The 144179-nt window shown below is 41.6% G+C and overlaps 4 protein-coding genes across 9 annotated transcripts in view; all 4 read right to left on the reverse strand.

Annotated features, from left to right (window-relative positions):
• Nucleotides 1–1625: 1625 nt before the first annotated feature.
• LOC139153642 (ferritin, higher subunit-like) lies at nucleotides 1626–7549 on the reverse strand. The gene is made up of 4 exons (XM_070727843.1): nucleotides 7057–7549; nucleotides 5264–5410; nucleotides 3372–3497; nucleotides 1626–1950 (listed from the first exon to the last, which is right to left on the reverse strand). The coding sequence occupies exons 1-4, from the start codon at nucleotides 7156–7158 to the stop codon at nucleotides 1789–1791; spliced, it is 537 nt and encodes a 178-aa protein (XP_070583944.1). The 5' UTR covers nucleotides 7159–7549; the 3' UTR covers nucleotides 1626–1788.
• Nucleotides 7550–21037: 13488 nt separating this feature from the next.
• Nucleotides 21038–37739, reverse strand: LOC139154937 (apoptosis regulator BAX-like). Its single transcript, XM_070730058.1, has 6 exons — nucleotides 37554–37739; nucleotides 34008–34062; nucleotides 32093–32266; nucleotides 28298–28430; nucleotides 24201–24287; nucleotides 21038–21204 (listed from the first exon to the last, which is right to left on the reverse strand). The coding sequence occupies exons 1-6, from the start codon at nucleotides 37615–37617 to the stop codon at nucleotides 21175–21177; spliced, it is 543 nt and encodes a 180-aa protein (XP_070586159.1). The 5' UTR covers nucleotides 37618–37739; the 3' UTR covers nucleotides 21038–21174.
• Nucleotides 37740–49142: 11403 nt separating this feature from the next.
• Nucleotides 49143–79403, reverse strand: BAX (BCL2 associated X, apoptosis regulator). Of its 3 annotated transcripts, none has more exons than XM_070729327.1 (6): nucleotides 79101–79403; nucleotides 67188–67236; nucleotides 65192–65359; nucleotides 60889–61024; nucleotides 60639–60743; nucleotides 49143–52104 (listed from the first exon to the last, which is right to left on the reverse strand). In XM_070729327.1, exons 1-6 carry the CDS (start codon nucleotides 79156–79158, stop codon nucleotides 52024–52026), a joined length of 597 nt encoding a protein of 198 aa, XP_070585428.1. In that variant the 5' UTR covers nucleotides 79159–79403; the 3' UTR covers nucleotides 49143–52023. The 3 variants fall into 3 exon arrangements, with proteins under 3 accessions (XP_070585428.1, XP_070585427.1, XP_070585429.1); XM_070729326.1 differs by having other exon boundaries at nucleotides 49143–54155; nucleotides 79101–79400; XM_070729328.1 differs by lacking the exon at nucleotides 79101–79403 and adding an exon at nucleotides 78756–78933 and having other exon boundaries at nucleotides 49143–54155.
• Nucleotides 79404–87582: 8179 nt separating this feature from the next.
• Nucleotides 87583–144179, reverse strand: part of SLC6A16 (solute carrier family 6 member 16) — a 66888-nt gene continuing 10291 nt past the window's right edge. For 3 of the 4 annotated variants that reach the window (XM_070730193.1, XM_070730195.1, XM_070730194.1), the window contains exons 2-13: nucleotides 135926–136065; nucleotides 128334–129326; nucleotides 125243–125400; nucleotides 121145–121271; nucleotides 113052–113227; nucleotides 109647–109757; nucleotides 106209–106450; nucleotides 99370–99553; nucleotides 97327–97528; nucleotides 95948–96107; nucleotides 95608–95770; nucleotides 87583–91531 (exon numbers count right to left, since the gene is read on the reverse strand). In XM_070730193.1, coding sequence (XP_070586294.1) covers nucleotides 91268–91531; nucleotides 95608–95770; nucleotides 95948–96107; nucleotides 97327–97528; nucleotides 99370–99553; nucleotides 106209–106450; nucleotides 109647–109757; nucleotides 113052–113227; nucleotides 121145–121271; nucleotides 125243–125400; nucleotides 128334–128529 — 1983 coding nt within the window. In that variant the 5' untranslated portion in view covers nucleotides 128530–129326; nucleotides 135926–136065 and the 3' untranslated portion in view covers nucleotides 87583–91267. Of the gene's footprint in view, nucleotides 91532–95607; nucleotides 95771–95947; nucleotides 96108–97326; nucleotides 97529–99369; nucleotides 99554–106208; nucleotides 106451–109646; nucleotides 109758–113051; nucleotides 113228–121144; nucleotides 121272–125242; nucleotides 125401–128333; nucleotides 129327–135925; nucleotides 136066–144179 lie in introns of those variants that run through there. The other variant, XM_070730197.1, reaches the window with a different exon arrangement.

Below are 144179 nucleotides of genomic sequence, written 5' to 3' on the forward strand. Positions count from 1 at the left end.
GATAAAGAAGCCCTTTGCTTGGACCAATTATTAAATCTGTCCCATTCAGTTGAAATCTAAACTTCAGTTCAAATGTACAGAAAATGGGTGGATGGTTTTCGTCGCAAAGGCATGCAAGCTGCCCTAGCAGTTTCTGTATTCTGTAATGGAATGGGAGGAGCGATTGAAGGAGTCACAGAGCAAAATAGCTTGAGAAGTTTGAGCTCTCCCACCTCATTTAATTTGCTTAGTTTTTCTGCATATTGGTTCATAGGATCTAGCTTTATATCTGGGCTATATATCTATTGTGATGGTATTGTCCGGAGCAGGTTTCAAGCATTTGCTTTGCACAATGTGGATTAAAATTTGTCTTAATTTGCCAGTCATGTTAAGAATTGTTTCAGGAAAGGAAATATTAAGAGGTTTATGGTATGAGCATTTGAATAGTATTGGGAATGCTGTAGGCAGCATTATACCTGCCTACTGATACACCCCTTAGCTATTATGTTTTTTTATGTATGGTTTGTTAGGTTGTGTGATTGTTTTTTTATAATAAAGGTTTTAAATTGTCTTTTATCATTAGATTTGTACATTATGTATTGTTGTTGTGAGCTGCTCCAAGTCCTCGGGGAGAGGCGGCATATAAATCTAATAAATTGTTGTTGATATTATTATATTATTATTATTATTATTATTATTATTATTATTATTATTATTATTATTATTATTATACCTGCAGTTTAGTACACGTGTTTTCCTTCTTACTTCCACTAAAGTATATGATCCAGTGCAAAGGCACACATTATGGATTTATAGTTTAGCCCAAAGAATTAGAAAATAGAATGGATTTGAAGCCTAAGAGCTGCAATATAAATTAAGCTCCGATACAAACACATCCCCTTGTATAGAACAGGGCTCTCCAATCTTTGCAACTTTAAACCTGAAGGATTTCAACTCCCAGCTGGCTGGAACATTTTTGGAGTTGAAGTCCTCCAGGCTTAAAGTTGCCAAGGTTTCAGACCTGTGGCCTAGGAGACAAGAAATCATTGCAACCTAGGGCTGTATCGGCAGCCAGGGAGAAAAAGTTCTCTGTGTAATATAGTCCAGAAACAAAGCACCTGCCCACCATATTAAAAAGTTCCTCTTTCCTTTTAAAGGTCAGTTACAAGCCACATTTTAACTCAAGCAACAGAACTTCATTATTTCTGGAAACCAACCTTCATGAAACTCATCTAAAGAAAAACATTTCCATTTATCTATTCTATTTAATTTATTTACCTAGTTTATCTATTTTATTTATTAGATTTTTTTAGCCTTGCTTTTATTTACTTTATAAGCAGAGGTGGGCTGCTACCTTTGATGCACCTGCGTCTCCACGCGCGATTCTGCTACCTGCCCAGGTGCAGTAGCAGAATTGTCCTGGATTCCGCTACCACTCAGAGCCACAGGGGTGAGGACACATCACCATTCCACCTTAGCAGCCCTCCTCTGTTTATAAGTTAGTCAAGTTGGCAAATAAACTTAATGTCCCTTCTTTCTTTCCCCCCACCATTATAGTCTCCTGAGATAGCTTGGGCTAAGAGCGTGACTGGCCCATAATCACCCAGCCAACTTTCTATGTACAAGAAAACACACACACAGAGAAGTAAAACGGATGAACCCTTGTTTATTGGAAGCATGCCAACTGAGAGACGGCAGGTAGGAGCCCTCCTTGACTGGGGCACAGCAAAAGTGATGGATGTGGGCTGGTTTTTTTTTTTTTTGTGGGTTCATGGGAAGTGACTCCCAGGAATTGGGGAGGAGGTGGAATCAGCTGCTGCTGCTGTCTCCGAGGGTGTGCTTGTCAAAGAGATAATCTCCAAGCCCTCCCTGGGATGTACCCAAGCGCTTGAGGTTGGTGACGTAGTCGCCCAGGACTTTGATAGCTTTGACTTGTTCATCGAGGTAATGAGATTCCAAGAAGTCACACAGCTGGAAAGAAAGACAAGACAATAGTTATACATTGCTTGCGGTCTCAGTATTTAGGGCAGTGATGGCGAATCTGTGGCAGGGGTGGCACAGGTGGCACATGGAGCCATATCAGTTAGCACGCGAGCTGTTGCTCTAGATCAGCTCCAACATGCATGTGTGTGCCAGCCAGCTGATTTTTGGCTCACACAGAGGCTCTGTGTTTTTGGCTTCTAGAGAGCCTCTGGGGGATGGGGGAAGGCGTTTTTACCCTCCCTGGCTCCAGGGAAGCCTTTGGGGCCTGGGGAAGGCAAAACACAGCCTACTGAGCTCACCAGAAGTTGGGAAACAGGCCATTTGTGGCCTCCATAGGGCCTCCAGAGGGGGTGGGGAAGCTGTTTTCTCCTTCCCTAGGCATTGAATTATGGCTATGGGCATTCATGAATGTACACACACTCTTTCGGCACCCGAGGAAAAAAAGGTTCACTGATTTAGGGTTTTTCAACCTTGGCAACTTTAAGATACATGGACTTCAGTTCCCAGATTTCGCTATGCTTGGCTGGGGAATTCTGGAAGCTGAAGTCCACCTACTTTTTAAAAGTTGCCATGGTTGGAAAACCCTGCTCTAGGGTCATCGTCATTCTAACTACACATCGTTCATTAACTTTGAACATTTAATTCTAAAAAAAAAAGTACCTGATATTCTAGCACAGGGCTCAAATTGCACCGGTTCCAAGTCTCAGATTTAATGCTCTGAAGACACTTTCTGGATCATCCATTAAATCACAGAATGGGGTTATACTGATAATTTGCTCTCTTATCTCCACGGCCATCACACAGCTACATTATAGCACCTCCGAGACTGCCTTCTGCCGCATGAATCCCAGCGACCAGTCAGGTCCCACAGAGTCAGCCTTCCCCAGGTCCCGTCAACTAGACAATGTCATTTGGCGGGGCCTGGGGGAGAGCCTTCTTTGTGGTGGCCCCGGCCACCAGTTCCCTCCAGAGATTCGCACTGCCCTCATTCTCCTCGCCTTTTGTAAGAGTCTTAAGACTCATTTATGTCTCCAGGCTTGGGCTGATTAGATCTTGGCCCTGGCCACTGAATTTGTTGAGAGACGTGGAGTCAATGGAATGATTGTTTTTTAAATGCTTTTTGGGGTTTTAGATTTTAATTAATTAATTGGATTTAAGGTAATTGTACACTGTTTATTATATGTTGTGAGTCACCCCGAGTCCTCGGAGAGGGGTGGCATAGAAATCCAATTAATAAATAGTGGCTCTTCTATTTTTCCCTTGCATTACGGTAAGTAAAATAGCATTTGAGTCAACTTTTTTGTGTATGCAAAGGAATCTTACTTATGGGCTGTTGACCTGAGCACTTGGCGGGGAATTTGGTGGTGAGGGGCTAGAATCCTGATCATATCCCCAATCTTAAAACTCACATGTGGGTCTCCCTGGTCGCTCCCCAAACGATGCAATTCCAGAAGTGCTTGATTGACGCTCTTCTCGAGCTGGAGTGCTGCCTCCATGGCATTCTGGATGCTCCCCCAAGAATCTTTCTCGGGCTTCTGTGGAAAGAAAGCACCTTATTTAGATCTTGTGGCTAAATTATTGATCCCACAATAACAGCTTTGGCAAGGCTAATTGAGGGGGCTGGCAAAGGGCTGCTATTCACCTATTAGGCTAGGCTAGAGTTCACACACCAAAGTTGTATAGTTCATAGACAACAATGCCTAGTTTGGTCTATTGACTAAGGCACGAGGCTAGAAACTGAGAAGTTGTGAGTTCAAATCCTGTTTTAGCCAAGAAAGCCAGCTGGGCGGCTTTGGTCCAGTCACTTTTTCTCAGCTCCACACACATCACAAGCTTGTTGTAGTGGGCAAACTAGGAGGAAGCAATTGTGTTGCCTATGCTCGCCACCTTGAGTTATTTGCAAAAATAATAAAAGGGGGACACAAATAAATAATACTAAGCCAGCCCCAACAACGGCCGAGTTTGTAGGACTACCAAATGCACATGAATGCATGACCTGATCAAATCCAAAGAGCATAATTTATGGTCAAATGTTTTTTTTTTTAAATTTAGAAGTCTGTTTGACTGCCTGATGATTCTGGGAAGATTACATAAGTACAGCAACTTAAAAACAACAAAGGAACGTGTGCAAACAGGATTAACACACATTCCCTTACCAGAAATAATAAACAAATAAAATAAAAGTAAACTTTGGCACAAAGCCATGTTTTTTTAAGGATCTGCATCCTTGTAGGTCCCTTGCATTGTGGATATCCATAGTTACTGAGTCTCCACAGTTAAGTTAGTCAAGGATGATTGCATTGTATGAATGCAGCCATAATGGCTCAGTGTGATATATAAACCCAGGGGGAGCCTGCCAATCTTGTTATAGGCATCCCATAACGCTCCTCACATCTGCTGCAACTAGAATTTCCATCAAACTGAGCAGAGCCACACTAAAGAAAGCCCATAGCTTTAAAATAGCTGGAAGACCAAGCAAATCAGAAATGATACTAAATTCAGAAAGGGATATTTAATGTTAACTTGGGGTAAATTCAAGTAGTCCTCAACTTACAACAGTTCATTTGAAGTTATAATGGCATCGAAAAAAGTGACTTTTGACTGTTTTTCAAACATGACCATTGCAGTATCCCTACAGTCACATGATCAAAATCCAGATGCAGGGTCTCAGGATCATGTGATCAGTTTTTGCAACCTTTCTGACAAGCAGTCAATGGGAAAGCCAGCTTCATTTAACAACCTTGTTACTTAATTAACAACTGCAGTGATTCACTTAACAACTGTGGCAAAAAAAAGTCATGAAATGGGGTAATATTCTCTTTCAGAACTGTCTTGCTCAACAACAGAAATTGTGATCGTAAATCAAGGACTAACTGTGCAGATGTTTGAAAAATAAAAGAGGAAATTGTCAGTCATATTTCTGATGAGTTAATTAAGATGGAATCTTTTTGAAGCATTTCCCTCTAATCTCTCAGCATTTGGACAGAGTTGCCATTTTTGGGACATTCTTCCAAGCCTAAATTTGCCCCGATATTCCCCCACCACTGGTTATCGAGTAATAGGATTTTTAGGCCTAAAACAGAAGTCTTCAAACTTGGCAACTTTAAGACTTGTGGACTTCAACTCCCAGATCATAGCTGGGTGGAGAATTCTGGGAGTTGAAGTCCCCAAGTCTTAAAGTTGCCAAGTTGCCAAGCTTGAAGACCTCTGGCCTAAAACATGTAGAGGGCATCCAGATTAAAAAATATTACTTTCTCAACATTTCTTACAGAAACAAAAGTTTGGGCCACACTTATTATACCTTGATATCTTGTAGGAGGACCCGTCCGCCACGCTGGCTCTGAAATTTCAACAACTTGTCAGCATGTTCTCGCTCCTCATGTGATTGAGATCGAAAGAAGCTGGAGACGTTCGCAAAAGCCACATCGTCCCGGTCAAAATACGAAGCCTGCAAAAAGAAACAGAAATCTGTCTTTGTGCTCCAATGAGCTTATCTCTATATTTCTAGTGTAGATCCCTACAAAGGCTCATAGGACAAATGAGAAGACAGCAAGACTGGAACAAGAAAGAAAAGTAGCAGTCTACAGTCTTACACCAATGTTTTTCAAACTTGGCAATGTTAAGATGAGTGGTGTTGAACTCGCAGAATTCCCCAATCAGCGTGGAGATGGCCCAAAGCAGGGCTCAGCAATCCGTGGCTCTGGAGCCACATGTGGCTTTGATAAGGCTTTCTATTAGGAGGGGTAGAAGAAAAAGGATGCCACACTAGGAGATCCAGAATTGAATGGTGATGGTGGGCTTCCAGTTAGCGCCTTTGTGGCTGAGTGTTTAAGGTTGCCAACCCCTTGTGTAAATAAACAAATGTTCTTCAAACTTGACATACCGCAAGAACATTTCTCAAAAGTTAAATGAAACGAAGGAATAAAGATCTTATCATTTTATTATTATAAACTGTCGTGTTGAACCAATAGATTCTCACAGAATTCCAGGGGTTGCAAGCAGCATAGTTTGTATGCTGTGGGTCTAGATCAGTGTTTCTCAACTTTTAAAATATAATAGACTTCAGGCTCCCAGAATTTCTCATCCCCCAGATCTTAATTGTTAAAAGATTGAAAAAGACTGGCCTACAACCGTGGCAATTTTAAAGATGTGTTGACTTCACTGTTGTCTGCAAAATTGTGTGAGCTGGAAGTCCACACATATTAAAATTGGCAAGGTTGAGAGATAGCGCCTGATCTGAAAGTATAGATGGGAGTAAGGAGGCTGGTTGTGCCTTCCTTTGCACACACGTGTACAAAGTCAATTACAATTAACAATTCTCTCATAATTTCCCTAGAGAACAAGTTGCCCAGCAAAAGAAAGCCTCCTTAGGCTACTTAGCCAAGAAAACGGATTACTGCACTAATCTCCCATGGTGCAGCTGTGACTACACCTCTCTTTATCAGCCTGGCACACACTTCCAGATGGGGAAAGGGATAAACTCTTCCCCATCTGGGCTAGGCTGAGGATAGGGGGGTGCCGAGGTAGGCTGCCCTAGATCGCCCTTCATTTTTATAACTAAGTGCCAAACATACCTAATATTTGATATAGGGTTTCCTGCCTGAGCAGGGGGTTAGACTAGAAGACCTCCAAGTTCCCTTCCAACTTTGTTATTCTAGTCCAAGGATTCTAGTCCAAGAATAACAAAGTTTTATTGTAATCTAAGAATAACAAAGTTTTATTCTAATCCAAGAATAACAAAGTTTTATTCTAGTCCAAGAATAACAAAGTTGGTGGTTCTATGACATATGGACTTCAACTCCCAGAGTTTCTAAGCTAGCATGACTGGCTCAGGAATTCTGAGAGTTGAGGTCCACAAGTCATAAAAGAGCCAACTTTGCCTCCCCGTGTATCTAGTGTATTCACGCTATTCTAATGCACTTCTCTTCCTAGTTTTCCACAACCACCACCTTGTGAAGTAGGTCAAATTAGAAAGAGGACTGATCTAAAAAAGTCTCCCAGCTTTGCATTTGCGTGCTAACGTGGGAACTACAACTCGGGCTCTTGGCTAACCATTGGACCCAACTGCCCCGTGCCTCCTGCCCGTTTACCCACCATGGAGAGGTAGACGTAGCTGGCATACAGCTCCATGTTGACCATGCGGTTGATGGCAGCTTCGCAGTCGCGGTGGTAGTTCTGGCGGATCTGGGAGTCCATTTCTGCGGTGGATTGGAAGAGGGCAGAGGAAGAAGCGTCCGGCCCAAGGAGATCCTGCTGGAGGCGGAAGGTGGGCAAGCAGCGAGTCGCTCCCTCGTCTGTTTTCAACTCAGGGAAGGTGGAAAGAGGCGATTCAAGGCGGATGGGGAGAAAAAAAAAGAGTAGAAAAGGCGGTGGTGGAACCAGTTCCGTTCAAGCACTGTTGAAGCAGGAACCGAGCTCTGCGGAACAAAGGGATTCGCGCCCCTTTTATAAAGCGCCCGAGCGATCCAGAAGGATGTGCGCAGCCGCCGATGACCGCTCGATCTTTGCCAACTCAGGCCGAAGGTTTGCCAAAGGCGGAGCCTGGGCGGAGAAAGCCTCGGAGTCCTAACCACCCTCCCTTCTCCATTCACGTGACACAGCGTGCATACGGTCTCCTTCCCGCTGGCTAGGGGTGTGTGTGTGTGTGTGTGTGTGTGTGTGTGTGTGTGTGTGTGTGTGTGTGTGTGTTTTCCAAAGCACCAGAAAGCAACACAAGAGACAAATGGATAAGAACTAGTCAAGAAGAGAAGGCAATCTAGAATTGAGGAGAAACTTCCTAACAGTGAGAACAATCAACCAGTGGAACGGCTTGCCTTCAGAAGTTGTCCAAAACTGGACAGAAGAGACTGATTTCTGAATCAATCAGAGGAATCAGAAGAGGCTGATTTCTTAAATCAGCTGTGGTCTGAAGAGACCACAAGTGATTTGAGAAGAGACTGGACAACTGCCTATATGAAATGGTATAGCAGGGTCTCCTGATTGAGCAGGGGGCTGGAGTAAAAGACTTCCAAGGTCCCTTCCAGCTCTATATTGATTGGATTGGACCTGGGACTTTCCTCATCTGGATAGAATAAGTTGTGTGCAGGGAGCAAATGAAAACAACAGTTAAGGCATCTTGAGGACTAGAAGTTTTCTTGTAATTAGAGGAAGGGCCACTAGAAGTTGAGAAACAAAATCCTATAGTAACCAAAGAAGTTTAACTAGTTGGATTTATTTGCTTGCTTGCTTAAGTGGTTGCCTATCTCATAGCATAATTCCAGGCTGTTTGCAACAATCCTTAAAAAGAGAAATAACTCAGGCACCAGACCAAACAGCCTCTCAGCTCAAAGTCCACGTTAATCCAGTGTTTGAGGGGAGGGCCATGTCTTCAGGACTATGCAGAAGGTGAAACAGATACTGATCCCTCCGATCTCAGATGGGAGGCTGTTTCAAAAATTGGGTGGCCACCGAGGTCTCAACAGGTGACATATAAGGAAGGGGACCTTTTTATCTACCATAGTGACTTATACTGTATACTCTTTCTACCTTAGAAATCCCACAAAGACTATAGACCAGTGCAAAATGATTTCGCCTTGCCAACAGGATGACTTGTGATCTCTACCTTGCCTGCCCCTCTTGAAAAAACAAGGACAGAATTTGAGTTATGTGATGGGATCCACCTAGCTGGATCCCTTTTTGAAACACATCAATTTGGCATTTTTCAAAAAGGTTGTGGAAATATATGAAGAATATAAATCAATTTTGCTTAATGAACGTATTCTCAAATGATTTTTGCATGTTTCTCATTAGAGGAGAAGGTCTTGTGAATTTTGGTTGGCAGCCTTCCAAGCATTGTTGAACAGGTCTTTCACATATCAATCAATCAATCAATTAGAATAGAGCTGTAAGGGATCTTGGAGGTCTCCTAGGTCCTTACTTAAGCAAGAGACCCCGTACCCTTTCAAGAAAGAAAGACATGAATTAATAAAAGATACTTGGTGCAGTATTTCTTCTCTTGTGTTAAAAATAAAATATCTACATTTACACATGTGGTACAATACTGAAAGGGTTTGTTTTGTTTTCATGTTTTATCCAGAAACATTCAAAGTGGGTCTTCCTTCTGTAGTCTAAGGGTGACCATCTATTTATTTCCAGGTGTACTATTTTTAAACGGGAGTACTCCACATGCCTGGAGCTACAACTTTCACCCTAAACAACAAAGAATTTACAGTCCCACTCCCTTGTAGGGCACCAATTTAGGCAACAATATGTACTGTATTAATCTAGGAGTCCTATCTTGAAACAAATACACAAGCTTGATATTCGCAACACACTGCAGTGGGTAAACCAAGCTGCAATAGCATCTGTTTTTCAGACTTGTCTGTTTTGTTAATACAGGTAGTTCTCAACATGACCACAATTGAGTCCAACTTTTATATTATTGAGACACTGAGTTTTGCCCCATTTTACAACCTTTTTGGCCACAGTTGTTAAGTAAATGACTGTGATTAAGTTAGTAACACAATTAAGTGAATGTAGCTTCCTCGTTAACGTTTGTTTTGCTTTATTTATTTTGTCAAGTATCTATTTGTAATACAGTATACATAGATATAACATAGTTTATGTACATAAGATGGATACTGATAAGAGGGAACAATTCATTATATATTTACTATATGTATATCCAATATAACTCTCATTGTGCAATGGACAAAATCAATCAATCAATAAAATAAATGTACATAAGATGGGTACTGATAAGAGGAAACAATTGGACAGGGATGGAAGGCACACTGGCACGTTTGTATCTGTTATGTGCTCATGTATTGTCTTACTTGTCAGAAGGTCACAAAAAGTGATCACATGGCCTCGGGACACGGCAACTGTCAAAAGTAAGAATCAGTTGCCAGCCATCTGGATTTTGATCTCGAGACCATTGAGGACAGCACAACAATCGTATGAAAAATGGTCCTTAGACTTTTTTTCATTGCCCTTGTAACTTTGAACAATCACTAAATCAACTGTTATAAGTCAAGGACTACTGTAATCTATACATTTCCAGCATAGTATTGAAAGTCTAGTATAGAAACATAGAAACATAGAAGTCTGACGGCAGAAAAAGACCCCATGGTCCATCTAGTCTGCCCTTATACTATTTTCTGTATTTTATCTTAGGATGGATATATGTTTATCCCAGGCATGTTTAAATTCAGTTACTGTGGATTTATCTACCACATCTGCTGGAAGTTTGTTCCAAGGATCTACTACTCTTTCAGTAAAATAATATTTTCTCATGTTGCTTTTGATCTTTCCCCCAACTAACTTCAGATTGTGTCCCCTTGTTCTTGTGTTCACTTTCCTATTAAAAACACTTCCCTCCTGAACCTTATTTAACCCTTTAATATATTTAAATGTTTCGATCATGTCCCCCCTTTTCCTTCTGTCCTCCAGACTATACAGATTGAGTTCATTAAGTCTTTCCTGATATGTTTTATGCTTAAGACCTTCCACCATTCTTGTAGCCCGTCTTTGGACCCGTTCAATTTTGTCAATATCTTTTTGTAGGTGAGGTCTCCAGAACTGAACACAGTATTCCAAATGTGGTCTCACCAGCATTCTATATAGTGGGATCATAATCTCCCTCTTCCTGCTTGTTATACCTCTAGCTATGCAACCAAGCATCCTACTTGCTTTCCCTACCGCCTGACTGCACTGTTCACCCATTTTGAGACTGTCAGAAATCACTACCCCTAAATCCTTTTCTTTTGAAGTATTTGCCAACACTGAACTGCCATATCAGGATGTTAAAGCAATGTAAAGACTTTTTTTCAAGAAAAACAACAACTTAACACTCTTCTGAAAGAAGGTAGCTTAGGAATGGGGAAGGAATAATGGACCATTAAGGAAGGAGTTCCGGGTGGGGGTGGGGGGGTGTGGAATTGCTAATTCCTAAAAAAAAGTGGAAAAAATGAGAAGCAGCAGCAAAATAAAACTCTCCTGATTTTGCTTGGTGAAAGATAGAAAGAAATGTTCAAGGTGTTTGCTACTCTACCTTGCTACAAGAAAAGAGGTTTTCTAACATGCCCGTTTATTAATCTTTAAAAGGCCTGCTCCCCACCCCAAATGCAGCTGAGTTGATTTGCCATGTTAGCCTTTATCCGTGATGGTGAACCTATCCCATGCGCTCCAGTGGTGGCACCCAGAGCCCTCTCTGTGGGGACATGCATAGGCCAGCTGGTTGTTGGGTTTCCGAGGCATGTATGTGAGCCAACCAGCTGGTTGTTGGGTTTCCAGTGCTCTTGTTGGTCCCCACTACAAATATCCATGACTACCAATCAGGAAGATAAATTTATTTTGAAAGGACTTCTAGATGAACATAGAAAGGAACTCTTCATAGTTGTCTGCAGGATGTTTTCAAAAATAAGTCAAGCTGTGTTTTTTTAAAAAAAAATAAGTGAGGCCATTGGACCCAGCTACTTGACTAACCACATCCTGCAAATGTTCTTGGACTGCCATCTTAGAAGAGACTCTTAGTTTGAACATAGAAAAGAATCTCAGCTTCAGGACTCAATAGACAAACTATTTATGAAGTTAGAGAGTCGCTATCAGCAAGTGTGTTTACAGGTACGCCTCGGCTTACAATACCATTTGTTTACCAACTGTTCAAAGTCACAACATCAAAAAAAGTGATTTTTAACAAGATATTCTACAATGCTATTGTAGCATCTCCACATTAGGTGATTAAAATTCGAGTGCTTGGCGACCAGCGTGTATTAACAAGGGTTGCAGTGTCTCAGGATCACATGATCGCCATTTACAATCTTCTCAGTTGGTTTCCAATAAGCAAAGTCAATGGGGGAATTAAGATTTGTCCTTAATCTTCAAAGGCCTGGTCCTCACCCCAAATATAGTGGTGTTTATTTGCATGATTCATTTAACAGCTCTGAGAAAAGAGGTAAAATTGAGTGCAAAGTCATTTACTAACTGCCTTGCTCAGCAATGGAAATTCCCATCTTGCTTGTAAGTTGAGGACTTCCTGTATTTAAAACCATGTGCAAAGTCTGCATCTCACTTTATTGTATTGTATTGCTTATTTATCAAGCATGTATTAAATAACAGATATAAGTATAAAAATAAGTATGAATACATAAAATGGATACAAACAAAAGGGAACATTAGAAAATGGATGGTAGCAAGGGCGAACTGCTACTGGTTCGGCCCAGTTTGGGCATATTGGTAGCGGTGGCCACTGGTGGTTCGGGTGAGAAAGCGTGTGCGATTGTGGCACACATGCGTACAAAGTGTGCTGTTCCAAATGGTAAGGAAGGTAAGTATATTTCACAGCTGGTCAGTAGGTACACTGGTGTACTTATGCATGCCCCTTAAAGACCACTTAGGAATGGGGTGAAGTCAACAGAGGACAATCTAAGGTTCCAGTTTTGGGGTTTGGGGAAGAAACCACAGAGTCAGGTAGTGCATTCCAGGCATTAACAACTCAGTTACAAGTTGTATTGTCTGCAGTCCAGTTTTTGCTTGTGTATTGTTGTGGTTGAAGCTGAAGTATTCATTGACAGGTAGGACATTGTAGCAGATAATTTTATGTACTGTGTTTAGGTCAGACCAAAGACAGTGAAGTTTTAAGTTGTCTAAGGCTAAAATTTCAAGTCTGGTGGCATAAGGTATTCTGTTATAAGCAGGGGAGTGGAGGACTCTTCTCGTCAAATATTTCTGGACTCTTTCAATTGTATTAATGTCTGATATGTAGTGTGGGTTTCAGACAGATGAGCTGTATTCGAGAATTTTTCTAGAAAATGTTTTGTATGCCTTAGTTTGCTGTTCAATATTACTGGAGAAGAAGCTACGCAAGATTAGATTAACAACTTTTAATGCTTTTTCGGCAATGCTATTACACTGAGCTCTGGTATTTAGATCATATGAGATGAGTACTCCAAGGTCCTTGACAGAATGAGGGTCATCTACAAGATAATCTGCCCAGCTTGTATTTTGTGTTTTGATTTATTTTATTTTTTTTGGCTAATGTGTAAAATAGAGCATTTGTTGGTTGAGATTTTGAAAAGAATGGTTTTGGGAGCTATGTCATGCAGAGGAATTAACTTGAAAAGGTAATTATGCTTGCACGAGTTAATGATAAAAGAAAACCAGGCTGCCAAAGACCGCAGTGGATGGACACCATCAAATGGTGACCAGTCAGAGTATAGGAAACACTCAATGTAGTGCAAGGTCAAAAGACATGGAGAGATTTGGCCCAGAGAATCACCCAAGAGTCAGACACAGCTGAATGAATACCAACCATGATCACTATCATCATGTAAAATCATATGTTTTGTAGTGCTTCAGGCTTAGACTCAGTCACTGTGATTTGCAAACCATAGTTTGTGACTTAGTACAATTGTGATTTGCTCAACAAATCATAGCATTTTATTTGAGCTTAGCCACCATCAATACTGCATAGTTGGATTGTCTTGCCATTAAACTTTTTCTATTTTAAGACAAGTCCTAGCATCTTATCACTAATGTCCATCCAGGACCACCTTCTCATTTACCCCATTTTCCCTGTTGACACTTACCCCCAAAAATATTTCTGTCTTTTAAAATTCCAACAGAATTCATGTTGTTTTTGAGGACAAAAAATACTTGTAGCAATGTTTCTTAAGCTCAGCAATATTAAAAGATGGGGACTTCAACTTCCAGAATTTCCCAGCCAGCATGAGAGGCTGTTGCTGAGGCTGAGAAACACTGGATTAGAAAAAGATCAAAAACTACATTTATTTTTGTGTTTTGCTTAAAAAGAGAGAAAAATTAACTTGTGATTTATGGGGTTGAAGATTAGAAAGGAAAGCTTATGGAAAGAAGAGAATTATGATGCAACTTTAGAGAGAAAGGGGACACAACGTAAATGTGTTTATAATTGCTGAAGAAGATCAGGAGTTGCTTCTTAAAATTTTTCTATTTTATTTTTTTCACTATTGGCTATTTTTCTTTAGTATCCTTCCTTTCTTGTAGGGTTCTACTTGGAATCCATGTTGTTTTTCTGATAAGCTTTACATGCTGTGCTGGACATGAAGCTGTGGTGTTTCATCACCATGAGTCAGCAGAGCTGTAAAATGGAGGGGGGAAGGAGGGGGGCTAAGAGGATCTACGTGCAAAACTCTCCGTCTTTCCATTCAATCAGGAAACTTGTTCGGACTAGATTAACTGGCGTCAACATATTCGCGGCACCCAGCTCCGTCTTCAATTAGTGCCTCTCCCTAAGATCCTGTATCAGCCTGCTCTCCATCAGTAGCTAGCCTCCATTGAATTTCCAGAGCCTGGGAAACTACAGGAGACTGGAGGAGAAGCCCGTAACAACGGAATGGGCCAACACACCAGAGTCAACTCACCACAGCCAATTCATTGTGGCCAACTCACCATGCAGCCGACTTGCCACAGGACAACTGCCCGTGGGACAATTCGACAATTCAATTTAATTATTTAAAATAATTTTTAAAAATATTTTTTAATTTTTGTCGTTCACACCTCATTTCATCCCTCCTTTGGCATATTTTCTTCAATGATTCTATATGACTACATGGTTTTTTTTTGCTGAATTTGAAAATTAAGGGAGACTGGGATAGATCTATTTAGGCCTTATTTTGGCCTCATCAGCTAGCCATACCCACTGGGACTTGAACCTGCAACCTTCGCCTTGTAAGGCAGAGAATTTTCCTCTAGGCTACAGTATCCAATCCCTTCAGCTCTGCACCAGGGAAGGGTTACATATTTTTGTGTCCAATCACCCTGGTGTATTATTGAAGGAACATCACAGCTCCTTATTTGCCTCTCGGCCCAACTAATATATATATTAGTGTGACTCTGGTCCACTGGTGAATTGTCCTGCAGCAAGTTGGCAATACTGAGTTGGCTGTGGCAAGTTGACTTGACCTTGATTCTTCTGTAATTTCTTCTCCTTCTCCCACCCTCAGCACTTTTGTCCATGTTAACCCTTTCTGCTCATAAATCGATCTGTCAGCAAAGGCCACGACCTGGACCCAAGGCATGGAAGCTATTAATTGTTAATTAAAAGCCACTAATAGCCCTGCAGCTTGCTGAATGAGAGCTTTTCACTCTAGTGGTTAGGCCTCTATGGCCTTAATTAGAGTTCTTAACCGATGACGTCGTTTTTTGAGTTGCAACCCGTTATCTCCCCACCCTTTTCGTTTAATCTCCAAGCACTGGGTGTTTTGCTGAGGGTGGCTAGGAAAAACTATGCTGACGGCAGATCGGCTTTGGTGGTTTGCAAATGGCGCATTCAACCAGTGGATTTGCTGAGCCAATCGATGGCTGATAAGATACACAAGGTCTTTCGACTGCCTTTATATCTACCTTTGCATGTCCTAAAGATCACAGAAGTCTGTCTGTTGGAAAGAAGGCAGCTTCCTCAGAGAATAACGGCAGTTTTTCCTTTTCCTTGTACCAGTTCTTAAAGGAGGAGACAAATTGCAGAATATCCTGAAACAAAAATCAGCAAGCCACATTTTATCTTAGCCTGTTGCGAGGACTTAAATGCCTGCGTTCATGATTCCAAAAATTGATCAGGTGTTGTTAGCAGGATATGCAACAAGGCTGAATAAACCTTGTGTAAATTGATCAGGTGTTGTAAGCAGGATATGCAAACCCAGCCAAAGGCGATCAGTTACTAGCTTGAACCTTGTGTTTTAGTTGCTAATCATTTGGTGAAAGGTGAACATTTACTCCAAGGAATCTTTGTTCATTTTCTGTAGCTGACAGTAGGACTTTTCATCTTATTGAAGTCATAGAAATTATTCCAGATAAGCTTTTCTTACACAGCTCTTCGGTGTTCTTTCGGCGTGCTTCAACCGCCCGTAATTACAGGGTAATTAGTCCGGGAAGACACACACCACACGATAAAAGGAAAACCCAAAAGTTTTTATAAACAGAAAAACAGAAACAGCTCCCTTTTTAAATGTCAAAGAATTTTCTGGTACACACAAGGCACAGGTTAAATGCAATCCAATTGCTCACCCGATAACTGGGAAATTGAGTCCAATTCTAAAGTCCAGAGAGTCTACACACAATCTTGAACAGCACAAAAACCACAATCTTGACGAAACAATGAATCAGATAAACTGTCATGAGGCTAAAACACCAGGCTGCTCTTTTATCTGTAGCACTAGTTACAGCAGCCCCACCCAACCACAGGTGGCCTCATTTTCTCTTGTAATAATCCTTCAGTTGTTGTCTCCTATGCATCACTCTACGCATGCGTGGATGTGTCATTAATTCTTGTTCAGAATCCAGGGATGATTGATCTCCTCCTGGGCTGTCTGCCAAACTCCCCTCTTCCCTGTCACTCATGGTTCCTTTGTCAGAGGAAGCTTCGTTGGCAGATTCCATCGGGAGCAAAACAGGCCTGCGGCATGTGGGTGTTTCCCCCACATCCACCTGCACATTCCTTGGGGCAGGAGCTGGGCCAGAGCTAATCACAACATTCAGTATATTTTTATGTTTTTGATACTCACCCTGCCATTCTACTCAAGATAGTACTCAAGATCAGGGGTCTCCAACCAAACCTGGCTGGGGAATTCTGGGAGTTGAAGTCCTCCAGGCTTAAAAGTTGCCAAGGTTGGAGACCTCTGTTCAAAACAGCTATCAAAGTAATGGCTGGGCTCAATCTGCCCATTTCCATATCAAAAGGATTTGCTTCAAAAGTTTGTTTCCTGGCCTCCAGGGAACTCATATTCTGTCATATCTAAGCAGAAGCTCCAGACAGCCCAAAATGTTGATATAATGGATGATTTATGTAATGCTGCCTACGTTTTTATCCTCCTAAAGACCAGGGTTGCCCTGCCGATGCTTAGAAAAGATAGTGATAAGAAAACAGTGAGCCATAAGTTGGCTAAGGGGTTATGGACGTAGCAACACTGTGTGTCTTCTCCAAAGTGAGATCCACTTTAATTCCAATTGTGCCCTTGTTTACATCCAGAACTTTGATGTCTCTTCCAATGGAAGGCCAGCATACAGAATCTCTTAGAGGCTATTCAGAAAGATGGCATGGTGAAAATAGGGAAGAGCATAAGCCATAATTTAATTATGGCAGGATATGGAACAACGGTCAGAGCTAGTTTTTCCAGGTAAGTCACGTAAGCCAAATGGGAGTGGAAGGCTGGATCTTTGCATTGCTCAGATTATTCTTCATTAAAACCAAGTTGTCAATGAAGTTCAAAGACCCAAGAATTAGATTTGAGGCTTGAAGTCTTCAGGTTCGGAACGCGGTGGGAAGCATCTAGCCTGTGAAATTAATCTGGTTGGCCTCATTGGGGCAAGGTGTCTACCTAACAAGTCTTAATTGTAAAGAAGCCTAGTAAAATAACGTTATCACCCAAACCTCAGGATATGCTGCTCAGTTCAGAACAGATGACTTATATGGAGCACTGGTGAGACCACATTTGGAATACTGTGTTCAGTTCTGGAGACCTCACCTACAAAAAGATATTGATAAAACTGAACGGGTCCAAATATGGGCTACAAGAATGGTGGAAGGTCTTAAGCATAAAACGTATCAGGAAAGACTTCATGAACTCAATCTGTATAGTCTGGACTCTGGAGGACAGAAGGAAAAGGGGGGACATGATCAAAACATTTAAATATGTTAAAGGGTTAAATAAGGTTCAGGAGGGAAGTGTTTTTAATAGGAAAGTGAACACAAGAACAAGGGGACACAATCCTAAGTTAGTTGGGGGAAAGATCAAAAGCAACGTGAGAAAATATTATTTCACTGAAAGAGTAGTAGATCCTTGGAACAAACTTCCAGCAGACGTGGTTGTAAATCCATAGTAACTGAATTTAAACATGCCTGGGATAAACATATATCCATCCTAAGATAAAACACAGGAAATAGTATAAGGGCACACTAGATGGACCATGAGGTCTTTTTCTGCCGTCAGTCTTCTTCTATGTTTCTACGACAAATGCCTAGAGTGTGTAAAATAGCAATGTTTCAAATGTCTGAATGTACGTAGGATATGCCTATGTGAAAAGGGCATCAATTTATTCTCCAAAGCTCCTGAGGACAGGATAAGAAGCAATGGGTGGGAGCTCATTAGAAAGAGATCCAACCTCGAAATAAGGATGAATTTCCTGATAGCAAGAATTATTAAGCAATTGTTTGCCCCCTGCAGTTTTGGGTGCTCCATCACTGGGTTTTCATGAAAGACTGCACAACCATTAGTCTGAGATGATATCAAGACTTTGGGCAAGAAGTTGGAGTAGAATACCTCCAAGATCCATTCTAGGCTCATTATTCTATGGTTCTATGAAATTAGAAGTTTCTTCTTTCAATTACTATCATTTCTTTCTTTCTGTATTCTGTTTTTTCACTTTCTTTGTTCTCTTTATTCTGTATTCATGGGGCATGATGGGATAGATGGGGAACTCATCAAATTTGCAAGTTTGGCACCAAACTGGCAGGGATACCCAAGTCTCTAGAAGATTGGTTCAAGATACAGGAGGATCTTGACAGACCTGAACACTGGACACTAACAAACAAAATGAAATTGAATGGTGAAAAAAGTAAGGTTCTACATTTAGGCAAGAAAAACAAAATGCATAGGTACAGTATATGTGGTACCTTGATGAACAGTAGTACGGTAACTGTGAGAGGGATCTTGGAGTCCTAGTGGACAACCATTTAAATATAAGCCAGCAGTGTGCAGGATTTGCCCAAAAAGCCAGCACAGTTCTAAGCTACATTAACAGAGGAATAGGATCAAGATCTAATACAAATCTAAATAATAATAATAATAATAATAATAATAATAATAATAATAATAATAATAATATATCACAAAGTGTTAATACCACTATATAACACCTTGGTAAGACCACACTTGGAATACAGTGCTACATTCAGTTTTGGTCACCATAATGTAAAAAAGATGTTGAGACTCTAGAAACAGTGCAGAGAGAACAACAAAAATGATTAGGGGACTGGAGGCTAAAACATACGAAGAACGGTTGCAGGAACTGAGTATATCCAGTTTAATGAAAAGAAGGACTAGGGGAGGCATGATAGCAGTGTTTCAATATCTCAGGGGTTACCACAAAGAAGAGGAAGTCCACCTATTCTCCAAAGCACCTGAGGGTAGAACAAGAAGCAATGGATGGAAATTAATCAAGGAGAGAAGCAGCTTAGAACTAAGGAGAAAATTCCTGAGAGTTAGAACAATTGATCAGTGGGACAGCTTGCCTCGAGAAGTTATGAATGCTCCAACACAGGAAGATTTTAAGAAGATATTGGATAACCATTTGTCTGAAATTCTGTAGCGCCTCCTGTCCAAGCAGGGGGTTGGACTAGAAGACCTCCAAGATCCTTTCTAACTTTGTTATTACTATAAAGACTACCTATACCAGTGATGGTGAACCTTTTTTCCCTTGGGTGCCAAAAGAGCATGTGTACGCACTATTCCGCATGCGTGAGTGCCCACACCCATAATTCAATGCCTGGGAAGGGTGAAAACAGCTTCCCCCGTCCCCCAGAAGCCCTCTGGAGGCCGGAAATAGACTGTTTCCCAACTTCTGGTGGTCCCGTAGGCTCGTGTCTCACCCTCCCCAGTCGCCAAAGGCTTCCCTGGAGCCAGAAGAGGTTAAAAACACTCTCCCCATCCCTCCAGAAGCTCTCTGGAAGCCAAAAATACCCCAGAGCCTCTGTGTGAGGTAAAAATCAGCTGGCTGGCACACACATGCACATTGGAGCTAAGCTAGGGCAATGGCTTGTGTGCCAGCAGATATGGCTCCGCGTACCACCTGTGGCACCCATGCCCTTGGTTCACCATCACTGACCTATACTTACGGGCCACAGATATTCCAGCAAGTTTTCTGACATAACTGATGAAGTGGAAACCCGGACTTTCTGCTACCATGGGATGGAGAATTGTGGCAGAGGAGGAGAGAAAGAATGAGAGGGACTGCACTAGAACTAAGCGGAGATTGTCCAGAGACAGGTTGGAGATTGTTCGGGGGTGCGAAAGATGGGAGGCTCTGGAGATGTTGCCCAAGAGCAATAACTTCTGGAGGGCGACCAGAGCAACTGATGAGAACCATCATTGTCCAAGCGAGGTAAAGAGACAAGACCTCAGAATGCTGACCAATGATAGGGGCCAGCACTGAGGGGACTACCTATCATTATTTCCAAGGACCTGGATATCAGCATTGTACTTTCTAGAACTTGCCAGACTGTACTCTGGTGCCATCTTGCTGTTACTGCTGTTTTTTAATGACTTATGACCAAGAACTATTAATTAATAACTAATTCCCTATTTTATATATTCTATATATTTTTTGTATATTTTATAAACAATGTCATCTGGCGGGACCCAGGGGAAGAGCCTTCTCTGTGGCGGCTCCGACCCTCTGAAATCAACTCCCCCCAGAGATTAGGACTGCCCCCACCCTCCTTGCCTTTCGCAAACTCCTTAAAACCCACCTCTGTCGTCAGGCTTGGGGGAACTGAGACATCCCCCCCTTGCCTATGTAGTTTTCTGCATGGTATGACTGTGTGTATGTATTTTATCTACAGTATTTGTTTTTTTTTTCTTTTTAGACTTTTTAATGTAAAACTGTTATTTTAGATTTTAAGTATTAGATTTGTTGCCATGTATTGTTTTTTATCACTGTCGTGAGCCGCCCCGAGTCTACGGAGAGGGGTGGCATACAAATCTAAATAATAATAATAATAATAATAATAATAATAATAATAATAATAATAATAATAATGTTTTTGAAGTATCTTGTCTTCAATTGAAGTCTGTCTTGTAGTGACTCACAAGACAAGTAAATAAGCAACTTGGTACAATTGGATAGGGAAAAAAAATAATTAAACCGTGATATAATGTGAAAGCATCTATAAACACAGGAACTATGTAAATATGAACAATTTGTGTAAATAATGTAAACTTAAATAATGATAGTAAGTAACAGAACAGATATAATTTAAGAGTTCGGTTCTGATCTGTGCAAAATTATTGTGATGTTCCTAAAACTAAAAAAATTAAATAAATAAAGCTTTAGAAAAACAGTAAACAAGCAACAGTTTCATTTTATTATTATATCTTGTCGGGATTAAATGCATCCAAGGTTTCTCAAGAAGAGTCAATAATTTTCTTCGCCTTCCACACAGCAGGAATGAGAAATACCAATCTCTCCAGATTTTTATTCTTATGATGGGAAAAAGTTTAGTAGACCACTCTGAAAAGGAGAAAAAAAAGAATGGTAACAATTTGAATGCAAAGGGTAGCAAAAATATTTAACCGGGCAAAAGAAAAGTGAACAAATGTTTCCCAAGCGTTATTTTGTTGCCTATCTATTTCCACAGAATTTCTATTTTTTGTTCTGTAACCTCTGCAAACTGAGTCCATAAGGAGTTGGGCGGCTTATAAATTTGATAAATAAATAAATAAACAATAAATAAAGACACAGCAGAAAAGTGTCATCACATTTGGGAGGCGTTATTATCCCATTGTTCAGGAAAAACTGCATCGGTGAGATCATTTAAATAGTGCTTGGTAGAGTTAAGGAAAAAAGTTGGACGTGAAACCGTTCAATAACACTTTTGCAATGCCTGACTATGGCTCTTAATGTAGCCTGCGGTAAAACTTATCCTAATTTGTGGGTTGGCAGCCTGTAATTTCGAGGCTGCAAAAAGCGTAGCTGTTGTAGGGAACTCAACGCCTTTTTACCTTATGATCAGCAGGCTGGCAGGAAGCAAAGAGAGCTGTTTTCTCCCTGCTATTGTAAGGAGAAAAGGAAAGGGAGAGAGGGAGGGGAAGAGGTTGACAAGTGGTAGATTAATTCAAGAGTATCTCCAGGCAGATCTGTGTGGTTTCCATGGCCTACAAATGCTTCTCATTCATGAGCTCTTCAGGGGAAGCAATAAGCCAGCGGTCCACATACTTGGCAACTTTAAGACTTGTGGACTTCAACTCAGGGTGTCGAAAGGGAAAGTATTTTGAAATTCCCTGATATTTCCCTGACATTTCCCTGTAATTTACAATCTAGTTAAAACACAGTCATAGATGGCATCATAATGAACTCAATCTGTATAGTCTGGAGCAGTGTTTCCCAACCTTGGCAACTTGAAGATATTTGGACTTCAACTCCCAGAATTCCCCAGCCAGCGAATGCTGGCTGGGGAATTCTGGGAGTTGAAGTCCAGATATCTCTAAGTTGCCAAGGTTGGGAAACCTTGGTCTGGAGGGCAGAAGAAAAAGGGGGGACATGATCGAAACATTTCAATATGTTAAAGGGTTAAATAAGGTTCAGGAGTGGAGTGTTTTTAATAGGAAAGTGAACACAAGAACAAGGGGACACAATCTGAGGTTAGTTGGAGGAAAGATCAGAAGCAACGTGAGAAAATATTATTTTGCTGAAAGAGTAGTAGATGCTTGGAACAAACTTCCAGCAGGCATGGTTGGTAAATTCACAGTAACTGAATTTAAACATGCCTGGGATAAACATAGATCCATCCTAAGATAAAATACAGGAAATAGTATAAGGGCAGACTAGATGAACCAGGAGGTCTTTTTCTGCCATCAATCTTCTATGTTTCTATCATACCAAACGGCTAAGCCATGGAGAAATATCGGTAGCTGAGGAAGCAAGTTGTTGCCACAGTTATGCTCATTTTTGCTTGACTCTGCCAGGCAGCACGATCCAGGGTTTTTTACATGATTTTTACTATTAATTCCTGCTTTTAGATGATTCACCCAACTGGCTCTTGCTGTCTTAAGGACTAGAAACATTAATTTAAAAGACAACTGGTAGTTTTTAGGATTCTGAGCCCAACTTTGGTGTGCACAATCTGGTTTTATGGAACCCAAATTCTTCGGGAAACACTAAAGTTCCTAAATTGTATATATATTTTTTTAACTGGATGGCACTTTCCACAAACCCATCCATGTAGCTGCCTGGACTCAGGTTTAATTCAAAAATATCTTTATCTTTAACTTGGGTTTAGCTTGACATGCTGTGTCTGCCCCCTGATGGACTTCTTGGGAAGAAGCTGCCCCAAACAGTTTCCAAACAACTGCCTGAAATGTGGCTTCTTCAAGTCATTCAACAGAGAATTTTAAAAAAAAAACTCTACACAAATGCAGCTACTAAAAAGGAAGATCAGGTAAGACTACTGCTCATCTGTCTGGAACCCATATCACATCTCAGACATCAACACCCTAGAAAATGTCCAAAGATATTTCACCAGAAGAGCCCTTCACTCCTCCACTCGAAACAGAATATCCTACAAAAACAGACTAACAACCCTGGGCCTTGAAAGCCTAGAACTACGGCGCCTGAAACACGATTTGAGTATTGCCCACAAGATCATATGCTGCAACGTCCTACCAGTCAATGACTACTTCAGCTTCAACCGCAATAACACAAGAGCACGCAACAGATTCAAACTTAATACGAACCGTGCCAAACTTGACTGTAAAAAATATGATTTCAACAATCGAGTTATCGAAGCGTGGAACTCATTACCTGACTCAATTGTGTCAACCCCTAACCCCCAACACTTCTCCCTTAGACTCTCCACGATTGACCTCTCCAGGTTCCTAAGAGGCCAGTAAGGGGCGTACATAAGTGCACTGGTGTGCCTTTCGTCCCCTGTCCAATTGTCTTTCCTTTCTTTCACCTATCTTATATATTCTCTTCCTTTCATATATCCTCTCTTCTAAGTTCACTTTCACCCTCTTTTATATTATCACATGTCTATTTTTCTTCCTATGTATTTGTGTATTGGACAAATGAATAAATGAATAAATGAATAAATTAATTAAAAAAGAGAGAGAATGTGGCTCTTATGAGCACATGAGTCAGCTACACTCGCCAGGTTATGCATCATAGTTTAGTGAACCAACACAAATCTTGGGCAATTCCTAAGGTAAAATTAATGAAAAAGCATTGTGACTTTGATTAAGATTGCCATATTTTTGTGATCAGGAGCCAAACTCTTCTGGGTCATAGGATCTTCTTGAGATGCTGTGGCTTTCCAGATATTGATATAAGATAATTCCTATTAGTGAGAATTCGTGCTAATTGTGGTTGATGGGTCTTGAGGTTCAATGCCTGAACCAAACCTTTGGTACATGTGTTCTACAGCTGACCTGCGTCTACATTTTTAACAAAGGCTTCTGAAATCTTGGCTATAAGGAAAAACTCAAAAGATCCTCAGTCATACCACTCACCCAGCCTCCCTGTCCTTGGATCCAGTGAGCCAGCCGATCCTTTAAAAAGTTCATGACCCAGTCCATCACATCACTGAAGACACCAGACTATGGGTGTAGAAAAGAAGAAGAAAGACCAAAAATGATTCAAAACAGAACCTAAAATTTACAAGCTTTGGTGATCTTTTTTTAGTCAAAATATTGAGGAGAGAGAAAGTGGGATATAATGGCTAGAAAAATCAGGTTTGCAGATTCAGAGTTTCTTGGCTATGAATTAAACCTACTTGTCAAAAATTCAATAAAATATGTTCCAAAATTTGTGAATTTACTAGCTTATTTCAACCTGGTGACCAGTAAATCAGGACTCCCTAATTTGCAGTAATTATGGACATTTCAGACATAGGAAGAAAATACAGTGGTACCTCGTGATACGAACCGCTCGTGATACAAACCCGGGGTTCGGAAATTTTTTGCCTCTTCTTACGAATTTTTTTCGGCTTACAAACCCACCGCAGATCGCAAAATGTCACCTTTTAAAACAGCCAGGGGGGTTCTCGGCGTTCTCCCAAACCCGAACCCAAACTTTTTGGGTTCGGGAGGTCGCTGAGAAGCGCCGCCGCCCGTCTGTCACCTTGTGAAACAGCTGGGGGGCTTCTCGGCGTTCTCCCGAACACCGAAACTGGAAGTTCAGGTTCGGGTTCCAGAGGCCGTCGAGAAGCGCCCGGCTGTTTTAGAAGGTTACAGCCGGGCGGCGCCGGGCAGCGGAGCACCGTTTTTGCAATTGGCGGCGGTGTTTTCGGCCAATCTGGAGGCTGGAAAGGAGGTGGGGAATCCCAATAGGGAATTCCATGGGCGGAGCTTTGACGTCCGTCTGGACATCTTCGTGACCTGAATTTCCGGGTTCAGCGTTCACAAGGTGACAGCCGGGCGGCGGTGCTTCTTAGCGGCCTCCCGAACCCGAACCTGAAAAGTTCGGGTTTGGGAGAACGCCAAGAAGCCCCCCGGCTGTTTTAAAAGGTGACAGCCGGGCGGCGGTGCCCAACGGAGTGCCATTTAGTGATTTTTTTTTCTTTTTGCACGCATTAATCACTTTTACATTGTTTCCTATGGGAAACAATGTTTCGTCTTACGAACTTTTCACCTTACGAACCTACTTCCGGAACCAATTAATTTCGTAAGACGAGGTACAGTATTACTGTATATACATGTATTAATTCAAAAGTAAATCAAGAGTCAGATTTATTCTGAGAAAAGCGTGTAAAGGGACATAATTTTTCCCAATTGGTTTCTAGCATTGTTAATCTGTGAAAAGACACATTGAGCTAAAGGAAAACAAATGCTCTTCTAACCACTTAAAAAGAGAGAGGTCAATTATCTTTTAAATCTTCTTGCACTGAGTTTAGTACATGACTTCCTTCTGGGGGGAAAAAGCCACAGTTACTGTATTGAAAAGCTATCATGGCATGGCACACGACTTAAAAAAACCAGAATTACTTAGTGATATAGGGGCCTTTTTCTTTCCTAAATAGTTGGGGAATGTGAAGGGTAAATGGGATGAATAAAGATAGAAGTGAATTGCACCTGAAAGATTGAAGAACACAATCCATAAGACAAAACAGGTGGACACTTTAAATCTTGCAGAGGTTTCAAACATACAAAGCGTCCCAGGCAAAACAAAAGCAAAAAGGCTCAGATATCCTTTCTTCCTTTAGAATAGGCATATACAATGGCTTGACCAGAATAACAGTCAATGTGAATAGGAGATAGAAAAACTACCCGTTCCCCCATGTTCTTCCTTTTTAGCTCTCCATTGACTTGTTGCTATAAAAGAAATGTACATTTGGCATTCACAGAAGGGAAAATGATATATTGTGTGTCATTAGGAAAGACTTCATGAACTCAATCTGTATAGTCTGAAGGACAGAAGGGAAAGGGGGGACATGATCGAAACATTTATTTATTTATTTATTTATTTATTTATTTATTTATTTATTTATTTAGATTTGTATGCCGCCCCTCTCCACGGACTCGGAGAGGGGCGGCATACAAATCTAAATAATTAAATATGTTAAAGGGTTAAATAAGGTTCAGGGGGAGTCTTTTTAATAGGAAAGTGAACACAAGAACAAGGGGACACTATCTGAGGTTAGTTGGAGGAAAGATCAGAAGCAACGTGAGAAAATATTATTTTACTGAAAGAGTAGTAGATGCTTGGAACAAACTTCCAGCAGACGCGGTTGGTAAATCCACAGTAACTGACTTTAAACATGCCTGGGATAAACATATATCCATCCTAAGATAAAATACAGGTAATAGTATAAGGGTGGGCTCGGTGGGCCACGAGGTCTTTTTCTTCTGTCTTTTTCATAAATCTTCTATATTTCTATGTTTCTATCAAACACATCAAAACAAAAGATCATAACGGAAGCCTACAATTGCATCATTTGCATGATGGTGACTTACATGCCATCATTTTGACATCATGACTACTAATGAATGGATCCAAATATACAGAGTTCTCCCATCTACCATTTTCTCTGGAAAACTTCATTAAAAATTAGCCGGTAATCTGGATTTGCCTAGCACACCATGCCATGAATAAGGTGAACTAGCCAAAGCCAAACCAAAGTTATCCAACATGGTAAACAGCATATCTGACCCAGAGATAATAAGCAAAAACTATGCTATCTCTTAGTGTGACACGCGGGTAAGATGAGAAGGATCTAGTAAAGATTACCAATAAGGAGAGATGAACTATTTTAATTAAGAGAAGCTTCATCCTTATAAATCCTCTCTTTCAGGCAAGGGAGAGTCATTTATGGCAAAAGGGCCTCACCTGTCTGCCAAGTTGCTTTTCTGTAGAACAGTGAGTTCCCATCACCATATCTGCTAAAAAGCTGCATCAAACCTACCATGCCAGGGCAGGAAAAAATAGAAAATAATGTTTCCTTAAAAGAGCCGGGGTGGCACAATGGTTAGAGTGCAGCACTACAGGCTATTTCGGCTAACTGCTAGCTGTAGTTAAGCAATTCAAATCTCCCCACTGGTTCAGCCTTCCATCCTTCCGAGGTTGGTAAAATGAGGACCCAGATTGTTGGGGCAATATGCTGTCTCTGTAAAGTGCTTAGAGAGGGCTGTAAAAGCACTGTGAAGGGTGCTGATTTCAGCTTATTCCAGTCAATGAAGCAGTGGAAGTGATGTGCCAGTGCCTGGAGGCTGTTGGGGTCTGGATGGGTGTCAACAAGCTCAAACTCAATCCAGACAAGACGGAGTGGCTGTGGGTCTTGCCTTCCAAGGACAATTCCATCTGCCCATCCATTACCCTGGGGAGGGAATTATTGACCCCCTCAGAGAGGGTTCGCAACTTGGGCGTGCTCCTCGATCCACAGCTAACATTGGAACACCATCTTTCGGCTGTGGCGAGGAGGGCGTTTGCCCAGGTTCGCCTGGTGCACCAGTTGCGGCCCTATTTGGACAAGGAGTCATTGCTCACAGTAGTTCACGCCCTTATCACCTCGAGGTTCGATTACTGCAACGCTCTCTACATGGGGCTACCTTTGAAAAGTGTTCGGAAACTTCAGATCGTGCAGAATGCAGCCTCGAGAGCTATCGTGGGGCTTCCTAGATTCGCCCACATTTCTACAACACTCCATGGCCTGCACTGGCTGTCAATCGGTTTCCGGTCACAATTCAAAGTGTTGGTAAAGACCTTTAAAGCCCTACATGGCATTGGACCAGAATACCTCCGGAACCGCCTTCTACCGCACGAATCCCAGCGGCCGATAAGGTCCCACAGAGTTGGCCTTCTCCGGGTCCTGTCGACCAAACAATGTCGTTTGGCGGGCCCCAAGGGAAGAGCCTTCTCTGTGGCGGCCCTGGCCCTCTGGAATCAACTCCCCCCGGAGATTAGAACAGCCCCCACCCTCCTTGTCTTTCGCAAGTTACTCAAGACCCATCTATATCGCCAGGCATGGGGGAATTAAGACATCTCACCCCGAGTCTTCGGAGAGGGGCGGCATACAAATCTAATAAATTGAAATTGAATTGAATTATATTGCTTTTCCTGTCCGCTCCTTGAGGATGTTGAGACAACAATCATTATGCTTTCAAGTTTCTACCTGTCTGCAAACTTCGAATGTAAAGAAGAAGAAGACAACGATCCGCCCCCAGTTGACTCCAGTAGCAAACATCTCCTCTGATACTTCGGCCAAGACATGGAATAGATTTTGACTGGTGACGCTTTGTGCCATTCTGCAATGGGAAAAGGACATCTCAGGGCAGCACATACAGTTCTCAATTTATGACCACAACTGAACCCAGAATTAATGTTGCCAAGTAAGAAATTTGTGAAGTGAGTTTTGCCTCATTTTTCTTGCTACATTTGTTAAGTGAACCACTGCCGCTGTTAAATTACTAGCATGGTTGTTACGTGAATCTGGCTTCCCCGTTGACTTTGCTTGTCGGAAGATCATATAAAGGAATCACATGATCTTGGGGACATTGTAACCATCATAAATCTTAGTCAGTTGTCAGCCATCTGAATGTAAATCACATGACTATGGGGATGCTACAACGATCATAAATGGTCATAATTCACTTTTTTTCAGTGCCGTTGCAACTTTGAAGGGTCACTAAATAAACTGTTGTAAGTCGACGACTACCTGTACAATAAAAAATAATAATTTTGGAAAATAAAGCAAAATAATGTAAAAAGTAGCAGACCCAACAGATCAAATCAGGTTTCATTTAAAACTTTAAAAAAGCTTTTGTGGAGCAGGAATATCATTAGAAGCCCAAGACGGGAGAATGGATTTTACTAGAAAAATTGCAGAAGAAGCAATTTGAATCTCACTGCCTTTCACCAGTTGCAGCCCTATTTGGACTGGGACTCACCGCTCACAGTCACTCACGCCCTCATCACCTCGAGGCTCGACTACTGTAATGCTCTCTACATGGGGCTACCTTTGAAAAGTGTTCGGAAACTTCAGATCATGCAGAATGCAGCTGCGAGAGCAGTCATGGGCTTTTCCAATTCAAAGTGTTGGTTATGACCTATAAAGCCTTTCATGGCACCGGACCAGATTATCTCAGGGACCGCCTTCTGCTGCACGAATCCCAGCAACCAGTTAGGTCCCACAGAGTGGATCTTCTCCAGGTCCTGTCAACTAAACAATGCCGCTTGGCGGGACCTAGGGGAAGAGCCTTCTCTGTGGCGGCCCCGACCCCCTGGAACCAACTCCCCCCAGAGATTAGAATTGCCCCCACCCTCCTTGCCTTTCGTAAGCTACTTAAAACCCACCTCTGCCGTCAGGAATGGGGGAACTGAGATATTCTTTCCCCCTAGGCCTTTACAATTTTATGTATGGTATGTCTGTAAGTATGTTTGGTTTTTTATATTAATGAGTTTTTAAATTGTTTTTAGTATTGGATTATTGTTATACGCTGTCTTATTATTGCTGTTAGCCGCCCCGAGTCTCCGGAGAGGGGCGGCATACAAATCCAATAAAATTAAATAAGTAAGTAAGTAAGTAAGTAAGTAAGTAAGTAGCTGGTACTGGTGTGCTGTCCCACCCTAGTCCGGCACCAGTGCGGGCGCATTTGGCCCTTATCTGAATGACATTAAGCTCCTGAGCATGTGCAGAAGCCAGATCTTGTGCATGGATGCTCGTGCGAGAGAGATTTCGTCAACTTTCAGGATTTCTTTGCTTCTGCGCATGCGCAGAAAGAAAACACACTGAAAACTGGCGAAATCTCTCACGTGAGCATCATCGCGTGAGATTTGGCTTCCTGAGCATGCACAGAAACAAAATCTCACATGGGGGTGCGCGCATGCCCAATGGTCAAGCACAGCTACGCATGCGCCTTCATTTTTACTACCTCTCTCTAGAGTGGCTGCAACCCATTACTGATGTTAGCTCTAAGCCTTCTCTCCATTAGGCTAAAAATACCTAGTTCTTTTAGCTACTTATTGTAAGGTGTAATCTGCAGCCCTCTTGTCATCTTTGTGGCTCCTCTTCATGATGTAAAGATGGTTATTGAAATGGATGTTCATGTGCCGCCTCTATGTTGGTTGAGGCAGGCAGGATTCCCTTGAGTACCATTTGTTGGGGGTCAAGGGAAAGGGAGGGTCTTGCTTTCTCTTTCTACTCAAGATCCCCATGGACAATTGGCGGCCCATTGTGTGACACAGAATGCTGGACTCAATGGGATTTGGCCTGATTCAGCATGGCTCTTCTTATGTCCTTATGTTCTTTTAAAAAAAAGTTTTTTATTGATTTTTAGTTCCAAGACAAGACAAAGACACGTACAAAAACACATCACATAAAAAAGGAGCCCAAACTGCTCCGTATTTTTTAGAAGTCTAAGAAATTTAAATACGAATCTTGTAGATCATATTAAGAAAAGGTGATAAAAAAGAATCATAAAAGGAAGAAAAATGTATAAACTGTCACTAATTACTATTTACAAATGTTCACATAGTTTTGTACCATTTACTATATGTTACAGTATTTATAATAGCATTCTTTTATCCAGCCACTCATAAAACTTATACCAAATTTTATAATAGTCAGATTCTTCTTGTCCTTATGTTCTTATGTAAGTTGCTCAATGTCCCTCAATAGTGACATGGGAGCATATAAATTTAATAATCAAATGAATAAAATGTAATTTTACACAATTGTTTTAAATTTATTTTTAAAAAATTGATCCAAGTTTATTTTTGTTCTGAGCTGCCCTGAGTCCCTAGGACAGTGATGGTGAACCTATGGAGCCATATCTGCTGGCACAGTCACTCATGCCCTCATCACCTCGAGGCTCGACTACTGTAATGCTCTCTACATGGGGCTGCCTTTGAAAAGTGTTCGGAAACTTCAGGTCATGCAGAATGCAGCTGCGAGAGCAATCATGGGCTTCCCTAAATATGCCCATGTCACACCAACACTCTGCAGTCTGCATTGGTTGCCGATCAGTTTCCGGTCACAATTCAAAGTGTTGGTTATCACCTATAAAGCCCTTCATGGCACCGGACCAGATTATCTCCGGGACCGCCTTCTGCTGCACGAATCCCAGCGACCAGTTAGGTCCCACAGAGTGCGCCTTCTCCGAGTCCCATCAATTAAACAATGTCGTTTGGCAGGACCCAGGGGAAGAGCCTTCTCTGTGGCAGCCCCAGCCCTCTGGAACCAACTCTCCCCAGAGATTAGAATAGCCCCCACCCTCCGTGCCTGTCGTAAGCTTCTTAAAACCCACCTCTGCCGTCAGGCATGGGGGAACTGAGATATTCTTTCCCTCTAGGCTTCTACAATTTATGCATGGTATTTTTGTATGTATGTTTCGTTTTATAATAAGAGTTTTTAGTTATTTTAGTATTGGATTGTTACATGCTGTTTTTTATCACTGTTGTTAGCCACCCCGAGTCCACGGAGAGGGGCGGCATACAAATCCAATAAATAAATAAATTGCCCTGGCTCAGCTCCAACGTGCATGTGTGTGTCAGCTGATTTTTGGCTTGCACAGAGGCTCTGGGAGGGCGTTTTTGGCTTCCAGAGAGCCTCCGGGGGGATGGGGGAGGGCATTTTTACCCTCCCCCAGCTCCAGGAAAGCCTTTGGGAGGGCGAAACATGAGCCTACTGAGCACACCAGAAGTTGGGAAACAAGCCTTTTCCGGCCTCCAGAGAGCCTCCAGAGGAAGGAGAAGCTGTTTCGTCCTTCCCAGGCATTGAATTATGGGTGTGGGCGTGCTCTTTTGGTACCCAAGGAAAAAAAAGTTTTGCCATCATCTATGGCCACATAGAAATATAATTAATTAATTAATTAAAAAACCAATCAGAGGTCCATTGAAAATTGGCCTTTTCCCCAAAGGGGGAATCAGTGTGGCCCACAAAAGTTAATTGGCTTTGTAATCATCCTACCTGGTGATATCCTCATTACTTCTGAGTTCCTGTAATATGTGCAACATGTGATCTTGCAACGAATGCACCTGGGCAGCATCTTGCTCATCTTCTCCATTGGCTCTGCCATACTGCTCCAAGGAGGCTGGATGGGGAGAGCTAGGTGCAAATCTCTGCCAGAGAGTCTTGATGAATCTGCCAGAGAAAAAGGCAGGAACAGAAGGTGGAGTTAGCACTCTCCTACATTGCTTATCATCACTGGGTTCTGGATGGGAGATTCAACGTCACAGGCAGAGATGCTAAAAAGGAGCAGTGGAAAAAACTCCTTAAAAAGCACAGAGCAGCCTTATTGACAAAGCGATGCTCTTGAATTAGTTCGTTTGATTTTTAAAAAAATCTTCCCTTTGTTACTTTATAAGCGACTTAAGGTGGTGAAGATACAGAACACTCTTTCCTTCTCTTTTCCCTGTGAAGACAGCTCTCTGAACCCCCAAATCAACTTGCCCTGCAGATGGACCTTATGGGAGGCCCAAATTCAGCACCTCTGGACTCTGCTCCATCCAAGTAACAAAGAAAGCTTGGAGAGCATTAATCTGGAGAGCAGTAATATGGCAAATGATTTAGCTTTACTAGATAAGTGGTCAAAGCAATGGAAACTGCAGTTTAATGTTTCCAAATGTAAAATAATGCACTTGGGGAAAAGGAATACTCAATCCAAGAATTGTATTGGCAGTTCTGTGTTAGCAAAAACTTCAGAAGAGAAGGATTTAGGGGTAATGATTTCTGACAGTTTCAAAATGGGTGGACAATATGGTCATAAAACGTATCAGGAAAGACTTAACAAACTCAATCTGTATAGTCTGGAGGACAGAAGGAAAAGGGGGGACATGATCGAAACATTTAAATATGTGAAAGGGTTAAATAAGGTTCAGGAGGGAAGTGTTTTTAATAGGAAAGTGAACACAAGAACAAGGGGACACAATCTGAAGTTAGTTGGGGGAAAGATCAAAAGCAACAGGAGAAAATATTATTTTACTGAAAGAGTAGTAGATCCTTGGAACAAACTTCGAGCAGACGTGGTTGGTAAATCCACAGTAACTGAATTTAAACATGTCTGGGATAAACATATATCCATCCTAAGATAAAATACAAAAAATAGTATCAGGGCAGACTAGATGGATCTTGAGGTCTTTTTCTGCCGTCAGTCTTCTATGTTTTTATGTCAAGCGGTAGGGAAAGCAAGTAGAATGCTTGGCTGCATAGCTAGAGGTATAACAGGAAGAGGGAGATTATGATGCTGCTGTATAGAGAGCTGGTGAGACCACATTTGGAATACTGTGTCCAGTTCTGGAGACCTCACCTATAAAAAGATATTGACAAAATTGAACGATCCAAAGATGGGCTACAAAAATGGTGGAAGGTCTTAAGCATAAAACGTATCAGGAAAGACTTAATAAACTCAATCTGTATAGTCTGGAGGACAGAAGGGAAAGGGGGGACATGATCGAAACATTTAAATATGTTAAAGGGTTAAATAAGGTGCAGAAGGGAAGTGCTTTTAATAGGAAAGTGAACACAAGAACAAGGGGGCAGAATCTGAAGTTAGTTGGGAGAAAGATCAGAAGTAACGTGATATTATTTTACTGAAAGAGTAGTAGATGTTTGGAACAAACTTTGAGCAGACGTGGTTGGTAAATCCACAGTAATTGAATTTAAACATGCCTGGGATAAACATATATCCATCCTAAGCTAAAATACAGGAAATAGTATAAGGGCAGACTAGATGGACCATGAGGTCTTTTTCTGCCGTCAATCTTCTATGTTTCTATCTATGGTCAAAACGTACTCATCATATCACTTGTAATGCGAGCTGCTTGAAGTTGGTTATGAGATAGGCGGCTATATAAACATTATAAATAAATAAATTCTTGCCTACCCCCACAACAAGGCTTTCCCAATTCGAAGGATGCATGAGATGCTGTCAGAAAGTCCTCAGGGGGTGAAAAAAAAGAGAGACAATATTTTAGTTGTTTATCTTCCATTTGCTTGGGGCTAATCTCTAATCCATTCTCCTGCAAACTTGCTAAATTGGCTTCCGGTTTCCTGAGAATTTAAGGAAAATAGACAACAAGTTCCCTCTGGGGAAGACTTATTCCTAGGCTGCTGAATCAGACACCCATATTAAGAAATATCTTATTGGGGAAGAGATGGGTTGGGCTCACCCACCAAGACTAAGTCAGCCTCAGACTCCCTTCTGTGGCCCTTGAGGGCTCTTCTGATCATGAATATAGAAAATCTACAGCAAGGTTTCTTATCATGCAGGAGGGAAACAGAGGCAGAACCTCAGAATAAGTCCTGCAATCAATGTACCATAGCATCACTTAAACAACAACAACAAAGAAAATTCATTGGGAAAAGTAACTACCACATCAAAAGCTAGGAACAGTCCCATGTCTACTAGAAGGTAGAGGCTCATTCCACATTAACTCATAAAATAGATGATTTATTGGCTTGGCATGTTGTAGGAATTCAATCATAATAGAGCAAGCTATTCAGAGTACAGTCTCATGAGAAAATGCCAATAAAGGTAATGTTTTAATATACAAAATATGTAATAAATATGTGATATATGTAGTGTGTGTTTGTTTGTTTGTTTGTTTGTTTGTATGTGTGTGTGTGTGTGTCTCAGGGGTTGCCCCAAAGAAGAGGGAGTCAACCTATTCTCCAAAGCACCTGAAGGTAGAACAAGAAGCAATGGGTGGAAACTAATCGAGAGAAGCAACTTAGAACTAAGGAGAAATTTCCTGACAGTTAAAACAATTGGTGAGATCATCCAGAGGCATGGGATGAGGTATCATCAGTACATTGATGATATCCAGTTGTACATCTCCACCCCATGTCCAGTCAACGAAGCAGTGGAAGTGATGTGCCTGGAAGCTGTTGGGGTCTGGATGGGTGTCAACAGACTCAAACTCAACGCAGATAAGACGGAGTGGCTATGGGTTCTGCCTCCCAAGGACAATTCCATCTGTCCATCCATAACCCTGGTGGGGGGAATTATTGACCCCCTCAGAGAGGGTCCGCAACTAGGGCATTCTCCTCGATCCATAGCTCACATTAGAGAACCATATTTCAGCTGTAGCGAGGGGGGCGTTTGCCCAGGTTCGCCTGGTGCACCAGTTGCGGCCCTATCTGGACTGGGACTCATTGCTCACAGTCACTCATGCCCTCATCACCTCGAGATTCGACTACTGTAACGCTCTCTCCATGGGGCTACCTTTGAAAAGTGTTCGGAAACTTCAGATCCTGCAGAATGCAGTTGTGAGAGCAGTCGTGGGCTTCCCAAGGTATGCCCATGTTACACCAACACTCCGCAGTCTGCATTGGTTGCTGATCAATTTCTGGTCACAATTCAAAGTGTTGGTTATGACTTATAAAGCCCTTCATGGCATCGGACCAGAATATCTCTGGGACCGCCTTCTGCCGTACGAATCCCAGCGACCGATTAGGTCCCACAGAGTTGGCCTCCTCTGGGTCCCGTCGACTAAACAATGTCGTTTGGCGGGTCCCAGGGGAAGAGCCTTCTCTGTGGCGGCCCCGACCCTCTGGAACCAGCTTCCCCCTGAGATTAGAACTGCCCCCACCCTCCTTGTCTTTCGTAAACTCCTTAAAACCCACCTCTGCCATCAGGCATGGGGGAATTAAGACATCTCCCCTGGGCCTATACAATTCATGTATGGTATGTTTGTGTGTATGTCTGCTTTAATAACGGGTTTTTTAAAATGTTTTTAAATTATTAGATTTGTCTTGAATTGCTTTATTGTTGTTGTGAGCTGCCCCGAGTCTATGGAGAGGGGTGGCATACAAATCTAATTAATTAATTAATTAATTAATTAATCAGTGGAACAGCTGGCTTCTACAAGTTGTGAATGGTACTAGTACAAGTATCAGGTGTCTAACTCCCTGTGGCACAATAAAATCATATTCTCCAGGGTCACGCGCCTCCCCTGGCATCCCTCCATGACCACCCAGGGGGACACGCCCCACTATTGGAGAAGCACTGGGTTAGCTGTTGTTTGAATTTAACCAAGAAATTATTTAGTACCTACTTTAAGGAACTGATTGATTAAAGAACCTGTGTAAGGAGTCTTCCCTCTTTAAATAATGAATGGATTATTACATATTTAACTTGCTGAACTGTTGACATACTAGGTTTAAAGTACAGATAGTCCTCAGTTTATGACCAGAATTGCGCCCAAAATTTCTGTTTTAAATGACACATTTGTTTAAGTGAGGTTTCCTCATTTTACAACCTTTCCCAGTTGTTAAGTTAGTAACATGGTTGTAAAGCGAATCTGGCCTCTCGGTTTGATTTTTCTTTATCAAAAGGTCGGAAAAGGTGACCACAGGATCTCGGGACACAGCAATGGTCATGTGATCCTGGGGATGCTTCAAATGTCGTTAAGTGTGAAAAAAGGGTCGTAACAGTCACTTTTTCCCCCAGTGTTCTTGTAACTTTGAACGGTTGAACTGTTATAAATTGAGGTCTATCTGTAGAGGTCTTGTAAAAAATATGACTTCAGCAACCGAGTTGTCGAAGCATAGAACTCATTATCTGACTCAGTAGTGTCAACACCTAACCCCCAACATTTCCCCCTTAGATTAGACTATCCACGATTGACCTCTCCAGGTTCCTTAGAGGTCAGTAAGAGGCGTGCATAAGTGCACCCGTGTGCCTTCCGTCCCCTGTCCAATTGTCTCTCCTTATATCATTTATCTTTTCTTCCTTTCAAATATGTTCACCTATACTTTTATATCTTTTCTTCTTTACTTTTCTTTACTTATATCACTACATATCTATTCTCTTCAATGTGTATTATGCATTGGACAAAAGGAGAGGGGCGGCATACAAATCTAATAAATAATAATAATAAAATAATAATAATAATAATAATAATAATAATAATAATAATAATAATAATAATAATAATATGAATGAATGAATGAATGAATGAATGAATGAATGAATGAATAAGTCAAGTGATGGGGCGTTCACAACCTCTGCTGGCAGGCTGTTCCACTGGTTGATCTCTCTCACGGTCAGAAAGTTCCTCCTTATTTCCAGGTTGAATCTCTCCTTGGTCAGCTTCCATCCCTTGCTCCTGGTCTGGTCCTCTGGTGCCCTGGAAAATAGTGTGACCCCCTCCTCTCTGTGGCAGCCCTTCAAATGTCTGTATACTGCTATCTTGTCCCTCTGGATTGTGGTTGCCCGATGCGCGTGGTTAAATTAACTATTTTTCTCAATTTATTTAGCAGCACCGTAAACTCTGAAGCAGCGGCACGGGCCACCTACGCTGTAACCCGCCCCTGCCTGGACCGCGAGGTGAGGCTGGCTAAAGCAGCTTCCAATTCTTTCCTTCCTTCCCTCCCATTCTCCGCCTGGACGCATAAAACGGCCACTTTTTTGCACCGACTTTCTTACTCGAGTCCGCGGGACTTGCAACTGGGGCCATCGGCCGGTTCCTCCCGCTTTCCTCCGCAGCCATGTCGTTCGAAATCTAGACCGTGACGAACTTTTTACGCTTTGCAGATGAACTTCCTCTGCCGGCGAAAATGAAACTAGGCGTTCCTGAGGGGATTTCCCCTCCGTTCCCGAAATGTGGGAAAACATTGCAAAAATGTTCGGGTGCAGTTCTTCACCTTAAATGCGCTCTTGCACTTAACTTCTGAGGAGGCACGAAGTTTTTTGCCCCACGAAGCTTCGACCACACGTTGCCTAACCCATCAGAGGCTTCACTGTGGTTTGTGTATGCTAGAGTTGCCGCCAAGTGTCCACCAAAATCCACACTGAGAAAAGAATACTTTATGGAAACGGTTCTCCGTATCAGCAATTTTAAAGTGTGGACTACCACTCCCAGAATTCCTCTCCTGGCTGAGGAATTCCTCAGCCAGGAGAGGAATTCTGGGAGTTGAAGTCCCCTCCTTTTCGAGAGGCTCAGATTGAGATTCATGCTTTTATGAGGTTTGTGAACTCAGCCCAAGAACAATCCTAGGCACCAGTTCCAATTGCAATACGCTGTTAATGGGCATTCTTAACATTTTGGTTATTATGTTGGATGAATCTAACTACTATGCTGCAGTTAGTAAATCATGATGTGGCAAATATGGATTAACATGTCAGAGTTTTATTTAGAGTTCATCACCTGCATAATTCAGTCGATTAATGCATTTCTACTAGACTTGCCTTGCTCACCACAGCCCTCTTTAGAAGGGTTCAGATTATTCTTCAGATAAAACTGTTTTATCCTGTGACCTCAATTCTTTATGGGAAAGCCCGCTATTTTGCCCACTTATGTTAGATAGAGTTGTTTATGAGGCCAGACATGGGTGACTGAAGACAGGTGGGTTTGACAGCGATATCAGCTAAATTGTGGGAGATATTATCAAGCAGGGAACTGTTGAACATATAGAAAACAAAATGATTTAAATCTGTGTAAAGGAATTTCACAGGTACCGTATATTAAAACAGTATATGTAAAGAGGATACATTTTTATTATCTATTGTGAATTTGTGGCAAAGCAAAGATCTTTATTTTAATTCAGAGGATTCTTAATATAAAACTGAAAGCAGATGTCTTTCTTTCAGAACTGATAGATAAAAAAATTGAAAGAAACTTTGGAATTTTGTTACTGTATATGTAGACAGCAGCAATAATGTTACATGCACGAAGATGGATAGACACATCGACTCCCGCAATGGAAGAATGGATAGTAAAGGCGAGGGAGTTGGCAAAGATGGCAAAAATTTTATTTAAAGAGAATAATTTATCTAATTCGTTTACACCTGGAAACTGTTTCCAAACTCCCAACTGCAGAGCGGAAGATGAAAATTTGACTTTAGGTTTGTATTGGATTTCACTTTCTTGTTACAGAAATGGTTTTAATTAAGGAGAAATGGGAAATAAAAAGTTGAAATTGTAATTTTTCCTGTAAATTTAATCTACTGGTCTGAAAAAAGTTAGAAATCACTGATTTCATAAAAATTAGAAAATAATATGTTGTCCGATAATGCATAGTGTAGAGCAGTGTTTCCCAATCTTGGCCACTTGAAGATATCTGGACTTCAACTCCCAGAATTCCTCAGCTAGCATTTGCTGGCTGAGGAATTCTAGGAATTGAAGTCCAAAACTCTTCAAGTGGCCAAGGTTGGGAAACACTGGTGTAGAGCAAATGAACAACCCAACCCTCTTTTTTGCAAAAATAGTCATAAATCACTTTTTTTCAGTGCTGTGGTAACTTTGAACAGTAATTAAATGAACTGTTGTAAATTGCGGAGCCCCTGTACACTCTACCTTGATTTCTTGATGGTCTGGCAGAAAGAAATAGCTGTGTTATGCTATAATTAGGTGGATACTGTATGGAGTTGATTAACAATTGTATTCAGCAAGTATCTATCAATGACTCTGTCAAATTGGTGATTAAAGGCTGACTCTTTTTGCTAGATTTGTGTTGTGCAAAATAATTATAAATAATCTGGTTGAGGAATTAGAAAATGCAATTATCAAATCTGTGAGCCAATGGCTACTGCCTGATAAACAGAGGGCAGTTCCACTTGGGAACATCTGCTCAGCTCCATCTGATTATGGTGTGGTCCTTTCCAAACCTGGAAGGTGTCCTGTCCTGTATGGCAGTCGGCCGGTAATTAGCCCCAAATTAAAACTCAAACAAAAAGGTTTCAAAATGGAGAAAAGTCTATTTACAAGGACATTTGTTGAACTGCACAAACACAGACCAAAACAATGTCTCTTTCAACTTGCCAAAATCCAGGCCTGAGGCCAAGTTGATTCTCAGCCAAAGTCTACTTACAAGAAATTAGAAACATAGAAACATAGAAGTCTGACAGCAGAAAAAGAGCTCATGGTCCATCTAGTCTGCCCTTATACTATTTTCTGTATTTTATCTTAGGATGGATATATGTTTATCCCAGGCATGTTTAAATTCAGTTACTGTGGATTTATCTACCACGTCTGCTGGAAGTTTGTTCCAAGGATCTACTACTCTTTCAGTAAAATAATATTTTCTCATGTTGCTTTTGATCTTTCCCCCAACTAACTTCAGATTGTGTCCCCTTGATCTTGTGTTCACTTTCCTATTAAAAACACTTCCCTCCTGAACCTTATTTAACCCTTTAATATATTTAAATGTTTCGATCATGTCCCCCCTTTTCCTTCTGTCCTCCAGACTACACAGATTGAGTTCATGAAGTCTTTCCTGATACGTTTTATGCTTAAGACCTTCCACCATTCTTGTAGCCCGTCTTTGGACCGGTTCAATTTTGTCAATATCTTTTTGTAGGTGAGGTCTCCAGAACTGAACACAGGATTCCAAATGTGGTCTCACCAGCATTCTATATAGCGGGATCATAATCTCCCTCTTCCTGCTTGTTATACCTCTAGCTATGCAGCCAAGCATCCTACTTGCTTTCCCTACCGCCTGACTTATTAACCCTATAGATGTCCAGTACTGTATCAAAGTTTGTCAGGCAAAAACATTCTTCACAGGCTCTTCTCCTCCGGAGTCACAAACGTTGGCTTCTTGCAGAGCACCTTCCAAGTCCTCCCCTGAGTCTACGGAGAGGGGCGGCATACAAATCTAATAACTAATAATAATAATATACTCTCTGGGAGTGCAGTCTATGCACAGCTGAGCTCACTTTCTCTTTCTGAGCTTTCTTAACTGCTCCTTCCTCCCCTGCATCCTTCTTACCCATACATTCAGGATCGGGTCCTTTATCTCCTCTTCCTCCTCATCAGATCCTGGCAAAGCCCCAGTTTGGGAGCTGCAAATCCTCAGTTGGGGGCTCTACAGCCTCTGTAGACTCCTCACATCCAGACTCCTCCTCCAGCTCGCTGTCTGACTCCTACGACAGCCAAACAGGCCGACCGTGCTGATGTCCCCAGTTCATCAGCCTCAAAGTCTGTTGCCAGAGGGCCTGGCTGCAAGCCAACCACAACAGAAGGTGGGCTAGCCCAGTATTTCCCAACCTTGGCAACTTGAAGAGATCTGGACTTCAACTCCCAGAATTCCCCAGCCAGCCTTTGCTGGCTGCGGAATTCTGGGAGTTGAAGTCCAGATCTCTTCAAGTTGCCAAGGTTGGGAAACACTGGGCTAGACGATCTCTACAATACATTCCACAAAACTCTTTTAACAGTGTGTGCAAGTTGGAAGGAAAGCTTCCAACTCCATCTCAAGTACAGGTTCTCCACTGGGCTGTGTCTTGAGTTTGCTACTGTTCACCTTGATAACCCACAACAGCTGTGCCAAAAAGGCTACAAATTATATTGTGAAGTACGCGGATGTCACAGCATTTGATGGGTCTTATCCGAGATGTAAATGAATTATAAGGAAGAGGTGAAGGATCTGGTGGACTCATGCAATAAAAGTAACTTGATTTTAAAGGAGATCATTGTAGATTTTACATAGAGATGGCATAGTTATATTCAACTAGGTATTAAAGATGCAACTGTAGAGGTGGCCAACAGTATTAAGTATCTGAGGGTGCGGATAACTATCTGAACTGATTTTTCCATATACAGTGGTACCTCAAGATACGAACCCCTCGTCTTACGAACAACTCGTGATACGAACCCGGGGTTCAGAAAAATTTTGCCTCTTCTTACGAACTTTTTTCGAGTTACGAACCGGCGTTCGGAGACTGCTGGGAAGCCGCGCGGCTGTTTTAAAAGGTGACAGCCGGGCAGCGGGGCTTCCCAGAAGCCTCCCGAACGCCGGTTCGTAACTCGAACAAAGTTCGTAAGAGGCAAAAATTTTCTGAACCCCGGGTTCGGTTCGGGAGGTTGCTGGGAAGCCCCCCAGCCCGGCTGTCACCTTTTAAAACAGCCGCGCCGCTTCCCAGCTGTCTCCCGAAGCCGAACGTGGAAGTTCGGCTTTAGCGTTTGGCTTCAGGAGACAGCTGGGAAGCGGCGCGGCTGTTTTAAAAGGTTGCAGCCGGCCTGGGGGGCTTGCCAGCACCCCCCGAACCTGGGTTCGGGTGGGTGCTGGGAAGCCCCCCAGGCCGGCTGTCACCTTTTAAAACAGCCACGCCGCTTCCCAGCAGTCGCTGAAAGCCATTTTTTTGCGGGGGTTTTTTTGGTTGCACGGATTAATTGACTTTACATTGTTTCCTATGGGAAACAATGTTTCGTCTTACGAACCTTTCGTCTTACGAACCTCCTCCTTGCACCAATTAAGTTCGTATCATGAGGTATTACTGTACCATCATTAGTGAAGTATGCGAAGATCTGCCTTGGTTGTGGAGAACACATCTTTCTCCTGCTATCATGGTCACTTTTTACAAAGACACAATTGAAACTGTATCATCCTTTGCTTTGGTGGCAGCAGTGCCTCAGATAGAAAGTCCATACAGAGAGGGGCAAGGACAGTGGAGATTAGGGGAAACTCGCTTCCTGTCATTTAAGATACAGTAGTCCCTCGCTATACCGCGCTTCACCTACTGCGGCTTCACTTCATCGCGGGTTTCTGAGGAAGTCGATCGGCAGATTTAAACAGCCCGCCGAACTCGATCGGCAGTTTTTTAAAATATATATATATATATATATATATATATATATATATATATATATATATATATATATATAAAATTGTAAATACTGTATTTAAATACTGTATCTAAAATAAATACTGTGTGGGAAGGGTTTATAAACACTTAAAACAATGAAAACTTACCAAACAATTACAATATAAATACTTCAATAAGTACTATCAGTCGATAAATTCCCCATCGCGGATTTCACCTATCACGGCCAGGTCTGGAACGTAACACCAGCGATAGGTGAGGGACTACTGTGCTGTGTGTCTAACAAAGAATTTTAAGAGTTTTGAAATATTCTTAGTAGGACTACCAGACTTTATAAGAGCTTTGTTCTCTGTCATCCATATTATAAACTTGTGAGATTCATTTTTCTCACCATGTACATGTGTACATCCGAACTACTTTGTTTCTGTGTGTCATGTATGTCAGTGTATATATAATTTCTATAAAGAAAACTCTGGAACATGCATTTTTTTCATTTTTAATTTCCACACTAACAAAAAAAATCCATTGTAATTTCAATTGACAGATTAAAGATGAATCAAACATTTTTTTAAAAAAAATTATAAAATGGTAAGGTAGTTTTCAAAAAAATGTTTTTGTTAAACAAAAGTGTAGAAACTATTGCCTAAGTAAGGGAAGGGTCAATTGCATAGAAAATACAGACATGAATAAACGTGGAACAGTAGAACAGCTAAACCTGGGTGCATGGTTAACGTTGGCTTTACAATCAGATGTGACTGGATCCCAACCTTAAGAGGTACAGCTCTCAGGCATGCAGGCCTCTTGTGGTATATGTCATGCACTCCAGAAATATACATAATTCAAGAATTTAATTCCTGATCAAAGACATGACAGCTTGTTAGGATGTATGGTTAAGCAGGCAAAGATACCAGACTGAGGACAGCTAAGAGAATAGGGTGCTGTCTAAATTGCCCACATGGCTGACACAGTTTCAAATATTGTTTCCTTCCTTCATTGCCTTCTGAACAGATAGATGAAGTGAACCTGATGGCAAGGATGAAAAACTTAAGGTGGTTGAGTAACCATTGCTACCCTTGGAGCTTTGAAATATTCCTAGCAGGACTACCAGATTCTCTGACAGCTTAGAAACATAGAAACATAGAAGTCTGACGGCAGAAAAAGACCTCATGGCCCATCGAGTCTGCCCTTATACTATTTTCTGTATTTTATCTTAGGATGGATATATGTTTATCCCAGGCATGTTTAAATTCAGTTACTGTGGATTTATCTACCACGTCTGCTGGAAGTTTGTTCCAAGGATCTACTACTCTTTCAGTAAAATAATATTTTCTCATGTTGCTCTTGATCTTTCCCCCAACTAACTTCAGATTGTGTCCCCTTGTTCTTGTGTATACTTTCCTATTAAAAACACTTTCCTCCTGGACCTTATTTAACCCTTTAATATATTTAAATGTTTCGATCATGTCCCCCCTTTTCCTTCTGTCCTCCAGACTATACAGATTGAGTTCATTAAGTCTTTCCTGATACGTTTTATGCTTAAGGCCTTCCACCATTCTTGTAGCCCGTCTTTGGACCCGTTCAATTTTGTCAATATCTTTTTGTAGGTGAGGTCTCCAGAACTGAATACAGTATTCCAAATGTGGTCTCACCAGTTCTCTATATAGCGGGATCATAATCTCCCTCTTCCTGCTTGTTATACCTCTAGCTATGCAGCCGAGCATCCTACTTGCTTTCCCTACCGCCTGACGGCACTGTTCACCCATTTTGAGACTGTCAGAAATCACTACCCCTAAATCCTTTTCTTTTGAAGTATTTGCTAACACAGAACTGCCAATACAATACAGCTTTGTTCCCCATACCATCCATATTGCAAACTTTTCTCACCAGGTACATGTATACATCTGAACTACTTTGTTTCTGTGTGGAACATATATGTGGGTGTATACATAATTTTGTATTTATTTATTTTGTCATGTTCATGTAGTATATATATATTGGAGGTGATCACCTTTTGAGAGCTGTATGCAATGAATTTTTTATGTATGGCAGTTAATGTACATTCAGAACGACAATACATTTATTATTCTAGTCTATCCTATCCACCTAATGAAAAGGAAGGACACACTGGAGAAGAGCCTAATTCTGGAACAGACTGAGGGCAAAAGAAGGGGACAGAAAATGAAGTGGCTGGATGGAATCACTGAAGCATAGAAACATAGATGATTGACAGAAGAAAAAGACCTCATGGTCCATCTAGTCTGCCCTTATACTATTTCCTGTATTTTATCTTAGGGTGGATACATGTTTATCCCAGGCATGTTTAAATTCAGTTACTGTGGATTAACCAACCACGTCTGCTGGAAGTTTGTTTCAAGCATCTACTACTCTTTCAATAAAATAATATTTTCTCATGTTGCTTCTAATCTTTCCTCCAACTGACCTCAGATTGTGCCCTTGTTCTTGTGTTCACTTTCCTATTAAAAACACTTCCCTCCTGAATCTTATTTAACCCTTTGACATATTTAAATGTTTCGATCATGTCCCCCCTTTCCCTTCTGTCCTCCAGACTATACAGATTGAGTTCATTACGTCTTTCCTGATCAGTTTTATGCTTAGGACCTTCCACCATTTTTGTAGCCCGTCTTTGGACCTGTTTAATTTTATCAATAACTTTTTGTAGGTGAGGTCTCCAGAACTGAACACAGTATTCCAAATGTGGTCTCACCAGCGCTCTATACAGCGGGATTTAAGCATTTAGTTTAATTTAAGCAGTCGCCGCAAGCTTAAATAGACTCCAGGGGATGGTAAGTCCAGAGGAATGTTGTCCATGGGGTCTTGTGGGTTGGATATGACTATGCGACTAACCATAAAAATGCTATTCCATTCCAATTTCAACTTGGAAAAAATACTTTGGAACCTCTGTTGATGTAAAACACCAGCCCACTTGCCGACAGATGAGTCATTCACACTCACTGTGGAGTGCTAACAATAATAATAATTATAATAATAATTTATTATTCAATTCAATTCAATTTATTAGATTTGTATGCCACCCCTCTCCGAAGACTTGGGGCGGCTCACAACAGTAATAAAAACAGTATAACAATGGAACAAATCTAATAATAACAATTATATAAAAAAAACCAACTGTTAAAAACCATACAATACCAAACATAAAATATAAGAAAGCCTGGGGAAGATGTCTTAGTTCCCCCATGTCTGGCGATATAGGTGGGTCTTGAGTAACTTGCGAAAGACAAGGAGGGTGGGGGCTCTTCTAATCTCCGGGGGGAGTTGATTCCAGAGGGCCGGGGCCGCCACAGAGAAGGCTCTTCCCCTGGGGCCCGCCAAACGACTTGTAGATTTGTATGTCGCCCCTCTCCGAAGACTCAGAGCGGCTTTCTTACCAAATAGGTTTCTTACCAAAATTCAGAGCGCTGGAATCAATCCATACAGGCCATCATGACTCAGCACCCATGTAATCCCAGGTCTGCTCTGGGAGAACTGACCTATTTAATTCACTTCTCCCAAGTAAGGATGTTGACAAGATTTCCCTCAATGAGATTGCGGGACAAAAGACAATGTTTTCCTGTTATGTCCCACTCCTGTGGAATAGTTCAGGTGTTTCCAAACATGGTAATTTTAAGACACGAGGACTTTAAACTCCCATGATTCTTCAGACAGCATGACAGGCTAAGGAATTTATTTATTTATTTATTAGATTTGTATGCCTCCCCTCTCCGTAGACTCGGGGGTGGCTCACAGCAATAATAAATACAATGTAAAAACAAATCTAATAATTTAAAAAACATTACAAACCCCGTTATTAAAAGCAAACATACACACAAACATACCATGTATAAACTGTATAGGCCCGGGGGAGATGTCTCAGTTACCCCATGCCTGACGACAGAGGTGGGTTTTCAGAAGTTTACGAAAGGCAAGGAGGGTGGGAGCAGTTCTGATCTCTGGGGGGAGCTGCTTCCAGAGGGTCGGGGCCACCACAGAGAAGGCTCTTCCCCTGGGTCCTGCCAAATGGCATTGTTTAGTTGAGGGGACCCGGAGAAGGCCAACTCTGTGGGACCTAACCGGTCACTGGGATTTGTGCGGCAGAAGGCGGTTCCGCAGATATTTTGGTCCGATACCATGAAGGACTTTATAGGTCATAACCAACACTTTGAATTGTGACCGGAAACTGATCGGCAACCAATGCAGACTGCGGAATGTTGGTGTAACATGGGCATACTTAGGGAAGCCCATGATTGCTCTCCCAGCTGCATTCTGCACGATCTGAAGTTTCCGAACACTTTTCAAAGGTAGCCCCATGTACTAGAGAGCATTACAGTAGTCAAGCCTCGAGGTGATGAGGGCATGAGTGACTGTGAGCAGTCAGTCCCGGTCCACATAGGGCCACAACTGGTGCACCAGGCGAACCTGGGCAAACGCCCCCCTCGCCACAGCTGAAAGATGGTTCTCTAATGTAAGCTGTGGATCGAGGAGGACGCCCAAGTTGTGGACCCTCTCTGAGGGGGTCAATAATCCCCCCCAGGCTATGGACGGATAGATGGAATTGTCCCTAGGAGGCAGAACCCACAGCCACTCCATCTTATGCGGGTAGAGTTTGAGTCTGTTGACACCCATCCAGATCCTAACAACCTCCAGGCACCGGCACATCATTTCCACTGAATTCTGGAAATTAAAGTCTGCAAGTTTTAAAACTGCAAAGTTTGGAGGCCCCTGGAATAGTTCATCACCAAAGTTCTGGACTACACCCTCCCTGATAGCGTTTGAGACCCAGCTGCTACAGAGCTTTTATGAAAGTGTGATTTTAACAATACCATGTCACCAGTGAAGGGATTTGAAGATGGATGGATCATTATGGATTTTATGATGTGGTTCCACTTAACAGTAGTGATTCAACTGTGGCAAAAAGGTTCTAAAATTTGATGCAACTCACTGAACAGCCTCCTTGCTTAGCAGTGGCAATTCTGGTCTGAGTTATGGTCGTATGTTGAAGATACCAGTATAGTTTAAAGTCCAGAAACTGTAATTAGCTAATCGTGTCTTATGAGTTTGGGCAGTGTTTCTCAACCTCAGTCACCTTTAAGATGGAGTATAACATAGAAAAGAACAGAATAGCAGTTGGAAGGGATGTTATGAGCCACCCAGAGTCTTCAGAGAAGGGTAGCATATAAGTCCAATTGATAAAAATAAAATAAATAAGTCTTGAAGATCTAGTCCAAAGGTAGGCAAAGTTGGCTCTTCCATAACATGTGGACTTCAACTCCCAGAATTCCTGAGCTAGCATGATTGGCTCAGGAATTCTGGGAGTTGAAGTCCATAAGCCATAGAAGAGCCAACTTTGCCTACCCCTGGACTAGTCCAACCCCTGCTTAGGCAGGAAACCCTATACCAGTGATGGCGAACCTTTTTTTCCTCAATGCCGAAAGAGCGTGGACGAGCACTATCACACATGTGCGAGTGCTCACACCCATAATTCAATGCTTGGGAAGGGCAAAAACGCCTTCCCTCATCCCCCCTGGAGGCTCTCTGGAAGCCAAAAACGCCCTCCCAGAGCCTCTGTGTGAGCCAAAAATCAGCTGGCCAGCACACACATGCATGTTGGAGCTGAGCGTGCCAGCAGATATGGTTCTGTGTGCCACCTATGGCACCCATGCCATAGGTTCGCCATCACTGCCCTATACCATTTCAGACAAATTGTTATACAATCTTTTCTTAATAACTCCCAGTGTTGGAGCATTCATAACTTCTGGAGGCAAGTTGTTCCACTGATTATTCTGCCAGGAAATTCCTTAGTTTTAGGTTGACTCCCTCTTCTTTGTGGAAACCCCGGAGATATTGGAACACTGCTATCATGTCACCGTTAGTCCTTTTTTCATTAAACTAGACATACCTAATTCTAGCAACCGTTATTCATATGCTTTGGCCTCGTGTTGCCTCTCTCTGCACTCCTCCTAGAGTCTCAACATCTTTTTTACATTGTGGCAACCGGAACTGCATTCATTCATTCATTCATTCATTCATTCATTCATTCAATTTGTATGCCGCCTCTCTCCGTAGACTCCGTAGGCATTATTCCAAGTGTGGTCTTACCAAGGTGTTATAAAGTGGCATTTGTATATTTCCATTCTCAGAATCCCCCAGTCAGCAATACTTTATTAAATACACCAATATTGGACGTACTGTATATCCTCTCTTTGTGATCATAATGAAGGTATGGATGAGACTGACTGAGAATTTCTTTCAACTAGCTTTGCAACGATAGACCTAGAGGTGTACAGTGTAACCAAATTTTCAGTCCTAAAAAAATGGAAGTACATGATGTGCTGAACAATATCTACCTCGCTGAAGACACAAAACTATTTTTCTGAACTCTATTGAAGTGATGCCCTTGTAATCAGCTGTGGTTTCTTACGCCATCATTTCTATAAAGAAAACTCTGTAACGTGCATGTTAAGATTTTTTTTTTCATTTTTAATTTCCACACTAACAAAAAAATCCATTGTAATTTCAAATTGACAGATTAAAGATGAATCAAACAATGTTTTTTTTAAAAAAAATTATAAAATGGTAAGGTAGTTTTCAAAAAAATGTTTTTGTTAAAAAAAAGTGTAGAAACTATTGCCTAAGTAAGGGAAGGGTCAATTGCATAGAAAATACAGACATGAATAAATTTGGAACAGTAGAACAGTTAAACTTGGGTGCATGGTTAACGTTGGCTTTACAATCAGATGTGACTGGATCCCAACCTTAAGAGGTACAGCTCTCAGGCCTGCAGGCCTCTTGTGGTATACAGTATGTCACACACTCCAGAAATATACATAATTCAAGAATTTAATTCCTGATCAAAGACATGACAGCTTGTTAGGATGTATGGTTAAGCAGGCAAAGATACCAGACTGAGGACAGCTAAGAGAATAGGGTGCTGCCTAAATTGCCCACATGGCTGACGGTTTCAAATATTGTTTCCTTCCTTCATTGCCTTCTGAACAGATAGATGAAGTGAACCTGATGGCAAGGATGAAAAACTCAAGGTGGTTGAATAACCATCAACACTATCTCTGGCTACCCTTGGAGCTTTGGAACAGGGACTTTTGGCCAAGGCTTACTCTTCTTTTCAACAGTCTACTGATATAGCACAGGGGCCCTGTGCTGAGTTGAGGGGATGTGGAGTAGGAGGGCACTCTGTTATCAGTCCCTCTTGCCCATCCATGACGACTATTGGCTAAGAAAGGTGGACACCCAGAGGCAATCCAACCAGGATTATTTGTTGCAGCTACTTGCTTCACACTGGCTATTTGCCCTTGTGCAAGATGCGTGTACTTTGTACCAATGGGTGGCGAAAGAATAATTGAATATGCTGGTGCAATGAGAGTGGCCTCCCCCATACATTTGGAGAAGGGGAGCACGATGCAAAATAAGCATCTGGACCAAAACAAAACATCTGTATGAAGGTAGAAATCTAGGGTGACACAGCCCAGATTTAGGCATAACTGAATCTCAATTGAGAATGAATAGCCAACTGGCCAAAAATCCCACAGCATCGTTGCCTGCTAATCCAAAACTAATGCCATAAAACACAGCCATGCTATCTATAAGCCACACCTCCTCAAAGAGCCAGAGATTTTGAAAGGAAAAAAAAACACACACACTCACAGCTTGAAATATCAAAGCACTACAAAAAGTAAGCCAAAGATCTAGATAAACCCGATCCAACCCACCCTTAGGTCCAGTAAATTCACACTTCTGGACTCTTTTACTTCACAATTCCAAAATTATTATATTATGAAAATCCACAGCACCCCAAAATACTTTAAAGAATTACAACAGAAGCCTCAGCGTTCACAAAACCATGGTTGTTTTTTGTTTTTTTAATGTATTGGTTTGCTTCTGACTCTTTAAGAGAAAAAATGGAATTTTCCCAGTCTAAGCCCAACCCTTAATGGCAATTCATTCCCTCCCTAACCCAGCCCCCTGAGGTAACACAATCCCTCCCCAATATAATTATTCAAGTACAATTAATTCATATTGACCCACTCCTGCCTCAACTGCATTCATTGCCCCATAACCTTATCTCTCATTTCATTTCTCCAGCTGCAACTTGTAGCATCCAGCTGAACCAATGTGCTTGGATAAATAGAAGGGCCACTTGCTGGCTAAATCTACAAAGGATAACTAAATAGATCTCAGGTGTTAGCCTAGCTTGATGCCAACTGGGCGCAACAACAGACAGAAGAATGTACAACTGTGTCAGTAAGTCTGACAAGGGATACCCCACTTAGAACTGGCAGAGAGGATGGGAGAAAAACCAGGTTTCTAGAACCGGATAATCACCTCCTTAAAAGTCCTCTACCATTTGCCACACAACCATTTCTTTGCAACTAAGAGTGATCTGAAAGAATTCCCTGACCTCCTATTTGATGGTCGCCACCTATCAATGTCTGACAGAATTGGCAGTCCTTATTACTATCAAATGATAGCTTATATTGGCTTTGTTCACAAGTGAAACTTTGTAAAAAAAGTGGCAGCGTTGGGGTGTGTGTGTAGTTTAAACCCCATGTGCTACTTTATTTTTTGAAACTCAAGATCTATGTAGGATGGAACCATCTGGATTCTCAACCTTGGCTTTCTTTCACCTGGAAGGCCACAATTTGAAGGTTAAAGCAACCTTATGGTGAGTGAAGAATATAGTGAGCTCTTTTTTTATATAAAGAGGGTGCAAATTGGTGCACTTGCTCCCTCACTAGCACAGTGTTTCCCAACTTTGGCAACTTGAAGATATCTGGACTTCAACTCCCAGAATTCCCCAGCCAGTGAATGCTGGCTGGGGAATTCTGGGAGTTGAAGTCCAGATACCTTCAAGTTGCCAAGGTTGGGAAACACTGCACTAGCAGATATTTCTTTCTCAAGGCATCATACAAACAGGGCTAGGACTAAGCTGTGTGAAAGACACAAATAGTCCAATGCAGAAGTTGGGAATTATGGCTCTCTTTATGACTTGTGGACTTCAACTCTCAGAACGGCTGGCTCGGGAATTCTGGGAGTTGAAGTCCACAAGTCATAAAAGTGCCATAATTCTCCATCCCTGGTCTAACCCAATGTAGGATACCAGAGCTACCTATGCCATCTTTCATTCCTAAAAGCTAAAACAAAGATGTTGTGACAGCAACAGGAGAGAATGATGACCAAAAGTCACCGAAAAAAACAATAGAACTGGGATTGCTGATTATTATTATTATTTGCCCCCTCTCACTTTGTTTGATACACAATCATTTCAGTACCCAAACTCTTGGTCAAATAGTTCAACAATATATTATTTGGCCCACCCCTTAGTTCAGTATAGGTTGAAAAGGTTCATTTGGAAGGCAAGCGCTGTACGGAAGTGTAAAGACACACTGATTATCCGTTGCATCGACTGGAAGATAAAAGAAAAGTGAGTGTAAATACTTTCGGGAAAAGTTCTATGCAGGGGTGGGAATATGTGGCCTGCTCGTAAGAGGCTACTGAAGTACAATTTCCCAGCAACACCCATAGTGGCTGAGGCAGTTTTAATTCAGCGGCATCTTGAGCAGTGTTTTTCAACTATGGCAACTTGAAGATATGTGGAATTCCCAGAATTCTGGACATTGAAGTCCACATGTCTTTAAGTTGAGAAACATTATTCTGGAGTCTCATAGTTGTCCCATATTTGGGCAAAATATGACGTGGATGTTTAAGAATCTCCCTAGGCATTTAACCATCGATCTGGAGGAGCACACGTTCCTATTTCTGATCTGAGAACAATACATATTCCTTGCACACCAATAAATATCAATGTAAAATTCATAATCCAAGATGGGGGTGTCAATATGTGGGCATTCTTTGGGGGCAAATATGCAGATGGCTCCATCTTTTACACACTGATCTGCAGTCACAATGTTTATCATTGCACACATGAAAACAAAGAAGTCAATGTAGCCAAAAAAAGCAAATAACCCCACAATAGTCACATGCAGCCAAACGTCTCAACCGTTATCACAGCTATTATGAGATACAAATTACTAGGACATGGTAGAAGAAAATATGACTTGCTGGATTTCCTGGAGATTCCTTTTTTTATTTGGCTGAGTCTAAAGACTAAAGAATCCCCAAGGGTGATTCGATTCAACAGGTTCCCTCAACTTGGGCCCTCTCCAAATGGATTAATAATGCAACTTCCACAATTCCCAACCAGCCCATTATTTGAGAAACCTCTGGAGGTCACAAGATTGGGGAAGGCTGAGATAAAATATAGAAATGGAGAAGAAGCAAGCAATGATATAAAAAAATTCTTGTAGAATAAATAGATCAGAAGCCCTTTCGCATTCTCTCTTCTCCATTTCTTGACTCAGATCTCCAAGGCAAATGAAGTTATTTTTTATGAGGACAGAATGAATCAGTAAGGGAAGGGAATCTTCCAGTCACTTCCTCTCAATCTTGCAATGCTGTCCTTGTTCCACCTGGGGACAGGTTGCTTCTATAAATCGTTTTTCTCACCTTCTGCTTGTTTGGATTGGGAACAGACCCATTTAGATTAGACCCCTCAGAGCATTTCTACAGAAAAAACACAGATTTGGCAGGACGAAGAATGGCTTCCAAATTCTCATTTTCCAGCAGTACAGTTCCTGTGTAAAAAAAAAGCCAGCCCCAAAAGTCCTGTACACATCAATAGTTGCAAAACAGTCGTAAATGTTTCCTCTACTTTGATTGTGACCAGATCAGTGATCTGTTGTTGTAAAAAAAAAAAGATTTACCAGCAGAAGTGTAATTTATTCAAAGTTTAGTAAGGAGAGAACTTGGTTTTCTCTCAGGATATTGCCAAAATTCAGTTTCTGTTTGAGGAAAGGAAAACATAAAAGTATCAAAACTTGTTTGCACGGATCCCTTAGAAAACATCTAATCTGAGGATGCTGGGCAAATGCACTGCTATGATTGCCGGGCAGAAGAAATCTGGGATTAATCTTCCAAAAAATCAGTATAAACGTTCAGCAGTTATTCGGAAGCTACTGGCAGAGAGAACAAATCAATGGCATCCTTCAACCTTGTTCCCCGTCATTGTTTCAAAACTATAGAATCTTAACGTCTTCGGACCTCTAAGCCCAAGAGGCCGATTGATTGGAAAAAGCAAGCGAGAAGCACACACTCGTCGGAACAAAAAAGTGTGCATCTTTTTTGAAAAAAAGGCACCAAATATGAGCAACAGCATTTGTTTTAAAAATCACAGGTCTGAAAAGGAATCCTAAAACGTTTTCTTTCTTGGTTAGGGAATGGTAGGCGGGGAACCTGCCCCTCCTCCACTTGTTCTTTTAATGAAAAGGTCCTCCTCCTTGGGGAGGGGGCTGAGGATTAAGACATCTTCCAGAAGGTGAGTGAGGCAGTCAAGACCCCCGCAGCAAAGACAGCAATGGTTTGCCAAGTGGGGGTGCCGAAAAAGGAGAGGAGGCCTTCCTGGAAGGGGATAAACAACAAAGGCAGGGAGAACTCAAAGACATCTAGTGATGAAACGAAGACACCTCACAGCAGTACAGGTAATCCTCGTCTTATGACCTGCGGCTAATGACCAGCCCTCCAAAATGTACTAACAATCTCGTTTTGAAGCTCTGACAGTCACATGCGACTCCATTTCAGGCCCTAGGCCAGGGCTAGGCAAAGTTGGCTCTTCTATGACAAGAAGACTTCAACTTCCAGAATTCCTGAGCTAGCATGATTACCTGTGGAATTCTGGGAGTTGAAGTCCACAAACCATAGAAGAGCCAACTTTGCCTACCCTTGCCCTAGGCTCTCTCTGATGGCCACTTGAAGTGTTCTTACAGCAAAGGTGATGAGCCAGGGTGGCGCAGCAGGTAGAGTGCTGTACTGCAGGCCACTGAAGCTGACTTGTAGATCTGAAGGTCAGCGGTTCAAATCTCATCACTGGCTCAAGATTGACTCAGCCTTCCATCCTTCTGAGGTGGGTAAAATGAGGACCAGGATTATGGGGGCAATAGCCTAGCTCTGTTAAAAAAGTGTTATTGCTAACATGTTGTAAGCCGCCCTGAGTCTAAGGAGAAGGGCGGCATAAAAATAAATAAATAAATAAATAAAAATAAATAAATAAATAAAATAAATGTGGCTTCCTTTTACCTTTTCCCACTGGTGCGCATCGTGACGCTTCGCGCCTGTCCCCTTGCGCAAATCCACTTCCGTGCATTTATTTATTTATTAGATTTGTATGCCGCCCTTCTCGAAGCGATTCAGGGTGGTGATTTTACTTCCACCTTCGCATGCTCAGAGAGTTTTTAAAAAAACCCAGCGAAAATTACAAAAAATATATATGGCGGCATGCGTAGACTGGCAGAGGCAGCACCAGAGCCGACCCGCCAAAATTGCATCATTGGCGGGTCACTATCAGCGCACCCGCCCTGGACCACACCAGTCAGACCCCCCCCCCCCCCAACACACCGGTATGTGACTGCAAGTATGTTTTTGCAGTCACGTACATTTGCAGTGACTGCAAAAGCGGAAGTAAAGTAATTCTCTTTTACTTCCACTTTTGGGCAAAAAAAGGCCCCATAGGAAACTATTGGTTCATTAAATGACTGTGGCATTCACTTAATGACGGCACAAAAAACAAAACGGCCAAAAATTGGGCTGGCCTCTTTAGGGTCAGGCGCCATTACATTCATAAATGGAGGATTACCTGTACAAGCATCAAGGTAACATTGTCATGTTTACAGTTGCCCCGTGAAAGCCCACATTCCCGAGTTTCTATCTTTGCAGCGATTTCGTGAAGGAGATTGGGCTGAGAGAGAGAGAGCACCTCTGAAACGTCCAGCAAAAAAAGTAGCTTTGATCTGTCTACTCCCCCTGACCCCTGTCAGAATCAACCCAGCACCTGAACCACATGGGCTCCATTTGTTTCCCAGCTACTATAAGATTTATGAAGGGGGGAAGAAAGTTTTTAAACAAAAATCCATGACAGCTGAACATTTTGGGATGGCGTAAACTCAAGAAATGTTTCTCAAGGAATTGTTCAACTGGGAGAAAACGCATAAAGGAATGTTAGTACTATGTACATGACTGGTTTGGTTTGGCAATACAGTAGTACCTCTAGATACGAGCTGCTCCACATGCGAGTATTCCAAGTTACGAGCCGAGACGCGAGCAAAATTTCTGTTCGACACCCGAGCTCAAATTCGGGATACGAGCCGAGCTTCCACTAGGTGGCGCAAGAATCTCCTTGCTTCCGGTTATCTCGGCGCGAAAAACAAAGTCTAAAGGCATTCGTTCGAGATGCGAGTTGATCGACATACGAGCTCGGGTCTGGAACGAATTAGACTCGTATGTCGAGGTACCACTGTATATAAAACAAACCAACAATGTATGCTAAAATGTATTGAAACACTACTGCTTTAAGAGCTAGTGTTATGGATGACCACAAGAGTGAACCAGAAGCGTGATTCTCTCTCTCTCTGCTATTTCTATTATGTTCTCTGTGACTGCTGTAGTAGAAACTGTGGGTTAAATACCGGTTTAAGTATTTGTAAGCTGAACAAGTAAGACTTATAGTATTGTATATGCATTGACTGATTTAACTGTGTATGACTAGGACTGTTCTTGACTAAGATATTTGCCAAAGTAAATAATATTTTATACACTTAATGTATCCGGCTTGTATTACTGAACTATTACCTACTAAAACTCCACATTTCCTCTGTGTATATATATCTTTGAAAAATCAGGGATCACTTCTGATCATTCCTGAAGTAGTAAAAAGAGAGAGGTTTTAAGAACACACTTCACATTTTCCCTCTTTTTTTGGTTAAATATAAAAAGGAATTTAATTATTTGACTAGTAATTATCGAGTGAACTACTGAGATCAATCTAAACCACCATGTGATTTGTCTGGCTTTGGCTTAGTCTGTAGGAATTCAATAATTTTTAAAGCCATAGTTATATGGCTTAGTGTACTGTACACACTCAAAATCCCGGATTACTAAAACCTACAGTTATGTAAATTTTAACTTAGTGGGCCAAGCACACTCATCTCGATATATGATTGTGCTCAGAATTAACTATACTGCACAAAAGTACATGGGCCCTGGAGTTTGGTATTAAAAAATTGAAATCTTCCATTTTTTAAAAAACATTTTCTAATCTGAAGGAATTCAATGTAAAGTCCCTGTAAACTCTAAATGACTTTAAATGATATTTATATTGTATATGAGAACCAGCTTGGTATAGTGGTTAAGGTACTGGCCTAGAAACCAGGAATCTTTCGAGTTCTAGTCCCACTTTAGGCATGAAAGTTGGGGTTCAGTTGGGCTTGTTGTTAACCTACCTGCCTCCCAGCTGCCTTACAACAGCTCTGCCTGCACTGATAGAGGCGGTAGCCAGGTTGGTGGTGGAGTTCCCAAGGCTTATGGTGCTGGGGAGCTTCAATTTGCCATTACTAGGTGATCCTTTGGATGTGGCTCAGGAGTTCATGGCTTACATGACAACCATGGACTTGACCCAAGTAGTTCAGGGTCTGATTCACGCAGGGGGGGGCACACACTTGACCTGGTGTTCCTCTCGGGGCAGTGGAGAGATGATCTGAAATTAAGGGGTAAGATTCTTTTTCCTTGATATGGTCAGATCATTTCCTGCTGAGCTTAGACTTAGAAACATAGAAGACTGAAGGCAGAAAATACCTCATGATCCATCTAGTCTGCCCTTATACTATTTTTTGTATTTTATCTTAGGATGGATCTATGTTTATCCCAGGCATGTTTAAATTCAGTTACTGTGGATTTATCAACCACGTCTGCTGGAAGTTTGTTCCAAGGATCTACTACTCTTTCAGTAAAATAATATTTTCTCATGTTGCTTTTGATCTTTCCCCCAACTAACTTCAGATTGTGTCCCCTTGTTCTTGTGTTCACTTTCCTATTAAAAACACTTCCCTCCTGGACCTTATTTAACCCTTTAACATATTTAAATGTTTCGATCATGTCCCCCCTTTTCCTTCTGTCCTCCAGACTATACAGATTGAGTTCATTAAGTCTTTCCTGATACGTTTTATGCTTAAGACCTTCCACCATTCTTGCAGCCCGTCTTTGGACCCGTTCAATTTTGTCAATATCTTTTTGTAGGTGAGGTCTCCAGAACTGAACACAGGATTCCAAATGTGGTCTCAACAGCGCTCTATATAGCGGGATCATAATCTCCCTCTTCCTGCTTGTTATAGGATGCTATTCCGCCACCGCAGGGAGGTGGAGCTGATTAAGTGGTTCCGATCCAGACGCCTAATGGACCCTGAAGGCTTCCAGATGGAGCTTGAGGTGATACTGGACTTCCTAGTCCACAATCCGGCTGGGTCCCTGATGGCTGCCCAGAATAGGGCAGCATCAGGAGCAGTAGACCGGATTGTGCCTTTACGATCTCTCCATGGTGATGGATCCATGAAATCTCCCTGGTTTACCAAGGAGCTCTGGTAGATGAAGCACCAGAAGAGATGTCTAGAGTGATGCTGGAGGACCAGTAACCCCTGACAGTCTGGCTGAACACTTGTAAGAGCCTTTATTAGGACTTATTTAGTGGCAATACGGGCAGCAAAATGTTCACGTTTTTCTGCACTTATTGCATCTGCTGATTTGCACCCAGCTGCCCTAGTTAGTGTGACCCGCTCTCTTCTTAATGTAGGGGGAATGGAGGAGCCCTTGTAGGGTAGAGCAGAAGAGTTTACGCAGTTTCTATCAGATAAAGTTGCTCAGATTCGTATGGACCTGGACTCTGATTGGGCAATTCCGACCAAGACGACAGAGGCAGGTCTTAGTCCTATTACATGGGATGAATTTGAATTTGTGACTCCTAGGAAGTAGAAAAGACTGTGGGAGTGATGAATGCCTCCACTTTTTTGTTGGATCTGTGCTTTTTTGTTGGATCTGTTGCTTTTGGCCAGCAGGGAGGTAATATGAGGCTGGCTTCAAGCTTTAGTTAATGCATCCTTCACGCAATCGTTAAGGAGACGGTAATGAGACACCTCCTCAAGAAGCCTTCCTTGGGTCCAATTGAATTAAAGAACTTTTGTCCAGTCTCCAATCTTCCCTTTGTGGGAAAGGTTGTAGAGAAAATGGTTGCACTTCAACTCCTACAGTCACTGGATGAAATGGATTATCTGACCCCTTGTCAATCTGGTTTCAGACCTGGCTATCGCACGGAAACTGTTTTGGTCACACTGATGGATGATCTGTGGCAAGATAGGGGTCATTCCTCTATCTATCCGGTATCATTACCATCTCCTTAATGGTTGCGTGAAGGATGCATTAACTAAAGCTTGAAGCCAGCCTCTATCCTCTATCGGAATTGCCCAATCAGAATCCAGATCCATCCGAATCTGAGCAACTTTATCTGATAGAAACTGCGCAAACTCCTCTGCTCTACCCTGCAAGGGCTCCTCCATTCCCCCTACATTAAGAACCAGGGCAGCTGGATGCAAATCAGCGGATGCAAATCAGCGGTGAACATTTTGCTGCCTGTATTGCCACTAAATAAGTCCTAATAAAGGCTCTTACAAGTGTTCAGTCAAACTGTCAGGGGTTACTGGTCCTCCAGCATCACTCTAGACCAGTGATTTTCAACCTTTTTTGAGCCGCGGCACATTTTTTACATTTACGAAACCCTGGGGCACATTGAGTGGGAGGGGGGGGGGTGGCTAAAAAAAGTTTGAAGAAAAAAATTCTCTCTCTTCCTCCCCTTTGCTCTATTTCTTTCTCCCTCCCTCTTTCTCTCCCTTCCTTCCTCTTTCTCTTCCTTCCTCTCTTTTTTGCTCTCTTTCTCCCTCCCTATGTCCCTCTATGTCTTTCTCTCTCTCCTTCCCTCCCTCTCTTTCTCTTTCTCTCTCTCTCTTGCTTTCTTTCTCTCTCTTTTTCTCCCTCTCTTTTTCTTTCTCTTTTTCTTTCTCTCTCTCTTGCTTTCTTTCTCTTTAGTTCTTTTTCTCGCTCTCTCGCTCTTTCTCTCTTGCTTTCTTTCTCTCTCTCTCTTGCTTTCTTTCTCTCTGAGCTTCGCGGCACACCTGACCATGTCTCGCGGCACACTAGTGTGCCACGGCACACTGGTTGAAAAACACTGCTCTAGACATCTCTTCTGGTGCTTCATCTACCAGAACTCCTTGGTAAACCAGGGGTCATTCCTCTATCTTGGTGCTACCTGATGCTACTTGGTGCTTCTCAACGGTTTTGATATTGTTGACCATGGTATCCTTCTGGGACGACTAAGGGAACTGAGTTGGGAGGCACCGTGCTGCAGTGGCTTTCCTCCTATCTCTCTGGTCATTCAAAGTTGGTGTTGGCAGGAGAACAAAGGTTGACCTCTAGATCCCTTGTTTGCGGGACGCCTCAGGGCTCGGTCCTCTTTCCCCTCCTATTTAATATCTACATGAAACATTGGGGGAGGTCATCCTACGTTTTGGGGTGAGGTATGCTGATGATGCCCAGTTGTATATCTCCACCCCACATCAGACTGCCTGAGATCCAGACTACCCCCCACTCTATTGGCCTTCTGGAAAGCATTGAAAACCTGGCTTTTCCAGCAGGCTTAGGGCCGTTGATCTCGCAATTTGCAAGGTCTGGCCCGAATGATATGTATGCATATGATTTTTAAACTGTTTTAAAATCTTTTATGATGTTTTAAAATGTATTTTCTATATTCTATATTATAAGCCGCCCAGAATCCCTTGGGAGCTGGGCAGCATAGAAATACAATAAATTAAATTAAATTAGTTCTATTCCTGTTTTAGGCGTGAAAGGTGACTGGGTGAATTTATATAATCACTTTCTCTCAGCCCAACCCATCTCAAAAAGGTTGTGGGGAAAACAGGAGGATGAAGGAGTACTATATATATTTCCCGTCTTGAGTTACTTATAAAGTAATAAAGCTTGGATTTAAAAAAATCTAATAAGTAAACTCACCCATCCTCCCTGGGCTTGGATCCAGGACAGGACGTGTTCCTGGATATATTCCATAGTCCAGCTGATGACAGTCCTTAGGAGCTCTGGTAATTTACTGCACACTACCTGTTGAAAAATGACATAACAAAGAAAAAAGTTAGTGGTTAAAAACAGCCAAGATGAGGAGAAACCCACGAAAAAGGAAGTAAAAAATGAATAGCAACTGGGAAGGGTGCCTGAAAAAGGGGAAGAGTAGAAATGACATACTTACTTTTAGGACCAACTTGCATGCAAAATAAAACAATGCCACCACTCGGCCCCAGTTAAAAGCACCATCTGAGAACATCTCAGCAGCCACTCGGAAGAAAACTTCCTTGGGGGGATACATCTGAACTTGTTCTATCATCCTGCAGGGATGCAGCAAAAAACAACAACAACAGTCTAAATTAAAGATGGTCAAATATTGGGATAAGCTCAGTGAACCTAATACAGTGCAGTTTTTTAAATGATCCAAGCAGAGTTAAATTTTGGCCTCCTGTAAAGCTATGATGTTCGTCCAACATGTTCGAAAAGGACCTTGACATATTCATTGGAGGGGATGTTAAGCTTTAAGGGGAGGTGGTGGCTCAGCGGCTAAGACACTGATCTTGTCAATCAGAAAGGTCAGCAGTTCGGTGGTTCGAATCCCTAACATCATGTAACCGAGTGAGCTCCTATTACTTGCATAGTTCCCTCTAAGCTGAGCAGTGAGCAATCGCTCACTTAAAAATCATCATCAACTCAGAGTTTTTCAAACCTGCCCAGAAGCCGAGAGGGAAAGAGTGAGAGGGAAAGAGTGCCGCCCAGTCCCGAAGGGACTGCCGCTCAGACACTATACTTTTCCACCTACCCCAAAAAAAAATTAGAGGGAACACTGATTACTTGTCCCAGCTTCTGCCAGGCTAGCAGTTCTAAAGCACGTGAAAAATTCAAGTAGAAAAAATAGGGACTACTTTAGCGGGAAGGTAACATTCTCCGTGTTTAATTATGCTGGTCACATGACTATGGAGATGTCTTGGGACAGCGCTGGCTCTTCAGCTTAGAAACGGAGACGAGCACCGCCCCCTAGAGTTGGGAACGTCTAGCATGTATGTGCGAGGGGAACCTTTACCTTAAAGCTAAGCTCTTTGAAGTCATTTGTAAGAAATTCCCTAGACCTGGAAGCAGAAAGTGAGAGGTGAACAGAAATAGGCAGCTTTTATTTATTTATTCATTTGTATCCTGCCTTCATTATTTACATAAACAACTCAATGCAACGAACATATCCAATACACCTTCCTCTTTTTATTTTCCCCATAATAACCATCCAGTGAGGAGGGTTGAGCTGAGAGTGACTGGCCCAAAGTCATCCAGAGAGGCTTTCATAGCTAAGGAGGAACTTGAACTCATGGTCTCCTGCTTTCTAATCTGATACTTTAACCACTAGGCCAAACTGGCTCTGTTTTGCTATCTCGCTTTTGCTACCCAGACACCTTCCTATAAAGTGCTGGTACTACAATTCCCTTCAGATATGTATGTGAAGAATCAGGTAGATTACAAATTGCATTATCCAAACAAGTCAAATTTCCTCTAAGAAACTCCCAAGCTTACTTAGCATCAAACTGGTAATACAGTGATACCTCGTCTTACAAACGCCTCCTCATACAAACTTTTCGAGATACAAACCCGGGGTTTAAGATTTTTTTGCCTCTTCTTACAAACTATTTTCACCTTACAAACCCACCGCCGTCGCTGGGATGCTCCGCCTCCGGACTGCCGTTGCCAGAGAAGCACCCGTTTTTGCACTGCTGGGATTACCCTGAGGCTCCCCTCCATGGGAAACCCCACCTCTGGACTTCCGTGTTTTTGTGATGCTGCAGGGGAATCCCAGTAGGGGAGTCCCAGCAGCGCAAAAATGGGCGCTTTGCTGGCAACGGAAGTCCAGAGGTGGGGTTTCCCAGCGAGGGGAACCTCAGTGAAATCGCAGCATTGCAAAAACACAGAGGTACGGAGGTGGGGGTTTCCCATGGAGGGGAGCCTCAGGGGAATTCCAGCAGCGCAAAAATGGGCGCTTCGGCTGGCAAAAGGGGTGAATTTTGGGCTTGCACGCATTAATCGCTTTTCCATTGATTCCTATGGGAAACATTGTTTTGTCTTACAAACTTTTCACCTTAAGAACCTTGTCCCAGAACCAATTAAGTTTGTAAGACAAGGTATCACTGTATCAAATAGACGCATAGTGTTCCTAGTCGTGGTACCCCTGCCTTGCAATACTCAATCCAGAGCAATTCACATGGCATTAGTTTTTGGCTTGGGGGCTCCTACAAAAAATTGTTAATATAATTATTTTTAAAATTGTCCAAGCGCATCTGTACACCGTACAGCATTTGTTGGATTGCAATCTTCTGTAACAATTTTACATGGCATTTGAAGAACTGATATAACCAATTATACAGACTTTAATTTAATTTTTACTGCGCAGTGCTCTGCAAACTGCGGTAATTAAATATAAATAAAACTAACTGATTGACTTAATCAATTCAAGATTACACAGAGGTGTCAAAGGGATTAACAGCAGACAGAAAAGCAATAACTATATGAATGCAAAGCTTACTTCTATTTGGCAGAAGACTAATAGCAGACATATATCTGAACTCTGGGGATTTTATACAATTGGTATTCCTTGACTTATTATTTAGCTACTGTTGAAAGCTATGCTGCCTTCCAAAAGCTACTTATGACCTGGATTTCAAAGTTCCAATGGCAGCACAAACACACCCAGCAGTCATGTGATTATATTTTGGGTGCTTGGTAACTGGCCCACATTTATGACCATTTACAGCTTCCTAGGGTCATGTGACCATGATTTACCATGTGCGCGTATGTACATGTGCGTTTTGCTGGAGGGAGGGAGAGAGAGAGAAGAGAGGGGGAGAGGGAGGAAGAGAGAGAAAGAGAATACTTTATTATCACTTTGAATGTATAATAATCGGCATACATTAAAATGAAATTTTGTTGCATATAGCTCTTAAAGTTTCACCAATATTTTACTTCCAGTTTCTGGCAAAATCTGCCCATTATGGATAATGTATTTAATTTTTTTTTTTAAAAAATGGGACAATGGGCTACTACAAAATATATAATAAAATTGGGTTAGACAGATGGGTGCCTCAACTTATGACCGTCGTGAGTCTACGGAGAGGGGCGGCATACAAATCAAATCAAATCAAATCAACAAATATGTTGGAAATTCCAAATCAAATCAAATCAAATCAAATCAAATCAACAAATATGTTGGAAATTCCGGGCTCCACTGCATTGTAAGTCAAAGTCTCTCTCTCTCTCTTTCTTTCTTGGATTTGTATGCCACCCTTCTCCGAAGACTCGGGGCGACTCACAAGATACAATATAAAACAGTGCGTACAAACAAATCTAATTAGTTAAAAACTACAAGCTAAAAACCCAATATATTAAAATCAATCAACCAATTCAATCACAACCATACATCATGTTTAGTAGTCCCGGGCCTGGCGATATAAGTGAGTTTTGAGAGTCTTGCGGAAGGGGAGGGGGGGCAGTATGAATCTCTGGAGGGAGTGTATTCCAGAGGGACGGGCCCTCCACAGAGAAGGCTCTTCCCCTAGGCCCCACCAAACGACATTGTCTGGTTGACGGGACTTGGAGAAGGCCAACTCTGGGGGACCTAACCGGCTGCTGGGATTCATCCACCAACACCACCAACCAACAGTTACTGTTGTTTAGAAGTGTTCATCAGGGGCGGGCTGGTGTCCGGACAGGGGTGAATGTAGCGGGGTAGCAAAAATGAAGCTCCACCCCAGAGCACCCAATTTGCACCGAAAGATGTTGAAAGAAAATGCATAAGCCATGCCCACAGTGTGGTAACAAAAAACATAGAAGTCTGAAGGCAGAAAAAGACCTCATGATCCATCTAGTCTGCCCTTACACTATTTCCTGTATTTTATCTTAGGATGGATCTATGTTTATCCCAGGCATGTTTAAATTCAGTTACTGTGGATTTATCTACCAGGTCTGCTGGACGTTTGTTCCAAGGATCTACTACTCTTTCAGTAAAATAATATTTTCTCATGTTGCTTTTGATCTTTCCTGCAACTAACTTCAGATTGTGTCCCCTTGTTCTTGTGTTCACTTTCCTATTAAAAACACTTCCCTCCTGGACCTTATTTAACCCTTTAACATATTTAAATGTTTCGATCATGTCCCCCCTTTCCCTTCTGTCCTCCAGACTATACAGATTGAGTTCATGAAGTCTTTCCTGATACGTTTTATGCTTAAGACCTTCCACCATTCTTGTAGCCCGTCTTTGGACCCGTTCAATTTTGTCAATATCTTTTTGTAGGTGAGGTCTCCAGAACTGAACACAGTATTCCAAATGTGGAACATTTTTGGTAGCCCTTCACTGGTGTTCATGAATAATGGGACTGCAAATAACAATTTAGATTTTCTAAAAAAAAGAAAGAAAAAGAAATAATGGTTGTGAAGGCGGCGCAACGAACGCTGAAGTTTGATCACGTTACCTCTGCAGTTCCGTGTTTCCATCCAGCTCATCTCCAATCCGGCGCAGGCAGTCGCTTAGCGATTTGGTACTGGAATTGCAAGCCTGAACTTCTGGATCTTCAAGCTCTGCCATGGTCAACTCAATGCGCTCTGAATCTCCACAGCACTGTACCCGATCCCTGATAAAGCTGAAACAGGATCCCAATAAAATAAAATAAATCATAAGGGGAATTTTCAGTCCAAGATCTCAACCAGCTCTGTCCTTACAGGTCTTTGCAGAACAACCAACAGTTCAAAGTCTTGGCTTTTTTTTGCTAGTCCCTCCAAGAGGGAGACTATCAGTTTGAGCCGGTTTGCCTGAACCAGTGGCAGGAATTTATTTATTTATTTAATTTATTTGCTAGAGTTGGAAGGGACCTTGAAGGTCATCTAGTCCAACCCCCTGCTCGAGCAGGAACCTTACACCACCCCAGACAAATGGCAGTCCAGTTTCAAGTGTTGGAATGTTCACAACCTCGCAAGGCAAAAAGTTCCTCCTTGTTTCCAGGCTAAATCTCTCTTTGGTCAGCTTCCATCCATTGTTCCTTGTCTGGTTTTTTGGTGCTTTGATAAACAGCTGACCCCACTCCTCTCCAGGGCAGCCCCTCAAGTATTGGGAGACTGCTATGATATGACTGTATGTATGTTTTTATGGTTTTTAAAAATATACATTGGGGTTTCTTGTTTTTTAGACTTTTAAAATGTATTATTGTTATTTTAGATTCTAACTATTAGATTTGTCATTATATATTGTTTTTATCATTGCTGTAAGCCACCCTGAGTCTACGGAGAGGGGTGGCATACAAATCTAATTAATAATAATAATAATAATAATAATAATAATAATAATAATGATGATGATGATGATGATGATGATGATGTCTCCCCTGGTCCTTTCCCCCCGCTAAACTATTCATGCCAAGTTCCTGCAATCTCTCTTTGTATGTTTTAGTTTCCAATCCCCTTATGATCCTGGTTGCTCTCTTTTGCACATTCTCTAGTGTTTATTTATTTATTTTATTTATTTATTAGATTTGTATGCCGCCCCTCTCTGTAGACTCGGGGCGGCTCACAGCATACAATGAAACAATTCATAACAAATCTAATAAATTTAAAAAACTTTTAAAAAACCCATTATTAAAACAGACATACACACAAACATACCATACATAAATTGTATAGGCCCGGGGTGTGTGTGCCTCAATTCCCCCATGCCTGACGGCAGAGGTGGGTTTTAAGGAGTTTATGAAAGGCAAAGAGGGTGGGGGCAGTTCTAATCTCCAGAGGGAGCTGTTTCCAGAGTCGGGGCCGCCACAGAGAAGGCTCTTCCCCTGGGACCCGCCAGACACTGTTTAGTTGACGGGACCCGGAGAAGGCCAACTCTGTGGGACCTAATTGGTCGCTGGGATTTGTACAGCAGAAGGTGTTCCAATGTCTTTTTTATAGTTTGGTGACCAAAACTAAATGCAGTACTCTAGATGTGGTCTAACAAGGGCTTTCTTGGGTGGTATTAGTATCTCCCTAGTCTTAGATTGTATCCCTCTGTTGATATAATTTAGGATTGTATTGGCTTTTTTGGCCGCCGCCGCACATTGCTGGCTCATATTTAGTTGGTTGTCCACCAAGACTCCAAGATCTCTCGCGTAGTCACTGCTGTTTAGTGTGGTTTCACCCAGTTTGTATGTGTGTCTTAGGTTTTTCGTACCTAGGTGTAAGATTTTATTCTTCTCCAATTTGCCCCTGCTTGTCGAACCAGCAGTGATGGCCGACTGTCCACGCCCTCAAACCCAAAAACGTGCACTTCTGTTGTGATGTGTACGGGTAGGGAAGGTAGATGGAACCTACACCTGGACTATATGCCTCTAGAGAAGTTCTTCTCAATCTTAGCAACTTCAACTCCCAGAATTCCACACCTCTTTAACCTCACCAGTGTTGAGAAACCCTAGTCTAGATATCTACTGAAGATACAGAACTCACCTTTTGAGAAGAATGGTTCCTGTCTGAAGGATTTGATCTGAACTTGTGCCTGAAAGAGAGAAAAACACATGAGGTATGAGAAGAAAGTTCTCCAGGATCAAAACAGATCAAATTAATTAAGTTCTAAGCTCTGCCCAGTCACACAATCAAACTTCAGGTGCTTGTCCACCGGTGGACATTTAAGATGGTTGTAGAGTCCTGGGATTGTCATCTGCTACCTTCCTAGGCAGCTTCTGAGCAGCAAAGTCAATGAGGGAATTCTCACGTGATCACCTTGGCGTCCTCAGCAACCTGCCGGTGATGTCAAAGCTCCCAACGCCGAACACGACCCCGAATTTTGCCCGAATTTTGAAAAAAATTCGGGTTCGGCATACCGAACACCGCAAAATTCAGTACGGACCCGAATTGTGCGGGTTCGGTTCGCCCATCACTACTTTTGATCTTTCCCCCAACTAACCTCAGATTGTGTCCCCTTGTTCTTGTGTTCATTTTCCTATTAAAAACGTTTCCCTCCTGAACCTTATTTAACCCTTTAACATATTTAAATGTTTTGAATCGCTGACCTGCAGATCTAGCAGTCAGTTGGCCTGCAGTACTGCACTCTACCTACTGCGCCATCTCGGCTCATTCATTCAATTCATTTAACAACTGTAGCGATTCGGTTAACAACCACAACAAAAAGATCATAAAGTGTCTCACTTAATAATGAAAACTCTGATCTCAACTGCGGTTGAGGATTGTTTGTACCGGAATCCCACTCTCAGGATTTAAAGAATTTCATTTCTCTATGACTCATCTAATCCCTATTACGGTCTATCATCACATCTAGCTCAGCGAATGGCAGAAATCAATTGACTGGCACAATAGCACTATGGGCCACGTGCCGTTATGACCACATAGTTTATATGTTTTGTTATGACATGCCTAATAAATGGCAACAGCTTGAGTTGTTTAACATGGCAATTCAAAACAAAGCTAATATTAGGGAGGACACGGGAAAAATACAAAAAGGCTTAGGCTAGAATAGCGGGACAGAACAGGTAGATTAAAAATAAGTCAGTCGGTCCTCGACTTATGAACACAATTTGAACCCAAAATCTATCTTGCTAATTGGGACAGTCGTTATGACACAGTTATTAAGTGAATCAGTACAATGGTTAAGTTAGTAAAGGTATTAAATGAATCTGGCTTCCCCATTGACAGCTTGTCTGGAGGTCGCAAAAGATCACATGACCCCAGGACATTGTAAGTGTCATAAATACGAACCAACTGCCAAGCATTTGAATTATTATTATTATTATTATTATTATTATTATTATTATTATTATTATTATTAATTTATTACATTTGTATGCCGCCCTTTTCCGCAGACTCAGATTATGATCATGTGACCACAGGATGCTGTAATGGTCGTAAGCCACTTTTTAAGTGCCCTCTGGATGGTCACTAAATAAATTGTGGTAAGCCATGGTCTTACCTATAGGGGGGAATGTAAGACTATGCAATTAGTTAAGGAAAACAAGAGACGTGTGTACTGGAAAGGGTAAATCTGGTTCAGAAGCAGCACATGTTAAGAGATACTTAGATGTACTAAAGAATCACAAGCTCAACCTATTCCAATAGTGTAACACAGCTGGAAAGAAGGCTAACTACCTCTGGAAGTGCATCAAGAGGAGTGTAGAGTCCAGATCACAAGAAGTGCCGTATTTTTCAGAGTATAAAACGCACCTTAGTTTTGGGGGAGGAAAACAAGGAAAGAAGTCCTCTGCCCCCCAGCAATTTGCCAAACAGCACAGATGATATACACTGTTTGCTGTTTGTTTCTATGCATATGTACCTGACCCATAGAAATAACAAAGAATTGGAGAAATGTACATTATGGTAGTACAGTGAACCCTCGAGTTTCGCGTCCTCAAGGATCGCGAAAGGGCTATTTCGCTAGTTTTCAACCCGGAAGTAAACTCCACCATCTGCGCATGCGTGCCCTTCCACGCATGCGTAGATGGTGGACTTTCCCCGCCGGGCAGAGGCTTCCCTGGGTCTTCCCCCTCTTGCCCCGGTAAGACCCCAGCGGCGGTGGGCTGGAGCGCGAGCTTGGGGCAGCCTAGCTCCGCTTCCCAGCGGAGCCGGCAACAGCGTGGGCGGGCGGGCGGCGCGCGCGAGCTTGGGGCAGCCTAGCTTCGCTTCCCAGCTGGGAAGCGGAGCCGGCAACGCGCGCGCGCGCTTGGGGAAACCCCAGATCCGCTCCCCAGCTGGGAAGCGGCCCCAGCAACGCGCGCGCGCTTGGGGAAACCCCAGATCCGCTCCCCAGCTGGGAAGCGGCCCCAGCAACGCGCGCGCGCTTGGGGAAACCCCAGATCCGCTCCCCAGCTGGGAAGCGGCCCCAGCAACTCGCGCGCGCTTGGGGAAACCCCAGATCCGCTCCCCAGGTGGGGAGCGGCCCCAGCAACGCGCGCGCGCTCCCCAGCAACGCGCTGCGGGCGGCGGTGGAAGTAAAAACACCATCTGCACATGCGCAGATGGTGTTTTTACTTCCGCACCGCTACTTCGCGAAAAATCGATCATCGCTTGGGGTCCTGGAACGGAACCCTCGTGATGATCGAGGGTTCACTGTATATTAATGCCAGAAAGTTTTCTTAAATGTAATTACGCTAACTACTTCCAATTATTTAAATAGATCTATTCCAAACATGACTAAGTCGGGGTTTAACTCAGCTGCCTTATCTTTATGCTAAAACAGGACATTGTTACATTTCAGATTATACTTTTCCAGATCTTTAAAATTGGTGTGGCTTTCTGGAAGTATATATTATTCTCTGCTATTTAAAAGAAGATACAAAAGCATTGGGCCTCTTCATAGAAACATAGAAACATAGAAGACTGACGGCAGAAAAAGACCCCATGGTCCATCTAGTCTGCCCTTTTACTATTTCCTGTATTTTATCTTACAATGGATATATGTTTATCCCAGGCATGTTTAAATTCGGTTACTGTGGATTTACCAACCACGTCTGCTGGAAGTTTGTTCCAAGGATCTACTACTCTTTCAGTAAAATAATACTTTCTCATGTTGCCTTTGATCTTTCCCCCAACTAACTTCAGATTGTGTCCCCTTGTTCTTGTGTTCACTTTCCTGTTAAAAACACTTCCCTCCTGAACCCTATTTAACCCTTTAACATATTTAAATGTTTCGATCATGTCCCCCCTTTTCCTTCTGTCTTCCAGACTATACAGATTGAGTTCATTAAGTCTTTCCTGATACGTTTTATACTTCAGACCTTCCACCATTCTTGTAGCCCGTCTTTGGACCCGTTCAATTTTGTCAATATCTTTTTGTAGGTGAGGTCTCCAGAACTGAACACAGTACTCCAAATGTGGTCTCACCAGCGCTCTATATAAGGGGATCACAATCTCCCTCTTCCTGCTTGTTATACCTCTAGCTATGCAGCCAAGCATCCTACTTGCCTTTCCTACTGCCCGACCACACTGCTCACCCATTTTGAGACTGTCAGAAATCACTACCCCTAAATCCTTCTCTTCTGAAGTTTTTGCTAACACAGAACTGCCAATGCAATACTCAGATTTAGGATTCCTTTTCCCCAAGTGCATTATTTTACATTTGGAAACATTAAACTGCAGTTTCCATTGCTTTGACCATTTATCTAGTAACGCTAAATCATTTACCATATTACAGACCCCTCCAGGAATATCAACCCTATTGCACACTTTAGAGTCATCGGCAAATAGGCAAACCTTCCCTACCAAACCTTCCCCTATGTCACTCACAAACATATTAAAAAGAATAGGACCCAGAACAGACCCTTGTGGCACACCGCTTGTAACCTGTCTCTGCTCAGAATACTCGCCATTAACAATAACTCTCTGATGTCTATGCTTCAGCCAGCTTGAAACAGACCAAACATTTATTTTAAAAAGCTTCCTCATTTTGTTAAGTTGTCTAGAACAATAATAAAGCAATCTTTAAAAAACAAGTCTAATAATTTGAACATTCTATAGACTTTCATGATTGACTTACCTCCTTGTATCCACATTCAATAACTGATTAGCACAAGAAAATAAAATTCTGCCTCTGTCTCTCCTGGTAATTTGCCTCCTTGCAGCTAAAGCTGTGCTTTAGTTTCACTTTCATTTTAGCACCTGGCTTGTCTTCAGCTTCAGTCAGCTGAGAGTTGGGAAACTGCTAATCAGTTGCTTGGCTTAACAGGCTCTGTGCTGTTTGCTGCAAGGAGGTAAATTGCTGGGAGGCAGAGGCCAAAGGGTAGGGGGTGGCTGAGGCTACATTCGGTGTATAAGACACACCCAAGTTTTCACTCTCTTTTTGGGGGTAAAAAGGCATCTTATACTCCAAATAATACAGTAATTGTCCCTTTCTACTATGCCTTGGTCAAGCCTCAGATTATTGTATTGCGTCCACCTGAAAAACAGGAGGGAAAAGCCTACAGAAGACCTACCGGTAAGATGAAAGATCTGGAAAACAAATACATTCTATGAAGAATTGTTGAAAAGAACTAGGCGTGTTTAAGGTGGAGAAGAAACGATTGAGAAGGGGAATGATAACCATCTTTAAATATCTGAAGGGTTGTTGGAGAGCGGGGATGTCAAACTCAATTTCATTGAGGGCCGCATCAGGGTTGTGCTTGACCTGGGGGGCGGGGCTGGGAGGTGTGGCCAACTTGATGTCACTCATGTTGGAAATGCCTGAGGTTGCCCAAGTGCTCTGCCAGCAAAAAACAGATCGTGGCCCTCCCGAGCTTCGTTTTCACTGGCAGAAGCACTGCAGGCTGGTCCTTCACTGTTTTTAGGGTCCCCCCCAAGGGCCAGATCTAAGTACCGTACTGGCTGGATCCATACCACGGGCCTTGAGTTTGATACCCCTGTTGTAGAGGGTTAGAGTAAGGACTCCGTAGGTTAAAATAAAGCTAATGGGATGAATCTTCCAAGGATTAGGGTCTCCAACCTTGGCAACTTTAAGACTTGTGGACTTCAACTCCCAGAATTCCTCAGCCAGCAAAGCTGAGGAATTCTGCGAATTGAAATTTGTAAGTCTTAAAGTTGTGGTCTTCCGCTCCCAGAATTCCTAAACCAGCAAAGCTGAAGAAATAATGGAATTAAAATTCATAAATCTTAAAAGTTTATTAATTGATTAATTCGACTTCCATGCCGCCCGTCTCAACCGACTCAGGGCGGCGATTTGAAGACATTAGGAAGAACCTGAGAGTAAGAGCTTGGAGACATTAGGAAGGTTGGAAGGTTGGAGACATTAGGAAGAACCTGAGAGTAAGAGCATGGAGACATTAGGAAGAACCCGAGAGTAAGAGCTTGGAGACATTAGGAAGGTTGGAGGGTTGGAGACATTAGGAAGAACCCGAGAGTAAGAGCTTGGAGACATTAGGAAGGTTGGAGGGTTGGAGACATTAGGAAGAACCTGAGAGTAAGAGCTTGGAGACATTAGGAAGAACCTGAGAGTAAGAGCTTGGAGACATTAGGAAGGTTGGAGGGTTGGAAACATTAGGAAGAACACGAGAGTAAGAGCTTGGAGACATTAGGAAGGTTGGAGGGTTGGAGACATTAGGAAGAACCCGAGAGTAAGAGCTTGGAGACATTAGGAAGGTTGGAGGGTTGGAGACATTAGGAAGAACCCGAGAGTAAGAGCTTGGAGACATTAGGAAGGTTGGAGGGTTGGAGACATTAGGAAGAACCTGAGAGTAAGAGCTTGGAGACATTAGGAAGATTGGAGACATTAGGAAGAACCCGAGAGTAAGAGCTTGGAGACATTAGGAAGGTTGGAGACATTAGGAAGAACCCGAGAGTAAGAGCTTGGAGACATTAGGAAGGTTGGAGGGTTGGAGACATTAGGAAGAACCTGAGAGTAAGAGCTTGGAGACATTAGGAAGATTGGAGACATTAGGAAGAACCCGAGAGTAAGAGCTTGGAGACATTAGGAAGGTTGGAGGGTTGGAGACATTAGGAAAAACCCGAGAGTAAGAGCTTGGAGACATTAGGAAGGTTGGAGACATTAGGAAGAACCCGAGAGTAAGAGCTTGGAGACATTAGGAAGGTTGGAGACATTAGGAAGAACCCGAGAGTAAGAGCTTGGAGACATTAGGAAGGTTGGAGGGTTGGAGACATTAGGAAGAACCCGAGAGTAAGAGCTTGGAGACATTAGGAAGGTTGGAGGGTTGGAGACATTAGGAAGAACCTGAGAGTAAGAGCTTGGAGACATTAGGAAGATTGGAGACATTAGGAAGAACCCGAGAGTAAGAGCTTGGAGACATTAGGAAGGTTGGAGGGTTGGAGACATTAGGAAAAACCCGAGAGTAAGAGCTTGGAGACATTAGGAAGGTTGGAGACATTAGGAAGAACCCGAGAGTAAGAGCTTGGAGACATTAGGAAGGTTGGAGACATTAGGAAGAACCCGAGAGTAAGAGCTTGGAGACATTAGGAAGGTTGGAGGGTTGGAGACATTAGGAAAAACCCGAGAGTAAGAGCTTGGAGACATTAGGAAGGTTGGAGACATTAGGAAGAACCCGAGAGTAAGAGCTTGGAGACATTAGGAAGGTTGGAGACATTAGGAAAAACCCGAGAGTAAGAGCTTGGAGACATTAGGAAGATTGGAGACATTAGGAAGAACCCGAGAGTAAGAGCTTGGAGACATTAGGAAGGTTGGAGACATTAGGAAGAACCCGAGAGTAAGAGCTTGGAGACATTAGGAAGGTTGGAGGGTTGGAGACATTAGGAAAAACCCGAGAGTAAGAGCTTGGAGACATTAGGAAGGTTGGAGACATTAGGAAGAACCCGAGAGTAAGAGCTTGGAGACATTAGGAAGGTTGGAGGGTTGGAGATATTAGGAAGAACCTGAGAGTAAGAGCTTGGAGACATTAGGAAGGTTGGAGGGTTGGAGACATTAGGAAGAACCTGAGAGTAAGAGCTTCTGGTCAGTGGAACGGGTTATGCATAACTCAAGAGTAGTTTCACTACCTTCCCTGGAGGTTTTCATCTACTGGAGATGGGGTAGTGAATCTTGCAGTGTCCAAGGGGATGGAACAGGTGACGGATGAATCGAAACTAAGAGAATGATGATGAACAGAAACTAAGAAGCAAACTTACAGCCCAGCCTGTTAACCTTTGAACGCTGTTACTCCTGTCAACATGGCTGACTCATCTTTTAATCGAGAAACCCCTTTAGCACAGCCTGAAATTCACCCGTTGCAAATGTCAATAAAAGATGATGAAGAAAATCAAGTTCTTCCTTCATCGGTTCTAGAAAATAAAACAATTTCCTTTTTCATTTCTTCTGATGTGCCACCCATTTTCTTTCAGGACAGTCTTATCATGACTAATTATTTACCTAGCAGCATATTTAGCCTATCATTTCATGTGATTGCTTCAAGTATCAGTTCATTATTTTTTATCTCTCTCCATACTAATAAAGAGACCAACAATCTAAAACCACCCAGCCAGAAAATGTTTAACTTCAACATTCTTCTACCTGACTCAAACAGATGTCAGTGGGACTTGAAGATGGCAAAGGGACCGTCTTCCGCCGCACGAATCCCAGCGACCAGTTAGGTCCCACAGAGTGGGTCTTCTCCGGGTCCCGTCAACTAAACAATGCCGCTTGGCGGGACCCAGGGGAAGAGCCTTCTCTGTGGCGGCCCCAGCCCTCTGGAACCAACTCCCCCCAGAGATTAGAATCGCCCCCACCCTCCTTGCCTTTCGCAAGCTACTTAAAACCCACCTCTGCCACTAGGCATGGGGGAATTAAGATTCCTTCTCCCCCTAGGCCTTTACAATTGTATGTATGGTATGCTTGTATGTATCTTTGGTTTTTTTATATTAAGGGGTTTTTTAATTCGCTTTTAGTATTGAATTATTACTGTATATTGTTTATGATTGCTGTTAACTGCCCCGAGTTTTTGGAGAGGGGCGGCATATAAATCCAATAAAACTAAACTAAACTAAACTAAACAAAGGCTGCCTTACATCCGTAAGGTAAAAATGATTTGACTTTAGGTTTCTTAAGAGCTTTATGCAGGTAGATATTGATTTATGAGGATACGTTGGCTGGAATTATGGTTGCAAATCATGCTGTTAGTTGAGTCACCTGGTGACCACGGCCAATTTTACAACCCTTTTGCAGCAGTCATTAAGTGAATTAATACTTAGTCTGTTTTCCCCAATGGGTGGAAAATTGAAAGTAAATGCTGGTTTCTGTAAAAAAAAAAAGTATTAAATCGTAATCACGCGACTACGTGACACTGCAGAAAGATGTAGATGAGAGCCAGTTACTGAGCACTCAAAATGTGATCACATGATCTTGTGGAGGGGCGGGGAGATGGCTGTCAGAACTTTGAATCAGAGTTGTTAAGTAACCCCAGGAAGACCCCCATCATAATTTGGAACAGTCACTAAGCAGCCAATTGTAAGTTGAGGCCTACCTGCGCATATATTTGTTATTAATTTGTAATAATAACAAATATAAACACTTTGGTTTACCTGGTATTAGAGCAACATGAAACCGAAACCTGTTTTTAAAACATGTTCCACATGGGGAATGTAGATATAGGTTAGCAGTGATGCCAGGTTCACAAAAAATGCAGTACTTACTTAGCAATTCCCCCCTTAATAATTGTCTTTATTCTCGATTCTTTGAACATACATGTTCCTACCTCCCATGTTTTCTATTCTGCCAACGCTCCTCCATGATCAGCAAAAAATTTGATCTAGAAAAAACTTTTGCCTGACAAAGTAATATGCCTTTGTTTCCCATTCATTCCCTAAAATGTGCCAATTAAAAATGTTTGTTTTACATCAGAGTAAAACTGCATTTTTCTGAAATTTCAATACCATCTCTAGTGCCGCGATCCATGTAAAGCATGCTGCAGGTTATGTCTTCCTGTTGTTGGGGTTTTTTTTTTTACATTTATACCTTGTGCCTTTTTCAACCCTTCTGATCTAAATTTAGATTGTAAGTTGCTAACAAGCAGAGACTTGTCCTTTACGTGATCACTACTAACTTGATTTTAATAAAGTAATGAGACAGTGTTACAGAAGGCACTTCTAGAGACAATACTCCTGTGAACAATCATTGAGCAGCGATTCTCAATTTTGACAACTTTAAAGATGTGTAGACTTCAACTTTCAGAATTCCCTAAGCAACATCCCCTCTGGCTCTGAAGTAGCTTTTAGATTTCTATTGTGACCAAAAAAATGATGAATTAGAAATACTATTATTTAATCTGATTAAGCATGGCCTTTTTAAGTTTAAAGAATTGGCTAGGTGTTTAATACATGTTAGCATCAATATCTGTAGCAAGGACCATTCATTTATTTACATGGCTGCCTATCTCTCAACAGAGATTCTGGGCAGCTAACAGAATTAAAAGTCAAGAGAAACAAATCTGCAACAACAACAAAAATTGGATATAAGTTATAGGAAAAAATAAATAGAAAACACAAAGGGCCACACAAGAACCACAACACCCATCTCAATGGCTAGGGAAAAACAAACCCTATTCATATATATCATTTTTTGTGTAGAAATGAATTTTATAATCAAAAAATACAGTGGGAAATTATTAGATACATTTCTAAAATTTAGTACTTCAGATAAACTTCAATCTTGTTAAACAATTTCATTTCACTACTTTTGATTTCTGCCTACCAAAGGATCTGTGTTTTGTCTAAAAATGTTTCTCTTCTAAATATTGTTTCTCTTTGTTTTCTCAAATTTGGAAATATAGGCAGAAATAAACAAATACAGTTCAAGTACTAAACTATAAGATATAAATTAAAAGAACAACTACCAAAGTATATTATCAAAACATTAATCGGCAGTCAAGATGGATAACTGTTTTCCTTTAAAAAAATAGGATCTTATTTTAATCACATTTTAAGATGTTATTGAGATCTTATTTAATTCAAGCACATCAATATGAATATTCATTTGAACTTTGAATTATGTTTTCCCAGCATATTGGTTAATGGTAACCAATTGATTGACCTTGTTTGACAAGATACACCATTTTCTTATCTCTCTTTGTAAAACTGAGAAAACAAAGATGGAGGGAGGAGAAATGGTAGAGACTTGGAGAGGAGGAAGAAGGGGTGGTGGGCGTACAGTTTCTTAAAATAAATTTCTGAGTTCTACTGGAGAAAATGTAGGAATTAAATCCTACTGAGACAGCACACCATAGAGTCACTTGGGAATAAATTTTGAATCTCCAGACAATACGACGGTGTGTATCAAATGCCAAAGTAATTCCATTTTTCAGAAACTGAATAAAAAAGTACCAGAGTACTGAAAAATGTATTTCTAAATCAAAGTACGAGAAAGTAAAACTTAAACTGGTGATTTAAATCAAATCTATAATCCTTTAAACACATTAAATATTCACTCCAAAAGATTATGTGAAAAGCAAAAGCGAATGTCAATGTTTGTAACTTACAGTTATGAGACGGAGCAAAGTCCCATTACCATTAAAAAGCATTGCACAGCTACTCCATCTTTCTCTTTATTACTGCATATTTATTTGTGTGTGTGTGTTGTGTGAGAAAGGGTGGAAAGGACACAAATAACAGTTTTTTTAAAAAAAAATTGATGTATTACAGTTGGAATAAATTTGGAGCACATTTCAATGGAAAGCTTAGCTTCCACAGCTTCACCACAATACCATTTTTTTTGTTGCTTTCCCTCATTTCATTTGTTAAGAATTCAAAAGTTTCCGAGCCGATTTTGTGTCATTTTAATTAACTTCCTGAAGACACTGCCCTTATATAGATTTTCAGTTTCTACTTTAATGCTAACATCCATCGCCATCTCACGTTTTAAATGTTTTGTTGTGGCTTTGATTTTCGGGAATTTATTGTGCTCCTTTGTGCACCCGCCACTTGAAATATAGTGACTACAACAATTTTAACAAGAGAAGACCCCTTGCCAAGAACCTTTTCAAACATTTCCAAACTCGGTTGCAGCACCTGAAATCTGACATCGCCCACTCCCACCGCCAACTCTGCTGTCTTTGAAAACAGGCTTTCCACCCAATCTTGCAATAATCTGGATTTGTTCTTGGTAATACATCTACAGTATTCCTATTTCTTCTTCTTTTCCTCCTCCTCCTTTGGGTGGAGGTATGTGTACTGTGATTTTGTTTTCAATCTGAATCAGAGTTGCTTTCCAGTCGGGTGGTTTTTAGAAATCTAAATCAATGACAGATCCTCATCGGAATTGTCAATACACTGCGATTTTTGTTTTAAATTTGGATCAGAGTAACTCTCGAATCGGGTGAAATCTTAAATCATCAATGACCAGATCCCCATCGGAATCCCGGCTCAGCATCTTTGGAGCACTTAAAATAAAACTCTCTTGCCAGGATGGGTTCCCCCTATTGTCGTTTCAAAATCCTTATTTAAGTCACCCTCCCGAGGCGAGAATAAAGCCTAGATGAGAAACACCCCGAGATTCCCGAGGAAGAAGCAGCAGAAGCCCCCAAAGCAGCCGAAGGTTTTGGTGTTTTGTTTTGTTTTTTGCCCGCCACCTGAACCTACCTGGCAGGGTTGTCGCACGGACACAAACAAAAACATGCCCACGGCCCTGCCCTTCCTCAGCCCGGCAAGAGCTGCCACCCTCCGCCGGGCAGAGGCAAGTGGGGGGACTCGCTGGGTGGGGACGGCGGACTGCCGGGATCGGAGGCGCTAAGAAGGCTGGCGAGGAGCAGCATCGAGGCGCTCAGGCTAAAAAGGGTGAAGGGAGCCATGGAAATCTTCATGCCCGGGCATGCCCTCGTCTTCGGAGAGGCGCAGCTCGCGCGTGCTTCGGCGTCCAGCCTCAGGCAAGGCTGGCCCGGCTGCCGCGCCCCGCCTTCCCTGCTCCCCGAGCCCCGGCACGCTCACCCTCCATGCGAGGCGGGAGCTCCCGCTCCCTCCCGGGACCCGCCGCTGCCGCCGCCATCGCTCCACTCTACTCAGCTGTGCCCGACTCAAGGCGGCAACCCGCTTTATAGAGTCACGTGATCCAGCGGCCGGCAGGGGGACAGGAGGAATGGAAGAAGGGGGGGGGAAATAGTGAGAGGTGGGGGGGGAGGAGGAGGAAAAGCAGCGCGGAGAATGGGAGAGGGTCATTGCCGGTCACGTGACGATGCAGCGGCATCCGAGAGAGAGAGCGAGAGAGAGGCGGGCTGAAAGCCATGACACCCTCCTTCCTGGTTGCCGGCTTGAACAGCCGAGGAGGGAAGGTGGTGGTAAGTGGGGGAGGCGGGTAAATGCCACCACGCAAACTTCCGTCAGGTCATGCGCAAAACTGTCCTTTGTAGCCAATGCATGTAAGGGCACACTATCCTCTCCCGCCCTCCTCGACTTTGTGAGCCACGTGACCCCGGTGTCGTCACGCTCCTCTCTAAAGGAAGAGGCGAAAGTAAAGCAATCATGCGATGCGAAGGAGGCCCCGCCCCGCTGGAAGAAAGACTTTAATTCTCCCCCACCCCCGCACTGCCGGTAGGGGGCAGCAAAAATGAACTTCATTTTTTTAAAAAAAATTGGATTTGCTTCTGCGTTAAACGTGCAAGGTTGGACTGAGATCGCTAAAAGCTAACCAGGCGGGATTAAGTTCAGACAATAGTTATTTGTCGAATTTGCAACAGTTCACCTAGTGACCGCTCGAGGTAAGGAAAAAGTGACATGACCTTTTTTCACACTGCTGATTGTTGCAGTTTCCCCGCAGTCACATGATTTACATTTGGATGCTTGAAAAGTGACTCATATTTATGACCGTATATTGCGGTCATGCGATCCGCTGTTGCAACCTTCAGACAAAGTCCATGAGGAAATTGGATCCACTCAACAAGTGTTGCTAACCTCCTCAGTGGTTCATTTAATAAATGCGGCAAGAAGTTGTAAAATGATGCAAAACTCACTTAATGAATTTCTCCCTTAACAACCTAAATTTGAGGCCAAATTTTGGTCATATGTTGAGGACTAATGTATTGTACAGTCCGTCAAAATAGAGTTGGCTTATACCTTAATCATGGTTGCATTAAGTGAGGAGTTTTAAGAATTCTTCAATGAGCTAAAATAGAAAGGCAAGGCAGGGAAAAACCTCTTTAATCAAAGTGAAAAACTAGATACAATTTGAAACTACTGTATTAAGATTTTTTTGCTGCACGTATTATTAAAACATAAATTTGCCTTCCTCTTATTTTCCCCACAACAATCCTGTGAGGTGGTTTGGCCTCAGAGAGGAACTGCCCCAAAGTCACTCAACTGACTTTCATTTATTTATTTATTTTATTTATTTTTATGCCGCCCTTCTCCTTAGACTCAGGGTGGCTTACAACATGTTAAGCAATAGCACTTCTTAACAGAGCCAGCATATTGCCCTCACAATCCGGGTCCTCATTTTACCCACCTCGGAAGGATGGAAGTTGAGTCAACCTTGAGCCGGTGATGTGATTTGAACCGCTGACCTGCAGATCTACAGTCAAATTTCTCATGTCAAAAGCAAGATTAGAACTCAGGCTCCTGGTTTCTAGGCTAGTGCCTTAATAACTACACAGACTGGCTATGCAAATCAATGAAAAATATCCATATTGTTGCCAATGAAACTACTTACGAACATGTTATAATAGAATAGATAATAATAATAGAATTCTTTATTGGCCAAGTGTGATTGGACACACAAGGAATTTGTCTTGGTGCATGTACTCTCAGTGTACATTAAAGAAAATATAGATTTGTCAAGAATCATGAGATACAACACTTAATGATTGTCATAGGGGTCAAATAAGCAACGAAGAAACAATCGATATTAATAAAAATCTGAAAGATACAAGCAACAAGTTACAGTCATGGAGTCCTAAGTGGGAGGAAATGGGTGATAGGGATGATGAGAAAAAACTAGTATAAATAGAAGTGAAGACTTAGTAAAAGTTTGACAGTGTTGAGGGAATTATTTGTTTAGCAGTGATGCCGTTTGGGGAAAAAATGTTCTTGTGTCTAGTTGTCTTGGTGTGCAGTGCTCTGTAGCGACGTTTTAAGGGTAGGAGTCGAAGCAGTTTATGTCCAGGATGTGAGGGGTCATTAAATATTTTCACCACGCTCTTTTTGACTCATGCAGTATACAGGTCCTCAATGGAAGGCAGATTGGCAGCAATTGTTTTTTCTGCAATTCTGATTATCCTCTGAAGTCTGTGTCGGTCTTGTTGGGTTGCAAAACCAAACCAGACAGTTATAGAGGTGCAGATGACAGACTCAATGATTCCTCTGTAGAACTGTATCAGCAGCTCCTTGGGCAGTTTGAGCTTCCTGAGTTGGCGCAGAAAGAACATTATTTGTTGTGCTTTTTTGATGATGTTTTTGATGTTAGGTGACCGTTTTAGGTTTTGAGATATAATAAAACCTAGAAATTTGAAGGTCTCTACTGTTGATACTGTGTTGTCTACTATTGTGAGAAGTGGAAGGATGGGTTTCTCCTAAAGTCTACCACCATTTCTACGGTTTTGAGTGTGTTTAGTTCTAGATTGTTCCGGTCACACCACAAGGTTAGTTGTTCAACCTCCCGTCTGTATGCGGATTCATCATTGTCTCAAATGAGTCCGATCACTGTTGTGTCATCTGCAAACTTCAGTAGTTAACAGAGTCAGCCTGGGGGGGGGGGGGGCTGTGCTAATTGTAGAGGTGATTTTTCCTAGCTTCACCTGCTGCTGCTTCCTGTCTGTTAGGAAGCTTGTGATCCACTTACAAGTGTGTCCAGGTACCGCTAGCTGATTTAGTTTGGTTAAGAGAATGTCCGGTATGATGGTGTTGAATGCTGAACTGAAGTCTACAAAGAGGACCCTAGCGTAGGTCATTGGAGATTCAAGATGTTGTAGGATGTAGTGTAGAGCCATATTAACAGTATCATCTGTCAATCTATTTGCTCGGTATGCAAATTGTAGTGGGTCTAACAGTGGATCTGTGATGGTTTTCGAGTGGGACATCACCAACCTAATATATCATCAAGAATTTAATTCAGCTTTGTTATTTTCTTTTAACTTGTAAAATACCCTAACGCTACACTATTCATGCTCTTGGTTTTAAACTTTTACTTAATTGTTAATTTTAATCTTAATGCTTTAAATGTTTTTATACTTATGCTTTAATTCTATTGTAAGCAGTCCAGGGTTACTCAGGACAAAGAGATGGGTTGGGAAATAATAATGATAAAGGGACTAGAAACAAATACATACAAGGAAAGGTTGCAGGAACTGGTCATGGATAGTCTAGCAAAGAGGAGGTCCAGGGGCGGCCACAGAGAGGAGGGGGTCACACTGTTTTCCAAACCACCAGAGAGCCAGACAAGGAGCAACAGATGGAAGCTATATCCAAGGAGAGATTCAACCTGGATATAAGGAGGAACTTTCTGACAGTGAGAGCAATCAACCAGTGGAGTGGCTTGCCTGAAGAGGTGGTATACGCTCCAACACTAGAGACTTTCAAGAAAAGATTGGACTGATATTGGACTAATGAAAGACTTAATGAACTCAATCTGTATAGTCTGGAGGACAGAAGGAAAAGGGGGGACATGATCGAAACATTTAAATATATTAAAGGGTTAAATAAGGTCCAGGAGGGAAGTGTTTTTAATAGGAAAGTGAACACAAGAACAAGGGGACACAATCTGAAGTTAGTTGGGGGAAAGATCAAAAGCAACATGAGAAAATATTATTTTACTGAAAGAGTAGTAGATCCTTGGAACAAACTTCCAGCAGATGTGGTAGATAAATCCACAGTAACTGAATTTAAACATGCCTGGGATAAACATATATCCATCCTAAGATAAAATACAGGAAATAGTATAAGGGCAGACTAGGTGGACCATGAGGTCTTTTTCTGCCGTCAGACTTCTATGTTTCTATGCGATGTAGGGTCTCTTGCACCAGCAGGGGGTTGGACTAGATGACCTGCAAGGTCCCTCCCAACTCTAATAATAATAATCTTCAAAATGGCAACCAAATTGCTTAGAATTATCAGGTGTTTGGAAGGAAATAGATGTGCTATCAAGTTGGTGCCTATATTTAGCAACTGCATAGTAACTTTTCTCCATCAGAAAGAATAGATACTCAAAGTTGCTCCTTCTTGGATCAAATAAAGACATAGATTCTGGTTTTTCAGTTTTAGATGTCCTAAAGTTGAATAATTTGCTACCTTTACTAGGATATCAAGTGTATATCAAGCCCTTCATGGCACCGGACCAGATTATCTCAGGGACCCCCTTCTGCGGCACAAATCCCAGCGACCAGTTAGGCCCCACAGAGTGGGTCTTCTCCGGGTCCCGTCAACTAAACAATGCCGCTTGGTGGGACCCAGGGGAAGAGCCTTCTCTGTGGCGGCCCTGGCCCTCTGGAACCAACTCCCCCCAGAGATTAGAATTGCCCCCACCCTCCTTGCCTTTCGTAAGCTACTTAAAACCCACCTCTGCCGCCAGGCATGGGAGAATTAAAATTCCTTTTCCCCCTAGGCCTTTACTATTTTATGCATGGTATTTTTTTATGTATGTTTGGGTTTTTTTATATTAAGGGGTTTTTAATTCGTTTTTAGTATTGATTATTGTACACTGTTTTATGATTGCTGTTAGCCGCCCCGAGTCTTCGGAGAGGGGCGACATATAAATCAAATAAATAAACAAACAAACAAACAAATAAAGTATCAAGCGGCCGATAAGGTCCCACAGAGTTGGCCTTTTCCGGGTCCCTTCGACCAATGTCGTTTGGCGGGTCCCAGGGGAAGAGCCTTCTCTGAGGCGGCCCCGGCCCTCTGGAACCAACTCCCCCCAGAGATTAGAACTGCCCCCACCCTCCTTGTCTTTCGCAAGTTGCTCAAGACCCACCTGTATCGCCAGGCATGGGGGAACTAAGACATCTTCCCCAGGCTTTTTATATTTCATGTTTGATATGTATGTGCTGTATGGTTTTTAATTGTTGGGGCTTTTATATATATTTTATTATTAGATTTGTCCCATTGTTACACTGTTTCTTATTACTGTTGTGAGCCACCCCGAGTCTTCGGAGAGGGGCGGCATACAAATCTAAATAATAATAATAATAATAATAATAATAATAATAATAATAATAATACAACCTAAAGTTTTAGGGATTTAAATGATTCCTATTAACCTTCAGAGTTCTCAAAACACTACAAATTGCGTAATTATAAATTGATAGTAAACATTGTAAAATATGGAGGCATTTCAACTATGGGATCCTTTGTGCTCTCTAAGGTTGAGGGTTGTTTGTAGATTTATTTATTTATTTTTATTTATTTATTGGATTTGTATGCCGCCCCTCTCCACGGACTCGGGGCGGCTAACAACAGTGATAAAAACCATATGTAGCAATCCAATAATAAAACAACTAAAAACCCTTATTATAAAAACCAGACATACATACTGACATACCGTGCATAAACTGAAGAGGCCCAGGGGGAAAGAACATCTCAGTTCCCCCATGCCTGACGGCAGAGGTGGGTTTTAAGGAGCTTACGAAAGGCGAGGAGGGTGGGGGCAATTCTGATCTCTGGGGGGAGTTGGTTCCAGAGGGCCGGGGCCGCCAGAGAGAAGGCTCTTCCCCTGGGTCCCGCCAAATGACATTGTTTAGTTGACGGGACCCGGAGGCCAACTCTGTGGGACCTAATCGGTCGCTGGGATTCGTGCGGCAGAAGGTGGTCCCGGAGATAATCTGGTCCGGTGCCATGAAGAGCTTTATAGGTCATAACCAACACTTTGAATTGTGACCGGAAACTGATCGGCAACCAATGCAGACTGCGGAGTGTTGGTGAAACATGGGCATTTTTGGGAAAGCTCATGATTGCTCTCGCAGCTGCATTCTGCACAATCTGAAGTTTCCGAACACTTTTCAAAGGTAGCCCCATGTAGAGAGCATTACAGTAGTCGAGCCTCGAGGTGATGAGGGCATGAGTGACTGTGAGCAGTGACTCCCGGTCCAGATAGGGCCGCAACTGGTGCACCAGATGTTTTATTATTGAACTGATTATAGCAACACCGGTGCAAAACTCTCTCTTAACACTGATGTTACCTAGTTTGGTAATGAAATGTCTGCAAGAAAAACACCAATCTCAGAGAACAGTGAAGTCTTAAGTGATCTGCTGTGAACTATAAATATTCTCTTCTATTGGTACATCTCAACTATGTTTAATTTCAATTACATGTTTTTTATGTCGGATCACCCTGGTATATTGAAAGAACGTCACAGTTCCTTTTTGCCTCTAGTCCCAACCCAGGGCCATTTCAAGGCAGTTAATTTATTCATGGTCGACAAATTATATTCTGTATGTATCACATGTTTTTGCTGAATTTTTAAAATTAAGGGAGACTAGGATAGCACTATTTCGGCCTTGTTCTGGCCTCGTCAGCTAGCCGTACCCTTACTGGGATTTGATCCTGGGGCTTCTGCCTTGTAAGGCAGAGAATTAACCTCTAGGCCACAGGTTCTTTGGCTTCAGCCTTTTTAACATGGCAGTCTAGGCATTTTTTTTAACTTCAGGAAAACATTTTTTTTCTATTTTTGGTCAAAACCATCTTTTGATATTAAAGAATTTGAGTTTTTGTTGCTAAACAAGACAGGATATTCTGAAAGTTCTTGAATACACCCACAAGTTTTAAACTCAGCTGAAATACAACCCATAAATTTGCCACCTTTGGTATCTAATTGTCTAGAATTTTTAATTCAAGTCTCACATACAATAGTTATAAGATAGAAACCTAGCTGAGAAAGCGGCCCTGAGCAGCAGCTCAGCGGGTGAGGGAGAGAGGGGCAGAGGAAGAAATATGGTTTTGTGTGAGGGCAGCTGCGCATATTTTCGTTTGTGTGAAAAATGGGCTGCGATCGCTGGCGCCTACCACTCTTTCAGCCCGGTTGTGAATAGGCCACGGCCAGGTGTTAGGCTCAAGCCAGATTGAGGACTCCTGTTCTAACATATCACATATAACAATACACTTGTCATTTGTTTATATACCCAATAAAAAGTCTTGATTATCATATAATTGATATTGATATTCCTGGAGGCGTCTGTAATATGGTAAATGATTTAGCTTTACTAGATAAATGGTCAAAGCAAGGGAAACTGCAGTTTAATGTTTCCAAATGTAAAATAATGCACTTGGGGAAAAGGAATCCTCAATCTGAGTATTGTATTGGCAGTTCTGTGTTAGCAAAAACCTCAGAAGAGAAGGATTTAGGGGTAGTGATTTCTGACAGTCTCAAAATGGGTGAACAGTGCAGTCAGGTGGTAGGGAAAGCAAGTAGGATGCTTGGCTGCATAGCTAGAGGTATAACAAGCAGGAAGAGGGAGATTATGATCCCGCTATATAGAGTGCTGGTGAGACCACATTTGGAATACTGTGTTCAGTTCTGGAGACCTCACCTACAAAAAGATATTGACAAAATTGAACGGGTCCAAAGACGTGCTACAAGAATGGTGGAAGGTCTTAAGCATAAAACCTATCAGGAAAGACTTAATGAACTCAATCTGTATAGTCTGGAGGACAGAAGGAAAAGGGGGGACATGATCAAAACATTTAAATATGTCAAAGGGTTAAGTAAGGTCCAGGAGGGAAGTGTTTTTAATAGGAAAGTGAACACAAGAACAAGGGGACAGAATCTGAAGTTAGTTGGGGGGAAAGATTAGAAGTAACGTGAGAAAATATTATTTTACTGAAAGAGTAGTAGATCCTTGGAACAAACTTCCAGCAGACGTGGTAGATAAATCCACAGTAACTGAATTTAAACATGCCTGGGATAAACATATATCCATCCTAAGATAAAATACAGAAAATAGTATAAGGGCAGACTAGATGGACCATGAGGCCTTTTTCTGCCGTCAGACTTCTATGTTTCTAAATGCTTTTTGCTTTTGTATTTTTGATTGTTCACGTTTTCAGGTGGGCAAAGAAGCCCCTTTGCAAAGGTAAAAGTGTCTCTCTCAAATTCAAGTTCTTATTAGCTCCACGTCAAACTCGGGTGCCTGAGTTTCAAGGCAAAAGACACAATAGGGAAAATATTATATTTCGAACCATTTGGCGTACACCATTTCATGAAATCTGATTTTGAATGAGGAATTCCAAAATCCTGAAACTATTTGGTTTCACATTTTGGAACTTTTATAGCACAAAGAGTGAATGAGATGTCCTTAGATTGCCCAATCAAAATAAAATAAATTGTGGCAACTATACCTATGTTGTTAATTTGAGCAAGAAAAAAAACTTCCCTAACTTGAACTTGACAACTTATCTTGATTACTATTGAAGTTTTTTAATTTAAATGATAAAGAAGTTTAAATCAACCAAGATTGAAATCAGACACTCTAGGAATTTAATACAATGCAATTGTTTGTGCTAAACAACTTTTATTGAAGAGAAAGGGGGAAACAATTAAATATGTTTTCTTCTTTAAGGTTCATTTGTTCACCTCAGGTTCTGTTCCCTCATAAGAAATTGACACCTGTCATCAGAACAGTAGAGTTTTAATTACTTGCTTTGTTCTTCCCTGCATTAGGGAAGTCCTAAAAACAATTTTTAAACCCCAACATACAGTTCATTTATTGAACTATTGAAAAAGTCCAGTAATTCCCCATAGAGAATATTATAAAACAAGCAGTCTATTGACTACTTCTCCAAAGTTTTTAGCTCTTTGACCTATAATCTCTGACAGAGTACTGGAAAAGTCCACACACACCCCCTTTATTTCCCACGAAGTAGAATTTTACAGAAGTAAGGCTATGTTTTGGTTTTGCAAGGAATAAACATACCAGTAGTAGTAACTGAGAGTTCTCAAACTGCACCATCACAACTGCTTACAGCAGCCTTGTGCAGGTTAAACGAGCACAACTGGCAATATATTTTGACAACTTTACTCTTCCAAATTTTTAAAAATATTTATGACAACCCTCCCAAGAGTTCCCAACCCAGAGGCGGAGATTCCTCCAAGTCACCAGTATAACAATTAGTCTAAATTAGTTTAAAACAGTGTTTTGTCAACCTCAGCAACTTTTAAGAGGTGTGGACTTCTCGTCCCAGAAGTCCCCAATCAGCACGGCTGGCTGGAGAATTCTGGGAACTGAAGTCCACATATCTTTTTTTTTTAAAGGCTTTATTCAAATAGTTAAAACACACAGAATCCTAAACATACTTACAATCATACATATGTATAGATTAAATAGTAAAGAAATAGAGTCCACATATCTTAACACTGCCAAGGTTGAGAAACATTGCTTTAGAACAGGAAAGGATGTAGTCTCATCAGGTACCAGGTGGGACCTCGCTCTTTTGGAGCTTACAATCTAAAATGAATTTTGGGGAATAGGGAGGAACATATAACAGTGTGAGACATAGATGCTTTAGCACCAAATGCACCTGGACACCAGGCCTTTTCTTCCTGGATCTCATTCATTTTCTTTGCAGAACATGACACTGCTATCTATTCAATCATCTCCAATTCTCAGGAATTCCTAGCTGTCTCCGCGTTTTCCTGTCTTGTATGGTTTCTTTCCGTTGTTCTATGCTCTTGCTGGTGCGAACTTTAATGCTGTCTAGCCAGTATGTTTTTAGAGCACAGTGCCTTGAAATCCAGTAACTGTAATTCTCTAGTCAGAGTTTGTCCAATCAATAATCTTTAAAGATGCCTTCATGGGGAACGGAAAAAAGTTTTTTGACAGTTGTTCAAACTGTAAGTTGGTTCACCACACTGAAGAATCTCCACTTAAATATATTTTATTCACAGGTCCTTTATCGTTCCAGAATTTTTTTTCAATTTTACAGTTTTACAGTTCTCCAGCATGTTTTACAGTTCTCCAGCATGTCGTCCAAGATAATATAAAATTGCTGTGTATTATTCATTCATCCACATTTATTGAAAAAGGGGGATCATATGACAAACTATCAGCGGTGGGATCCTGCTGGTTTAACAACCGGTTCGGTGATTGAGTGTTTTGCGCGCGTATGCACAATTTAACGAAAACTTACCTTCTGTTTTACTGCTGGGGAGAAACACAGCTGAGGCATGGCAATCCGCTGTGCTGCGCGAATCAGCTGAGAAGATACAGGACACTAAAGTGGGTGGGCAGGCCCACCTGATCGTCAGAACAAACTGATTCGCTCCCAACTGATCACCGGAACATCTGATTTGCCCAAACCGGTAAAATCCCACCCCTCCAACCTACCTATCTGGAAGCTGGTTATGTTTTCCAAATATCTTTTCTGTGCTTTTTCTGATCATGCAGAGGGCAACGTTGTTGGTTTTTTTTTAAAGGAATAAATGTGCAGTCTTCACTTATATATAGATATTCTTAGCAATTATCTTCTGTATTTTTAAAAAGGTGTTTAAAGCTACAACTGTTTAATGCCCTGTTAATTTTTTAAGTGTACCAATTGTGTTACTATTAATAATAATAATAATAATAATAATAATAATAATAATAATTTATTAGATTTGTATACCGCCCCTCTCCGAAGATTCTATTGGGTTGGAAACTTTTTGATTCTTTCTAACCCAATAGAATGCCACAAAGAAATTATGTAAAGGGACTTGGGACTTATATCTGCCTGTTCATCAGCAGAATAGGACCAAATTTGGTGTGAGAGAAGTTACCCTTAGACGAAAGGCCAAATTTGAAGTGATCCAGATCAGGCCAGGATTTTTTTTTTTTTTTAAAAGCATATCAGAAAAAAACCCCTCTATGTATATCTCTTTGGGTGATAATTGGACAGTAGTTTGAAATGTTGCCCACTGATCTCAGCCCTATTTCCTCTTAGTCACATGATCCACAGTATGAATATCATTTAAGAGCTAAAAAAAGAATTCTGGAAACCTTTTTCCTTGTGCTTTTCTACTTGGCTTTAAAAAGAAGCATGGGCGAAATACACTGCTTAACTGAGAACATTAAAGCAGTCTAATTTCCATTTTAAATTATATTCCCCCTCTCACTTCCCATCTTAACCTTAAAAATATACTGTACACAGTGATCACATAGATCCTATACATTCAACTTTTAGGAATGGGTAATCAGGCTTTAACAAATAAGCGCTTAGCATTAAATACTTGATTTTCTTTTAAAATGCTCTGCTTAGAATTCCCTCCCAGCAATAGCCAGTCGGATTCCATTCCACCATTATGAACGGAATAAGTGTGGACAAGTCCGAGAGTGCTGGAGAATAAATAGCTTGTAGCTTCCATTGGAAAAACTATGATGGTTTAGCTCCAGAAGTCTTCGACAGGGTGTCAAGTTTCTGAAGTCACTATAATAATGAGTCTCTCCTTTTAGACCCAAGTAACTTTTCTCTTGCTCTACAGGCAGGACTGTTGAGACCAAAATAAATATATTATATCTTATTAAGGTTGTCAAAAGCTGGAAATGCAACAGCAAATAGGTGGAGAATTGCACATTCTATAGGTTTTTGTTTAACGACTGTCGCTTAATAATCATCCAAAGTTATGGACTTCAGAAAAGCTATTTGTGATCCATCCTCCAAGTTATGACGGCCGCACTCTGCTAGAGTCACATGATTACGTTTTGGATGCTTGGCCACTGACTCGCTTGTATAACCGGTTGCAGCAGCTTTCGGTCGGTGTCACCACAATCTGCCATGTTTTTTGCCATTTTCTGGCAAAAAATGGCAAAACCCCCACACCCATTGGATATATGCTGGATTTGCGTTATGACCCCGATTCAGTGGTGGGTTGTAAAATATTTTGTCAATGGTTCGTGCGCAGGCTCACGCGTGATGCTTCTGTGCATTCATGCATGCGCGGAAGCATCCCGGGTGAGTAGGTGGAGCTTCCCGCCGTAGGCGCTACTGGTTCTAAAAACTGGTCCGAACTGGGAGCAACCCACCGCTGCCCTGATTTATAACTGTGGTTCACTTTATGATGGTTGTAAAGCGGTCATAAAATCAAGTTTTATCATAAAAATCAATGGCCATGTGGTGCCTCAACCTATGACCGTAGTGACTTACGACCGAAATTCTGGGCTCCGTTGTGGTTGTAAGTCAAGGACTACCTGTGTATCACCCAATTCTATTCCCGCCCCTCTTCGGCGGGCACAAGCAAGTAGCCCTTGCCTGGGTGGTCGAGGTCGAGATCAGCTGGACTTTCTTTCTCTTGCACCCCATCGTCTTCATCTTCGTTGGGTACAGGGATCTGGCCAGAGTTGTATTGGGAAAACCGTTCCAGCAAGAGCTGCCTAAAAAACATGACTGGGATGGGTAGAGCGGCCACAACCATCAGGCTCACAAGAAGGCCCAAGGCCCATGGCGGATATTCTAGCTGTTCTTCCTCTGCCTGGAAAGAGAAGGGAGAGAGAGGAAATTTTAGATGCAAAATCTCCCTTTTACATCAGGCCTCTTCTGTACGTTCCCTGGTTGCGTCAGCAAGAGAAACTAGTGGAAAGAAATCCTCTCTGCACACTGCCCCATAAGTCAGCCGTAATATGCAGTCGCGCAAACGGTCATGGGCCTCCCTAGACGTGCCCATGTTTCTCCAACACTCCGCGGACGTTGCTGATTGGTTTCCGGATGCATTTCAAAGTGTTGGTTATGACCTGTAAAGCCCTAAATGGCATCGGGCAAGATTACTTGTGGGACCGCCTTTTGCCGCATGAGTCCCAGCAACTGGTTAGGTCCCAAAGAGTCGGCCTTCTCCAGGTCCTGTGATTTAGACAATGTCGCTTGGCTAGGGGAAGAGCCTTCTCTGTGGTGGCCCTGGCCCTCTGGAATCAGCTCCCCCCAGAGATTCACACTGCCCCCACCCTCCTCACCTTCCACAAGTGTCTTAAGACTCACTTACGTCGTCAGGCTTGGAGCAATTAGATCTTGTCCCCCTGGCCGATGAATGTTATTGTATGGCTGAGGACTGAATGTCTATGGTTGATTTTTAAAATACAGTAGTACCTCTAGATACCAGCTGCTCCACATGCGAGTATTCCAAGTTACGAGTCGAGACGCTAGCAAAATTTCTGTTCGACGCCCGAGCTCAAATTTGGGATACGAGCCGAGCTTCCAGTAGGTGGCGCAAGAATCTCCTTGCTTCCAGTTATCTTGGCGCGAAAAACAAAGACTAAAGGCATTTGTTCGAGATGCGAGTTGATCGACTTACGAGCTCGGGTCTGGAACTAATTAAACTCGTATGTCGAGGTACCGCTGTATTGGGGATTTTTGGTTAGTTATTTAGTTTAAGTAATTGGATTTGCAATTGTATTTTATTGTTCTTATTATACGTTGTAAGGCGCACCAAGTCTTCGGAGAGGGGCGTCGTATAAATCCAATCAATCAATCAATCAATCAATCAATCAATCAATCAGATGCATTTGTTTGGGCTTGACAATCTGAACTCTTGTGTGTGTTTTTTAAACTCTAACCCAAGGTTGGGGCTAAACATATTGTGTGAAACCACCTTTTAAATCAGAAGTGCCCAACCCTGGGGCCAGTAACAGGCTCTGCCCATTTGGAACAGGGCTGCGGCAGCGAAGGACTGCCGTCTTTAGCGCTACTGTTGCATCTTCCGGGGCCGGTGCAGGTGCCATGTGCATCTGGCATGATGGCGCCCCTGTCGGCACGAGATTTGGCTTCTGCGCATACGCAGCAAGTGGAATCTCATGTGAGGATGCTTTCGGTGATTTTCATTGATATTTCTGCTTCCAGGCATGCGCAGAAGCAAAAATAAAGGCAAAAACTGTTGAAATCTCACTCGCACGAGCTTCTTCACATAAGATTTCGCCAAATAATAGTAATAATATTAATTTATTAGATTTGTATGCCACCCTTCTCCGAAAACTCGGGGCAGCTCACAAGAACCATAAACAATGTACAAATCCAATGTTTAAAACACAATTTAAAAACCCTTATTAATAAAATAATCACACATCAAACCATACATAAACCAAGTAGTTAGGGGAGGTGTCAATGTCCCCATGCCTGGCGGCACAAGTGAGTTTTCAACAACTTACGAAAGGCAAGGAGGGTGGGGGCAGTTCTGATCTCTGGGAGGAGTTGGTTCCAGAGGGCTGGGGACGCCACAGAGAAGGCTCTTCCCCTGGGCCCTGCCAGACAACATTGTTCAGTCGATGGGACCCGGAGAAGGCCAACTCTGTGGGACTTATTTGGCCACTGGGATTCGTGCGGCAGAAGATGGTCCTGGAGGCATTCTGGTCCGATGCATGCGCATCCCAAAAATCGCTACCGGAGTGTAGCACCTGACCGTTCCCATAGCGGCTCATCTCTGGCATTTGTGGAAGTGACAGGCGAGTGTGTGCCTGCTGCTCCATTTGAACAAGCAGGAGGAGTGCATGTCCACCTCTCGTGCAAATGGAGCTGCATGCATGCATGCATTTGCTCGCTGCTCACAAGGGACCACCCCCTCTCTTTCCCACCCGCGAGTGTATAAAGCCAGAAAGGCTGGAGACGGCTACTTTAAATAGTCCCTAGATTTAATTTAATTTTTGTTTTGTTTTCAAACAGAAGACAAGCAGGCATGAAACACAAGATGCATATTAAAAGATGCATATCAAAAAGATAAAAGGGTATATGGTTTCCAGACAGGGAGGGGTGACCTGGACATGACACTATTAAAAAATGGCGAAAAATTAATTGGTAAAATATATAAATTTTTGATTTGTTATGAGACAGAAGTGGAAATCGTAAAAGAAAGTATGATAAGTTGTGGAATGAATTTTGGCTACACAATTGAATTAGAAAAATGGGAAAAATTATGGACTAATAATTGGCAGATGACAAAATCGACTGCATTGAAGGAAAACCAATTAAAAATGTTTTACAGGTGGCACTTATCACCGGAAAGACTATCAAAAATGTTCCCAAAAACCTCCCCATTATGCTGGAAGTGCAAAAAAGAAAGAGGCACATTCTATCATCAATGGTGGACATGCGTACAAGCAAAAAATTTCTGGAATAAAATAACAAACTGGTTAAAAGAAATAGTAAAAGAAGACATTGAAAAAACCCCCAGAATTGTATTTATTGGGTATTTTTAATTAAAAAATGGAAAAAGAGGTAAGATATTTAGTTATACACATATTAACAGCTGCCAGGATAGCATATGCCCAACAATGGAAAATGGACAAAGCACCGGAAGAAAATAGAGTAATTAAAAAAATATTGGACTGTACGGAGATGGACAGGTTATCTAAAAAATTAGTGGGAAAAGAAGATTCAGATTATTATAAAATATGGGCAAAATTTTACGATTGGTTAAAGAAAAGAGCAACAAAGAAATAAATAAAAATTCAAGCAAAGCAACACGTCGAATAAAAGAATTGAAAAACTAATACTATGTGAAAGAAGTAAAATTCTCTGATCGAACACCTAAAAAGTGCGGAAACTTTCATTTCCCAAATGTTGTATGTGTATGTTTCTGTGCATGTCTTTTCTTTTTATGTTATACAGTGGTACCTCGGTACTCGAACGCTTTGGTTCTCGTACATTTCGGATAATGAACAAAATTTTCGGCAAAAATTTGCTTTGGTATCTGAACAAAAATTCGGATACCGAACAGCCAGAGAAAATTTTGTTCATTATCCGAAATGTTACCACCGGGGGCTGCTGCAATCTCAGCAGCTTCAGTGGGCTGAGGAGCTCTCTAAGAGCTCCAAGCTGCAGGAAGGGTGGGGGCTGCTACAATCCCTGCGAGAAAGAGAAACATTCAGGCAAAAGTTTCAGGGGGCTGAGGAGTTCTATAATTCCTCCAAGCTGCAGGAAGGGTGGGGGCTGCTGCAATCCCAGCAGCTTTGGGGGGCTCCTTTCCTCATTGCTTCTTCTTATTACCCGTAAGCAGCTGCAAAAACTTTCTCCTTTCCGGCGGCGGCTTCCCTTCGAGTAGCAACAGCGCTGGGAATGTCACGTGATGAAGGGAAGCCGCCGGAGCCATCTCAGCAGTTGCCGCCACTCCAGCAGCTTCCCTTCATTACGTGACGTTCCCGGCGCTGTTGCTCCTCGAAGGGAAGCAGCCACCGGGAAGGAGAAAGTTTTTGCAGCTGCTTACAGGTAATAAGAGGAAGCAATGAAGAAAGGAGCCCCCCGAAGCTGCCGGGATTGCAGCAGCCCCCACCCTTCCTGCAGCTTGGAGTACCGAATTTATTTATCCCATTGGAAATAAAGAAAATAGATTTAATTGGTTCCCAACGAGTTAACAGGGGCTGGGAACCAATTAAATCCATTTCCATTATTTCCTATGGGATAAATAAATTCGGTACTCGACCAAATCGGTTCTCAACCACACTTCTGGAACGAATTGTGGTCGAGTACCGAGGTACCACTGTATTTGGAAAAAAACAACAAATAAAATAATAATAATAATAATAATGATGATGATGATGATGATGAAACACAAGATGCATTTCTTACCTTCTCTCTGTTCCAGGCGGTATAGGTGGGGCGCTTCATGGCCAGATGTACCAAACTAGCTAGCAACAGGCACAACATTGCCGCCAGACTCACAAAGCGCCACATGTAGCTGTATATTTTCCACGGCCGCCAGCCCAGCATGTTTTCTATGTCATCCAAGAACCTGCGAGAAAGAGAAACATTCAGGCAAAAGTAGGAGGCAGCTGAACAAGACTGCACAATGGTTACACATAAACTACAGCTGCCAATTAAGCCCCACTTTTTTTCTCTCTCCAACTTCCCCCGTCACACAAACCAAATTGGAAACATGCAGAGATGGGAGGGAAGCTAAGAGAATTACCTGTCAGCTCCATAGATCCAGGCTATGGCAAAAGCTTCGCCGGCTACAACAATAAGCAGGGGTAAAGTGGCTGAATAGTCATCAAACATAGTCACAAAATAGTTGCCTGAGCCTTGAACAAAAACCAAGCCCACCAAGAATCCAATAAGGCAGCAGAGGACTGCAGAGAGAAAAAAACATAAAAAAATATTGGCATGAAAAGGTAACAGTCAGAACATCTGGACCAGTAGAGACAAAAGAGAGATGCCACTGCTATTTTTATTTAGCATCAGGCAATGGGTGTGGGCATGTACGTGGGTGTGCTACCGTACTCACATACATCCTATTGGCACCAAAAAAGGTTCACCATCACTGCCCTATCATCTTTATTAATCAAATTTATTAATCAAATTTGTATGCCACCCCTCTCCGCAGACTCGGGGCGGCCAACAACAGTAATAAAACAATATAAACAAATCTAATATTTAAGTTAATTTAAAAAGAAACCCCAATTTAAGAAACCAATCATACATACAGACATGCATAAATTTTTATAAGCCTAGGGGGAAGGGAATATCTCAATTCCCCCATGCCTGATGGCAGAGGTGGGTTTTAAGGAGCTTACGAAAGGCAAGGAGGGTGGGGGCAACTCTGATATCTGGGGGGAGTTGGTTCCAGAGAGTCGGGGCCGCCACAGAGAAGGCTCTTCCCCTGGGTCCCGCCAAATGGCATTGTTTAGTCGACGGGACCCAGAGAAGGCCAACTCTGTGGGACCTAACTGGTCGCTGGGATTCGTGCGGCAGAATGTGGTCCCGGAGGTATTGTGGTCTGATGCCATGAAGGGCTTTATAGGTCATAACCAACACTTTGAATTGTGACTGGAAACTGACCGGCAACCAATGCAGACTGCGGAGTGTTGGTGTGACATGGCATGTGAGCCGGGGTGGCGCAGCAGGTAGAGTGCTGTACTGCAGGCCACTGAAGCTGACTTGTATATCTGAAGGTCAGCGGTTCAAATCTCATCACTGGCTCAAGATTGACTCAGCCTTCCATCCTTCCGAAGTGGGTAAAATGAGGACCCGGATTGTGGGGGCAATAGCCTAGCTCTGTTAAAAAAGTGCTGTTGCTAACATGTTGTAAGCCGCCCTGAGTCTAAGGAGAAGGGCGGCATAAAAATAAAATCAAATAAAATAAGATAAAATCAAATAAAATCAAATAATAAATAAATAAATAATTTAGGAAATCTTGCAGAATATTTTAAACCCTACCACCTGCTTAGCCACCTATATTCTGTAGAGTCCAAAGTACCGCAACCTAAAATCCCAGCCCTCGTGGTATGTAACACACGCATGGATTTTGGGCTTTCCCCCAGATGAAGAGGGGCTGCCCCTTTGCGGTACCTGTGAAGAGTGTCTGCCGACGCCGGAGGCTTTGGAAGTTGTCCAATAAAGGAGTGATGATTCCTTGCATGTTCCCTAACATGGTGCTCAGCCCTAAATTGAGCAACATGAAGAAGAACAGCAGAGACCAGAAAGGGGCTGTTGGAAACAGGGTCATAGCTTCTGTGAAGGTGATGAAGGCGAGGCCTGTCCCTTCCACACCCTGCAGGAGAAAGAGAAGAGAAATTTGGACAACAGGAACTGTAGCAAACGTCACATTTAAAGCAAATAAAATAGAGAGTGTTCCCCAATCTGGATCTCTTCCAGATGTGAGGATTTCACCTTTAGGAATTCCCCCAGTCACTATTCCCCTATTTCAGGGGTCAGCAATCTGCAGCTTGGGACTTTTTCATCCCCCTGCTGCGGTTCCCTGTGGCTCAAAGTATTTGTCACAACCGCTAATGTGTGATAACCACTGGCATACAATTTATTGAGCTTTTCTACCCCTAGTAAGCCAACCATGGATAAATGCAAGGAAAGAAACATTTCAGAAGGAAACACAACGTTTAATTCAACTACATATGCTACTTTTGTGGCATGTTTGTGTGTATGTTTGCTTTTAATAATGGGATTTTTCGTGTTTTTTAAATTATTAGATTTGTTCTTACATTGTTCTTGTTATTGCTGTGAGCCGCCCCGAGTCTACAGAGAGGGGCAGCATACAAATCTAAATAATAATAATAATAATAATAATAATAATAATAATAATAATGATAATGATGATGATGATGTCAGGCACAGGAAGTATTTTGTGGCTCCCAGTGTTTTATTTTCTCTGGGAAATGGCTCTTTTGAGTGTTTAAGGTTGCCGACCCCTGCCCTTGTTACAAATCCAGAAGACACCAAATAGGGCATCTGGGACAATTTTGGGATTTGTGAAGTTCGCAAATATTAAAGTTGCTAAGATTGAGAAATATTGTGTTAAACTGACAGGTTATGTTTTGACTGGCAAGTCATAGTATATGAAGGTCCATGTCTGCTCAATAGTTTGACTTTTTATACCAAATACCCTCAACCCTGTCAAACTATTTACTAAGTCTGCATTACTATTACAATTAGTTTTTCTCATCGTTCCTATCACCCGTCTCCTCCCACTTATGACTGTATGACTGAAACTTGTTGCTTGTATCCTTACATTTATATTAATATTGTTTCCTAATTGTTTATTTGACTCCTCTGACAACCATTAAGTGTTGTACCTCCTGATTCTTGACAAATGTATCTTTTATGTACACTGAGAGAATATGCAACAAAGACAAATTCCTTGTGTGTCCAATCACACTTGGCCAATAAAGAATTCTGTTCTGTTTTTCTGTTTCATTCTGTTCTATTCTAAATGCAGAGTCAACGGAGAGGGGTGGCATACAAATCCAATAAATTATTATTAAATTAATTATTACTTTGCTTCTTAGGATGGATTTCAGCCCAGCTGTGACTGGCTCCACAATCAGTCTAATCCATAATTTTGCCATTTTGCCCCTCGGATTTATAGATCCTGCTTAATGGTTTAGCACAGTGATGGTGAACCTATGACATGGGTGCCACAGCTGGCACGCAGAGCCATATCTGCCGGCATGCGAGCCATTGCCCTAACTCAGCTCCAATGTGCATGTGTGTGCCAGCCAACTGATTTTTGGCTCACACAAAGGCTCTGGTAGGGCGTTTTTGGCTTCCAGAGAGCCTCTGGGGAGATGGAGGAAGACATTTTTACCCTCCCCTGGCTCCAGGGAAGCCTTTGGAGCCTGGGAAGGGCAAAACCTGAGCTTGCTGGGCCCACCAGAAGTTGGGAAACAGGCCATTTCCAGCCTCCGGGGGGCAGGGGAAGCTATTTTCACCCAAGTATTGAATTATGAGTGTGGGCACTCGCATTTGCACGATGGTGCGCCCACATGCTCTTTTGGCACATGAGGGGAAAAAGGTTCGCCATCACTGGTTTAGCAGCATGCTCTTGAATGATCCGTAGTTAGCCTTATGTGTGAATCCATCCCTTGTCCACCTATTCACCTTATTCATTTCATCTTCTACACGACAGTCACCAATTTTCCACTCCTCCAATTGCCTCTTTGTCTCATTCCATTGATCCTGGTACCAACTGCTGTATTGAACAGGTGCCAATCCAGACAGGTTTGCAGGAAGCACAGCCGAGAGAGAGCCATTCTTCACCAGCGCTGTCAAAAGTTCTGCATTTCTGCCAAACAAGTGAACATACAGCAGAAAAGTTGTATATATATATTATAATTATATTATAATTATAAATTAATTGCCCACCCCTTCCTTCCTTCCTTCTCTCCTTCTCCAGATGGAGAGAAGCTTCTGTCTCTCTGATTTTCTCTGCCTTTTATTTTTGCTTTTGGGCAGTTCTTTACTTCTTGTTAGTACAGGGTACATGTATGTTAGGGTTTGTCACTGTAAACTTGTACTATCACTTTAAATGTTACAGTTGCTACTGTAAAACTGTACTGTTACTTTAACTGTTAAATATTCTAGGCTGGTACATCATTAGAGGGTGGCAGTACTTCCCTCAAATGACGCTGTGACGCACATTTCTGCTCAGTCATTTTTCCTTTGCCTTGAGAAGGGGAGTGTAATTAGCATTGTGCGTATTTTATTGTATTTGCTTAGTGCTTGTTATGGAATTGTTTCTATATTTTATCTATATGTAAATAGTACTTATTAAGCATAACTAAGTCTGTGTCTTTGTTTCTTTGGCTTTATCACACACCCATGCTCTGTTAAAATTCTCTGCTCGGTGTATGTCGAAGGCCTCATAGCTTAGCTATACCGAGACATGCCAACACTTCTCTTTCAAAATATTCCTTTCAGCTGCCTCTCTTCAACTGACCTACATTGTCAGTTGAGAAAACATAGTGGAGGCTTTGCCTGAAAGTAGCTTTGGATTCCTTTTCTTCCTCCTCCTCCTCCCTTTTTTCTCCCCTGAGAGGTAGGGTGGGGGGTTTGCTTTAAATTTCTTGGAAAGGCCAATGAAACCAATGAACAATTAAAAAATGAGCATTTATTGGACTTTTGCAAAAGGGCATGGAAAGAGAATTTCTCCCTTCCTTCCTTCCTTCCTTCCTTCCTTCCTTCCTTCCTTCCTTCCTTCCTTCCTTCCTTCCTTCCTTCCTTCCAGATGCGGGTGGGCCGCATCTGGCCCCCGGGCCCCACTTTGCCCACATCTGCATTAGACAAAGGTTTGGGCAACCAAGGCTTGGAGGCAACAATGGAATTTCAAGAATAAGTTGGGTGACAACACTAGAACACACCTGGTGGGTTCCAGATAGAGTTTAAACTGTTGCAAGCTAATTGGTGGTGTATTGGTTAGGATGCAGCATTGTAGGCTAACTCTGCCCACAGCCAGGAGTTTGATCCTAACTGAATCAAGGTTCACTCAGCCTTCAAGTCAGTAAAATGAGAACCCAGATTGTTGGGCATCATGCTCATGCCATAGCCACCCCAGCTTCACAAAGGGAAAAATGTCACGGTATGTCATGTGATGGCAACATGGCGCCATGAGTCTCACACTTGTGCAATAAGGGAGGGGAGCCAACTCCTGGGCTGCAGCTGGTTTGAAACTGGGCTACAGGAGTGATGGGCAAGTGTGTGAGCATGAAGCTCCACTTGAGAAAAATTATAATAATTAATCCTTTTAAAACATTTTTATTAATTTTCCCCTTTTAAAAGAAAACACAATTGTAAGTACAGAAGAAAATCAAAGAAAATTAAATGAATAATAGTATATACAGATATTAGTGTTACGTTAGCATTAAAGTCACTATATTTATATTATATTAATTATACACTAGACCAGGGGTAGGCAAAGTTGGCTCTTCTATGACTTGTGGACTTCATCTCCCAGAATCCCTGAACCAATCATGCTAACTCAGGAATTCTGGGAATTGAAGTCCACATGTCATAGAAGAGCCAACTTTGCCTACCCCTGCACTAGACTATAATTTGTCTCAAGTACTATATATAAATTAACAAAATAATTTCATATACACTTCAATGATTTATCATGCAGGCTATATTGCCCCCTTCCCTCCAAATTGTCTAGATTTTATTTATTACACGCTTCAAAATATTTAAGAAAGTAAAAATGATAAATTAACGTTATTAAAACAAATGTAAAGCAAAACTAAACTACCCATACCTTTCTTTATCTTAACGCATATTTTATAAGTGTATATATTTTCCCAAGTAATCCTTTATGATTATACATTACTGCTTTTCTTCAGTAAGAACATCTGTCATCTATCCACTGACTTTCGTTACTATGCGGCTTAGTATTATTATACAGTGTTCCCTCGATGTTCGCGGGTTCGAACTTTGCGAAAAGCCTATACCACGGTTTTTCAAAAATATTAATTAAAAAATACTTTGCGGTTTTTCCCCCTATACCATGGTTTTTCCTGCCTGATGACGTCATATGTCATCGCCAAATTTTCATCCGCTTTTAATAATTTTTTTAAAAAATAAACTTTAATAAATAAACATGGTGAGTAATAATCTAAATGGTTGCTAAGGGAAGGGGAAATTGTAATTTAGGGGTTTAAAGTGTTAAGGGAAGGCTTGTGACACTGTTCATAGCCAAAAATAGTGTATTTACTTCCGCATCTCTACTTTGCGGAAATTCGACTTTCGCGGGCAGTCTCAGAACGCATCCCCCGCGAAAATCGAGGGAACACTGTACTGTAATGGTTATGTTCTATCTCTAAATCGGCTTTGTCGTTTTAGTAATGTGTATAATTAATTAATAAATAATTAATCATGCCCTTTAACCTGACAGTAATGTTGACTACTTAGCAAGGAGCATAGGTGGACATAGGATGTGTTAGATACACCGGACAATTGAAGAAGAGAAAGGGGAAAGATTTTCTGCAGAACAGTCAAGAAAATACACTGAAGCTAATGTACCATGAAGGTTTATTGAATACCAAAGATCAAACTGACCTATGAGAAAGATCAGGTAAAGACACTTGGAAAGGCAAAGTATTATATGGCCAGTACACACACACACACACAACTACTGCAGGCAAAGAAGATAGATAACAAGACCTGGCAATGACTAAAAGCAGGAAAGTTGAAGAAACCGAGAGAGAAACTGATTCTAGTTATATAAGGTCAAGGTTGAAGAAAACATGCATGCAAAGCCAGAATTGAGGAGAAAGCAACAGACAGCAAGTGCTGCCTCTGCAAAGCTGCTGCAGTAAGCAACCTAGCCAGCTGTGGCAAGAAGATTGCACACACTGATAACAAACAAAGGCATGACAAAGTAGCAAGAATTGTGTACTGGGATATCTGCAAGAAATATCATTTGCCTCCAAACAAGAACTAGTGGGACCTTAATGTTGAAGTTCAAACCTTTATTGTCAGAGATCAATATGTGTACTATAAGATTGGCTAAGCCTCCCTTTGTGCATCTCTGCCCCCCAACACAATACAACTTACAGTGAAAGAGAGAAAATCCCTATCCCAGTGAATCCTGCTAACAAATCCCCAATCCTATTGCACCATGTGAACTTATTGCATGTCGTACCAGCACCATAAGTAAATTGTATTATGTTATAATAATAACAGAGTTGCAAGGGACCTTCGAGGTCTTTTAGTCCAACCCCCTGCCCGGGAAGGAGACCCTACACTACTTTAGACAAATGGTTATCCAACATCTTAAAAACTTCCAGTGTTGGAGCATTCACAACTTCTGGAGGCAAGCTGTCCCACTGATCAATTATTCTGTCAGGAAATTTCTCCTTGGTTCTCAGTTTATTTATTTATTTATTGGATTTGTATGCCGCCCCTCTCCGCAGACTCGGGGCGGCTAACAACAATGATAAAAACAACATGTAACAATCCAATTTAATAAAACAACTAAAAACCCTTATTATAAAAACCAAACATACACACCAGCATACCATGCATAACTTGTAATGGCTAGGGGAAGGAATATCTTAACTCCCCCATGCCTGATGACAAAGGTGGGTCTTGAGTAATTTGTGAAAGACAAGGAGGGTGGGGGCCGTTCTAATCTCTGGGGGGGAGTTATTCCAGGGGGCCGGGGCCGCCACAGAGAAGGCTCTTCCCGAGGCCTGCCAAACGACATTGTTTGGTCGACGGGACCCGGAGAAGGCCAACTCTGTGGGACCTTATCGGCCGCTGGGATTTGTGCGGTAGAAGGCGGTTCCAGATGTATTCTGGCCCAATGCCATGTAGGGCTTTAAAGGTCATTACCAACACTTTGAATTGTGACCGGAAACCAATCGGCAGCCAGTGCAGGCCGCAGAGTGTTGCAGAAACGTGGGCGAATCTAGGAAGCCCCACGATGGCTCTCGCGGCCGCATTCTGCACGATCTGAAGTTTCCGAACACTTTTCAAAGGTAGCTCCATGTAGAGAGTGTTGCAGTAATCGAACCTCGAGGTGATGAGGGCATGAGTGACTGTGAGCAATGACTCCCTGTCCAAATAGGGCCACAACTGATGCGTCAGGCGAACCTTCTTCAGTTACTTCTGTCCTTGTTTAGTTTCCACCCATTGCTTCTTGTCCTGCCGTCAGGTGTTTTTGGAGAATAGGTTGACTCCTTCTCCTTTGTAGCAAACCCTGAGATACTGGAACACTGCTATCATGTCTCTTCTGGTCCTTCTTTTCATTAAACTAGTCTTGCCCAGTTCCTGCAACCGTTCTGGATGGCTGAAAGATGCCGATGAGATTTTTTAAGTTGGACTTGCCCCACTTATATCTGGGGCATGTTGAGCCAAATATAGCCACACCTGCCTTTCAGTACTTGAAAAGGGGTATCACATCACCACTCAATCCTTTCTTGCAGGACTTAGTATCTCATCAAAGCACTTAGACATATGTAATGTTCACAGTGCTTTACAGCCTTCTCTAGTATTGTTTCCTGATTGCTTATTTCACCCTTATGACAATCATTAAGTGTTGTACCTCAGGATTCTTGACAAATGTATCTTTTCTTTTATGTAAACTGAGAACATATGCACTAAGACAAATTCCTTGTATGTCCAATTTCTCTTGGCCAATGAATAATTCTATTCTATTCTATTCTATTTATTCTATTTTATCGCATTGCATTCTATTCTATTCTCAGGGTATCCGGGGAAAAACATTTTGAAATTTCCTCAAACTTCTCTGACATTTCCCTCTAACTTGCGATCTAGTTAAGGCGCGGTCATAGATGACATCATACCAAACGGCTAAGCCATGGAGAATTATCACTAGCTGAGGAAGCAATTTGTTGCCACAGTTATGCTCATTTTTCCTTACTCTGACAGGCAGCACAATCCGGGTTTTTTTTACATGATTTCCCCCTGACTTTTAAATATTTTAATACAGTTTGTTTTTCCCCATGATTTATTCCATTTTTTTTTTTACAAATTTCCTGATAATTCCCTGATATTTACTGAACTGCTGATTTCCCTGATAATTCCCTGATTTTCCTGTTTTCCAGGTTTGCTGGACACCCTGATTCTGTTCTATTCTAAGTGTCAGCATTCTAAATAGCATCTGAGAAATCTAAGGAAGAACTTCCTGACGGTCAGAACGATCAACCAGTGGAACAACCTACTAGCGGACGTTGTGAACTCCAACACTCTGGACATTTTTAAGAGGAAATTGGACTGCCATTTGGCTGGGATGCTATAGGATTCCTGCTTAGGCAGGGGGTTGGACTTGATGACCCGCATGGTCCCTTCCAACTCTAACAATAAATAGATAGATAGATAGATAGATAGATAGATAGATAGATAGATAGATAGATAAATAAAACAAGTCCCAGTCCAATTCTCTCAATCAGAGCTTGATTTATTAACAGAACCATGTTAGCTACGCCATTGTCATTCCGATTCTGAGTCCTTCCCGGAATCCCACCTAGGTTAAGGTTCATCTTACATCCCCCACACCCACAAGTTCATCACGAAAGCCAGTCTGTGTGCAGGGGCTTATCAACTTCCTCTCCTCTTCAGTTGAGGCAGAACAAACGGTGGTCTTCGCTTGGAGAAAGGAATCTTTGGTTGTGTCTAGTAACTTTCCCCTCTGACTACTCACTACCCCTCCCATCCCCCTTGTGTTGTGTCAGGCTGAACTCTCTAACTCCACATGAAGACTTTGTCCTGACACTAAGCAGCTTACAGAGTCAGCATATTGTCCCCAACAAATCCCAGCGACCGATTAGGTCCCACAGAGTGGGCTTTCTCCGGGTCCCATCAACTAAACAATGTCGTTTGGCGGGCCCCAGGGGAAGAGCCTTCTCTGTGGCGGCCCCGACTCTCTGAAACCAGCTCCCCCCAGAGATTAGAACTGCCCCCACCCTCCTTGTCTTTCGTAAACTCCTCAAAACCCACCTTTGTCGTCAGGCATGGGGGAACTGAGATATCTCCCCCGGGCCTATACAATTTATGTATGGAATGTTTGTAAATATGTCTGCTTAATAATGGGGTTTTTAAAATATTTTAAATTGTAAATTATTAGATTTGTTATGAACTGTTTTATTGTGTTGTGAGCCGCCCCGAGTCTACGGAGACGGGCGGCATACAAATCTAATAAATAAATAAATAAATAAATAAATAAATAAATAAACAAACAAACAAAAATAAATAAATAAACTAACAAACATAAATAAATAAATAAATAAATAAATAAATAAAACAATCTGTGAACACTATTTTACCCAACTCGGAAGGATGGAAGGCTTATTCAACCTTGGGCCAATCAGGATCGAACTCCTGGCAGTGAGATGAGTTCACCTGCAATACCACATTCTAACCACTGCGTCACTGCAGCTCTTGATTGTATTTGTCACCCTTTAACCAACAGTTAAGTGGACACTGACCTTACAACACAGTTGTGCGCCAACACATTGGCTCGGAAACCCAACACGGCAAAAACAACCAGCGTCGCCAACACAGAGGTAAGGAAGTTGACGCCAGACACAAGCAACCCATCGATGTGGCAGTTGTTATGCTGAGGATTGTAGCTGGAGTAAGCAATGATGGTGCCGAAACCCAGGCCCAGAGCAAAGAACACCTGAGTGGCTGCCTGACGCCAAACCTGCATATCTCCCCAAATGGACAGCTTGGGAAGGGAGGAAAAGTTAAAATATTGTGAGGAAGGGACAAAAGGCATCGTTTCTGCACCTCTGGCCCTATTCTCATGTGCCAAGGGGCTGTCAGATAAGCCAAACAATACACGTCAACAGGAGTCCTCAAAACTGTTTTGGTCACCCAATGATTGGACTACGCTGTGCCTTACACACAGGATTGCCCTTGAAGACTATCTGGAGCAGAGGTCTTCAAACTTGGCAACTTTAAGACTTGTGGACTTCAACTCCCAGAATTCTCCAGCCATCTACGTTTCCTGGGGAATTCTGGGAGTTGAAGTCCACACATCTTCAAGATGCCAAAGTTGAGAAACACTGCTATAGGGGATAAGAATTAGATATGTAATATGGTAAATGATTTAGCTTTACTAGATAAATGGTCAAAGCAATGGAAACTGCAGTTTAATGTTTCCAAATGTAAAATAATGCACTTGGGGAAAAGGAATCCTTAATCTGAGTATTGTATTGGTAGTTCTGTGTTAGCAAAAACTTCAGAAGAGAAGGATTTAGGGGTAGTGATTTCTGACAGTCTCAAAATGGGTGAACAGTGCAGTCAGGCAGTAGGAAAGCAAGTAGGATGCTTGGCTGCATAGCTAGAGGTATAACAAGCAGGAAGAGGGAGATTATGATCCCGCTATATAGAGTGCTGGTGAGACCACATTTGGAATACTGTGTTCAGTTCTGGAGACCTCACCTACAAAAAGATATTGACAAAATTGAACGGGTCCAAAGACGGGCTACAAGAATGGAGGAAGGTCTTAAATATAAAACGTATCAGGAAAGACTTAATGAACTCAATCTGTATAGTCTGGAGAACAGAAGGGAAAGAGGGGGCATGATCAAAACATTTAAATATGTTAAAGGGTTAAATAAGGTCCAGGAGGGAAGCGTTTTTAATGGGAAAGTGAACACAAGAACAAGGGGCCACAATCTGAAGTTAGTTGGGGGAAAGATCAAAAGCAACATGAGAAAATATTATTTTACTGAAAGAGTAGTAGATCCTTGGAACAAACTTCCAGCAGACGTGGTTGGTAAATCCACAGTAACTGAATTTAAACATGCCTGGGATAAACATAGATCCATCCTAAGATAAAATACAGAAAATAATATAAGGGCAGACTAGATGGACCATGAGGTCTTTTTCTGCCGTCAGTCTTCTATGTTTCTATATTGAGGGATTTAACAGAGCCAGCATATTGCTCCCAAAATCCGGGTCCTCATTTTACCCACCTCGGAAGGATGGAAGGCTGAGTCAACCGTGAGCCGGTGATGAGATTTGAACCGCTGACCTGAAGATCTAGCAGTCAGCTTCAGTGGCCTGCAGCACAGCACTCTACCCATTGCGCCACCCCGGCTCTATTTGCCCATTGTATATAGCCTGACAAAGCCAGCATACTCCTAGTCCCATCAATTAAACAATGTCATCTGATGGAAACCATCTTTGACATCTGATTTGCGCTATAGAATACCATCCCAATCTAGGCTTATTTGACACACACACCCCACCACCACCATGGGAGGATTGTTTAAATGAGCCTTAAAAACCTGACTCAGTCCTCAGAAAAGATGTTGGACCCCTTGTGTGAAGTTTTCTTATTCATTTGGTTTTAATTTTCTCTGGACTCCCTTTCGGATGACATAAGCCATTTTTCTGTACAGCAAAGGAGCACTGAAAAAAGTGCCTAATTTTAAGGATGACATAACTTTTGGCTGCAGCATCCTCATGACCACATCGTTAAAATTAGGACGCTGTGCAACCGGTATCTTTTTACAAAAGTTCCAGAAGTCAGGTCATCGCCATTTGCGACTTTCACAGCCGACTTCTGACAAGCAAAATCAATTGATATTAAGAATTATATTGACTTTAGAATTGCATGCTTCCTTTAACAACTGCAATATTTTGCTTAACAGCTGTGGCAATAAAGATTGTAAAATTGTAGGTGACTCAGTTAATAACCGCTTTGCCAAGGAAACAGAAATTCTGAAACATAGAAGATTGACGGCAGAAAAAGACCTCATGGTCCATCTAGTCTGCCCCTATACTATTTTCTGTATTTTATCTTAGGATGGATATATGTTTATCCCAGGCATGTTTAAATTCAGTTACTGTGGATTTACCAACCACGTCTGCTGGAAAGTTTGTTCCAAGGATCTACTACTCTTTCAGTAAAATAATATCACGTTATTTCTGATCTTTCCCCAAACTAACCTCAGATTTTGCCCCCTTGTTCTTGTGCTCACTTTCCTATTAAAAACACTTCCCTCCTGAACCTTATTTAACCCTTTGACATATTTAAATGTTTCAATCATGTCCCCCCTTTCCCTTCTGTCCTGCAGACTATACAGATTGAGTTCATTAAGTCTTTCCTGATACGTTTTATGCTTAAGACCTTCCACCATTTTTGTAGCCCGTCTTTGGACCCGTTCAATTTTATCAATATCTTTTTGTAGGGAGGTCTCCAGAACTGAACACAGTGTTCCAAGTGTGGTCTCACCAGCAATCTATACAGCAGGATTTAAGTATTTAATTTAAGAAGTTGCCGTGAGTTTAAATGGACTCCAGGGGATGGTAGAGGATAGGAAGTCCATGGGGTCTTGTTAACCCTTTAACATATTTAAATGTTTCGATCATGTCCCCACTTTCCCTGCTGTCCTCCAGACTACACAGATTGAGTTCATTAAGATTTTCATGATCAGTTTTACGCTTAAGACCTTCCACCATTTTTGTAGCCCGTCTTTGGACCCTTTTGGTCCCTATTGTGATAACAACAGAACTCGGACCACACGTTTCCTGAATAGTTTTTATCCCAGAGCTATACTCGCACTTAACAACGAACTAAAGGGTCACCACCAGTGAACTGTTGGACAATATTACTCGGTTTGTCATGTAGATGGTTGAGTGGTTCAGGGTGGGGAATTTGTAGTGGGTGGGACATTTTATTCTATTTTTTATTCTATTTTTAAATTTACCTATTCTGATTTTATGTATGGTGGGACTGGTCTCTGGGTGTCACACGACTTTCGTTGCCAATGACAATTCGTTGTTTTGACAATGACAATAAATTTATTATTATTATCATTATCATTATTATTATTATTATTATTAATAACTCGAGCACCGCCTATACTTCAAAATCAGGATGGCACCCACGGCTGGAGTGAGTCTCTTACCTTAGGGGTGAACATGATCTTGATTCCATCAACTGCCCCTTCTAACAGCAAAGCGCGTATAAGGAAGCACAAGAGAACCAGGTACGGGAACAGGGAGCTGAAATACAGAACCTGGTATGGGAAGAAGATACGGTGGAAACGAATGTAAAAATCAAGGCACGGTGAGAATCACTCTGGCAGACGTTATCAATACACAAGGGTAAAATTTTGCTTTCGTGTTTCTGTAGCTTCTTTCCCACAATTTTTTTTTAAAGTTTTTAAATTATTAGATTTGTCTTGAATTGTTTTACTGTTGTTGTGAGCCGCCCCGAGTCTACGGAGAGGGGTGGCATACAAATCTAATAATTTTTTAAAAAAGATTGTATTTACTTATTTATTCATTAAACGTGTACAGACAGTCCTTGACTTACGACCATAATTCAGCCCAACATTTTCTATCGATCAGTGAAACAGTTGTTAATTGAGCTTGCCTCATTTTATGACCTTTCTTGGCACAGTTGTTAAGTGAATCACGGCAGTTGTTAAATTAGTCAAGCTGTTGTTAAGTGAATCTGGCTTCCACATTGAGTTTGCTTGGCAAGAAAGCCACACAAGGGACTTATGACCAGTGAAAACTGGTCATAAGTCACTTTTATTGGTGCCATTGTAACTTTGAACGGTCATTGCACTTAACTGTTGTTAAGTCAAGAACTACTGGTATATCTGCCCATTTCATATACCCTCTGGGCAGTATAAAACATTAAAAACCCATTTTTAAAATTCACCGTTCCCCTCATTCAGTCTGTAATCCAAATTATGTGGTTCCTCTTCTTCCACTTCCTCCCGAACTCCCTTTCTCCTTAAACCCCAAAGTAAATGCAAATTTCCTCAGCTGTAGGATTACTTGCTGAAGATAACAGTTTGGTTCACTGTATCTAGAGCAGCGTTGGTGAACCTTTTTTTGCTCAGGCGCCAAAAGGGCGTGCACATGGGTGACAGCCCACACCCATAATGCAGTGGGCCTACTGGAAGTTTGGAGGCTTCAGTGAGGCCTGCACACATGTGCCTCAGGCAGATGCGCACAACGTCCCACACTCCCTCTCCAGCGCATGCATGCAGGCCTCTCTAAAGCCTCCAAACTTCCAGTAGGCCCGTTGTGCTGTTTTTCACCTTCCCCAGGTTTTAGGAGGCTTCCCTGCAGCCTGGGGAGTGTGAAAAATGGCCCAAACGGAAGTTCATTTACAAAGTTACAGTAGGCCCGTTGAGCCCATTTTTCGCCATCCAAAGGCTGCGAAGGCTTTCCTAAAGCCCGGGGAGGGCGAAAGCAGCCTGCCCTGCTGTCCAGAAGGCCAAAAATCAGCTGGCCAGCGTCCGCATGTGTGCTGGAGCTGATATAGCGTGCCCTCAGGTATGGCTCCGTGGCTCCATCTATGGCATGTGTGCCACAGGTTCACCATAACGGATCTAAAGGTTGCTAAGTTGAGAAAGAGAAGACGACTAAATGTAACGTAATGTTTGGGATGTCAATTACAGGCACTGTATTTTTCGGATTATAAGACACACCTATCCCCACCTCCCTCAAAAAAAGGCTGAAAACCTTCGTGCTTTTTTTTCAGCCCTAACGAGGCACTAATGATCTTCTGGGCTCTTACTGACTTACAGGCTTTTTCATTGCTACTCTCTCCAAATAAGGTTTTTTAATTTATTTTTATTTTTTATTTATTTATTTTGTCCAATACACAATGAGGGTTTTAGTGAGTATATATATACAAGGCCGAAATGGTGCCATCCTAGTCTCCCTTAATTTTAAAATTTCAGCAAAAAAAATGTGATACACACACACATATATATATGTCACATGTTTTTTGCTGAATTTGAAAATTAAGGGAGTCTAGGATAGATCTATTTCGGCCTTATTTTGGCCTCATCAGCTAGCCATACCCACTGGGACTTGAACCTGCAACCTTTGCCTTGTAAGGCAGAGAATTATCTTCTAGGCTACAGTATCCAATCCCTTCAGCTCTGCACAAGGGAAAGGTTACATATTTTTGTGTCGAATCACCCTGGTGTATTGATATATACACACATAGTAAAATACATGATGAAGGTTTTTTCCCATCCTTAAGTCTTTGCAGGCTCTTTTTCATTGCTACTTGCTCCGAATAATGTTTTTTTCCAGTCCTAACCAGGGGATAATGTAATGTGCTGAACCTGACCAGACTAAGGACTCTAGCCAGATTAATACCTGATAGGGAGATCCCCCCCCCGAAATTTTCCTCCATAAAAACTAAGGTGTGTCTTATAGAAACATAGAAACATAGAAGTCTGACGGCAGAAAAAGACCTCATGGTCCATCTAGTCTGCCCTTATACTATTTTCTGTATTTTATCTTAGGATGGATATATGTTTATCCCAGGCATGTTTAAATTCAATTACTGTGGATTTATCTACCACATCTGCTGGAAGTTTGTTCCAAGGATCTACTACTCTTTCAGTAAAATAATATTTTCTCATGTTGCTTTGGATCTTTCCCCCAACTAACTTCAGATTGTGTCCCCTTGTTCTTGTGTTCACTTTCCTATTAAAAACACTTCCCTCCTGGACCTTATTTAACCCTTTAATATATTTAAATGTTTCGATCATGTCCCCCCTTTTCCTTCTGTCCTCCAGACTATACAGATTGAGTTCATTAAGTCTTTCCTGATACGTTTTATGCTTAAGACCTTCCACCATTCTTGTAGCCCGTCTTTGGACCCGTTCAATTTTGTCAATATCTTTTTGTAGGTGAGGTCTCCAGAACTGAACACAGTATTCCAAATGTGGTCTCACCAGCATTCTATATAGTGGGATCATAATCTCCCTCTTCCTGCTTGTTATACCTCTAGCTATGCAGCCAAGCATCCTACTTGCTTTCCCTACCGCCTGACTGCACTGTTCAGTGTGTCTTATATTCCAAAAAATACAACTTATTCCTCATCATTTAGAGACTGTCTAAAGTTACATCAGATTTCCCCAGGACTACATAGGCTGGATTGAAGTTCGGGTGCCCCTATTCCCCATCCCCCCAAAATCAAGTAATTGTATATTAGATGCTCAGCAAACAGTCTACCTTTTCAGCAGTTTGCAGTGTCCTGAAGTCATGTCACCACAATTTACAACTTTTTTGCTGGAAACCAACATTTACTTCAGGTTTACGGCAAAAAACCCATGCATTGCAATCAATGGATTCACTTAATGACCACTGCATTGACACACTGAACCCTTAACTGCCGCAAATAAGATCGTAGAGTGTTATCCCGCTTAATGACTGGCGTGGCACACAGCCATAACTGCGGGCTCAGTTACAGTCGTTAAGTTGAGGACTACCCGTATGAAGTCTCCAAGAGAATATTTTTGTGTAAAGACAGAAGAGTAGACACAACCCACCTTGCCTGACGATTTAATGCCTTTGATCATGGCGAGACAAACCAGCATCCAAGCAGCAAAGAGGCACCCAGTAAGGGCTGGGTCAAGACCCCCACTCTCGTCTATGGAGTTGGTAATGTGCAAGGCCTTTCGGTTCCAGAAATAGATAGTGGGAGAACTCTCCGTGCATTCAGATACTGTAATTGAAAAGAGAGAGAAGGAGGGAGAGAAAGAGAGAGAGAAAGGAAGAGAGAGAGTGAGTCTATTACGGTTAGTTACAAATAGCCAGCTTTTCCTTTTTCAATGATGCTGTAATAAAGAAAACACGATGTTTCATTTGGAATATTGTGGATAATAATGCACTTGGGGAAAAGGAATCCTAAATCTGAGTATTGCATTGGCAGTTCTGTGTTAGCAAAAACTTCAGAAGAGAAGGATTTAGGGGTAGTGATTTCTGACAGTCTCAAAATGGGTGAGCAGTGTGGTCGGGCAGTAGGAAAGGCAAGTAGGATGCTTGGCTGCATAGCTAGAGGTATAACAAGCAGGAAGAGGGAGATTGTGATCCCCTTATATAGAGCGCTGGTGAGACCACATTTGGAGTACTGTGTTCAGTTCTGGAGACCTCACCTACAAAAAGATATTGACAAAATTGAACGGGTCCAAAGACGGGCTACAAGAATGGTGGAAGGTCTGAAGTATAAAACGTATCAGGAAAGACTTAATGAACTCAATCTGTATAGTCTGGAAGACAGAAGGAAAAGGGGGGACATGATCGAAACATTTAAATATGTTAAAGGGTTAAATAGGGTTCAGGAGGGAAGTGTTTTTAACAGGAAAGTGAACACAAGAACAAGGGGACACAATCTGAAGTTAGTTGGGGGAAAGATCAAAGGCAACATGAGAAAGTATTATTTTACTGAAAGAGTAGTAGATCCTTGGAACAAACTTCCAGCAGACGTGGTTGGTAAATCCACAGTAACCGAATTTAAACATGCCTGGGATAAACATATATCCATTGTAAGATAAAATACAGGAAATAGTAAAAGGGCAGACTAGATGGACCATGGGGTCTTTTTCTGCCGTCAGTCTTCTATGTTTCTATGTTTCTATGGCAGATAAAACTCATGCGTGTCGAGTACATCTACGTTTCTGCAACACTCCACGGCCTGCACTGGCTGCCAATCGGTTTCCGGTCACAATTTAAAGTGTTGGTAATGACCTTTAAAGCCCTACATGGCATTGGGCCAGAATACATCCGGAACCGCCTTCTACTGCACGAATCCCAGCGGCCGATAAGGTCCCACAGAGTTGGCCTTCTCCGGGTCCCATCGATCAAACAATGTTGTTTGGCGGGCCCCAGGGGAAGAGCCTTCTCTGTGGCGGCCCCGGCCCTCTGGAATCAACTCCCCCCAGAGATTAGAACAGCCCCCACCCTCCTTGTCTTTCGCAAATTACTCAAGACCCACCTTTGTCGCCAGGCATGGGGGAGTTAGGATATTCCTTCCCCTAGGCCATTACAAGTTATGTATGGTATGTTTGTGTGTATGTTTGGTTTTTATAATAAGGGTTTTTAGTTGTTTTATTAAATTGGATAGTTACATGTTGTTTTTTATCATTGTTGTTAGCCGCCCCGAGTCTGCAGAGAGGGGCGGCATACAAATCAAATCAAATCAAATCATAAATAAATAAAGATCTGGCCCATGGGGTCCTGGAAACAGCCAAGGACCAGACTGCAGGGTCTCTGCCAGTGAAAATGGAGCCCAGGACGACTTCGTGCGGCTCTCACAAGCTCCATTTTCGCCAGCAGAGGGTTGCGGGATGCTGCCACTGCCAAAGATGGGAGCTCAGAAGCCCATTTTCACTGGCAGAGCACTCCGACTACCACAGGTGCCCCCAAAATGACTGATGTCAAGCTGGCCATGTCCACTCTGCCCATGCCCCCCCCAATGTCAAATACAACCCTGATGTGTCCCTCAATGAAATCAAGTTCGACACCCCTAATCTAAGCATACAGATTTCCAGAATGCCTCTCACCCAAATGTATGTTTCTTTTTCTCATTTTATGGCAGTTCCATGTTATTTTAGAACTGTAAAGATTACAAAACCGACTTTAGCAAGTGCAGAAAACATGAGCAAAGGGCAGGTTTATTTGCCTAGCCATTATTCTTTTGCTAACTGTCGCCAACCAAATATATAAGTGCAGAAGTATTTTCCAGAAAGGCAATGAATTTTTTCCCATTTTGAGGATTATATCCTTCAGTTCCTGCACTAACTGTTTGTACTTGAAATGTATTGTAATTTGATGCATTCAAATGTATTTTATCAGACTGCAGATATAGAGTGTCTTTCGGCATGCAGAAAGTCTCCATTTCAAATTATAATCTATTTTTATTTTAAAAAAATAATCTTTATTAAATATACACATAAAAAAGAAAAAAGACAAAAAAATCAAACAAACATACAAATAAAAGAAAAAAAAGACTTATATATACATGTTTACATTCTTAATTATGCAATCACTTATAAATCTCTCTGTGTAAATATGTATTTATATAGAAAACATTCAACATACTTGTCAACCGTCCTGTTGACCCTTGTATTCTATGACCTGTCAATAAAATATAAATCTCCTGTATATCTTACATATATGTATAACTTTGTTTAAATTTATGTAGTTTACTTCTTAACTGGTTTTGTGTACTAAAGTGGAGAAATTAAATTGATTATAAATCTAATAAATAATAATAATATGATACATTTCTTTGTGACTTTGCAGCCATTCAATAAATGGTATAATGATCTGATGGGTTCGCTTTAATTAACTACAATTAGTATATTTTAAAAGTTAATTTCTTTCAAAAAATAGACGATTAGACGTTCTCTGTATTTCTATTGACTCAGGTTTTATTTACTTTTGGAATTTTAAATATTTAACTTAGTTAAGCCAATTATACCACTTATCCCAGGCTTTGTAAAATGCAGAAAGTATGAATTTTAAATCTTTTTCTTGATACTTAAACAGAATTGGGAAAGATTCTTCTCTGGAAATCATTTGGGTGTAAGACACTGGATGGACCAATTGCCTATTTGGACTAAAGTAGCTTCCAATGTGTCTCAATTCTTTCAATTTTCCTAAACAGTTCAATGCTGTGCCAACTTTCCAGGGTGAACAGATAAAATATGTTGAGCCTTTCACAAAGCTAATCAACTACCATTAAAAAAAAATCTCTTCCAATGTCTGCTCTTACTTCTTTTCAGAATAAAGAACAATTTATCACGAATATTCCTCAGCTTCTGTTCTGAACTATAAGTGCCTGTAAGCGTGAATGTTTCTACTTTTATGTATTTCAAAATAAATATTTTGTTATAAAGGCAGAAATAATGTTATAAGGAATATTTTAAATATTTTCTTCCTTTTCCAGCAATGGCTAGCTAGGTAACAACCAACTGAAGAAATTTCCTCCCATTTCCAAAGAATCCAAAACAGACAATTTATTTATCATATGGTGATTGTACATTTGAAGCCAGGAGTCTACAAAGTTACTATAAAATAATAGTTTGGCTACCTTAAGATGATAAGGTTTAACAATAATAAAATACTAACAACAATAAAAGAGCAAACCATAAACAACTTTTCAGGGGATCTTTTTTTAAATGGTAGTTGCTCAAAACTAAACACCATGGAAAAGATAGTGAATGTAAACGACAAAGATCTATATGACCACTAGATGGCAGCAATTGTTTTTGTATCACTTTCATATTTTTTAATACTTTTGATGCTTTTCAAATAAAGTTCAATATTGGCAAGTGTGGACTTTATTTCCAAGAATTCCCCAGCCAGCATGTTGGTGGGAATATTCTGGGAGTTGAAATCCTTTCATTTTTAAAGTTGTCATAGTTGAGAAATATTATTTTAATGATTGCCTAGATTTTTGCAGTCCACGTATTACAGTCCTAGTGGGAAATCACTGTTAATTTACTTAGACAATTTGTAAAGGAAGACATATAGTGTAAATGTTATTTCTATTTAAATCCTTCTGCATCAAGTATATGACATTTCATGGCATTGGGGGGGGGGGATAAGCTTTTTAAGAAATAAACTCAAAAGATTGCTGTGTCCCAGCTCAGCCTACTGGGTTTATTTATAATCTTCCGTTCCTATATTCTTGCAAGGGAGATTAGAAAGATTATACTGTACAGTATATGGTTAATTTATACTGGACCAGGACTGTCCCATTTTTGTCCACCTTAACTAACAGCAGCTGTTTTTCTCAGGCCTATCTAGAAATTTTGAATCAAAATCATATGCTTTAAAATAAAGCATAGTGTCCAACTATTTACCTCCATTGATTGAGTAAAGAGAAATTGTTTTGGGCCACATATAAAGTATGTAATATAGTTAATGTATATAAATTACACAATAATGCTAAAAGTTTACAATTTTGTGGGAATGCATTACTAGTTGTCCAGGGCCAAATGTGGCTTATGGACTAGACCCGTGATGGCAAACCTAGGGCATGCATGCTACAGGTAGCACACGGAACCATATAGGAAGGCAGGTGAGCCATTGCACATTGCATACGCACACTGGTCAGCTGATTTTCAGCCTTGGGGAACACCGTTTTGCCCTCTGAAGGTTTCAGGAAAGCTTCCAGAAGCCCCACGGTGTAAAAAACAGCCCAACGGGCAAAGTGGAAGTTTGGAAAATGGACTTCTGTTTTGCCCGTTGTGCCGTTTTTTGCACTCAGGGCTCCAGGAACATTTCCTAAAGCCTCCAGAGTGCAAAAAACAGTCCAACGGGCAAACTGGAAGTCCATAGAAACATAGAAGACTGACGGCAGAAAAAGACCTCATGGTCCATCTAGTCTGCCCTTATACTATTTCTTGTATTTTATCTTAGGGTGGATATATGTTTATCCCAGGCATGTTTAAATTCAGTTACTGTGCATTTACCAACCACGTCTGCTGGAAGTTTGTTACAAGCATCTACTAATCTTTCAGTAAATATTTTCTCACGTTATTTCTGATCTTTCCCCCAACTAACCTCAGATTGTGCCCCCTTGTTCTTGTGTTCACTTTCCTATTAAAAACACTTCCCTCCTTATTTAATCCTTTAACATATTTAAATGTTTTGATCATTTTTCCATTTTTCCAAACTTCCAGTTTGTTGTTTTTTCACTGTACCAGGCTTTAATGAGGCTTGTGCTCATGCGCATGGGATTGTGCATATGCGCAGGAGCAGTGTGGGGGTGCACATGGATGGGTGGGGAGGGAATAGGTGTGGGCATGTGCACAGTGCTAGCTCATGCGCACACACCCATTTGGCATGCAAATTAAAAACAGTTTGCCATCACTGGACTAGACACACCTGAATTAGAGCCAACCTATACAGGTAGTCCTCGATTTACAACAGTTCATTTAGTGACTGCTCAAAGTTACAGCACTGAAAAATATGACTTAAGATCTTTACAGCATCCTGATGACCATGTGATCAAAATTCAGATGTTTTGCAATTGGTTCGTAGTTATGGCAACCGGTTCATAGTTATGAACATTGCTGTGTCACAAAGTCATGTGATCAACTTTTGCGACTTTCTGATCAGGAAAACCAATGGGGAAGCCAGTTTCACTTAACAACCATGTTACTAACTTAGCAACTGCAGTGATCCACTTTTAAACTGCAGGAGAAGCAATTGCCGTCAATCTGCCTCCCATTTGAGGACCTGTGTACTGCACGAGTCAAAAAGAGGGCCATGAAAATATTTACTGACCCCTCGCATCCTGGACACAAACTGTTTCAACTCCTACCCTCAAAATGTCGCTATAGAGCACTGCACATCAAGACAACTAGACACAAAAACAGTTTTTCCCCAAACGCCATCATTCTGCTAAACAAATAATTCCCTCAACACTCAAACTATTTACTAAGTCTGCCCTACGATTACTAGTAGTTTTTTCTAATCATTCCTTTCGCCCCTTTCCTCCCACTTATAACTGTATGACTGTAACTTGTTGCTTGTATCCTTAAGATTTTTATTAATATTGATTGTTTCATCATTAAGTGTTGTCCCTCGTGATTCTTGACAAAGAACTTTTCTTTTATGTATACTGAGAGCATCTGCACCAAGACAAATTCCTTGTGTGTCCAATCACACTTGGCCATTAAAAGAATTCTATTCTATTCTGTTGTGGCAAGAAAAGCTGTAAAATAGGGCAAAATTAAGTTTGTCAATGTCTCACTTGACAAAAGACATTTTGTGTTCAATTGTGGTTGTAAGTTGAGGGCTACCTGTCAGGCGCGCTTCTATTCAAAGTCCAGGAAAGAAACCCCCAACTCAATGTCGTTGGAGTTGAGTACTTTTACTAGAGAAATACTGACAGAGACAAAAGGAAACCCAAGTTCTGAGGCAAAAGGCCGTAAATGCATATACAAAGAATCCCAAAAATCCTCCCTCCTCACCTCCCTGGGCAAACTATTTGCTCCCCAGGACCCAGGATGGGTGCACCAGATGGTTTGGCCTCCACACCTGGTCTTTTGAAGCCATTGACCTTGAGCAGACTATAAACATGTCCAGAGAGCCTGGCAGTGCCCGATAAGAACTTTCCTCCCTAATCTGCTAATTAAACACAAGTAGAGCTATCCCAAGCACACTTCCCCTTCCCCTCACCCAGATACATACCCATCCATCCATCCATACTTCCATCCCCTCCCTTGTTACTATGCAAGCAGGCCGTATGGAGGCTGACACTACTTGTAATGCTCAAACCACTGCTGGGACTGATCTACACCAACTGCTGATATTTTGATATCAGTATCTTAAACAGCTTTAGGAGAAGCTGAAACCTAGTTAGGAGGGAAGAGTTAAACCACTGTTCCATCCTACGGCAATCAAGAAAATACACATTTGTCAAGAATCACGAGGTACAAATGTACAGTGGTACCTCTACTTAAGAACTTAATTCGTTCCGTGACCAGGTTCTTAAGTAGAAAAGTTTGTAACTAGAAGCAATTTTTCCCATAGGAATCAATGTAAAAGCAAATGATGCTTGCAAACCCATCAGCTGGCCCGAGTCTACGGAGAGGGGCAGCATACAAATCTAATAAATTATTATTAATTATTATTATTAGGAAAGAAATAAAAGCTCGGAATTTGGGTGGGAGGAGGAGGAGGAAGAAGAGGAGGAGGACAGTCGCTGCCGAAGGAAGAAGGTGAGGTGAGGGGAATCAAAAAAATCCAAAACTTTAAGGCTTAAAAAATAAAAGAGGGACTCTGAGACTGCGAGGAGGAGCACACGCCTCCCATACACCTGGCGCGAGGCTGCCTCCTATACACTGCGCCAGAGAGAGAAACCCAGAGGGGGGGACCTCCCACTTCTTTGACTGAAAGGCTACCTACTTCCTCTTCCTTCCCATGCTGAAGGGCTCCTCCCTCCTCTCGCTCTCTCGTTTTGTAGCCAGCTTCTTTCCTTCACTGTGGTGACTCCTCGGTTTGACTGAAGCTGAGTTCATACAGCCAGGGTGAAGTGCCCCCTTTTGCCTTTCCGCACCCAGACGCTCCAGGAGGCAACCGTGTCTTGGAGAGGGTTTATTCCCTCTCCAAGTGCCCAGAGAAAGGAAAATGCTTCATTCGCTCTGGGCTGCCAAAGCCTCCTTAAGCGCCACCGAAAGGCTCCTCTGGCAGCCCAGAAAAGCCCAAGATGGCCGGGATTAAAGGGGGAATGGCCGGAAACTGGCCAGGCCTTCGCGCCACTCTCAAATTTCCTGGGAAATTTTTCCGGGCTCGGGTTCTTAAGTAGAAAATGTTTCTTAAGAAGAGGCAAAAAAATCTTGAACACCCGGTTCTTATCTAGAAAAGTTCTTAAGTAGAGGCGTTCTTAGGTAGAGGTACCACTGTAACTTTTTTCTTTTATGTACACTGAGAGCATATGCACCAAAGACAAATTCCTTGTGTGTCCAATCACACTCGGCCAATAAAGAATTCTATTTTATTCTATCCCATATTTCAAGGATATGGAAGAATCCTTGTTAAAAGCAGCATAATTCTATCATACAGAGATGCCACAAAAATCGAAAAGTTCCCCAAATCTGCTATTGTTTTATGTGTTTCCACTTACCTGCAGCTGTTTCATTTTGTGCTCCTGGGCAGTCACTCCATGGAAGGGGGAACTGGAACGAATTGCCCAGGTAGAAGAGACTCCATGCCATAATGACATTATAATATAGGGCAACGAAAGAACACACCTAGAAGCAAAAGCAAAATGAATCACCGTTCCACATTATTCTTGGGCATGGATACAGCTGCTTTGATGAAGTCAAGTTCAAGTTTCAAGTTTATTGGATTTATATGCCGCCCCTCTCCGAAAACTCGGGGCGGCTAACAACAATCATGAACAATATACAATAAAATCCAATACTAAAAGCAAATTAAAACCCCTTAATATAAAAAACCAAACATACATACAAACATACCATGCATACAGTTGTAACGGCCTAGGTTGAGAAGAAACATAGAAACATAGACGTCTGACGGCAGAAAAAGACCTCCTGGTCCATCTAGTCTGCCCTTATACTATTTTCTGTATTTTATCTTAGGATGGATATGTGTTTATCCCAGGCATGTTTAAATTCAGTTACTGTGGATTTATCTACCACGTCTTCTGGAAGTTTGTTCCAAGGATCTACTACTCTTTCAGTAAAATAATATTTTCTCATGTTGCTTTTGATCTTTCCCCCAACTAACTTCAGATTGTGTCCCCTTGTTCTTGTGTTCACTTTCCTATTACGAAGTCTTAATTCCCCCATGCCTTGCGGCAGAGGTGGGTTTTAAGTAGCTTACGAAAGGCAAGGAGGGTGGGGGCAATTCTAATCTCTGGGGGGAGTTGGTTCCAGAGGGCCGGGGCCGCCACAGAGAAGGCTCTTCCCCTGGGTCCCGCCAAGTGAAGAAGGACTATGTGCAGATATACTATAAATCAGTGTTTCCCAACCTTGGCAACTTGAAGATATTTGGACTTCAACTCCCAGAATTCCCCAGCCAGCGAATGCTGGCTGGGGAATTCTGGGAGTTGAAGTCCAGATATCTTCAAGTTGCCAAGGTTGGGAAACACTGCTATAGATTACGTCAAAAACCTTTCAAAAGGAGCGTGTTTAGAACATGTTAAACTTCTGAAACTTCCCCATTTTCCAAAACAGAGATATGTGGGTTTTTCCCGAGACGCATGGACTAGGCATTCTAAAGTTTTCCAGGTTGAGGATTACGATCCAAACAGTAGGGAGCAGGCCAAAATAAAACTAAATTTGATTTGATTTCATCTATGATTTCATTAATTCAAATTAAATATTTTTAATAAGTTAGTTTTCAAGTCACGTATTTTTTCTCTTCTATCACATCACAAGCAATCACAATCTGAATATAATCTAAGAGGAAGCGGTTGCTAAACAAACCCACTGATAGCTACGAGTTGTTCTTACTAAAAACTAAAAATAAACATCAGATTTCAACAAAAAAAACCCCTTTGCAAATTGTGTTTGTGTGATCGTGGGACACTGCGAATGACTAAAAGTAAATGACTAAAAGTAAACTTGACTGCAAATGACTAAAAGTAAACTTGACTGTAGAAAATGTGACTTCAGCAAGTGGTTAATGCCTGGAACTCACTACCTGCAATCACAATCTGAAAATAGTCTAAGATGAAGCGGTTGCTAAACAAACCCATTGATTGCTACACGTTGTTCTTACTAAAAACTAAAAATAAACATCAGATTTCAACAACAAAAAAACCAACCTTTGCACATTGCGTTTGTGGGATCGTGGGACACTGCAAAAGGCTGCAAATACAGACTTATTACTGAGCATTTAAAATGTGTTCAAATGACCACAGGGAGCCTTCCTGGCTATTGGAACTTCAGAATTAGATTGGATAGCCACTATAATTTTGAACTTTTGCAAAGCAACCGTTTGTGAGTCAAGAACTACTTGTAGTCTTTTTCAGACCATAAGAATATGCTTGTAGGTAGTAGAGGGTAAACATTTCCACTACATAGAAAACTTTTGTTGCTATTTTCTATGAACATTCTCAAAAGTATGTATGTATGCATGCATGCATGTGTACACACACACAAACACAAACACACACACACACACATTGACAAAAAACCTGCTACCCTCCAAAAAGACCTTCACATTGTATCAAAATGGTCGAATATCTGGCAATTCCAAATCTCAACCAACAAATACTCTTGCCTACACATTGGCAAAAAGAATCAGAACACTAAATATAAACTGAATAGGCAAGACCTTAGAGATGACCCTCACTCCGTAAAAGACCTTGGAATGCTCATATCAAATGACCTAAGTGCCAAAGGCCACTGCAACAACATCGCCAAAAAAGCTTCAAGAGTTGTTAACCTAATGTTACATAGCTTCTTCTCCGGTTATATCACACTACTAACCAGATCATACAAAACTTTCGCCAGACCAATCCTTGAATACAGCTCATCTGTCTGAAATCCACACTGCATTTCGGACATAAATACATTAGAAAGTGTCAAGAGATACTTTACGAGAAGAGCCCTCCACTCCTCTGCTCGCAACAGAATATCTTACGCAACCAGACTTGAAATCCTAGGCTTAGAAAGCTTAGAACTATGTCGCCTTCAACACGACCCAAGCACAGCTCATAAATAATAATAATAATAATAATAATAATAATAATAATAATAATAAATTAGATTTGTATGTCGCCCCTCTCCGAAGACTCGGGGCAGCGCACAACAATAATAATAACAGTATACAATGTAACAAATCTAATATTAAAAATTATCTAAAACCCATCATTTAAAAATCATACAACACAAGCATACCATACATAAATTATATAAGCCCAGGGGAGATGTCTCAATTCCCCCATGCCTGGCGATATAGGTGGGTCTTGAGCAATTTACAAAAGGCCAGGAGGGTGGGAGCAATTCTGATCTCTGGGGAGAGTTGGTTCCAGAGGGCTGGGGCCGCCACAGAGAAGGCTCTTCCCCTGGGGACCGCCAGACGACATTGTTTAGTCAATAGGACCTGGAGAAGGCCAACTCTGTGGGACCTTATCGGACGCTGGGATTCGTTGCTAAAATGTCATTGCTGTCAACAACTACTTCAGGTCAAACTACTTCAAATCATTGCTACAATGTCCTTTCTGTCAACAACTACCTCAGCTTCAACAACATCAATACATGAGCACACAACAGATACAAACTCAAAGAAAACCGCTCCCAACTTGACTGTAGAAAATTCAACTTCAGCAACCGAGTAGTTAATGCCTGGAACTCACTACCTGACTTTGTAGTTTCATCACCAAACCCCCAAAACTTTACCCTTAGACTATCCACTATTGACCTCACCCGATTCCTAAGAGGTCAGTAAGGGGCGTGCATAAGTGCATCAGCGTGCCTACCGTCTCCTGTCCTTATGTTTCCAATGTTATTAGTACCCATCTTATGTATATAAACAGCGTTATGTCTATTTAGAACACAAGTTCCCCAAACAGTTTCCAGCTTTGCAGAGTAGGGACAGAACGGTTTGCACAAATGGCCGACAAGTGTGTGCCCAGTTCCATTTGTACAAGCAGTATGCATGCATGCATGCCATTCACAAAAATCGAGCACGTGCAAATGTGCTTGTCTACTGCTTGTGCAAGGGAAGATGAATGCATGAGGGCTAGCCAATTTTGAATATGTCGCCTGGCGGCAAAATATTTATTTGTTTGTTTGTTTGTTTGTTTGTCTGTCTGTCTGTTTATTTATTTAGTTAGTTAGCTTTATTTTAATTTATTTTAATTTAATTTATTTAGTAAAATATGAATAGGTACAATACAAAGGTATAACAGTGTTTATATACATGACACTAGTAACAGAGAAACATTAGGCCAGGGGACGGAAGGCAGGCTGGTGCACTTATACACGGCCTTTACTGACCTCTTAGGAATCGGGAAAAGTCAACAGTGGATAATCAAAGGGTAAAGTTTTGGGGGTTAGGTGAAACAAAAAAAACCCTAATTAATTAAGAAAGTTATTTATTTTTTTAAAAAGTTCCTGTTAATTACTACAAAGGTTAACCAATTGCATTTTTCTCACCGTTTGGTTTATTCTGAAGGAATAAACCTTTTTTCTTTAACACATATAAATAAATGCCAAGATGTAGAAGCATGGTGACATATGGCACTCACCACACAGCTTGCAAAGCCGATGCCGACTAGGCGGGGGCTGATGTGCTTCCAGACACCAATGCTGCCCTGTCGGATAATCTGCCCAGCGGCCAGCTCCAGGAAGAAGAGAGGGATTCCAATGATTAACAGGAGCAGCAGGTACAGAAGTAGAAAGGAACCTGTCCAACAAGAGGCAACATTTTATGGATTCCAGTCATTCTGGAAATTATTCCACAAATTAAGAGTCTACTGAATCAGTCTAAACTAATGATGCAGCCCCACAGTAAACTAGTGGAGCTTTTTTTACTTTTATTTTTAAGGTGTCCCCTTAAGTCATTTTGTGACTTCTGGGGGCTGCCTGGAAAAGTCCCTGCAATTTTCTTGGCAAGATTTCAGAAGTGAATTTGCCATTGGCTTCTCCCTAGGATTGACAAGAAAATGAACAGCCCAAGTCACCCAACTGGCTTTGTGCCTACGGTGGGACTAGATCTCAGGGTTTCATGGTTTCTATCTTAGTGCCATAATTATTACACTAAACTGGCTTTAAACAGGTTAAGCAAACCCAAAATATTGCCCTTGCTTGCTAAAGAATGGATCTTCTCCTTTAAATATGACTTTTGCCCTTGATTTCTCTTAAGAAATGTAGTTTATGGATCGCATTCAGAATGTCTCTTTGCATTTATTACTGCAATGTTCTCTACATGGGCCTTGTCTTTGAAGAATGTTTGGCGATTACAGCTAGTCCAAAACGCAGCTGTGAGAGCCTGTCATGGCCAACTGATTGGTCTCCGAACGCAATTTAAAGTGTTACCTATAACGCCCTAAATCGCCTACGGCCAGATTACTTATGGGACCGTCTCCAGCCTCATTTATCCCAGCGACCAGTCAGAGCCCATAGAGTCGGCCTTCGCCAGGCCCTGTCAGCCAAGCAATGCCGTCTGGCGGGCCCTAGGGGAAGGGCCTTCACTGTGGTGGCTCCAACCCTTTGGAACCAACTCCCCCTGGAGATTCGCATGCCTCCACCTCTCCTGGCCTTTCACAAGGCTTTAAAAACTTATTTTTGCCCGCAGGCCTAGGGCTGTCGAGCTCTAGTCGTTTTGACCATCATACTGACCATCAGTATGATTGTGAAGCTGAATGAATGGGGTTGTATGATTTTAAAACTTGGGTTTTTAGATTAATTTTATAATTGGGCTCAGAACTGTTTTGTATTATGTTTTATATGCTGCGAGCCACCCTAAGTCTTCAGAGAAGGGCGGCATATCAGGCCAGTTAATAACATAAATAAAAATAAATAAAATAAATGTATGCCTATGTTCTCTTTCTATGTTTTTCCCCCTTAAGCACCTAGCAAGACCATTTAACCCCTTATATAAAGCAGAGATCCCCAACCCATAAACCACTATCGGGGCGTGGCCTGTTAGGAACCAGGTTATGCAAGTGGCCCTTGCACATGAAGCTCCATTTTTGCGAGCAACAGGCATTCACACTTGCGTGCAAAGCTCCATTTGTGGGAGCAGTGAGTTGTGTATATATGTGCCTGCCACTCAACCAGTACGTCCTCTTTCCCTCCACCAGGCCACCAAGCTGGAAATATTGGTGACCTCTGCCTTAAAGTCTTGAACCATTTTAAACCTGATGAAATGGATCACACGTGTAACAGATTTGTTGTTAACAGTTAAAAGAAGATCATTTTAAAATATTGTTTCCAAATGTTTTAGAAAGGGACATAATTTCTTTTATTGTGAAAAGCATCAATTTTACACAACACTGTGTGTGGTGATCTTTGTAAATTTGTCCTGGGCAACTAGATAATTAAAATTGTGACAATCCAGAATCTCCAGTTCTCACACCACAAAATTAAACATTTAAATGGTAGAAAACGTATTCTGTAACAAATCCACCACTTCAGTTTTCTGCCTGCTTTTGGCCAAACTTCTTTTTTTTTAAATAAAACTTTTTTGAATTTTCATAAAAAGACAAATATAACATACATACATATAACAACTATTTGGGGTTACAGTTACCCCACCTGTTTTTGAAGTCTCACTAGTACAGAAAAAAAGGTTCACTCTTAACTTATAAGATTGATATAGTAAATCAGATATAAGGAATTTTTTTTGTTATTATATCCTTATTTCGTATAGAATTAACAAAATAAAACTATTTTAATATCCATACATACTTTCAAATCATCTGAATTTTGTTTTTTCTCTTTTACTTAACCATATATACAATTTATTCAAAATCTCATAAAATTCTGATTTGTCCTGGTTATTTAACCGCCTTGTCATCATATCCATTTTGGCACACTCTATAATTTTATTTATTACATCATCCTCCTCGGGAATATCTCCTCCCTTCCAATTCTGTGCAAATACTATTCTAGCTGCTGTTAAAATATGAATGATTTAAAAAAAATATATCCTTTTTAAATTTTTGATTCGTTATGCCCAATAAAAAAAGTTCTGTCGTTTTCTTAATATCTTGTAAAGTAATTTCTTTTATCCACTTTTCTATTGTATTCCAATATGACTTAGTTTTTTGGCAAGTCCACCACTGATGATAAAAAGAGCCTATTTCTCGCTTACATTTCCAACAATTAGGGGACATGTTAGGAAACATTTTTGCTATTCTATTTGGTGGCAAATGCCACCTGTAGAACATCTTAATTTGATTTCTTTTAATGAGGTTGATTTTGTCATTTTCCAATTAAATGTCCAGACTTTCTCCCATGTTTGTAAATCGATCTCTCTTCCTAGATTTTTGCTTATCGTATTATCTTTTAACGTCTGGTCTATATTTTTATAACCTATCAGATAATTATATGCTTTTGACCAAACGTCTAACGTGGTCTATTCGCTACTTCTCAAATGTACTTTAACTCAGAAAATCATTCCTTTCCCATTTACAGGGGAGTAAGTATCTATGTTTTAGATATTACACACATATAGGGTAGTAAAAGGATGAAAACACTGGAATTATAACAGAGTTTTATAAGCTGCTAATTCAGAGCCATTTCTGAGAAGTCAAAATTTCTTAGAAATAAGGGAAAGAATCTTGCAATGGAATCCGAATCCCGAATTTGACAGAACTACCCGAATCAACTCACCTCCGCCATTTTGATGACACAGGTAGGGGAAGCGCCAAACATTTCCTAGTCCAACCGAAAAGCCAACCTGGGCGAGGATATACTGAGCCTTTGAGCCCCAAGTAGGGCGAGCTGTTGATTCCTCAGACAAAAGATCTTGATGGGATTCACCCTCAGGATCACCCACTACTTCTAGGTCTGCTTTGGATTTCTCCATCAAGGGAGAGTATGCAACCCAAACACACCAATGTATATGTGAATACACACTGTGATGTAGAACTTATGTTCCTTTGACACACCTAAACACTAGTCTGCTTGATTCTAGAACTCTTTTGAACTGTAGTATTGGAAAAAGCTTAGCTACACCTCTTCTAAGTGTATGGAATCTTTGCACGTTGACAATAGATCCCTTATTTCCTAGGAAATGTATGCTCACCCATCAGATATCTAGTAGAGCTCAAGTGGCGCAGTGATTAGAGTGCAGTACTGCAGGCTACTTCAGCTGACTGCTAACTGCAGTTCATCAGTTCAAATCCCACCAAACTCAGCCTTCCATCCTTCCAAGGTAGGTAAAAGGAGGACCCAGATTGTTGGGGGCAATATGCTGACTCTGTAAAACCGCTTAGAGAGGACCGTAAAAGCACTATGAAGCGGTATATAAATCTAAGTACTATTGAGATCTGAAAACAGCTTTTTGCCCTCACAATGTCATGTAACTACAGAGGCACTAGTATGTTATAAGTATATCTTAGAAAAAATAAAATGTGCGTCTGTGTTTATTATATGTGCGTGTAGTATTAGCACAATACAAGAAGTTGTTGATTATATGCTTAGCACGTATTTGAATGAACTTATCTGTCTTCGGTCATAACCTATCAAATTTGTTTTGGGTCACTGTGTGCATGAATAGCAGAATTTTAAATAAGAAAAATACTTCATTTGGCTTAATGAGCTGCCCATGTAATATGATTTATCTATATACACATGCTAGAGGGTGTTCTTCAGGAAGCAAATCTAGAAAAAGAACAGTGACAAAAAGGTAAATAAATAACCCACACAAAACTATTAGTTGGAATATTAAGATTATTGTAATTCAGGAGTCACAATCCTGGCTCTAAAACACCAGTTTGGAAAAAAAAACAGAAACGTCCCTCAAATTCAGAGTCTTGCTAGATAATTCCTTCCTTTGTATTAGTATTTCTCAATCTTGGAAACTTTTAAGGTGCATGGACTTCACTCCCAGAATTCCATGCTGGCTGGGGAATTCTGGGAGTTGAAGTCCACACATCCGAACAGAATAGAATAGAATTTTATTGGCCAAGTGTGATTGGACACACAAGGAATTTGTCCTGGTGCATGTGCTCTCAGTATATATAAAAGAAAAAGATACATTTGTCAAGAATCATGTGGTACAACACTTAAAGATTGTCATAGGGGTCAAATAAGCAATGAAGAAACAATCAATATTAATAAAAATCTTAGGATACAAGCAACAAGTTACAGTCATACAGTCCTAAGTGGGAGGAAAAGGATGATAGGAATGATGAGGAAAAACTAGTAGAAATAGAAGTGCCGATTTAGTAAAAAGTCTGACAGCGTTGAGGGAATTATTAAAGTTGCTAAATTTAAGAAATGCTGCTCTCTCCCCTTCCTCTATCATCTACACACACCAGTGTTACACTAATACCCTGTTTCCCTGAAAATAAGTCACCCCCGAAAGTAAGACATAGGAGAGGTTTCGTAGAATTGCCTAATATAAGGCATCCCCCGAAAGTAAGACGTAGGAGACGTTTCGTTTCACAGCATTCCCAAACAGAACATATATAACACTGCTGTCCATAAATTGCATCCCTAAACACTGCATCAATCAGATTCAAAACACATCCAATATGCGGCTGCGTGTTTGGATGTGTTTTTGCTGCAGCAGGATACAGGATACAATTCACTGGGGGAAAAGTAAGACATCCCCTGAAAATAAGACGTAGCACATCTGGCTACAGAGGAACCGGCTTTCAGGATCCAAAAGTAAAACTTTCTGTTCCAAGGGGAAAGTACCACTGATATAGTACACTGGAGAAAGGACTAAAAGGCACCAATAATTGCCTCAGAAACTACGTCTGAAGAGGAAAATCTTTTTGAAAATTCAGCCTGGCTTCATCGGGATAGAATGTTCTGTGAAGAAATTGCCAGTTTGTTTTGGCAATATCAAACTGATCTCCTTCTCCCTTCTTTTGTGCGTGTAAACGTTGGGCTGATAACCTTGAGGATAGGGCCCATGCCCAATTTCAGTTGATATACCAAAGTAAATTCTGTGGAGTGCTGCATTTTTGAATTCTGATGTCAATGTGTGAGAGAGAAGGGAGGGAGGAAGAGAAGAGGAGTGGGAGTAGGAGAAGAGGAAGAAGGGGTAAGAATGGGAGGAGGAGGAGGAGGAGGAAGAGAAGAGAAGGAGAAGAGGAAGGGGTAAGATTGGGAGTAGGAGGAGGAGGAGAAGAAGAAGAAGAAGAAGAAGAAGAAGAAGAAGAAGAAGAAGAAGAAGAAGAAGAAGAAGAAGAAGAGAAGGAGGAGGAGAAGAGGAAGGAGTAAGATTGGGAGTAGGAGAAGAAGAAGAAGAAGAAAGAAGAAGAGGAAGAAGAGAAAAGAAGAGAAGGAGGAAGAGGTAAGATTGGGAGTAGGAGAAGAAAAAAGAGAAGAAGAAGAAGAGGAGGAGGAGGAGGAAGAGAAGGAGGAGAAAAAGGAAGGTGTAATATTGGGAGTAGAAGGAGAAGAGGAAGAGAAAGAAGAAGAAGAAGAAGAAGAAGAAGAAGAAGAAGAAGAAGAAGAAGAAGAAGAAGAAAAATAAATAATATAATGGTAGCAGTAGTAGTACTTTTTTTTTTTTGCCTGAAAATGAAGGGAAATTAACAGAAGGGAAGCTAAATCAAGCCCTTGTCTGTGTTCTGGAACTGTTTTTGGTCCCATGTTCAGAAACTTAATAAGTATTCATTGCCATCAAATGAAAAGGAAAATGTTTTTCTTTTAGAGGCAAACATTCCCCAGAACAACATGCTTTTCAACCCTCTTTTTTGGACACGTCTCCATTTTGGTCAGGGAGATTCAAACTTGTCTCAAAGTGTGCATTCTTCTTGTCCTAATGATGGTTTCTAGAATTATTCAAATTGACATAAGAACATATAATTTAGATGCTTTACAAAATGTCCTGGTAAATTTGAAACTCCCCCCCCCCCCTCTAAACAAACAAGAATGGCTATTTGTGGCTGGGAAAGAAAATCTAACTCTCATGAAATGGCCAGTGGATGGAAAAAAGAAAAGTAGAGCAAATTCTCCATTTGTCGGGGGAAGGGTAGCAGATTTATCTTGAGGAAAAACTTGGACTTACCATGTTGAATATATATTTATTATTATTTTTTTCTACTGTCAGAAACACCTCAATTATTTCTTTCAGTTTTAAGAACTAAAAACTGTTGTAGTTAGCTCTGGCCCAGCTCCTGCCCCAAGGAATGTGCAGGTGGATGTGGGGAGACATCCACATGCCGCAGGCCTGTTTTGCTCCCGATGGAATCTGCCGATGAAGCCTCCTCTGACCAAGGAAGCGTGAGTGACAGGGAAGAGGGGAGTTTGGCCGACAGCTCAGGAGGAGATCAATCATCTGTATCATCCTTGGATTCTGAACAAGAATTAATGATACATCCACGCATGCATAGAGTGATGCATAAGAGACAACAACTGAAGGATTATTACAAGAGAAAATGAGGCCACCTGTGGTTGGGTGGGGCTCCAGTAATTAGGGCTGCTGCTATAAATAGCAGCGTGTGGGTTTGGCTGTTGTGAAAGAGTATCTGATCGCAGTTCTTCAGGAATTGTGTGTTGCTGTTTTCTGGACGTTGTTTGTTGATTTTTCACGCCTTTGAAACCAAAGCACAGCAATGTGTGTGTGTGTCTCACTTCGTTGGAAGAAGAAGGGGTGTGAAGTTTCTTCACACCTGCTAGCTAAGTACGTAATGACTGCTTAAGGGAAATTGTACAGACTACCCGGTTGTTTTGGGACGAGTGCTCTTTGCAGTACAAAGAGTGGCTGTTGCTTGCTTCCACTTCACCTTTGCAAGGATAGCGGGTGCTACAAGGGCGCTGTCCTGAAGCCTCCCCACCGCTTGGTCTGAGGCGGACAGTGCCTGGCAAGCAAGCACCAGACCTGGAGAGACAAAATCGCTGGATCAGCTGAGGAGTCGAGCAGCCTACACTCCAAGACAAGGCAAGTCTTAATACCACTCTACTATGCCCTGGTTAGACCATATCTGGAGTACTGTGTTCAGTTCTGGTCACCACACGTCAAAAGAGACATTGAAACTCTGGAGAAGGTGCAGAAAAGAGCAACCAAAATGATCAGGGGTCTAGAAACCAAGACTTATGAAGAGAGACTGCGGGAACTGGGCATAGATAGCCTAGAGAAAAGGAGGGCCAGAGCGGACATGATAGCAGTCTACAGGCATAGTTCCCTCTAAGCTGAGCAGTGAGCAATCGCTCACTTAAAAATCATAATCAACTCAGAGTTTTCCAAACCTGCCCAGAAGCCAAGATGGAAAGAGTGAGAGGGAAGGAGAGAGAGAGGAAGAGAGGAAGAGAGAGAAACAGATAGAAAAAAGAGAGGAAGGAAAAGAGAAAGAAAAAGAATGGGAGTAAGGAAGAGAGGAAGAAAATCAAAATCTAGTTTGAAACTAGCTCAACTATTTAAGTGGCATTTTGATATTGATAGAGTTGCCCTATTATGAGCTCACTGTTATAGTCACACAGTACAGTATTTTATTTTGAAATTCTGAGGCAAAACAGGGTGGGTTTTTTGTTTGTTTGTTTGTTTGTTTGCTTGTTTATTATTTCTGTGCCGCCCAGTCCCGAAGGGACTGCCACTCAGACACTATACTTTTCCGCCCACCCCCCCAAAAAATTAGAGGGAACACTGTCTACAGGTATACGAGGGGTTGCCACAGAGAGAAGGGGATCACTTTATTCTCCAGGGCACCGGAGGGCCGGACGAGGAACAATGGCTGGAAGCTGACCAAGGAGAGATTCAACCTGGACATAAGGAAGAACTTCCTGATGGTCAGAACGATCAACCAGTGGAACAACCTACCAGCGGATGTTGTGAACTCCAATACTCTGGACATTTTTAAGAGGAAATTGGACTGCCATTTGGCTGAGATGCTATAGGGTTCCTGCTTAGGCAGGGGGTTGGACTTGATGACCCGCATGGTCCCTTCCAACTCTAATAATAAATAAATAAAAATAAATAAATAAATAAATAAAAAGCCTTGAGGTGTCGAGGGAGGGAAGGGCTGCCTCCTGCGTGGGTGACGCCCCCCGCATTCACTAGGACTACTATTTATTTTTGGAGTAGGTCGTATTTTGGGGAAAACATGGTAGTGTCATTGATGAACATGAATTTTGGAAAAACTCCGGGAAACAGAGGAAGAAGGGGACCTGGCATGCTATAGTCCATAGAGTCATGAAGAGTCAGACACGACTTAGTGACTTAACAACAAAATTGTGTGCGTATTAGTTTGCATGTGTGTGTGTGAGAGAGAGAGCAAACTTCAAGACCAACACAGACTTCAGAGGATAATCAGAACTGCAGAAAAAACAATTGCTGCCAACCTGCCTTCCACTGAGGACCTGTATACTGCACAAATCAAAAAGAGGGGAGTAAAATATTTACTGACCCTTCACATCCTGGACATAAACTGTTTCAACTCCTACCCTCTAAACGACGCTACAGAGCACAGCACACCAAGACAACTAGACACAAGAACAGTTTTTTCCCAAACGCCATCACTCTATTAAACAAATAATTCCCTCAACACTGTCAAACTGCACTTCTATTTCTAATAGTTTTTTCTCATCATTCCTTTCATTCATTTCCTCCCACTTAGGATTGTATGACTGTAACTTGTTGCTTGTATCCTAAGCTTTTTATTAATATTGATTGTTTCTTCATTGCTTATTTGACCCCTATGACAATCATTAAGTTATTCTTGACAAATGTATCTTTTCTTTTATGTACACTGAGAGCATATGCACCAAGACAAATTCCTTGTGTGTCCCATCACACTTGGCCAATAAAGAATTCTGTTCTATATTCTATTCTATTCACTAGGAAAGTTAATTCCAACAATAAGCCTGGCTTTGTGCCAGTGGTGATCCTTTGTTCTCTGCTTTTTACCCCTCAGTTCTACCTGAGGAACTTTCCTATGCAATAAGTGTTCCTCACAATGAGAAAATGAGGTTGTTCTAACCTTCATGGACCAAGGGAAACCAAGGTCAGATATGAAAGGTAGTAATGGGTGCCAGCCACCAAGGGAGAGGGAATTCAAAAATAGGGGCAGCCTTGGAACATGATTATATGTACCAGTAGTCTTCCGCAAATACTCCATGGCTTTATTTGCTAACCTTAATCTCCCACAAATTGGGAGACTCTTTAGCTCTGCAATTTACACACAAATGACGGTTCTTCAAGGCAGTTACTTACATCAAATTATGAAGCAAGACCAGTGTGTTTCTGGGTGCTCAATTACAAAACAGCTTTCATATGATAGGGCAGTACACTTAATTGCCTCTGATAGATAAGGATAGGGAAAGACAATACAGTGGTACCTCTACCTAAGAACGCCTCTACTTACGGACTTTTTTAGAGAAGAACCGGGAGTTCAAGAATTTTTTTGCCTCTTTTCAAGAACCATTTTCCACTTACAAACCCGAGCCTCCGAAACTGTAACCGGAAAAGGCAGGGAGAAGCCTCTGTGGGGCCTCTCTAGGAATCTCTGGGGAGGAAACTGGGCCGGAAAAGGTGGGGAGAAGCCTCCATGGAGGCCTCTCTAGGAATCCCCTGGGAGGAAACAGGATCTCCACCTTCCCTGTGGTTTTCCCAATCGCACGCATTATTTGCTTTTACATTGATTCCTATGGGGAAAATTGCTTCTTCTTACAAACTTTTCTACTTAAGAACCTGGTCACAGAATGGATTAAATTCATAATAAAGGCACCACTGTAGTTGGATGCTGAACTGAAAAGATTTGAATTTATAATATTTTTCAGATCACTACAGGCTTTAACTTGTCTTCAGAACTTTTATCAGAATAGAGAAAACATTTGGAATGAGAAGACATCTGGAATGAGAGGAAACTATAGATGAATGTCAGTGATTTATTAGAATCCAAGTCCTCTCTCATCAGTATTTTATTTTTAATAAAAGCAAGCCACCCTACGAATGGGTACAGAGGTATTTCTAATTAGTTCCTATATTTGACTCCTGATATTTCTATCAAAAATGTCAAGAACTGAATCTGGGAACTTTTGTGTGCAACTTTTGTGTGCCTTAACACAGCTCTATAACCTTGTATTTTGCAACGTCCAAATTTCAGGCTTAGTTGTGAATGTTTCTATGGAAACATTATTTCTGTGGAAATAATTACCTTTGGCTAAAATAATCCCTAGCAGTTAGAACAAACAATCCTGGGTTTACTTAGTTGATCACGTGATTCTGTTTCACTTATGATAAAAGGTGATCAAGATAATCCTAGTTCCAATTAAATCCCATTTACTCAAGAGGGTTGAGAACTTACCTATGAAGTAGGCTTTTCATGTGATCACACAATAACGTGCTGGTCAAATCTGTTTTAGGGCAGTGTGACAACCTTCTTCCGTTTTTGCAGCTTCTGGATTTTTTTGGTTTACAAATTAAATTTCTGTGGTGCAGTGGTCTCTGAAACAAGGTAACAGCCTTAAATTAATAGTGTTCATCCAGAAATTCATTTATTTGTATACCACACTTGCTATTAAAAGGCCTAAAACCTTAGAAAAGACATAAAATTACACAATTTCTCCAATTTCAATGAACTAACCATTTTATAGTGATACAATCTGGCCATCGGTTTTATAAGTATGTTTGATCTAATGCCAATTAAATAAAATATAGCTATAAGGGATTATCAGGAAGCATGCTAAAAATATAGGATGAATACAGATGAAAAATCCAGATTTATCACAACTTAATTAAATATTTAAGTTTGTGAATAATGAATAAAAAGACATTTGAACAATGGGGAGAGAATTTATACAAACTTCAAGAATTATTAATGAAACAAAGATGAAATCTTTTCAGATTCTCTCTCAGAATCAGACAACACATTGGATTTAATATGTAAAATAATCCCAAGGGAATTCCAAAATAAGATTTGACCGATTTGAAATATATACACATAAAAACATATATTATGAAATCTGTAACACAAAACTCAGATCATTAGGTTGCTGCTGAAATATAGTTCAGAAAATGAACAGGTCAAGACTGTATGATCAATTGGATGTAGATTTTTAACAGGACAATTGATATCCAACAATGGGAATACTTATATTAATGTCATTTCAATTTAATATTGTGTTACTTACATTGTGTTACTAAACCCTTTTATTTACAACTTGCTTTTTCTATACCTCTGCTCCTTCTTTTTTCACTATATTATTAACCTAAATTAAAATCTTAATATATTTACTAGTAAAAAATAAAAAGCAAAATTCCAAGGGACAATGCATAATTATAGTGTTTTAAAGCAATTTCATTCCAAGAACTCCACAAATACGTTCGGAAAAAAGTCACTGGAAATTAAATAATTTTAAGACCTGTCTGAAACCGTGAATTATTGAAGCCACATAAAGTCTGCACAAACATGGAGAATGACCATCAGCTCTTCTCTTATACTTAACCACATCTGGAATGGTGCAGTATAGATGCTATGGCGATGAACTAGATTAGCCACTGGATTTTAGTAAATGGATGCTTTGGAACCATTTTCTAACAGAAAACAATCTTCCATGGCAGACATTTGATGAGAGCGCCAACGGTATAACCAACATTTCAAATACACCCTACCACCTCCAAAATACTGTCTTTTTCTTGGTGAATTTAATTAATTTATTTAAACATAAGGCCATCATTAAGCCCAAAGTTTCCATTGCTAAGCAAGACAGTTGTTAGGTTTTGCCTCGTTTTATGAGGCATTTATTTCTTGCCACAATTGTTAAGCTAGTAACACAATTGTTAAATAAATCTGGCTTCCCCATTGACTTTGTCAGAAGATCACAAAAAGTTGTGATGTCCTCAGGACACTGCAGCCATCATAAATAGATGGCAGTTGTCAAGCATCCAAATTTTGATCACAGAATGTTGCAATAGCTGTAAGTGCGAAAAATGATCGCAAGTAATTTTTTCAATGCCGTTAAGTTTGACCGGTCACTAAACAAACATTATAAGTTGTAAACAACCATCTGAAGCCATTGAATGAGACAACTAATTGCATGTTAGTGGATGCAGTGGTCCTTGTATTGTTAGTAGTGCGAAAATTTCCAGCCTAAGCAGATAAACTTTGGAAATAACTCGGTGGATGTGTTGTTCTATCCCTTAGAAATACATGTGGTATATAATGAAATTACTTTGTGATTCAATTTTTTGACAGTAAATTATATCTGGACTTAATGAAACTTCAGTGTCTACTTTTGTCTGTCTTCAAATGTAAAACTAATTTAAATGAGCGATGACCAATTTCATTAAGACAATTTTTAATATCTGGCATATAATTTTTTCAGGAACATATGATATCAAATGTCCAAGTTCAATATATCCAATGATTTTTCGAAATTTGAGATATTCCAGATTTGGGGGAGTATTATTTCACATAATTTAGGTAAGCCATGTCTAGATAAACCTTTGATTCTACTCAAATATTTTAAACACATTAATATATTACTTATGAAGGCCCAAATACCAAGGATATCCCTGTTAAAATTACATCTCTCTTATGGTGATCCATAATGTCTGGCTCTGTACATTTGTCATGACATGGTTTCTTCATTTTGTTACTTAAAATTTCACTTCTTCTCTTTGACTTTCTCTATTCTCATGAAAATGGGATTTCCCTCAGTGGGTTGGCTTCCTCCTTCCCTGAATTGCTAGCTACCTCTTTTTAATCCAGTTAGAAAATGCAGGCAAGCACACAAATGCTCTCCCCAGCCCTTTAAACTTAAAGCAATTACATCTTTGCCCCCACATTGTGTGACCAATCCTTTAAAGCAAGGGTAGGCAAAGTTGGCTCTTCTATGACTTCTGGACTTCAACTCCCAGAATTTCTGAGCCAATAGTGCCACTCAGGAATTCTGGGAGTTGAAGTCTACATGTCATAGAAGAGCCAGCTTTGCCTACCCCTGTTTTAAAGCAATGTTTTCTAACCTAAGCCATTTTAAGATAGATGTATTTTAACTGCCATAATACCCCAGCTAGCGATGCTGCTTAGGGTATTCTGGGAAATGGTTCATACTTTTATGAACCATACTTCCATAGGCAGGTATTACCATGGGCTCCTTGTTGCTCAAAATAACTGTCTTTCTACCAAATCGCAAGAGTGCACAACCCTATTGCTTAATGTTCAGGGTTTGCAAGACAGTGAACCACAGTGTGATCAGCTTGTGGCTGAGTTTTTTCACGCAAATCCAGTCCTGTACAGAAAGATGACACAATTTATGATGCACTGCTTGCTGCTGTAGACCTCTCAGTGCCATGGCACTTACTTCCTTACTAGCTTTCTCCAAAGAAAACATATCCATGAACAAACAATGGAATTGTTCATTCAAAATTCTCCTCTAGGACTGTAATGGAAATTGATCTAGATCAGTGGTTCTCAACCTTGGGGTCGGGACCCCTTTGGGGGGGTCGAACGACCATTTCACAGGGTTTGCCTAAGACCATGGGAAAAGAAAAAATTCCAATGGTGTTAGCAACTAAAGCTTCTATTCTGGCATCTCGGAACATATTTTTACAATCCAACCAATCAGGCATTTACAGGGGGGTGTCCCTCTGACCTCTTGCCAATCAGCTTAAAGATCTGTTGGAAGAATTGGCGCTAAACTTATAGTTGGGGGTCACCACAAGATGAGGAACTGTATTAAGGGGTCATAGCATTAGAAAGGTTGAGAACTACTGATCTAGATCAAGTTGGGCACACCGTATCTGGGCTGCAAACCTCCAAATGACCTGTAGAGGCAGCAACAGTATCCCTTCACTGCCTGCTATTGATCATCTAGATTTTTGCAGGCTACATATGGAATGCTGAGAATTGACAGGAATGCTGAAGGAGGCTAAAATAAAAAATAAAAAAGGAAAGTAAAGTAAAAGAGGTACAGTGTTCTCTCGATTTTCGCGGTTTGGACTTCGCGAGTAGCCTATACCATGGTTTTTCAAAAAAAATTAATTAAAAAATACTTTGCGGTTTTTTCGCTATACCACGGTTTTTCCCACCCGATGACGTCATATGTCATCGCCAAACTAATAATTTTTGCAAATAAATAACAAAAAAAATTATTATTGTTAATAAATAATTATGTTTATAAATATCAGGATCACTAGGTGTCTTATTCAATGGTGAGTACCAGTAATAATGGTGAGTAAATGGTTGTTAAGGGAATGGGAAATGGTAATTTAGGGGTTTAAAGTGTTAAGGGATGGCTTGTGATACTGTCCATAGCCAAAAATGGTGTATTTACTTCCGCATCTCTACTTCGCGGAAATTCAACTTTCGCAGGCGGTCTTGGAACGCATCCCCCACGGAAATCGAGGGAACACTGATTCTGAATAAGGTCATTGTTCTCAACTGATGTTATATTATGTAAATATAAGTTATGTGATAGAAAACAAGCATTATTAGAGTTATATTACAGGCACATCACACAATATTTTGAAATGTCTTTTGTATTTTTTTGTTTTGTGTGCTATAAATAAAGTTTATATTTAATTTTTAAAAAGAAAATAAAGGAGGCTGAAGAGGAGTCTCACAGTACAGTATAGTCAAGGACACACGAGATGTAGTCCTCAGGTGGTGTTTTGATCCAATTGGGCAGAGGGGTTTGTCAATCTCTGATAATAGCAATTTAATATTGCGGTGGCACAGTGGTTAGAGTGGAGTACTGCAGGCTACTTCTGCTGATCACCGGCTGCCAGCAGTTTGGCAGATCAAATTTCACCAGGCTCAAAATTGACTCAGCCTTCCATTCTTCTGAGTTGGATAAAATGAGGACCCAAAATTGTTGGGGGGCAATATGTTGATTCTGTAAACCGCTTAGTGAAGACTATAAAGCACAGTGAAGTGGTATATAAATCTAAGTGCTATTGCTATATTGCTATAATAAAATATAAAATACAGAAATACAAAGAAAAATGAAAATACAGTAGTAGCAAAATAAGGAAAAGAAACAAAAAGAGAAAAGTGTATAACAGAGGGCAGGAGCAGGTGCAATAGAAAAAGATGACCCCTTAACTTTTTATTTTTATATAATGATATATACTATCCATTTCCTTAAGAACAAATCTTTTAAAAGTTTTATTAGTTTTTCCAGTTTTTTAAAAAAAAGAAACATCACTATGAATTAATACAGATCTATGCCTGTTTTCTTGTGTTTGTTACATTTCTTACATTAACTCTACATAAATACAAGTTTATATATTTTTCTTTTTCCATATGTCCTTTCACATTTCATTTATTTATTTATTTATTAGATTTGTAGGCCGCCCTTCTCCGAAAACCCCAGCCAGCTGGATATCTTACGCACAATTTTGGAAGAATAAAGAGACCCCGTCAGAAAACAATATTATAGACAAAATTTACAGATGTGCAGAAATGGATAGGCTGACCATGGAGATCCAGGGAACAAGCAATTTGGAATATCACGAGATCTGGAATAACTGGTATAACCGGATTGAAAATAAAAGCAAAGGATTGGGATCCTTGCAGCTGTGGTTATATTAATTATTAAATACTGTATTTTGGGGGAGTATTTTTTCTTCCGGATTCCTTAAGAACAAGTCTATCCAATCAACAAATCCTAAAATCTCTTCAATCAGTCCAAAAGTGGTTTTTAAGTAGAAATAAATTTAATTATGTTAATATATCTTAACAGGAAGAGACATTCAGCCGTCTTTTGTCTTTGTTTCCAAATGTTTCCCAGAAGAAGAAACTAACACCTAATGGAATTTTTTCCCTTTTTTTTTTTGAAAAAAAAAGAGATAATTCCATCTGTTTATGACCTCAAGCAAACAGGTTCCTCTTGAAACAAGTTTTCGGTGATCTGAAATCAGCTACAGAAATGCTAAGGGCATGCAAGCATTAAGACTCATTTTATTTTGTAATGTATCTGACCTCTTCGCAAGAGCCAGCATGTTATGGTAGTTAGAACATTGGAGCAGGCCTGAGAATTTTGGTGCACATATCACACTAGGTTGTGCCTTGGAGCCATAACAGATGTACTCACGGAACATACAAAGTTAACAAGAAGCAAACATGATGTGCCTTTGATGGATGTGAGAACCAATCCCTCTTTCAGCCCACTCTAGCTCTCCCAGGATTGAGTCTCCTATAATAACAAGGTAATAATATTTAAATATTTAAATACTGATTCCCATCTTTGCACATGTTCTACCAACCTTTATGCTTTAGCAATACGTTCTTAAATAGAACCTGCCTGCATGTGGTCGCGTTTATGTCCTCAGAAGATGGAAAAATATTGCTGAAATTGGCAGAGTTCATATTGTTCAAGGCTAGGTTCCTCTTATCACATACGATATCCATACATTTTGGTCCCTTGGAAAAAGCATACTCAAAATTTTATAGGAGGCTTTAATTAACATAGAGAAACATCTTTCAGCTGTGGTGAGGGGGCCGTTTGCCCAGGTTCGCCTGGTGCACCAGTTGCGGCCCTATTTGGACCAGGAGTCACTGCTCACAGTGACTCATGCCCTCATCACCTCGAGGCTTGACTACTGTAACGCTCTCTACATGAAGAGTGTTCGGAAACTTCAGATCGTGCAGAATGCAGCTGCGAGAGCTATCATGGGCTTCCCTAAATATGCCCATGTCACACCAACACTCCGCAGTCTGCACTGGTTGCCGATTGGTTTCCGGTCACAATTCAAAGTGTTGGTTATGCCCTATAAAGCCCTTCATGGTACCGGACCAGACTATCTCTGGTACCGCCTTCTGCCGCACGAATCCCAGCGACCAGTTAGGTCCCACAGAGTTGGCATTCTCCGGGTCTCGTCAACTAAACAATGCCGTCTGGCGGGACCCAGGGGAAGAGCCTTCTCTGTGGCGGCCCCGACCCTCTGGAACTAACTCCCCCCAGAGATCAGAGTTGCCCCCACCTCTGTCGTCAGGCATGGGGGAATTGAGATACAGTGATCCCCCGATCATTGCGAGGGTTCCGTTCCAGGACCCCTCGCAATGATCGGGTTTTCGCGAAGTAGCGCTGCGGAAGTAAAAACACCATCTGCGCATGCGCAGATGGTGTTTTTACTTCCGCCGCAGCAGCGAGGAGCCGAAGATTGGGGTTTTAAAACACCCGCGCGGCTTACAAACTGAGCCCTAAAGCCAAGCGCCAAAGGCGAACTTCTGCGCTTGGCTTCAGGACTCAGTTTGGAAGCCGCACGAGTGTTTTAACAGGTCTCCGCCAACATGGGGAGCTTCCTAGCACCCTCCCGAGCCCCCAACCCGGGTTTGGGGGGTGCTAGGAAGCTCCCCATGTTGGCGGAGACCTTTTAAAACACTCGCGCGGCTTCCAAACTGAGTCCTGAAGCCAAGCGCCAAAGGCGAACTTCTGCGCTTGGCTTCAGGACTCAGTTTGGAAGCCGCGCGAGTGTTTTAACAGGTCTCCACCAACATGGGGAGCTTCCTAGCACCCCCCCCCGAGCCCCCAACCCGGGTTTGGGGGGTGCTAGGAAGATCCCATTGTTGGCGGAGACCTTTTAAAACACCCGCGCGGCTTCCAAACTGAGTCCTGAAGCCAAGCGCCAAAGGCGAACTTCTGCGCTTGGCTTCAGGACTCAGTTTGGAAGACGCGCGAGTGTTTTAACAGGTCTCCGCCAACATGGGGAGCTTCCTAGCACCCCCCCCGAGCCCCCAACCCGGGTTTGGGGGGTGCTAGGAAGATCCCATTGTTGGCGGAGACCTTTTAAAACACCCGCGCGGCTTCCAAACTGAGTCCTGAAGCCAAGCGCCAAAGGCGAACTTCTGCGCTTGGCTTCAGGACTCAGTTTGGAAGCCGCGCGAGTGTTTTAACAGGTCTCCGCCAACATGGGGAGCTTCCTAGCACCCCCCCCCGAGCCCCCAACCCGGGTTTGGGGGGTGCTAGGAAGCTCCCATTGTTGGCGGAGACCTTTTAAAACACCCGCGCGGCTTCCAAACTGAGTCCTGAAGCCAAGCGCCAAAGGCGAACTTCTGCGCTTGGCTTCAGGACTCAGTTTGGAAGCCGCGCGAGTGTTTTAACAGGTCTCCGCCAACATGGGGAGCTTCCTAGCACCCCCCCGAGCCCCCAACCCGGGTTTGGGGGGTGCTAGGAAGATCCCATTGTTGGCGGAGACCTTTTAAAACACTCGCGCGGCTTCCAAACTGAGTCCTGAAGCCAAGCGCCAAAGGCGAACTTCTGCGCTTGGCTTCAGGACTCAGTTTGGAAGCCGCGCGGGTGTTTTAAAAGGTCTCCGCCAACAATGGGAGCTTCCTAGCACCCCCCAAACCCGGGTTGGGGGCTGGGGGGGGGTGCTAGGAAGCTCCCCATGTTGGCGGAGACCTGTTAAAACACTCGCGCGGCTTCCAAACTGAGTCCTGAAGCCAAGCGCAGAAGTTCGCCTTTGGCGCTTGGCTTTAGGGCTCAGTTTGGAAGCCGCGCGGGTGTTTTAAAACGTCGCTGCCAACATGGGGAGCTTCCTAGCACCCCCCCCAGCCCCCAACCCGGGTTTGGGGGGTGCTAGGAAGCTCCCATTGTTGGCGGAGACCTTTTAAA

Source organism: Erythrolamprus reginae, chromosome Z (genome assembly GCF_031021105.1).
Source record: "Erythrolamprus reginae isolate rEryReg1 chromosome Z, rEryReg1.hap1, whole genome shotgun sequence".
In the NCBI taxonomy this organism is placed as follows: domain Eukaryota; kingdom Metazoa; phylum Chordata; class Lepidosauria; order Squamata; family Dipsadidae; genus Erythrolamprus; species Erythrolamprus reginae.

What these genes read in the sequence shown, in the direction of transcription:
- LOC139153642 (XM_070727843.1), bottom strand. Translation starts at nt 7,158, where the DNA reads ATGGACTCCCAGATCCGCCAGAACTACCACCGCGACTGCGAAGCTGCC. An exon ending in GCTACGTCTACCTCTCCATG is followed by an intron (nt 5,411 to 7,056) that starts GTGGGTAAACGG and finishes TTCTTTTTGCAG; the next exon opens with GCTTCGTATTTTGACCGGGA. An exon ending in TCCTCCTACAAGATATCAAG is followed by an intron (nt 3,498 to 5,263) that starts GTATAATAAGTG and finishes TTCTTTCCACAG; the next exon opens with AAGCCCGAGAAAGATTCTTG.
- LOC139154937 (XM_070730058.1), bottom strand. Translation starts at nt 37,617, where the DNA reads ATGGCTGCGGAGGAAAGCGGGAGGAACCGGCCGATGGCCCCAGTTGCA. An exon ending in TGCAAGTCCCGCGGACTCGA is followed by an intron (nt 34,063 to 37,553) that starts GTAAGAAAGTCG and finishes TCACCCCCTGAG; the next exon opens with GACTTTCTGACAGCATCTCA. An exon ending in TCCAAGGACAGGGAGGCTGG is followed by an intron (nt 21,205 to 24,200) that starts GTGAGTGGTATG and finishes TCTCCTTTTCAG; the next exon opens with AGTGGTCTACTAAACTTTTT.
- BAX (XM_070729326.1), bottom strand. Translation starts at nt 79,158, where the DNA reads ATGGCGGCGGCAGCGGCGGGTCCCGGGAGGGAGCGGGAGCTCCCGCCT. An exon ending in GGAACCATTCTTCTCAAAAG is followed by an intron (nt 65,360 to 67,187) that starts GTGAGTTCTGTA and finishes ATCCTGTTTCAG; the next exon opens with CTTTATCAGGGATCGGGTAC. An exon ending in CATGCAAGTTGGTCCTAAAA is followed by an intron (nt 60,744 to 60,888) that starts GTAAGTATGTCA and finishes ATTTTTCAACAG; the next exon opens with GTAGTGTGCAGTAAATTACC.